We start from the raw sequence: 144179 nt of genomic DNA, 5'->3' as shown, positions 1-144179 counted from the left end.
TGGGTGTAACCATACATATGATAATGGAGGGATCAGATTGGGTGTTACCATACATATGATAATGAAGGGATCAGATTGGGTGTAAGTATACATATAATAATGAAGGGATCAGATTGGGTATAACCATACATATGATAATGAAGGGATCAGATTGGGTGTAACCATACATATGATAATGGAGAAATCAGATTGGGTGTAACCATACATATAATAATGGAGGGATCAGATTGGGTATAACCATACATATGATAATGAAGGGATCAGATTGGGTATAACCATACATATGATAATGGAGGGATCAGATTGGGTGTAAGTATACATATGATAATGAGGAATCAGATTGGGTGTAATCATACATATGATAATGAAGGGATCAGATTGGGTATAACCATACATATGATAATGAAGGGATCAGATTGGGTGTAACCATACATATGATAATGGAGGGATCAGATTTGGATGTAACCATACATATGATAATGAAGGGATCAGATTGGGTGTAATCATACATATGATAATGAAGGGATCAGATTGGGTGTAACCATACATATGATAATGGAGGGATCAGATTTGGATGTAACCATACATATGATAATGGAGGGATCAGATTGGGTATAACCATACATATGATAATGAAGGGATCAGATTGGGTGTAATCATACATATGATAATGAAGGGATCAGATTGGGTGTAACCATACATATGATAATGAAGGGATCAGATTTGGATGTAACCATACATATGATAATGGAGGGATCAGATTGGGTGTAACCATACATATGATAATGGAGGGATCAGATTGGGTGTAATCATACATATGATAATGAAGGGATCAGATTTGGATGTAACCATACATATGATAATGAAGGGATCAGATTGGGTGTAATCATACATATGATAATGGAGGGATCAGATTTGGTGTAACCATACATATGATAATGGAGGGATCAGATTTGGATGTAACCATACATATGATAATGAAGGGATCAGATTGGGTGTAAGTATACATATGATAATGAGGAATCAGATTGGGTGTAACCATACATATGATAATGGAGGGATCAGATTGGGTGTAACCATACATATGATAATGAAGGAATCAGATTGGGTATAACCATACATATGATAATGAAGGGATCAGATTTGGTGTAACCATACATATGATAATGAAGGGATCAGATTGGGTGTAAGTATACATATAATAATGAAGGGATCAGATTGGGTATAACCATACATATGATAATGAAGGGATCAGATTGGGTGTAACCATACATATGATAATGGAGGGATCAGATTGGGTATAACCATACATATGATAATGAAGGGATCAGATTGGGTGTAACCATACATATGATAATGGAGGGATCAGATTGGGTATAACCATACATATGATAATGAAGGGATCAGATTGGGTATAACCATACATATGATAATGAAGGGATCAGATTGGGTGTAACCATACATATGATAATGGAGGGATCAGATTGGGTATAACCATACATATGATAATGGAGGGATCAGATTTGGTGTAACCATACATATGATAATGAAGGGATCAGATTGGGTGTAACCATACATATGATAATGAAGGGATCAGATTGGGTATAACCATACATATGATAATGAAGGGATCAGATTGGGTGTAACCATACATATGATAATGAAGGGATCAGATTGGGTGTAACCATACATATGATAATGAAGGGATCAGATTGGGTGTAACCATACATATGATAATGGAGGGATCAGATTGGGTATAACCATACATATGATAATGAAGGGATCAGATTGGGTATAACCATACATATGATAATGAAGGGATCAGATTGGGTGTAACCATACATATGATAATGGAGGGATCAGATTGGGTATAACCATACATATGATAATGGAGGGATCAGATTGTGTGTAACCATACATATGATAATGAAGGGATCAGATTGGGTATAACCATACATATGATAATGGAGGGATCAGATTGGGTATAACCATACATATGATAATGAAAGGATCAGATTGGGTGTAACCATACATATGATAATGAAGAGATCAGATTGGGTGTAACCATACATATAATAATGAAGGGATCAGATTGGGTGTAACCATACATATGATAATGAAGGGATTAGATTGGGTGTAAGTATACATATGATAATGAAGGGATCAGATTGGGTGTAATCATACATATGATAATGAAGGGATCATATTGGGTATAACCATACATATGATAATGGAGGGATCAGATTGGGTATAACCATACATATGATAATGAAAGGATCAGATTGGGTGTAACCATACATATGATAATGAAGAGATCAGATTGGGTGTAACCATACATATGATAATGGAGGGATCAGATTGGGTGTAACCATACATATGATAATGGAGGGATCAGATTGGGTGTAATCATACATATGATAATGAAGGGATCAGATTGGGTGTAACCATACATATAATAATGAAGGGATCAGATTGGGTGTAACCATACATATGATAATGGAGGGATCAGATTGGGTGAAACCATACATATGATAATGGAGGGATCAGATTGGGTATAACCATACATATGATAATGGAGGGATCAGATTGGGTGTAATCATACATATGATAATGAAAGGATCAGATTGGGTATAACCATACATATGATAATGAAAGGATCAGATTGGGTGTAACCATACATATGATAATGAAAGGATCAGATTGGGTGTAACCATACATATGATAATGAAAGGATCAGATTGGGTGTAACCATACATATGATAATGGAAGGATCAGGTTGGGTATAACCATACATATGATAATGAAGGGATCAGATTGGGTATAACCATACATATGATAATGAAGAGATCAGATTGGGTATAACCATACATATGATAATGGAGGGATCAGATTGGGTGTAACCATACATATGATAATGAAGGGATCAGATTGGGTGTAACCATACATATGATAATGGATGGATCAGATTGGGTATAACCATACATATGATAATGAAGGGATCAGATTGGGGATAACCATACATATAATAATGAAGGGATCAGATTGGGTGTAACCATACATATGATAATGGAGGGATCAGATTGGGTGTAACCATACATATGATAATGAAGGGATCAGATTGGGTGTAACCATACATATGATAATGGAGGGATCAGATTGGGTGTAACCATACATATGATAATGGAGGGATCAGATTGGGTGTAACCATACATATGATAATGAAAGGATCAGATTGGGTGTAACCATACATATGATAATGGATGGATCAGATTGGGTATAACCATACATATGATAATGAAGGGATCAGATTGGGTATAACCATACATATGATAATGAAGGGATCAGATTGGGGATAACCATACATATAATAATGAAGGGATCAGATTGGGTGTAACCATACATATGATAATGGAGGGATCAGATTGGGTGTAACCATACATATGATAATGGAGGGATCAGATTGGGTGTAACCATACATATGATAATGGAGGGATCAGATTGGGTGTAACCATACATATGATAATGAAGGGATCAGATTGGGTATAACCATACATATGATAATGGAGGGATCAGATTGGGTGTAACCATACATATGATAATGAAGGGATCAGATTGGGTGTAACCATACATATGATAATGGAGGGATCAGATTGGGTGTAACCATACATATGATAATGAAAGGATCAGATTGGGTGTAACCATACATATGATAATGGATGGATCAGATTGGGTATAACCATACATATGATAATGAAGGGATCAGATTGGGGATAACCATACATATAATAATGAAGGGATCAGATTGGGTGTAACCATACATATGATAATGGAGGGATCAGATTGGGTGTAACCATACATATGATAATGAAGGGATCAGATTGGGTGTAACCATACATATGATAATGAAGGGATCAGATTGGGTGTAACCATACATATGATAATGGAGGGATCAGATTGGGTATAACCATACATATGATAATGAAGGGATCAGATTGGGTATAACCATATATATGATAATGAAGGGATCAGATTGGGTGTAATCATACATATGATAATGGAGGGATCAGATTGGGTGTAACCATACATATGATAATGGAGGGATCAGATTGGGTATAACCATACATATGATAATGGAGGGTTCAGATTGGATATAACCATACATATGATAATGAAGGGATCAGATTGGGTATAACCATACATATGATAATGGAGGGATCAGATTGGGTGTAACCATACATATGATAATGAAGGGATCAGATTGGGTGTAACCATACATATGATAATGGAGGGATCAGATTGGGTATAACCATACATATGATAATGAAGGGATCAGATTGGGTATAACCATACATATGATAATGAAGGGATCAGATTGGGTGTAATCATACATATGATAATGGAGGGGTCAGATTGGGTGTAACCATACATATGATAATGGAGGGATCAGATTGGGTATAACCATACATATGATAATGAAGGGATTAGATTGGGTATAACCATACATGTGCAGCAGACAAATCTTTGAAATTTATTAGAATAAAGTGCAAAAGAAGCAATAGGAATAATAAGAAAAGGGTTAAACAAAAATGGTTTGACAATGATTTGGAGATTGTACAAAAGAAACTTAAAGATATTTCAAGGCAAGTGGACAAATTCCCATTTGACCCACACCTTAGAATTAAAAGAATGGGGATAAATAAGCAATACAAGAAACTCATAAAAAATAGAAAAAATCAGTTTAAAGAAAAATTGCTTCAAAAGTTAGTTGACATGGAAACATAATCCTTCAGGTTTTTGGAACATCATAAAAGAAATTAATGATTTCACCAACCCTGGCAACAAAAAACAAGCTCCTTCAATTTCACCAACAGAGTGAACAAATCATTTTTCATCCCTATATAATGTCAGTAATGGACAGTCAAGGTCAGATATTGAGTTAAAAGTAAATAGCTATATACAAAACACTGATTTGACTTCCACAGATAACCCAATGCTAGATAAAGAAATTAGTAAAGAAGAAGTTATTCATGCTATCAAAAAGACAAAAGTGGGGAAATCATCTGGTCCTGACTCTATTATTAATGAGATGTTTAAGAGTTGTACTCCCACATTATTATTATGAATGTTAAAACTTTTCAACCAAATATTGTCAAGTGGAAGCTACCCTACACTGAGTGGAACACAAGCTATCTAGTACCCATCCATAAAGCAGGGGACATTTCAGATGTAAATAATTATAGGGGCATTGCCCTCTCAAACTGTATTTCAAAAATATTTAATTCAATCATGAACAACAGGTTAAAACGTTCTCTTGAAAGTAGGAAATTCTTTCAAAATAATCAGTTTGGATTTCGTGAAAATCATCGTACAACAGATAACATTTTCATTCTAAAATAACTGATCAATAAGTATATAAATCAGGCAAGTAAATCTTCATATTTATTTGCTTGTTTTATTGACCTGTGTAAAGCATTCGATAGTGTTTGGAGAAATGGTCTGTTATATAAGTTACTCAAAGCTGGTGTAACAGGAAAGTGTTTCCATTTGATTAAGACTATGTATTTAGACACCAGATATGCAATTAAAACAAATCAAGGCTGCACTGATTCCTTTTTATCTAGTAGTGGAGTAAAACAAGGGTGTAATTTGAGTCCCCTTCTATTCAATGTCTTCATTAATGACTTATCGAATAGTGTTAATTCAAACCTGTTAAGTCTAGGGAACTCAGCTTTTTGCCTATGACATAGTATTGTTATCAGATTCAATCAAAGGCCTTCAAAATAACCTAGACAAACTCAGTACGTATTGTGAGATGTGGAAATTAAATGTAAATATTAATAAGACAAAAATAATTATTTTTAATAAAAGGGGGAGAACTCTTGACAATGTTTTCTATTTTGGTGATCAGGAAATTCAAATAGTACCTTCATATACTTATCTGGGAATTACATTTCAAAGCAGTGGAAATTTCACAATAGCGAAAGACTGCTTAGCTAAAAAATCATTACGTGCATTGGGTGCACTTAGACAAACTTTAAATTTAGGAAATCACACTGTTTCCCCAAAAAATGCCATACATCTTTTTAAAAGTACAGTGTTACCAATTATCATGTATGGGTCAGAAGTATGGGGTGCTTTCACTTTTAAACTGTACAAAACAAAACAAAATAGTATTATTACTAATGAAGCATTCATTGAAAAATTGTTTAGTGACAAAACCCAATTTGAACAGCTTCACATCAAATTCTGTAAGCAGGTCTTGGGTGTACATAAGAAAGCAAGCAATAATGCTGTCAGAGCAGAGTTGGGATGCTACCCTATTATTATTGAACTCTGCACACATATGCTGAAATTCTGGAAAAGACTTAAGAATTATAAATGTAATGAATTGGTGTGTTCTGCTTTCAACCAAGAAAAAAATAGTACCGGTAATACTTGGACAGCATTTATTAATAAACTGCTTGAAATTACTGAAACTAGTGTAACTGGGATTGATATTTCAAATTTTAAAACAAAGTTAAAACAATTGTATGTAGAAAAAATTTGGTTGCAAATTCTACAAAAAGCAGAAAATAACAAATTACGAACATACATTTCATTCATTTACTGTATTTTTAGTATTTCCTTTTATTTTCATTTTTTTATTATTACATGTTTTTGACTTTATTGTACTTTTTGTCAAGATCTCAAATGGGATACGATAGCAATAAAGAATTACTTACTTACTTACAACAAAATAAAATTAGCATTCAAATTTGAGCCATACCTGGATCTTATGAAAAATATAAAACATCGAACCAGCTTAACTAGGTTTAGAATTTCAGCTCATTCACTTCCAATTGAAAAGTTGAGGTATCAAGGAATACCTCCAGGAGAAAGAATTTGTACACTATGTGATCTAGGGGCTGTTGGCAGTGAAACTCATGCATTCATGGACTGTGAAAATATTGAAACTAAGAATAGTCGTATACAATTTCTAAATATGGTTTCAGTTTATGATGAAAAAATTCAAGAATTATCCAAGGATAACTTACTTAAAAAATTATTTACATCAAATCATAGTTTCATTGTTAACAGACTCGGAAAATTTGTTCATCAAATTATAATGTCTAACAATATCTAAATTTTATTTTTGTTTCTTATTACATGTACTACTAATATTTTATATTTCTTTGCTTACTTATTGTTTTATTTGTTATTGATGTTTGTTACTTGTTGTTGTATGTTTATTGACCATAGATAATGTAATTCAATGCATTATTTCGTGCCAAATAAAATACACTTATCTATACTATACTATGATAATGAAGGGGTCAGATTGGGTGTAACCATACATATAATAATGGAGGGATCAGATTGGGTGTAACCATACATATGATAATGGAGGGATCAGATTGGGTATAACCATACATATGATAATGGAGGGATCAGATTGGGTGTAACCATACATATGATAATGAAGGGATCAGATTGGGTGTAACCATACATATGATAATGGAGGGATCAGATTGGGTGTAACCATACATATGATAATGGAGGGATCAGATTGGGTGTAACCATACATATGATAATGGAGGGATCAGATTGGGTGTAACCATACATATGATAATGAAGGGATCAGATTGGGTATAACCATACATATAATAATGGAGGGATCAGATTGGGTGTAACCATACATATGATAATGAAGGGATCAGATTGGGTATAACCATGCATATGATAATGAAGGCATCAGATTGGGTGTAACCATACATATGATAATGGAGGGATCAGATTGGGTGTAACCATACATATGATAATGGAGGGATCAGATTGGGTATAACCATACATATAATAATGGAGGGATCAGATTGGGTGTAACCATACATATGATAATGGAGGGATCAGATTGGGTATAACCATGCATATGATAATGGAGGGATCAGATTGGGTGTAACCATACATATGATAATGGAGGGATCAGATTGGGTGTAACCATACATATGATAATGGAGGGATCAGATTGGGTATAACCATGCATATGATAATGGAGGGATCAGATTGGGTGTAACCATACATATGATAATGGAGGGATCAGATTGGGTGTAACCATACATATGATAATGAAGGCATCAGATTGGGTGTAATCATGCATATAATAATGGAGGGATCAGATTGGGTGTAACCATACATATGATATTGGAGGGATCAGATTGGGTATAACCATACATATGATAATGGAGGGATCAGATTGGGTATAACCATACATATGATAATGGAGGGATCAGATTGGGTGTAACCATACATATGATAATGGAAGGATCAGATTGGGTATAACCATGCATATGATAATGGAGAGATCAGATTGGGTATAACCATACATATGATAATGGAGGGATCAGATTGGGTATAACCATACATATGATAATGGAGGGATCAGATTGGATATAACCATACATATGATAATGGAGGGATCAGATTGCGTGTAACCATACATATGATAATGAAAGGATCAGATTGGGTATAACCATACATATGATAATGGAGGGATCAGATTGGGTGTAACCATACATATGATAATGGAGGGATCAGGTTGGGTATAACCATACATATGATAATGGAGGGATCAGATTGGATATAACCATACATATGATAATGGAGTGATCAGATTGCGTGTAACCATACATATGATAATGAAAGGATCAGATTGGGTATAACCATACAGATGATAATGGAGGGATCAGATTGGGTGTAACCATACATATGATAATGGAGGGATAAGATTGGGTGTAACCATACATATGATAATGGAGGGATCAGGTTGGGTATAACCATACATATGAATATGGAGAGATCAGATTGGGTATAACCATACATATGATAATGAAGGGATCAGATTGGGTGTAACCAGACATATAATAATGGAGGGATCAGATTGGGTATAACCATACATATGATAATGGAGGGATCAGATTGGGTGTAACCATACATATGATAATGGAGGGATCAGATTGGGTATAACCATGCATATGATAATGAAGGGATCAGATTGGGTGTAACCATACATATGATAATGAAGGGATCAGATTGGGTGTAACCATACATATGATAATGGAGGGGTCAGATTGGGTGTAACCATGCATATGATAATGAAGGGATCAGATTGGGTGTAATCATACATGTACATATGATAATGGAGGAATCAGATTGGGTGTAATCATACATATGATAATGGAGGGATCAGATTGGGTGTAACCATACATATGATAATGGAGGGGTCAGATTGGGTGTAACCATACATATGATAATGGAGAGGTCAGATTGGGTGTAACCATACATATGATAATGAAGAGATCAGATTGGGTGTAACCATACATATGATAATGGAGGGATCAGATTGGGTGTAACCATACATATGATAATGGAGGGGTCAGATTGGGTGTAACCATACATATGATAATGGAGAGGTCAGATTGGGTGTAACCATACATATGATAATGAAGAGATCAGATTGGGTGTAACCATACATATAATAATGAAGGGATCAGATTTGGATGTAACCATACATATAATAATGGAGGGATCAGATTGGGTATAACCATACATATAATAATGAAGGGATCAGATTGGGTGTAACCATACATATGATAATGAAGGGATCAGATTGGGTGTAACCATACATATAATAATGAAGGGATCAGATTGGGTGTAACCATACATATGATAATGAAGGGATCAGATTGGGTGTAACCATACATATAATAATGAAGGGATCAGATTGGGTATAACCATAATATGATAATGAAAGGATCGGATTGGGTATAACAATACATAATAATAATAATAATAATAATAACTTTATTGCATCCTTAGAAATACAATGTTTCCATCAGTTAATAGCAATAAAGATTAGTTGTGATAACTACTACTACAAAAAGAAAGTTAGTTGTTAAAAAAGATAAAGCAAGTGTTACATATCAAATGGCTTTTTTATTTTTTGATTGAAATGCATTATGAATATAGTTGCCAATCTTTTTTATTATTACATCATCTTTTGAAGTCATCAAGAAATTAAATTGCTGGAGATCATCCTGGGTTTCTTGTGGAAATATAATGTCTTGTATGATTTGTTGGCGTATTACTTTATATTGTGGACATTTCATAACAAAGTGCAGTTCATCTTCTATTTCATTCTGTGAACATTGTTTGCAAATTCTATTTTCAGTAGGTATTTTTGGTTGCATATGTCTCCCTTTTTCTATTGCTAAATTATGATTACTAGTTCGAAATTTTGTCATTGAAATCCTTTGTTTCAAATTTAGCACATCCAAGTATTTTTCAAAATAATGAAGGGATCAGATTGGGTATAACCATACATATGATAATGAAGGGATCAGATTGGGTGTAACCATACATGTGATAATGAAGGGATCAGATTGGGTATAACCATACATATGATAATGGAGGGATCAGATTGGGTATAACCATACATATGATAATGGAGGGGTCAGATTGGGTATAACTATGCATATGATAATGGAGGGGTCAGATTGGGTGTAACCATACATATGATAATGGAGGGATCAGATTGGGTATAACCATACATATGATAATGGAGGGATCAGATTGGGTATAACCATACATATGATAATGAAGGGATCAGATTGGGTGTAACCATACATATAATAATGGAGGGATCAGATTGGGTGTAACCATACATATGATAATGGAGGGATCAGATTGGGTATAACTATGCATATGATAATGGAGGGGTCAGATTGGGTGTAACCATACATATGATAATGATGGGATCAGATTGGGTGTAACCATACATATGATAATGGAGGGATCAGATTGGGTGTAACCATACATATGATAATGGAGGGATCAGATTGGGTGTAATCATACATGTACATATGATAATGGAGGGGTCAGATTGGGTGTAACCATACATATGATAATGAAGAGATCAGATTGGGTGTAAACATACATAATAATAATAATAATAATCAAATTTTATTGCATCCTTAGAAATTACAATATTTCTTTTGGTAAAAAGCAATAAATATATCCGTACACAACACAATTACAATACAATATAAATAGATACGTTAAAGTTTTCTGTACTCCATGGCTTTAAGTAGATAGATCCCCATACATTTAATTGCCTTGGAGTCCTTGTTGCTCATCAAAAATATAAAATTACTCAATTTATCTCCTGCATTAGTTAATGTAATTTCTGTGAGCAATTCATGTCTAATATGTTTGTACCGATCACATTCTAAAAGGAAGTGAACTTCATCTTCTATTTTATTTTGGGAACACAAATTACAAATTCTTTTTTCAATGGGAGTTTTTGGCTGTGTGTGCCTTGCTTTTTCAATAGCCAAACAATGGTTACTTGTTCGGAAGCATGACATGCAGACTTGATGTTTTTTCGGAAGACAATTTAAGTATGACTCAAAATTATAAGTGTTTTTGAATTTTGCATATGTTCTTAGTTTTGTGTTTTCTTGATTGACATTCTGTTTCCAAAATGTAATATAGTTTTCTTTTAAAGTCTTATCAATGTTCTTTATATTCAAATCTGTTTTACTAGTTTGAATTCTTGAGTCAATAACTAAATTAATTCTGAACCGATGAACACCATGGTAAATTGAATTTCATTTGTTCATAATATGCTTGTTTTGTAAGACATTTATCTGGAAGCCCTTGTATGCGTAACCAATACTTGATAAGGTTTTTCTTGGTGTCTATTAGTAATGGGAAACAGCCCAACTCTGCCCTACAAGCTAAATTTGCACCAAATTTATTTAGGCCTAGAATATTTCTACAGAATTTCAAATGTAGTTTTTCACTTGTAGTTTTGTCCCATTTGTTTTCATCCAAAACTTCAATTCCCCAAATTTCTGAACCATAAATGAGTACTGGAAGAATACATGTTCTGAACAGATAGATAAATGTTTTACAGTTGCATTCAGGTGGAATGTGTCTTAACATTGCATATAAGGCTCTGTTGGCTTTATCTGCCATGTTTTGTCTGGCTTCAGTAAATTTCCCATTGGACTGCATTGTAACACCTAAGTAATTATAGGAGTTAACACAGTTGATATGATTTCCAAGATATAGGAATTTATCATGTGTTTTTAAACCTCTTTTTCTGAAAATAACAATTTTTGTTTTTGTTAAATTGACACTAAGTTTCCAATTAGAACAATAGTCTGATAAAATATCTAATGCTTTTTGAAGACCATAGTTTGTTGTGGAAAGTAAAACTAGGTCATCTGCGTAGAAGAGTGAGCTAATTTTAGTGTCATTTAGTGAAACATGGTCTATTGAACTATCCTGTAATACATCATTTAAGTAATTAATATAGATGTTAAAAAGCATAGGGCTGATTACACAGCCTTGTTTTACTCCCTTAGTTGTCTCAAAAACAGAAGAAGTCTTGTTTCCAAATCGTATGCAGGCCTTTGTATTTAAGTACATATATTTAATAATATTATAAATTTTCCTGTCTATACCACTGTTCAGAAGTTTGTAAAATAAACCATTTCTCCAAACAGTATCGAAAGCTTTCTGGAAGTCTATGAAACAAGTGTATAGTCTTCCATTTTGCTTTAGATACTTATGTACAATTGTTTTTAGAGTGAAAATATGATCAGTGGTGTGGAAACCTTTTCGAAAGCCAGCTTGGTTGGAATGTAAATTATTGTTTTTGTCCATAAACTGTTGAATTCTATTATTCATAATAACACAAAATGTCTTACCTACACAACTGGAAACAGATATTCCCCTATAATTACCAGGCTCTGCTCTATCTCCCTTCTTAAAAATATGTGATATGATACTGATGTTCCAGATATCTGGGTAAATACCTGAATCCAAGATGAGGTTGTAAAGTTTTTGTAGTGGTTTAATCAGGAAGTCTGAACTTTGTTTCAATAATTCTGGACAGTATCCATCATACCCTGCTGCCTTTTTTGACTTAAGTTTTTTAATAGCTAATTTCATTTCTTCATCTGTAATTGTGCTATTCAATTTAGTTGCTAAAGGTTCCCTATTTTCAAGTGATGTAATTTCAGAAATTATGTTATTATGATAATTGTTATTGGTCTCACAGGCATTTAATTTACTGTAATACCTATTCCATTCCTCTGGTGAAATATGGCTTGCCTGTTCATGAGTTGATTCTCTTAATTGATTAATAACTTTCCAAAATTGATTAGGGTTAGTATTATTTAAGTTAATAAGTTTATTCACAATTAAGTTTTCTTCTTGTTCTTTCTTTAATTTAATTAGTTTTTTAAATTTCTTTTTTCTTCTATAAAATAAGTCTCTCAACCTAGTATCGAAAGGAAATTTATTAACTAATTGGGCTGTTTTAACAAGACCTTTTTTGAGTACCATGCAGTCTCTGTCAAACCATTTTTTCTTTTTAGGTTTCTGCTTCTTACTTTTATTAGTCTTCTTGTTAAATGTTCTGTCTGCAGACTCAGTAATTAATGAATTCAAATTATTTACTGCATCATTTATTCCCTTACTATCTAATGTATATTTGTTAGTTAAGAAGGAATTTATTTTATGTTGACTATGTGTTGAAGCAAGGTTATCCTGGTAATTAAAAACTGAAAGTTTATCCCAGACCCAGCTTTTAGGTAGATTATGTAAATCATTATTATTGGTTTTATGTAATTTAATTATCTTATTTAATTTAAGTTGGCAAGAAGTAAAATCATGGATTTCAAAATAATCAAAATAATCAATAATATCACAAGACGACAGGGCGTAATCAACTGTACTTACATATGATAATGGAGGGATCAGATTGGGTGTAACCATACATATGATAATGAAGGGATCAGATTGGGTGTAACCATACATATGATAATGAAGGGATCAGATTGGGTATAACCATACATATGACAATGAAGGGATCAGATTGGGTGTAACCATACATATGATAATGAAGGGATCAGATTGGGTATAACCATACATATGATAATGGAGGGATCAGATTGGGTGTAACCATACATATGATAATGGAGGGATCAGATTGGGTGTAACCATACATATGATAATGGAGGGATCAGATTGGGTATAACCATACATATGATAATGAAATGATCGGATTGGATATAACCATACATATGATATTGGAGGGGTCAGATTGGGTGTAACCATGCATATGATAATGAAGGGATCAGATTGGGTGTAATCATACATATGATAATGGAGGGGTCAGATTGGGTGTAACCATACATATGATAATGGAGGGGTCAGATTGGGTGTAACCATACATATGATAATGAAGGGATCAGATTGGGTGTAACCATACATATGATAATGGAGGGATCAGATTGTGTGTAACCATACATATGATAATGGAGGGATCAGATTGGGTGTAACCATACATATGATAATGAAGGGATCAGATTGGGTGTAACCATACATATGATAATGATGGGATCAGATTGGGTATAACCATACATATGATAATGAAGGGATCAGATTGGGTATAACCATACATATGATAATGGAGGGATCAGATTGGGTGTAACCATACATATGATAATGAAGGGATCAGATTGGGTGTAACCATACATATAATAATGGAGGGATCAGATTGGGTGTAACCATACATATGATAATGGAGGGATCAGATTGGGTATAACGATGCATATGATAATGGAGGGGTCAGATTGGGTATAACCATACATATGATAATGATGGGATCAGATTGGGTGTAACCATACATATGATAATGGAGGGATCAGATTGGGTGTAACCATACATATGATAATGGAGGGATCAGATTGGGTGTAATCATACATATAATAATGGAGGGGTCAGATTGGGTGTAACCATACATATGATAATGGAGGGATCAGATTGGGTATAACTATGCATATGATAATGGAGGGGTCAGATTGGGTATAACCATACATATGATAATGAAGGGATCAGATTGGGTATAACCATACATATGATAATGGAGGGATCAGATTGGGTGTAACCATACATATGATAATGAAGGGATCAGATTGGGTGTAACCATACATATGATAATGAAGGGATCAGATTGGGTATAACCATACATATGATAATGAAGGGATCAGATTGGGTATAACCATACATATGATAATGGAGGGATCAGATTGGGTGTAACCATACATATGATAATGAAGGGATCAGATTGGGTGTAACCATACATATAATAATGGAGGGATCAGATTGGGTGTAACCATACATATGATAATGGAGGGACCAGATTGGGTATAACTATGCATATGATAATGGAGGGGTCAGATTGGGTATAACCATACATATGATAATGATGGGATCAGATTGGGTGTAACCATACATATGATAATGGAGGGATCAGATTGGGTGTAACCATACATATGATAATGGAGGGATCAGATTGGGTGTAATCATACATGTACATATGATAATGGAGGGGTCAGATTGGGTGTAACCATACATATGATAATGAAGAGATCAGATTGGGTGTAAACATACATAATAATAATAATAATCAAATTTTATTGCATCCTTAGAAATTACAATATTTCTTTTGGTAAAAAGCAATAAATATATCCGTACACAACACAATTACAATACAATATAAATAGATACGTTAAAGTTTTCTGTACTCCATGGCTTTAAGTAGATAGATCCCCATACATTTAATTGCCTTGGAGTCCTTGTTGCTCATCAAAAATATAAAATTACTCAATTTATCTCCTGCATTAGTTAATGTAATTTCTGTGAGCAATTCATGTCTAATATGTTTGTACCGATCACATTCTAAAAGGAAGTGAACTTCATCTTCTATTTTATTTTGGGAACACAAATTACAAATTCTTTTTTCAATGGGAGTTTTTGGCTGTGTGTGCCTTGCTTTTTCAATAGCCAAACAATGGTTACTTGTTCGGAAGCGTGACATGCAGACTTGATGTTTTTTCGGAAGACAATTTAAGTATGACTCAAAATTATAAGTGTTTTTGAATTTTGCATATGTTCTTAGTTTTGTGTTTTCTTGATTGACATTCTGTTTCCAAAATGTAATATAGTTTTCTTTTAAAGTCTTATCAATGTTCTTTATATTCAAATCTGTTTTACTAGTTTGAATTCTTGAGTCAATAACTAAATTAATTCTGAACCGATGAACACCATGGTAAATTGAATTTCATTTGTTCATAATATGCTTGTTTTGTAAGACATTTATCTGGAAGCCCTTGTATGCGTAACCAATACTTGATAAGGTTTTTCTTGGTGTCTATTAGTAATGGGAAACAGCCCAACCCTGCCCTACAAGCTAAATTTGCACCAAATTTATTTAGGCCTAGAATATTTCTACAGAATTTCAAATGTAGTTTTTCACTTGTAGTTTTGTCCCATTTGTTTTCATCCAAAACTTCAATTCCCCAAATTTCTGAACCATAAATGAGTACTGGAAGAATACATGTTCTGAACAGATAGATAAATGTTTTACAGTTGCATTCAGGTGGAATGTGCCTTAACATTGCATATAAGGCTCTGTTGGCTTTATCTGCCATGTTTTGTCAGGCTTCAGTAAATTTCCCATTGGACTGCATTGTAACACCTAAGTAATTATAGGAGTTAACACAGTTGATATGATTTCCAAGATATAGGAATTTATCATGTGTTTTTAAACCTCTTTTTCTGAAAATAACAATTTTTGTTTTTGTTAAATTGACACTAAGTTTCCAATTAGAACAATAGTCTGATAAAATATCTAATGCTTTTTGAAGACCATAGTTTGTTGTGGAAAGTAAAACTAGGTCATCTGCGTAGAAGAGTGAGCTAATTTTAGTGTCATTTAGTGAAACATGGTCTATTGAACTATCCTGTAATACATCATTTAAGTAATTAATATAGATGTTAAAAAGCATAGGGCTGATTACACAGCCTTGTTTTACTCCCTTAGTTGTCTCAAAAACAGAAGAAGTCTTGTTTCCAAATCGTATGCAGGCCTTTGTATTTAAGTACATATATTTAATAATATTATAAATTTTCCTGTCTATACCACTGTTCAGAAGTTTGTAAAATAAACCATTTCTCCAAACAGTATCGAAAGCTTTCTGGAAGTCTATGAAACAAGTGTATAGTCTTCCATTTTGCTTTAGATACTTATGTACAATTGTTTTTAGAGTGAAAATATGATCAGTGGTGCGGAAACCTTTTCGAAAGCCAGCTTGGTTGGAATGTAAATTATTGTTTTTGTCCATAAACTGTTGAATTCTATTATTCATAATAACACAAAATGTCTTACCTACACAACTGGAAACAGATATTCCCCTATAATTACCAGGCTCTGCTCTATCTCCCTTCTTAAAAATATGTGATATGATACTGATGTTCCAGATATCTGGGTAAATACCTGAATCCAAGATGAGGTTGTAAAGTTTTTGTAGTGGTTTAATCAGGAAGTCTGAACTTTGTTTCAATAATTCTGGACAGTATCCATCATACCCTGCTGCCTTTTTTGACTTAAGTTTTTTAATAGCTAATTTCATTTCTTCATCTGTAATTGTGCTATTCAATTTAGTTGCTAAAGGTTCCCTATTTTCAAGTGATGTAATTTCAGAAATTATGTTATTATGATAATTGTTATTGGTCTCACAGGCATTTAATTTACTGTAATACCTATTCCATTCCTCTGGTGAAATATGGCTTGCCTGTTCATGAGTTGATTCTCTTAATTGATTAATAACTTTCCAAAAGTGATTAGGGTTAGTATTATTTAAGTTAATAAGTTTATTCACAATTAAGTTTTCTTCTTGTTTTTTCTTTAATTTAATTAGTTTTTTAAATTTCTTTTTTCTTCTATAAAATAAGTCTCTCAACCTAGTATCGAAAGGAAATTTATTAACTAATTGGGCTGTTTTAACAAGATCTTTTTTGAGTACCATGCAGTCTCTGTCAAACCATTTTTTCTTTTTAGGTTTCTGCTTCTTACTTTTATTAGACTTCTTGTTAAATGTTCTGTCTGCAGACTCAGTAATTAATGAATTCAAATTATTTACTGCATCATTTATTCCCTTACTATCTAATGTATATTTGTTAGTTAAGAAGGAATTTATTTTATGTTGACTATGTGTTGAAGCAAGGTTATCCTGGTAATTAAAAACTGAAAGTTTATCCCAGACCCAGCTTTTAGGTAGATTATGTAAATCATTATTATTGGTTTTATGTAATTTAATTATCTTATTTAATTTAAGTTGGCAAGAAGTAAAATCATGGATTTTAAAATAATCAAAATAATCAATAATATCACAAGACGACAGGGCGTAATCAACTGTACTTACATATGATAATGGAGGGATCAGATTGGGTGTAACCATACATATGATAATGAAGGGATCAGATTGGGTGTAACCATACATATGATAATGAAGGGATCAGATTGGGTATAACCATACATATGACAATGAAGGGATCAGATTGGGTGTAACCATACATATGATAATGAAGGGATCAGATTGGGTATAACCATACATATGATAATGGAGGGATCAGATTGGGTGTAACCATACATATGATAATGGAGGGATCAGATTGGGTGTAACCATACATATGATAATGGAGGGATCAGATTGGGTATAACCATACATATGATAATGAAATGATCGGATTGGATATAACCATACATATGATATTGGAGGGGTCAGATTGGGTGTAACCATGCATATGATAATGAAGGGATCAGATTGGGTGTAATCATACATATGATAATGGAGGGGTCAGATTGGGTGTAACCATACATATGATAATGGAGGGGTCAGATTGGGTGTAACCATACATATGATAATGAAGGGATCAGATTGGGTGTAACCATACATATGATAATGGAGGGATCAGATTGTGTGTAACCATACATATGATAATGGAGGGATCAGATTGGGTGTAACCATACATATGATAATGAAGGGATCAGATTGGGTGTAACCATACATATGATAATGAAGGGATCAGATTGGGTATAACCATACATATGATAATGAAGGGATCAGATTGGGTATAACCATACATATGATAATGGAGGGATCAGATTGGGTGTAACCATACATATGATAATGAAGGGATCAGATTGGGTGTAACCATACATATAATAATGGAGGGATCAGATTGGGTGTAACCATACATATGATAATGGAGGGATCAGATTGGGTATAACGATGCATATGATAATGGAGGGGTCAGATTGGGTATAACCATACATATGATAATGATGGGATCAGATTGGGTGTAACCATACATATGATAATGGAGGGATCAGATTGGGTGTAACCATACATATGATAATGGAGGGATCAGATTGGGTGTAATCATACATATAATAATGGAGGGGTCAGATTGGGTGTAACCATACATATGATAATGGAGGGATCAGATTGGGTATAACTATGCATATGATAATGGAGGGGTCAGATTGGGTATAACCATACATATGATAATGAAGGGATCAGATTGGGTATAACCATACATATGATAATGGAGGGATCAGATTGGGTGTAACCATACATATGATAATGAAGGGATCAGATTGGGTGTAACCATACATATGATAATGAAGGGATCAGATTGGGTATAACCATACATATGATAATGAAGGGATCAGATTGGGTATAACCATACATATGATAATGGAGGGATCAGATTGGGTGTAACCATACATATGATAATGAAGGGATCAGATTGGGTGTAACCATACATATAATAATGGAGGGATCAGATTGGGTGTAACCATACATATGATAATGGAGGGATCAGATTGGGTATAACTATGCATATGATAATGGAGGGGTCAGATTGGGTATAACCATACATATGATAATGATGGGATCAGATTGGGTGTAACCATACATATGATAATGGAGGGATCAGATTGGGTGTAACCATACATATGATAATGGAGGGATCAGATTGGGTGTAATCATACATGTACATATGATAATGGAGGGGTCAGATTGGGTGTAACCATACATATGATAATGAAGAGATCAGATTGGGTGTAAACATACATAATAATAATAATAATCAAATTTTATTGCATCCTTAGAAATTACAATATTTCTTTTGGTAAAAAGCAATAAATATATCCGTACACAACACAATTACAATACAATATAAATAGATACGTTAAAGTTTTCTGTACTCCATGGCTTTAAGTAGATAGATCCCCATACATTTAATTGCCTTGGAGTCCTTGTTGCTCATCAAAAATATAAAATTACTCAATTTATCTCCTGCATTAGTTAATGTAATTTCTGTGAGCAATTCATGTCTAATATGTTTGTACCGATCACATTCTAAAAGGAAGTGAACTTCATCTTCTATTTTATTTTGGGAACACAAATTACAAATTCTTTTTTCAATGGGAGTTTTTGGCTGTGTGTGCCTTGCTTTTTCAATAGCCAAACAATGGTTACTTGTTCGGAAGCGTGACATGCAGACTTGATGTTTTTTCGGAAGACAATTTAAGTATGACTCAAAATTATAAGTGTTTTTGAATTTTGCATATGTTCTTAGTTTTGTGTTTTCTTGATTGACATTCTGTTTCCAAAATGTAATATAGTTTTCTTTTAAAGTCTTATCAATGTTCTTTATATTCAAATCTGTTTTACTAGTTTGAATTCTTGAGTCAATAACTAAATTAATTCTGAACCGATGAACACCATGGTAAATTGAATTTCATTTGTTCATAATATGCTTGTTTTGTAAGACATTTATCTGGAAGCCCTTGTATGCGTAACCAATACTTGATAAGGTTTTTCTTGGTGTCTATTAGTAATGGGAAACAGCCCAACTCTGCCCTACAAGCTAAATTTGCACCAAATTTATTTAGGCCTAGAATATTTCTACAGAATTTCAAATGTAGTTTTTCACTTGTAGTTTTGTCCCATTTGTTTTCATCCAAAACTTCAATTCCCCAAATTTCTGAACCATAAATGAGTACTGGAAGAATACATGTTCTGAACAGATAGATAAATGTTTTACAGTTGCATTCAGGTGGAATGTGTCTTAACATTGCATATAAGGCTCTGTTGGCTTTATCTGCCATGTTTTGTCAGGCTTCAGTAAATTTCCCATTGGACTGCATTGTAACACCTAAGTAATTATAGGAGTTAACACAGTTGATATGATTTCCAAGATATAGGAATTTATCATGTGTTTTTAAACCTCTTTTTCTGAAAATAACAATTTTTGTTTTTGTTAAATTGACACTAAGTTTCCAATTAGAACAATAGTCTGATAAAATATCTAATGCTTTTTGAAGACCATAGTTTGTTGTGGAAAGTAAAACTAGGTCATCTGCGTAGAAGAGTGAGCTAATTTTAGTGTCATTTAGTGAAACATGGTCTATTGAACTATCCTGTAATACATCATTTAAGTAATTAATATAGATGTTAAAAAGCATAGGGCTGATTACACAGCCTTGTTTTACTCCCTTAGTTGTCTCAAAAACAGAAGAAGTCTTGTTTCCAAATCGTATGCAGGCCTTTGTATTTAAGTACATATATTTAATAATATTATAAATTTTCCTGTCTATACCACTGTTCAGAAGTTTGTAAAATAAACCATTTCTCCAAACAGTATCGAAAGCTTTCTGGAAGTCTATGAAACAAGTGTATAGTCTTCCATTTTGCTTTAGATACTTATGTACAATTGTTTTTAGAGTGAAAATATGATCAGTGGTGCGGAAACCTTTTCGAAAGCCAGCTTGGTTGGAATGTAAATTATTGTTTTTGTCCATAAACTGTTGAATTCTATTATTCATAATAACACAAAATGTCTTACCTACACAACTGGAAACAGATATTCCCCTATAATTACCAGGCTCTGCTCTATCTCCCTTCTTAAAAATATGTGATATGATACTGATGTTCCAGATATCTGGGTAAATACCTGAATCCAAGATGAGGTTGTAAAGTTTTTGTAGTGGTTTAATCAGGAAGTCTGAACTTTGTTTCAATAATTCTGGACAGTATCCATCATACCCTGCTGCCTTTTTTGACTTAAGTTTTTTAATAGCTAATTTAATTTCTTCATCTGTAATTGTGCTATTCAATTTAGTTGCTAAAGGTTCCCTATTTTCAAGTGATGTAATTTCAGAAATTATGTTATTATGATAATTGTTATTGGTCTCACAGGCATTTAATTTACTGTAATACCTATTCCATTCCTCTGGTGAAATATGGCTTGCCTGTTCATGAGTTGATTCTCTTAATTGATTAATAACTTTCCAAAATTGATTAGGGTTAGTATTATTTAAGTTAATAAGTTTATTCACAATTAAGTTTTCTTCTTGTTTTTTCTTTAATTTAATTAGTTTTTTAAATTTCTTTTTTCTTCTATAAAATAAGTCTCTCAACCTAGTATCGAAAGGAAATTTATTAACTAATTGGGCTGTTTTAACAAGATCTTTTTTGAGTACCATGCAGTCTCTGTCAAACCATTTTTTCTTTTTAGGTTTCTGCTTCTTACTTTTATTAGACTTCTTGTTAAATGTTCTGTCTGCAGACTCAGTAATTAATGAATTCAAATTATTTACTGCATCATTTATTCCCTTACTATCTAATGTATATTTGTTAGTTAAGAAGGAATTTATTTTATGTTGACTATGTGTTGAAGCAAGGTTATCCTGGTAATTAAAAACTGAAAGTTTATCCCAGACCCAGCTTTTAGGTAGATTATGTAAATCATTATTATTGGTTTTATGTAATTTAATTATCTTATTTAATTTAAGTTGGCAAGAAGTAAAATCATGGATTTTAAAATAATCAAAATAATCAATAATATCACAAGACGACAGGGCGTAATCAACTGTACTTACATATGATAATGGAGGGATCAGATTGGGTGTAACCATACATATGATAATGAAGGGATCAGATTGGGTGTAACCATACATATGATAATGAAGGGATCAGATTGGGTATAACCATACATATGACAATGAAGGGATCAGATTGGGTGTAACCATACATATGATAATGAAGGGATCAGATTGGGTATAACCATACATATGATAATGGAGGGATCAGATTGGGTGTAACCATACATATGATAATGGAGGGATCAGATTGGGTGTAACCATACATATGATAATGGAGGGATCAGATTGGGTGTAACCATACATATGATAATGAAATGATCGGATTGGATATAACCATACATATGATAATGGAGGGGTCAGATTGGGTGTAACCATACATATGATAAGGGTGGGATCAGATTGGGTGTAATCATACATATGATAATGGAGGGGTCAGATTGGGTGTAACCATACATATGATAATGGAGGGGTCAGATTGGGTGTAACCATACATATGATAATGAAGGGATCAGATTGGGTGTAACCATACATATGATAATGAAGGGATCAGATTGGGTATAACCATACATATGATAATGGAGGGGTCAGATTGGGTGTAACCATACATATGATAATGGAGGGGTCAGATTGGGTGTAACCATACATATGATAATGAAGGGATCAGATTGGGTGTAACCATACATATGATAATGGAGGGGTCAGATTGGGTGTAACCATACATATGATAAGGGTGGGATCAGATTGGGTGTAATCATACATATGATAATGGAGGGGTCAGATTGGGTGTAACCATACATATGATAATGGAGGGGTCAGATTGGGTGTAACCATACATATGATAATGAAGGGATCAGATTGGGTATAACCATACATATGATAATGGAGGGGTCAGATTGGGTGTAACCATACATATGATAATGAAGAGATCAGATTGGGTATAACCATACATATGATAATGAAGGGATCAGATTGGGTATAACCATACATATGATAATGGAGGGATCAGATTGGGTGTAACCATACATATGATAATGGAGGGGTCAGATTGGGTGTAACCATACATATGATAATGGAGGGGTCAGATTGGGTGTAACCATACATATGATAATGAAGGGATCAGATTGGGTGTAACCATACATATGATAATGAAGGGATCAGATTGGGTATAACCATACATATGATAATGAAGGGATCAGATTGGGTATAACCATGCATATGATAATGAAGGGATCAGATTGGGTGTAATCATACATATGATAATGGAGGGGTCAGATTGGGTGTAACCATACATATGATAATGAAGGGATCAGATTGGGTGTAACCATACATATGATAATGGAGGGATCAGATTGGGTGTAACCATACATATGATAATGAAGGGATCAGATTGGGTATAACCATACATATGATAATGAAGGGATCAGATTGGGTGTAATCATACATATGATAATGGAGGGGTCAGATTGGGTGTAACCATACATATGATAATGAAGGGATCAGATTGGGTGTAACCATACATATGATAATGGAGGGATCAGATTGGGTGTAACCATACATATGATAATGAAGGGATCAGATTGGGTATAACCATACATATGATAATGAAGGGATCACATTGGGTATAACCATACATATGATAATGAATGGATCAGATTGGGTGTAACCATACATATGATAATGGAGGGATCAGATTGGGTATAACCATACATATGATAATGGAGGGATCAGATTGGGTATAACCATACATATAATAATGAAGGGATCAGATTGGGTATAACCATACATATGATAATGAAGGGATCAGATTGGGTATAACCATACATATGATAATGGAGGGATCAGATTGGGTATAACCATACATATGATAATGGAGGGATCAGATTGGGTATAACCATACATATAATAATGAAGGGATCAGATTGGGTATAACCATACATATGATAATGAAGGGATCATATTGGGTATAACCATACATATGATAATGAAGGGATCAGATTGGGTATAACCATACATATGATAATGAAGGGATCAGATTGGGTATAACCATACATATGATAATGAAGGGATCAGATTGGGTGTAACCATACATATGATAATGGAGGGATCAGATTGGGTATAACCATACATATGATAATGAAGGGATCAGATTGGGTATAACCATACATGTGCAGCAGACAAATCTTTGAAATTTATTAGAATAAAGTGCAAAAGAAGCAATAGGAATAATAAGAAAAGGGTTAAACAAAAATGGTTTGACAATGATTTGGAGATTGTACGTAAAAAACTTAAAGATATTTCAAGGCAAGTGGACAAATTCCCATTTGACCCACACCTTAGAATTAAAAGAATGGGGATAAATAAGCAATACAAGAAACTCAAAATAGAAAAAATCAGTTTAAAGAAAAATTGCTTCAAAAGTTAGTTGACATGGAAACATAATCCTTCAGGTTTTTGGAACATCATAAAAGATATTAATGATTTCACCAACCCTGGCAACAAAAAACAAGCCCCTTCAATTTCACCAACAGAGTGGACAAATCATTTTTCATCCCTATATAATGTCAGTAATGGACAGTCAAGGTCAGATATTGAGTTAAAAGTAAATAGCTATATACAAAACACTGATTTGACTTCCACAGATAACCCAATGCTAGATAAAGAAATTAGTAAAGAAGAAGTTATTCATGCTATCAAAAAGACAAAAGTGGGGAAATCATCTGGTTCTGACTCTATTATTAATGAGATGTTTAAGAGTTGTACTCCCACATTATTATTATGCATGTTAAAACTTTTCAACCAAATATTGTCAAGTGGAAGCTACCCTACACTGAGTGGAACACAAGCTATGTAGTACCCATCCATAAAGCAGGGGACATTTCAGATGTAAATAATTATAGGGGCATTGCCCTCTCAAACTGTATTTCAAAAATATTTAATTCGATCATGAACAACAGGTTAAAAAGTTTTCTTGAAAGTAAGAAATTCTTTCAAAATAATCAGTTTGGATTTCGTGAAAATCATCGTACAACAGACAACTTTTTCATTCTAAAATAACTGATCAATAAGTATATAAATCAGGCAAGTAAATCTTCATATTTATTTGCTTGTTTTATTGACCTGTGTAAAGCATTCGATAGTGTTTGGAGAAATGGTCTGTTATATAAGTTACTCAAAGCTGGTGTAACAGGAAAGTGTTTCCATTTGATTAAGACTATGTATTTAGACACCAGATATGCAATTAAAACAAATCAAGGCTGCACTGATTCCTTTTTATCTAGTAGTGGAGTAAAACAAAGGTGTAATTTGAGTCCCCTTCTATTCAATGTCTTCATTAATGACTTATCGGATAGTGTTAATTCAAACCTGTTAAGTCAAGGGAAACTCAGCTTTTTGCCTATGACATAGTATTGTTTTCAGATTCAATCAAAGGCTTCAAAATAACCTAGACAAACTCAGTACGTATTGTGAGATGTGGAAATTAAATGTAAATATTAATAAGACAAAAATAATTATTTTTAATAAAAGGGGGAGAACTCTTGACAATGTTTTTTATTTTGGTGATCAGGAAATTCAAATAGTACCTTCATATACTTATCTGGGAATTACATTTCAAAGCAGTGGAAATTTCACAATAGCGATAGACTGCTTAGCTAAAAAATCATTACGTGCATTGGGTGCACTTAGACAAACTTTAAATTTAGGAAATCACATTGTTTCCCCAAAAAATGCCATACATCTTTTTAAAAGTACAGTGTTACCAATTATCATGTATGGGTCAGAAGTATGGGGTGCTTTCACTTTTAAACTGTACAAAACAAAACAAAATAGTATTATTACTAATGAAGCATTCATTGAAAAATTGTTTAGTGACAAAACCCAATTTGAACAGCTTCACATCAAATTCTGTAAGCAGGTCTTGGGTGTACATAAGAAAGCAAGCAATAATGCTGTCAGAGCAGAGTTGGGATGCTACCCTATTATTATTGAACTCTGCACACATATGCTGAAATTCTGGAAAAGACTTAAGAATTATAAATGTAATGAATTGGTGTGTTCTGCTTTCAACCAAGAAAAAAATAGTACCGGTAATACTTGGACAGCATTTATTAATAAACTGCTTGAAATTACTGAAACTAGTGTAACTGGGATTGATATTTCAAATTTTAAAACAAAGTTAAAACAATTGTATGTAGAAAAAATTTGGTTGCAAAGTCTACAAAAAGCAGAAAATAACAAATTACGAACATACAACAAAATAAAATTAGCATTCAAATTTGAGCCATACCTGGATCTTATGAAAAATATAAAACATCGAACCAGCTTAACTAGGTTTAGAATTTCAGCTCATTCACTTCCAATTGAAAAGTTGAGGTATCAAGGAATACCTCCAGGAGAAAGAATTTGTACACTATGTGATCTAGGGGCTGTTGGCAGTGAAACTCATGCATTCATGGACTGTGAAAATATTGAAACTAAGAATAGTCGTATACAATTTCTAAATATGGTTTCAGTTTATGATGAAAAAATTCAAGAATTATCCAAGGATAACTTACTTAAAAAATTATTTACATCAAATCATAGTTTCATTGTTAACAGACTCGGAAAATTTGTTCATCAAATTATAATGTCTAACAATATCTAAGTTTTATTTTTGTTTCTTATTACATGTACTACTAATATTTTATATTTCTTTGCTTACTTATTGTTTTATTTGTTATTGATGTTTGTTACTTGTTGTTGTATGTTTATTGACCATAGATAATGTAATTCAATGAATTATTTTGTGCCAAATAAAATACACTTATCTATACTATACTATACTATGATAATGAAGGGGTCAGATTGGGTGTAACCATACATATAATAATGGAGGGATCAGATTGGGTGTAACCATACATATGATAATGGAGGGATCAGATTGGGTGTAACCATACATATGATAATGGAGGGATCAGATTGGGTATAACCATACATATGATAATGAAGGGATCAGATTGGGTATAACCATACATATGATAATGGAGGGATCAGATTGGGTGTAACCATACATATAATAATGGAGGGATCAGATTTGGTATAACCATACATATGATAATGGAGGGATCAGATTGGGTGTAACCATACATATGATAATGGAGGGATCAGATTGGGTGTAACCATACATATGATAATGAAGGGATCAGATTGGGTATAACCATACATATGATAATGAAGGGATCAGATTGGGTGTAACCATACATATGATAATGAAGGGTTCAGATTGGGTATAACCATACATATGATAATGGAGGGATCAGATTGGGTGTAACCATACATATGATAATGAAGGGTTCAGATTGGGTATAACCATGCATATGATAATGGAGAAATCAGATTGGGTGTAACCATACATATGATAATGAAGGGTTCAGATTGGATATAACCATACATATGATAATGGAGGGATCAGATTGGGTGTAACCATACATATGATAATGGAGGGATCAGATTGGGTATAACCATACATATGATAATGAAGGGTTCAGATTGGGTATAACCATACATATGATAATGGAGGGATCAGATTGGGTGTATCCATACATATGATAATGAAGGGTTCAGATTGGGTATAACCATACATATGATAATGGAGGGATCAGATTGGGTGTAACCATACATATGATAATGGAGGGATCAGATTGTGTGTAACCATACATATGATATTGGAGAGATCAGATTGGGTGTAACCATACATATGATAATGCAGGGATCAGATTGGGTGTAACCATACATATGATAATGGAGGGATCAGATTGGGTGTAACCATACATATGATAATGGAGGGATCAGATTGGGTATAACCATACATATGATAATGGAGGGATCAGATTGGGTGTAACCATACATATGATAATGGAGGGATCAGATTGGGTGTAACCATACATATGATAATGGAGGGATCAGATTGGGTGTAACCATACATATGATAATGGAGGGATCAGATTGGGTATAACCATACATATGATAATGAATGGATCAGATTGGGTGTAACAATACTTACGATAATTGAGGGATCAGATTGGGTATATTAAACCATACATATGATTTAACAGCTGTCATCACCCCAACACTAAAGAAAAATTAAAATATATTTTAAATAATAAAAGATGAGAAAACAATAATACAAATAGCAAAATACATAGAGAACGGTTTCAAAACAAGGGAGAAAAAACTGAATTATAGTTAGCTATCTCAAGATAAGGTCATGTCCATGCAATAGTAATCTAAACATTCACCAACACAAATGTGAAAAACATTCCAATTTACCGGTACTTTTCCATTATTATTATTTTTTTTCTTTCTACTTTTATTTGCTAGTTGTTTATTTTTTTTTTTTTTTTTTTTTTTTATATTTTCCTGTGTGTATTTTTATTCTCACTTTAATTGTTTGTTTGTCTTTATTCACATCTGTATTGCATTTTAGTCAAAATCCTAATAGGGATACAAACGCAATAAAGATAATTATTATGATAATGGAAGGATCCGACTGGGTATGTAGCATACACATAATAATGGAGGGAACGCTCTCTCTCTCTCTCTCTCTCATTCACTCTCACTCACTTTCTCACTCGCTCATACTCTCGCACTGGCTCTACTGAGTCCAGGGAGCTGTAATGAGATTTACCCTGCTCAGTCTCACTCACTCTAGCTCGCTCTCACTCACTCACGGCCTCTAACCCAACCTGATAACTATTTGCCTTGTTATGACATATAACTATGACCATATGACTCTTTAAGAACAATTATATACAGATTTCAAAAAAAAAATCTTTAAAAAATATATTTGTTTCCATTTATTCTGAAATAATAATAAAGAACATCAATGCAATTATTTATTGACATGTTCCAAGTTTTGTTCTTTCTTGGGGTTGTAATGTTTTGCACTCTCAAAGATAATTTGCATTTACGTAACTTTATACAAATGTAATTACCGTGTTATATCGCTGCCCTTACGCATGACCTTCGGCAACTTTAGTCAACAGAGGGCGCTTGTTAGAAGAGCAACGAACAGAAACACAGTTGATACTCTGGAGGTATGCTCCTTGTCTGCGTTCTGATGTCATGTAAATATTGATTTTGTCGACCAAATACTATCTAAGCTTGGTTACAGTTCATGTTTGTGTGTGATGATGAATTGTTGAGCCACACTCGTATATAAACGTGGAAATTCCAAAGGCATCCATCTTGTTTTCTCCGACCCTGACTTGTGGCTTCCGGTTTGGCTTGGAGTCATACCCGTAAGGGTAATGTTGCATTAGATGTAAACTATATATAATAAATTGTATGGTCACGTGACATATAATTTCACTGTGGATTCAACCATTCCAGTCTGTGTTGTGACAAACAAGACTACCGGTAATAACATGCCTAGAGTTAGAATGTTACCAATGATGTGTGTGGCATGTGTGACGGTATATTTTATGTTGAACTGGTTTTCCCGTCATAGTAGCATTGCAGTGTTGAAAAGGGGATCAGACTTGACTGAGAATACAGTCCGTCAGCATCTGTATGCTACGCTATTTCAAGAAGAGTTGACCAACACCAGCAGATATGTACCAGACTCGTTTACAGGACATTTTGGTGAAGGTAAGATTAGAATCTGCAGCTAGAATGAGTAAATAACTGACAATGGAGATCAACTTTTTGGTATCTCTGTGATAACTGTATCATTATTATACAACCTTTCCTGCTTGTAGAAAAGTAATAATTGAGATATTACACCCAGACATGATAACAATGGTTGCAATTGCTATGTCACTTAATGGCCCAGGTACATGTATATACCATAAATTATAAATACGCTCCTGTAGTAAACAGCTCCAGCCAAGCTCCGGTAAAAATGCGTTTTCTCAAACTTACATGGATGTGGATGCATGTGACTATGAATATCACAGCAGTGACTGTGTGTAGTATTTATGACGATAAATAGTGTATGGGCTGAAATGTTGGCGGATAAAAGTCAAAAACACGAACCGGGGAAAGGGACGCACTACTAATCTTGAATAATTAACTACTGTCAATCAAAGTCACGTGATGTTGGCTATGCAAGTGATTAACAACACTCATTAGCATAGCCACACCTCCAATTCACACTTTCCCAGGGCAAGTTAATTGGGCCTTTAAAGCATGCACTTGCATTATAATGTTGAGTTCTTGAACCAGTCACTATTGAATATATGAATGAAATCTGAGGATCTGTATTTACAAATTTTAATAAATATATTCAGCTTCATTTAGTCGACAAAGCAGAGCTATTCATGGCGTCCACCATCTGTTTGCGTCAACTTTACATTCAACTTCAATTTAGAAACAACAAAAACGCTTGTTTTGATACTTCGTATATATGGTACCTTCGGTGGACTTGTCTCAGATTTGTTTATTTCAAATCTAAAATTTTGATGAATATTTTTGAATGCTATTTTTCTGTCTTACAGTTGCTTTGATACTTTATATGTAATCACCTTGACTAGAGTTCAATTTTCTAATTACCTTGCCCATCAAAGATGGAAGAGAAAGGTAAATTTTCTCTGGCGTTGTTGTTGTCCTCGTCGTTAATAATTGTTATTGTGTGCATAATAACTTTACTAATTCTATTCCAAACTTCATCAAACTTGGTCACCTTATTCATCAGTATAAAGTCTTCCCTGAGTTTGAACAACAGATGTCCTGTATGAAAATATCATGCAAAAATTGAGAAAATATTTTGACTGTTTCTACTTGACTGATCACTGGTGATACACATTCAAAGGTCACTGATCTCAGTGGAAATATGCATTGTTGTATGTGTTCAATGAAGCAAATGATTTATCTTGTAGTAATATCATTTGTAATGTATCCCAGAACCCCATACTGGGTTTCAAAACCAACTCATGGAGAGATTGTACAGTCTGATACACATTTGCAAACCTACCAATAAAATCTTTACAGAAAACAAGGTGTCAGAAAATCCGTATAAGCACTCCTATGAAATGGGTGCCAAACTTTGATCAAGATCTGAAGCTAATAGAAAATCTGTTTAGTTCAAAGTTATCAAATCAAAAACAATACATAAAAAGCAAAACATTTCATCCACATTTTAAAAAGAAAATTGTACTAAAATATATGTATTCTGTATTTGACAAACAGTTCATTTGACAAATGGAAACTCACAGGAATATGTTTCAGCTATTAGAACAGAATGATAGAGTTTTTATAATACTAGTTTAAAAACGCACTTCAAAGATTGCAGTGTTTGAAGATATAGATTCTCAGGAGGCAACAGTACTGTTGACTTCTCCCTCCACTGGACACCAACTATTTAAGTTGATTTGCATACAAAGCAGAGCTTTCAACATGATAGCTTTTCATAAAGGGTTTTTTTTTTTTTTACTTTTCATATAATACAGTAGTCGCACAATGAGGCAGTTCATATTTGTCTCAGTGAATCATTAATTTTTGACAGACACCTGTACAAAATACTTGGACTAAAGCCAGCTAAATTTTTCTGTTATCTTGCATGTTTTATGAATCTATTCACATCTAAATGCAGCACTTTTTTTTGCAATGAGACATTTGTTTTTATTCTAAAATATCTGAATTACTTTGAATAAAGCTGGAAATTATGTCCCTTAAAATAAATAAATAAGGCACCAATGTTTTTGTAAGATATTCACATCTTCTAATGACATTCAGTAGACTGTTGGTTCAACCCCAAAACTTGTTTGTATTCAAAATTAATTATGACAATGCATATTTATATTGAAACAAACTATGATAAAGGGAATTATATTATATAACAAAGGGCAAGGTCACCAGAGTTCAACTATGTTTTTAGTGAAATATTTTGTCAGTTTTGATTTGCAACTGTCTGACTATACAGCTGATAGGTGCGTGTTAAACATTATAACATGTAAGGTACAGTTTTCTACCCTTCACTGTAACTGTCTGACTATACAGCTGATAGGTGCGTGTTAAACATTATAACATGTAAGGTACAGTTTTCTACCCTTCACTGTAAAAGCTGTGGATAAAAATCTTATAGTTCAAAATGATTTTTACCAATTATTTATGTGCAATGTTTTTGGATACCTGGTCATATTTTAGGAGACCACTAAAACATTGCCCCTGGTGATCTTTTGACACTATTTTCTCAACATTGCTTGTACGATTAACTGGTGGTCATTTTTGTGCTAAAAATCATCAAAATCATGCATTTCTAGCATTTCGGAACCGGATCTTGACAGTTTACAGATGGATTTTATTTGGTACATACATTGGACATTATATGACCTTGATTCATGTCATGTCATAAGATGGCTGACTGGCAACCATTTTGTTTTGATGAATGGTTGTCTAGTGTCATATCTCTGACATGCTTTGACTGTTTATGTTCAAATTTGATATAATCATTATACATCATGCCATAGATATACAGATATATTGGTTTGATGATGCGATTTAAAATGCCCGAATGGTGGCCATTTTTGTGCTTAGAAAAATCATCAAAAATTGAATGCAATTCTATGGCCATATCTCTAATTTAAAAAATCATCATTATTAAGCATCAGCTTCTGGATCCATATCTCTGACATGTTTATGTTCCAACTATATTACTGTGAACAAAACTATTTAATTTTCTGGGTTGACTGTGCCATGTATGGCTTGTTATTACTGGTATATATATATTCTATTACTTCGCGTTGTTCAAAGCAAGATTTAAATTTGTATTCTTTTAATTAAAGTGTGCCCTAACTTTGTATGCAAAACATGGCAAATCGTAGGAAATCACATCTTCGCCAGCCAAGGAACGTTTAGGTTGGGTCACCCCTTCAAAACTAACCTTTGGCAGATTGAACCAATCTAGTGTGTATTTAATAGGCGCCCTTAACGACAAGGAGGGAGAGATGCGACAAAAATCAGCTATACATTGTATTGTATCAAAATACAGTAGAACAGATCACATAGTTTTTCAAGATAAAAATCCTCATGATCACCAATACTAGCTGAAAAAGGATGAGTTTGTTGCAACAGGACATGGAGTAGCAAATCACGAAAATTGTGCAACAGTTCAACTCTTGAATGATCAGTTGAGTAGAGTTTCTGAGATTGACAGTTTCATTACTTTGTTAAAAACGCCGTCCGTGTCAACTTTTTCGGCTTCTTCTTGAAAACTTAAATTCTTATTTCTTAATTCTTTCTTACTAAAGGTGTATATGTACCTTGAACAGACCTCTCATAGATTACTTCATTTCATGATGATATTTTTAATTCTTTAATTTTGATGGATATTTTGTCATTTTTGGTAAAAAGTTATATTTTTGAATTTTTGTTGAAAACAGCTTGTCCGATTGCTTTGATATTATACATATTCTTCATTCACTTCTTTAATTGAAATGTGCATTGCTAACAGCGGAGCTATCTCAGCTGAGAGGCTGCTTGTTGGATTTGATGATTTAAAACTGTTCATGGCAACAACATTGGTAACTTACCCTAGTGGAAAAATGCACAAGAACATGTACCATACAAACCATGCTATCAGCCACCTTTGCCTTTTCATAAAAACTTTTATTAGTACTGGTTGTTTGTAGTATTTACTTAAGTTTCTCATATAAGATGTACTTAGTAAGACGTACTTAGTCCGATTACTCTGCAAAAATTAGATTAAAAGTAAGCTAGCTTTAAGCTATTGAAAAGTTTAATGTTTAATTATGCTTAGACTGTACTGTATTTAAAATAAACATGATGCATTTAACACTAAAATTAAAAGTTAGTTTATTTATTCACTGCTCATTGATTTAATGGATACACTATTAGTGATTATCATCAATGTATAATTGTTCTATTAGAAGTGCATCTTCATTATAAACCTGAACTTGCACGAATTTATGAAAATATGACTTATTGTGTTAATAAAAACATCTCTACAGTATTTCTCCTCTGTAATCTGTGATACTATATCTGCAAAATAAAAACATGGTTGCATAAGAACAAAGTACATGTACTTATTGGAATATATTAAATATTTTTTAACAGTCTTTGTTTTCTCTAATAAATTCAGATATGAAACTATTTGGAAAATATTCCCATGGTTACAACTCAACAAGGTAGGTCCAATGATTGTGGTGTATAATATACTATTTTATATCTACATGTGTTAGAGTTGAATGAATTTATTAGACTTCATACATTTTTGTAACTTTTATATTTTTTTTTATAATGTTAGTAATGTTGTGCCTCTGTCTGACTGCCCACTATATGCACTTCACGGTTTTCATTTATTTATTTTTTGGAAAAATGTCTACCGGTATGTAAAAACATCAAACTAAAAATAATTAGATAATGAATGTTTTATTTCGTGATTACTGGTCACTCTACTGTAACTTTGAATGTGTTTGCATTCCATATAACAGACATGTATTTGTCTGGCATGCAATTCTATTAAAGTTTACACAATCTACACATAACATGTGAATTGACCTCTCTCTTGGTATATTTGTAATGTTGCCAAGGAAACAGGGCATGAATGAAGCATGACTATTATAGTGTCATAACAAACGAAATTGTGTGGTAGTACCTGTGTAATAATAGTCTTATCCCAGAGACTTGGCTGTGATACTTTGCATATCTGCCCGTAATCACCGCCCAGTGAAACGAGCTGGATCTAGCACAGGAATCTGTGCGATTATGTAAATGGCGAATACAGGTGGTATGAAGCTAACAACACTACGTCAAAGCATCCCCATGTGATCCTGGTTTCAATTTCGAACAAGAGAGAAAAAGAAGTAGGAAGGAGTCTGAACGTAAATATAATTTACATAATCGCACGCATTTTGCACACGTGACGTAGTGAGTGCCATTAAAAATAATAGCCAACCACAGGCCCCTGTCAAAATTTGATGGATCGCCCTGTCTTATCTAACTGCTGCCACAACCACATTCTGCTAATTTGAATAATCCAATTTGAATTTTCAGGCGCGTTTCACTGGGCATTGGTTAGAAATCAACGGCCAGACTCTGGGCTATAATAGTCTTGACTATGTCTTGTGTGATAACAAACGAAATTGTGTGGTATGTGTGTAATAATAGTCTTGATTATGTCTTATCAATTATAATTCAAGGAAAGAAAAAATTATAAAAAAATTATATTTTTGATTTAAAGACCACAAGTGTGATTGCTTTGACTATTAATATATAGTCACCTGAGAAGGAATGTTAGGGCTGCCCTAATTTTAATACCCATGTTTGGCTGGTCTAACTACAATATGAAAACACACCAAATTACATAATCACCACTATCATTGACTTATTAAAGTATGCATATCAGGTTCTGCCTAAATAATAATGTTTTGACTATGTGAACACAGGAACAAACTTTAATCTTGTGTATTTTGGAATGGCCTTGACAAACTAATTATGAAGTATGTATGTGATGGCTTTAAAGAAAGATAAGTTGCTAATATATATGTACACGTATGTGATGGCTTTAATGAAAGACAAGTTGTTAATATATCTGTACATGTATGTGATGGCTTTAAAGAAAGATAAGTTGCTAATATATATGTACATGTATGTGATGGCTTTAATGAAAGATTAGTTGCTAATATATATGTACATGTATGTGATGGCTTTAATGAAAGATAAGTTGTTAATATATATGTACATGTATGCGATGGCTTTAATGAAAGATTAGTTGTTAATATATATGTACATGTATGCGATGGCTTTAATGAAAGATTAGTTGCTAATATATATGTACATGTATGTGATGGCTTTAAGATAAGTTGCTAATATATATGTACACGTATGTGATGGCTTTAATGAAAGATAAGTTGTTAATATATATGTACATGTATGTGATGGCTTTAATGAAAGATTAGTTGCTAATATATATGTACATGTATGTGATGGCTTTAAGATAAGTTGCTAATATATATGTACACGTATGTGATGGCTTTAATGAAAGATAAGTTGCTAATATATATGTACATGTATGTGATGGCTTTAATGAAAGATAAGTTGTTATATATATGTACATGTATGTGATGGCTTTAATGAAAGATAAGTTGCTAATATATATGTACATGTATGTGATGACTTTAATGAAAGATAAGTTGCTAATATATATGTACATGTATGTGATGGCTTTAATGAAAGATAAGTTGCTAATATATATGTACATGTATGTGATGGCTTTAATGAAAGATAAGTTGCTAATATATATGTACATGTATGTGATGACTTTAATTGAAAGATAAGTTGCTAATATATATGTACATGTATGTGATGGCTTAAAGATAAGTTGTTAATATATCTGTACATGTATGTGATGGCTTTAATGAAAGATAAGTTGTTAATATATATGTACATGTATGTGATGGCTTTAATGAAAGATAAGTTGCTAATATATATGTACACGTATGTGATGGCTTTAATGAAAGATAAGTTGTTATATATATGTACATGTATGTGATGGCTTAAAGATAAGTTGCTAATATATATGTACATGTATGTGATGGCTTTAATGAAAGATAAGTTGCTAATATATATGTACATGTATGTGATGGCTTTAATGAAAGATAAGTTGCTAATATATATGTACATGTATGTGATGACTTTAATGAAGGATAAGTTGCTAATATATATGTACATGTATGTGATGGCTTTAAGATAAGTCGCTAATATATATGTACATGTATGTGATGGCTTTAATGAAAGATAAGTTGCTAATATATATGTACATGTATGTGATGGCTTTAATAAAAGATAAGTTGCTAATATATATGTACATGTATGTGATGGCTTTAAGATAAGTTGCTAATATATATGTTCATGTACATGATGGCTTAAAGATAAGTTGCTAATATATATGTACATGTATGTGATGGCTTTAATGAAAAATAAGTTGCTAATATATATGAACATGTATGTGATGGCTTTAATGAAAGATAAGTTGCTAATATATATGTACATGTATGTGATGGCTTTAATGAAAGATAAGTTGCTAATATATATGTACATGTATGTGATGGCTTTAATGAAAGATAAGTTGCTAATATATATGTACATGTATGTGATGACTTTAATTGAAAGATAAGTTGCTAATATATATGTACATGTATGTGATGGCTTTAATGAAAGATAAGTTGCTAATATATATGTACATGTATGTGATGGCTTAAAGATAAGTTGCTCTATGTATTGTTTATTAATAGAGTGGTTAATTTGTGTCACTGTAGGATTCCTGCACTAGTGTATCATAATGATGTATTCATTGCTTTCTGTGAAGCTCGTAAAGATACTGAATCTGATTGGGGTAATATTGATATTATCTCACGGCGAGGCCGGAGATCTGGAAACAAGATACGATGGGAGAAACCTGTAATTGTGGCCAGCATTCCTGGCTACAGGTCAGTAATCATTTGTTTTGTTACATGTTGTTTGCTGTTCCAAAGTACGAAAACTGCCTGGAATATAAATTTGGAAGTCCTCTGTCAATGAATCTGTTTCTAGCCATTTTTCAGATCATTGAACTAGTTTTTTTCAAATTTGGTAATAAAAAACATAAATACATACAAACATTTATGCATACATATATACATTTGGTTTGTGATTCAATCAAATATGGTCACCTAGCAGCAATTTTGGATTTACAGATAGTTTAAATCTGGGTTTGTTAAGGAGGGGGGCAGCACAAAGTACACACAGAGACGGTGTTTGGGTACAGTAGGGGGTATTTATTACTAATCTAAAAAACTCACATTACTACTACTGATGAGATCAGTGGTCTGCCCCTTTAACAACTAGCGTTGGAAATGTCAAAGGTGACAGTTCAAAGGTGATATATAAATCACTTGTAAGGCTGATCCAGGGGAGACCACTGGTAACTGTTGTATGTACTACAAACCGAAAACACTACGAATGAAATTCCCCAAAATACCCAAACACCATTAGTGAGTAGGGAGGTTGGATGCAAAGCGCTGTGATGTTTCAAGACGGAGTGGAAAAGAGGGGTGGAGATATTTACGGAAAGCATCACTTTTCCAATCACCTAATAATTTTATGAGCTCAGATGGGATACCAGACTGTAATGCCCATGAGGCCCCTCCCCGCCCAAAGCTGTGGGTGGAAAATTGCGAGATGTCAGACACTAAAGGTGTCAGCAAGGAGACAAGACGCTTGGTAAAAAGAGGGGCAGTGACTGGGTGGGGGGGAGGTAGCAAAAGGCTGGGTTCTCAGGGGGGCCAGGGGTAATGAGGAAGGCCGATAATATGGCAGCCGCAGGGCAGAGAGGATGGTTTGGGACCATTGGTAGTGGAACTAACAACAGGCGCTCCTTAGTTTGAATGGTTTTTGACCATCGTACTGTCAGAGCAAGGCCCCATGAGAACACACGAAAGTCTTTCCGCATAATGTGTCGAGAGGGGTCAAAATCTTTGCAGGATTTTGGCAAAACATTAGATTTGCGCAACAAACCAAAGAAAAGCAACAGGCAAATCGCCCAGAAAACTGTGTCCTCCAAACTTGAAAACACAAGCTGTGCACGAATCCCTAACAAGAGTGACGGAGTAATGGGCAGCTTACGATGCACAGCAGTGCCTTTACATCTGGCAATGCCCTTCAAAATAGACGACAGACGCCAGTTCCCTGTCAGTGGATTGGGAAACCCACACTCAATGTGCAGAATGCGAATAATGTTAAGATATTGTTTTATGGAATTGACAGCCAGACGTCTGGCCAGGTAAGCTGCGTATCTGCACAAGACAAGCTCATTTACTGGGACTGGAGCGTATCCAAATTGAATGCAGAAGGCAAGGTAGGCACGACGGTGGGTGGAGTATGTGGATTTAGTTGAGGCTGCAAAGGTGTTTCCTCTATGCAACTTGCTGTGTGTAGGCTGTGAAAAAAAATATAATTAATTGTCAATTTAGCCTTTTTAACATGATTGCGAAAACTAGCATGACTGCGAAAGAAATCCTGACTGGACGCATTTGCAGACGACCCCCTGCGCTGGAGTGAAACCGCAGTGGAATCACTCCGGTGATTATGCTAATTGATAACATTCATGCTGCAATACTGAAGTATTTCATATATCTTTGAGTAGTAGCTTTCGAAACAACAAAAATGTGAACACATTTTAACATCACAGTAATTCACTTCCACATTGCGTTTAATTCTGCATCGGTATGAAACAGCATTTTAATTGGTTAATGAAAGATGTGACCTGTTCGGTCAACATCATGGCGGGAACGGCTTTGTGCCAAGAGTTTGCATACGATCGAAAACATCCCACAACATAATGATAAAGATCTTGTCTTCGACTATTCCCCCACACACCCTACCCATTATTACATCGTAAATTCAGACGGTATGTAAATCGTATTGTGATAAAATTTGTTAAAATTTATGAACATGTTTGTTTCTTCATTGTAAAAGTATTGTGGAAATCAGTGATGACTCATTCCACTTTTTTTAGCTCCGCTGTCGACTTTGTTGAGTGGAGCTTATCATATGAGTGATTGTCATTTTTGGCCAAAAGTGATATTTTCAACTTCTTGTTAAAAAACGAAAGTCTGATTGCTTTGATATTACATATATAGGTACTACATGTGGACCTCAACTCAGATTTGTTCATTTCGTGATGATATCTTAAATTTTCTAATTTTGGTGAATATTTTTGGTGAAAAGTGATATTTTTGACTTCTAGTTAAAAAACGCAAGTCTGATTGCTTTGATATTACAAATATAGGTATTACATGTAGACCTCTCTCAGATTTGTTCATTTCATGATGATATATTTAATTATTTGATTTTGATGAATATTATTTATTTTTGATGAGCTATCTCAGCCGACAGGCTGCTTGTCATCAAAAAGACGTAATATTCCCAATCCCTGACATGGTGAACAAAAAATATAATTTGGACAATTTTTTTTGGGTGGTAAAATGGTTACAATGTTAAACGCCCCCAAAAAAATCATCTTTTCTGAGGTGGCTCTCGAGTATAAGCCCACCCCTTACTTTTCCCAATTTTACATGTTCAGGCCCTGGGCTTATGATAGGGGAAGTACAGTGGTATTATACATGTACTTTATTGTACTTTGTTACTAACATTTTATTGCTGTCAACCAATGGATGCAATAAAATCATTATTATTATTATGACTTGTTTTTCATGTATATTTATTTTTTTATTTTTCAGAGTTATGAATCCTACACCAATTGTTGATCGTGAAAGGAACACGATTGTGATGGTGTTTATTTCTTTGGATCCACTGCTTTGGGAAAAAGACATACACGAGAATGGAGTATACAATCAAACTGTACAAATGACATTGGTAGGTCTTATATTTATTGTTAGAGTGCCATTAACAGTTACGCTGAAAGTCTTTATAATAAAAATCATGCTTTTTTTATCACAGAGCACAGATCTTGGCAAAACTTGGGCTGAACCAATGGATATAACATCAAGTACCTTAGGATCCATCAAACCAACAGCAGCCATGTTTGCACCAGGTACAAAATAAAACATAAAATGTACACACAGAATCACATTATAATGTTTGCAAGCATAACAAACTGTTTGGACTGGAGTATATATGATTTGTTCTGTTGATAATAAAGGCATTTCTGTTTTTAGTTTTAAAGCGTAGGTGGAAACAACATTCAAGAGTGTTGTTAAGGTAGCGAGAAGGGTTTTGTGACGTTTTTAAATAAAACATTCTTTGTCTGTGGTCTCGTTCAGAACAGTAATTTAGGTTATATATATCAAAAGACTAAGTATAGAGGTGCAAGTTCGCACAAACTGGACAGTCATTGTTTACATAATTATCACGTGACATCAAAAATGGCGAACCTTGTAAAAATAACTAAGTCCGCGATTGCGAGAGCACACTGCGGAATTTCCTGGTGAAATTTACGTCATACATTGTCCGTAATCAAGTCCATTGAAATGCGTCTCCGATAATCAAAAGACCTATTATTCCGATTTCTATGAAGGTTTGTTTTTTTGTCCCCAAATTATTTCATACTTAGCACCTTTAACAGACTATTATTCTGTGACAAAGCATTTTCTTTAAAAACCCAGACATATTTCGCACCATCATTATCTTTTGAACGATAACTGAGAGTTTGAATGTCCTAGTCCGAACGCACTTGATTTGGTGGCGGTCCCAATGAGTCGTACTCGATCAAAACTTCAACTCGAGAAAAACGCGAAAAACAGTTTTGGTTAATAAAACACTGTAGATTTGCTGCATTATTATAAATATACACTAAAAATGGCCAAACATATTAACCACTGATATCATAGAACTCATAAAGAGTGTCAGATAATGAATAATTTCAAGCTCCAGCGTGAAAAATGAAGAAAACTGCTGGCATTTGAGTCCGTACTCCAGGAACGTTCGGGTTTTCCATTGTTATGCAAACGTACAACGAGGGATAATCCTCTGACAAACATTACTGTCCCACTGTACACGCTGACAGTTTACAAACAAGCTAATCCTTCAAGTGTCTCTGATAAGACAACTAATAAAATGGTTTTCATGGTGAAACAAAATGGCCGATGTTTGAAAAAAAAATTGCTGTGTCAGAGTGCGACACTGAGTGGCAGATTTTTCTTTGCCTCATCTGTCAACACTTTCTTTCTTTTCTTCGCCATTGCATTAGAAAAAAATTGTATTAGTAAAATAGAATATTGACTTGGAAAATAAAACGATTTAAAAGAAAGTTATGCAAAGTTACAGTACTCCTTTCGCACAACCTCCCTCCCGCCCGCTTCCGCTTTCCAATCACCTCACATTGTCTTATAATTGTCTTTCTGTTTTTTATAGATGTTGAACAGCTGACAAAAGTTCAAATACTTTTTGTTTAACTATCTATAATTATATGCACGCAACCTGACCCTTTGACCTCGATTTGGCTTGGATTGAATATTTTATTTTAAACAATATTCTGACGTGAAATACAAAATGTATTTCAACACAAGTACGACATGGTTCTTTCCTGATTGTTGAGTCTTCGCAATGTGTTTTGTATAATTATTGTTGTTTTCCCCGATGCTGAAGGACCGTAAAGCTAAATGGCAGTTACATGCATGGGCTGAGTGAAAGAAAATATTACTAAGCCTAAAATAAAACCTAATATTACACTTCTTTGTGTATTTGTTAATTTTACATATGTTTGTCATGACAGTATGTTTGTAAATATCTAGAAAAATCTCGTCTTTCGTTGATAATTTCGATTGTTTGTTTGGAATGTCGATCCCCGTTGGTTTCTCCATACTGAGTTCAGGTAGGGCGTCGATCAACACCGTGACAATCAGCCGAGAGAAAACAAACATTGACCGTAATTCATGGGGATCATGTCCGTAATTTGTGGGCTGAAACCCCAAATAATTAAACAAGTATTATTAGTTTAATATATATTTTATTTTACATCGCAAAACTAAACCATGCCCAAAACAGAGCTAGAGTTGTTCGCGGTGAAACAACCGCATTGAAGACGATGCAACTTCAACTAGCCATTTCTTACCTTGAAATAAAAAAAAAAAAAAAATTCGAAGAGCATCAGGGAAAATAATAATCATCCTTATCAATCGCTTGCTTTATTTTATTCAAATCCATGAAATTCACGATTTTTTTTTACATTTGTTGGCAACTTCCGCGCTAAAAAAAATTGAAAATGTGGGTGTGGTTATCTTCTTGCAAAGTCCTGTTGATATTACGGACAAATATGGTTCTGTGACCCAGGTCATGCTCTGATCAGGTGACTCTCAGCCAATCAATGATGTTGTAACAAAGCATATTTGACGCTAATTGAAGGGTCGTCGTACCATCCAATCTCCGGTGTCCATTCACGTAGTTTTTTGTGCTGTGACAGGCTTCAAAATTATTCCCTGAAAAACATATATTTTGACAAACTGATGGAATTTGACTTTAGTTCAAAAAGAAATTACTAGGTCAAGATACATTAGAGTTCACGCGAATCAGTTTTCTCTGCAAGTTGTGAAATAAAGTAAACCAGAGTAAAAAAATATTACAACTAGAACAAGCACCCAAAACACGTAACAAGAGGTCCCAGTTCAGTTGCTTTCACGATACAAGTGTAATACAACTATTAGTCTAAGATTTGAAGTGTCGTTCAGAATGTAATAATAGTTAATATTCGACTAGCTTTTAAGCTATTTCAGATTCCATTTTACCTAGACTGCATGTACAATTTTGAGTATTGTATGAAATATTTTCTAGGTAAATAAATTATTATTATTATTATTATTAATACTAGTTGTATGTTCACACTTTACTATCAAAACCACCATGTCGACCACCCATGTGCCAGTGCTCAGTGTTTGGGCGAGCGGTCAATGTTTTCAATGAGCGAGCGAGCGAAAAAAAAAAAAAAAAAAAAAACGAGATTAAAATGCAGTCGGTTTCCGGTCGGACAAGACCGCGTGGTCGGAAATTAAGCGATAAGCGGTCGATGTAAAAGCAGAAGGTTGGGCGAAATGAGTACTGTATGACCATGTTTCTCCGACGAAGTCTCGACTGACAATAATGCTGACAATAGACGTTAGATAAACATGCATTGTTTGCAACTGGAAGCTTATCACCCGTTATATCAGAATCGTCAACAACAGAGTATACAGATAAGATGTTATCATTTAAACCCTTTCAAAGATAAACATTATGCAAATATCCACGAAACGCCAGTTGTAGTCTTTTCTGCTAGTGTTTTAAAACACTAATTTGAGCAACGTTATTTCGCAATTTCGATCTTTTGTAAACCTGGGGTGATGTATCAAGGTCTAAAGTAACCGTTTTATCAATTTTTGAAAAATCAAGAAAAAAGTGAAAATTTACCTTCTCGCTACCTTAAAAGTTTGAAACATTTATTCAGCAGCCAATGTAAACAATATTCATAATAATATCCCGACAACAGTAAACCACCATTATGGTGACATAATTTACAATTTCACTGAATTGTTACATATAGACACAACTGCAGTGACACAATAGACACTACTGCAATGACACAATAGACATGACTACAGTGACAATAGACATGACTACAGTGACAATAGACATGACTACAGTGACAATAGACACGACTGCAGTGACACAATGGACACAACTATGGTGACACAATAGTTTTGTGGAGAGTTTAATATTGTAACAGATTTGCGATAAATTTTGGCAATTGCTTGTAAAAAAAATGACATTCTGATTCCAGGGCCTGGTCATGGTATACAGTTAAGATCAGGAAGATTAATAGTGCCTGGTAATGTGTATATTAAAGATAGAAGAGGTAATTATTGATCGATATACAATAATCAATGATTGAACTTACCCTAAAAACGTGATGGCTGCAACTAGATTCTATCTAGTTGTTGTCTCATAAATTCTCTGCAGACAGCAATGGCAAACCACTATTATAATTATTAAACTGAATACTGAATGTGTGCAGAACTATGATTACCAATATTTGGGTTGGATATGGTATCTAGGGAGAGACATGTTGATATTGATGCATTTTGAACTGTGAATTTCTGTTCATCTGTACAAGCCCTCGAATATAGTATCTGTGAACACAAAATTTTTAAAGTAAAAACATCCATTAGTACTGGCATAGTGATTTAAGTTCTTTGCATAATTCCGTAGGGCATAACAATCAGTTTGGTTGTGTGGACTATTCCATGGTATTGTACAGTGATAATGGTGGGCAGTCTTGGCACAATGGTGGCCATGTCCCATTCAAGACTGACAGCTATGGCGATTACATACTCACCAATGAGGTTCAGGTAATGCATCTTTTCTTTTCTCTTGTCTTGTCTTTTTGTACAGTGATGACCATGGCATATCTTGGCATGGTGTACAGTGATGACCATGGCATGTCTTGGCATGGTGTACAGTGATGACCATGGCATGTCTTGGCATGGTGTACAGTGATGACCATGGCATGTCTTGGCATGGTGTACAGTGATGACCATGGCATGTCTTGGCATGGTGTACAGTGATGACCATGGCATGTCTTGGCATGGTGTACAGTGATGACCATGGCATGTCTTGGCATGGTGTACAGTGATGACCATGGCATGTCTTGGCATGGTGTACAGTGATGACCATGTCATATCTTGGCATGGTGTACAGTGATGACCATGTCATGTCTTGGCATGGTGTACAGTGATGACCATGGCATGTCTTGGCATGGTGTACAGTGATGACCATGGCATGTCTTGGCATGGTGTACAGTGATGACCATGGCATGTCTTGGCATGGTGTACAGTGATGACCATGGCATGTCTTGGCATGGTGTACAGTGATGACCATGGCATGTCTTGGCATGATGTACAGTGATGACCATGGCATGTCTTGGCATGGTGTATAGTGATGACCATGGCATGTCTTGGCATGGTGTACAGTGATGACCATGGCATGTCTTGGCATGGTGTACAGTGATGACCATGGCATGTCTTGGCATGGTGTACAGTGATGACCATGGCATGTCTTGGCATGATGTACAGTGGTGACCATGGCATGTCTTGGCATGGTGTACAGTGATGACCATGGCATGTCTTGGCATGGTGTATGGTGATGACCATGGCATGTCTTGACATGGTGTATGGTGATGACCATGGCATGTCTTGTCATGGTGTATGGTGATGACCATGGCATGTCTTGTCATGGTGTATGGTGATGACCATGGCATGTCTTGTCATGGTGTATGGTGATGACCATGGCATGTCTTGTCATGGTGTATGGTGATGACCATGGCATGTCTTGGCATGGTGTACAGTGATGACCATGGCATGTCTTGACATGGTGTACAGTGATGACCATGGTATGTCTTGGCATGGTGTACAGTGATGACCATGGCATGTCTTGTCATGGTGTATAGTGATGACCATGGCATATCTTGGCATGGTGTATGGTGATGACCATGGCATGTCTTGACATGGTGTATGGTGATGACCATGGCATGTCTTGTCATGGTGTATGGTGATGACCATGGCATGTCTTGTCATGGTGTACAGTGATGACCATGGCATGTCTTGTCATGGTGTACAGTGATGACCATGGCATGTCTTGGCATGGTGTATGGTGATGACCATGGCATGTCTTGGCATGGTGTACAGTGATGACCATGGCATGTCTTGGCATGGTGTACAGTGATGACCATGGCATGTCTTGGCATGGTGTATGGTGATGACCATGGCATGTCTTGGCATGGTGTACAGTGATGACCATGGCATGTCTTGGCATGGTGTACAGTGATGACCATGGCATGTCTTGGCATGGTGTACAGTGATGACCATGGCATGTCTTTGCATAGTGTACAGTGATGACCATGGTATGTCTTGGCATGGTGTACAGTGATGACCATGGCATGTCTTGTCATGGTGTACAGTGATGACCATGGCATGTCTTGGCATGGTGTACAGTGATGACCATGGCATGTCTTGGCATGGTGTACAGTGATGACCATGGCATGTCTTGGCATGATGTACAGTGGTGACCATGGCATGTCTTGGCATGGTGTACAGTGATGACCATGGCATGTCTTGGCATGGTGTATGGTGATGACCATGGCATGTCTTGACATGGTGTACAGTGATGACCATGGCATGTCTTGGCATGGTGTACAGTGATGACCATGGCATGTCTTGGCATGGTGTACAGTGATGACCATGGCATGTTTTGGCATGGTGTATGGTGATGACCATGGCATGTCTTGGCATGGTGTACAGTGATGACCATGGCATGTCTTGGCATGGTGTATAGTGATGACCATGGCATGTCTTGGCATGGTGTATAGTGATGACCATGGCATGTCTTGTCATGGTGTACAGTGATGACCATGGCATGTTTTGGCATGGTGTATGGTGATGACCATGGCATGTCTTGGCATGGTGTACAGTGATGACCATGGCATGTCTTGGCATGGTGTATAGTGATGACCATGGCATGTCTTGGTATGATGTACAGTGGTGACCATGGCGTGTCTTGGCATGGTGTATGGTGATGACCATGGCATGTCTTGTCATGGTGTATGGTGATGACCATGGCATGTTTTGGCATGGTGTACAGTGATGACCATGGCATGTTTTGGCATGGTGTATGGTGATGACCATGGCATGTCTTGACATGTTGTACAGTGGTGACCATGGCGTGTCTTGGCATGGTGTATGGTGATGACCATGGCGTGTCTTGTCATGGTGTATGGTGATGACCATGGCATTTCTTGTCATGGTGTATGGTGATGACCATGGCATGTCTTGTCATGGTGTATGGTGATGACCATGGCATGTCTTGTCATGGTGTATGGTGATGACCATGGCATGTCTTGGCATGGTGTACAGTGATGACCATGGCATGTCTTGACATGGTGTACAGTGATGACCATGGTATGTCTTGGCATGGTGTACAGTGATGACCATGGCATGTCTTGTCATGGTGTATAGTGATGACCATGGCATATCTTGGCATGGTGTATGGTGATGACCATGGCATGTCTTGACATGGTGTATGGTGATGACCATGGCATGTCTTGTCATGGTGTATGGTGATGACCATGGCATGTCTTGTCATGGTGTACAGTGATGACCATGGCATGTCTTGTCATGGTGTACAGTGATGACCATGGCATGTCTTGGCATGGTGTATGGTGATGACCATGGCATGTCTTGGCATGGTGTACAGTGATGACCATGGCATGTCTTGGCATGGTGTACAGTGATGACCATGGCATGTCTTGGCATGGTGTATGGTGATGACCATGGCATGTCTTGGCATGGTGTACAGTGATGACCATGGCATGTCTTGGCATGGTGTACAGTGATGACCATGGCATGTCTTGGCATGGTGTACAGTGATGACCATGGCATGTCTTTGCATAGTGTACAGTGATGACCATGGTATGTCTTGGCATGGTGTACAGTGATGACCATGGCATGTCTTGTCATGGTGTACAGTGATGACCATGGCATGTCTTGGCATGGTGTACAGTGATGACCATGGCATGTCTTGGCATGGTGTACAGTGATGACCATGGCATGTCTTGGCATGATGTACAGTGGTGACCATGGCATGTCTTGGCATGGTGTACAGTGATGACCATGGCATGTCTTGGCATGGTGTATGGTGATGACCATGGCATGTCTTGACATGGTGTACAGTGATGACCATGGCATGTCTTGGCATGGTGTACAGTGATGACCATGGCATGTCTTGGCATGGTGTACAGTGATGACCATGGCATGTTTTGGCATGGTGTATGGTGATGACCATGGCATGTCTTGGCATGGTGTACAGTGATGACCATGGCATGTCTTGGCATGGTGTATAGTGATGACCATGGCATGTCTTGGCATGGTGTATAGTGATGACCATGGCATGTCTTGTCATGGTGTACAGTGATGACCATGGCATGTTTTGGCATGGTGTATGGTGATGACCATGGCATGTCTTGGCATGGTGTACAGTGATGACCATGGCATGTCTTGGCATGGTGTATAGTGATGACCATGGCATGTCTTGGTATGATGTACAGTGGTGACCATGGCGTGTCTTGGCATGGTGTATGGTGATGACCATGGCATGTCTTGTCATGGTGTATGGTGATGACCATGGCATGTTTTGGCATGGTGTACAGTGATGACCATGGCATGTTTTGGCATGGTGTATGGTGATGACCATGGCATGTCTTGACATGTTGTACAGTGGTGACCATGGCGTGTCTTGGCATGGTGTATGGTGATGACCATGGCGTGTCTTGTCATGGTGTATGGTGATGACCATGGCATTTCTTGTCATGGTGTATGGTGATGACCATGGCATGTCTTGTCATGGTGTATGGTGATGACCATGGCATGTCTTGGCATGGTGTACAGTGATGACCATGGCATGTCTTGGCATGGTGTACAGTGATGACCATGGCATGTCTTGTCATGGTGTACAGTGATGACCATGGCATGTTTTGGCATGGTGTATGGTGATGACCGTGGCATGTCTTGGCATGGTGTATAGTGATGACCATGGCATGTCTTGGCATGGTGTACAGTGATGACCATGGCATGTCTTGGCATGGTGTACAGTGATGACCATGGCATGTCTTGGCATGGTGTACAGTGATGACCATGGCATGTCTTGGCATGGTGTACAGTGATGACCATGGCATGTCTTGGCATGGTGTACAGTGATGACCATGGCATGTCTTGGCATGGTGTACAGTGATGACCATGGCATGTCTTGGCATGGTGTACAGTGATGACCATGGCATGTCTTGGCATGGTGTACAGTGATGACCATGGCATGTCTTGGCATGGTGTACAGTGATGACCATGGCATGTCTTTGCATGGTGTTGTACAGTGATGACCATGGCATGTCTTTGCATGGTGTTGTACAGTGATGACCATGGCATGTCTTGTCATGGTGTACAGTGATGACCATGGCATGTCTTGGCATGGTGTATGGTGATGACCATGGCATTTCTTGGCATGGTGTATGGTGATGGCCATGGCATTTCTTGGCATGGTGTACAGTGATGACCATGGCATGTCTTGGCATGGTGTATGGTGATGACCATGGCATGTCTTGGCATGGTGTACAGTGATGACCATGGCATGTCTTGTCATGGTGTACAGTGATGACCATGGCATGTCTTGACATGGTGTACAGTGATGACCATGGCATGTCTTGGCATGGTGTACAGTGATGACCATGGCATGTCTTGTCATGGTGTATGGTGATGACCATGGCATGTTTTGGCATGGTGTACAGTGATGACCATGGCATGTTTTGGCATGGTGTATGGTGATGACCATGGCATGTCTTGGCATGGTGTACAGTGGTGACCATGGCGTGTCTTGGCATGGTGTATGGTGATGACCATGGCGTGTCTTGTCATGGTGTATGGTGATGACCATGGCATTTCTTGTCATGGTGTATGGTGATGACCATGGCATGTCTTGTCATGGTGTATGGTGATGACCATGGCATGTCTTGGCATGGTGTACAGTGATGACCATGGCATGTCTTGGCATGGTGTACAGTGATGACCATGGCATGTCTTGTCATGGTGTACAGTGATGACCATGGCATGTTTTGGCATGGTGTATGGTGATGACCGTGGCATGTCTTGGCATGGTGTATAGTGATGACCATGGCATGTCTTGGCATGGTGTACAGTGATGACCATGGCATGTCTTGGCATGGTGTACAGTGATGACCATGGCATGTCTTGGCATGGTGTACAGTGATGACCATGGCATGTCTTGGCATGGTGTACAGTGATGACCATGGCATGTCTTGGCATGGTGTACAGTGATGACCATGGCGTGTCTTGGCATGGTGTACAGTGATGACCATGGCATGTCTTGGCATGGTGTACAGTGATGACCATGGCATGTCTTGGCATGGTGTACAGTGATGACCATGGCATGTCTTGGCATGGTGTACAGTGATGACCATGGCATGTCTTTGCATGGTGTTGTACAGTGATGACCATGGCATGTCTTTGCATGGTGTTGTACAGTGATGACCATGGCATGTCTTGGCATGGTGTTGTACAGTGATGACCATGGCATGTCTTGGCATGGTGTACAGTGATGAACATGGCATGTCTTGGCATGGTGTACAGTGATGACCATGGCATGTCTTGGCATGGTGTACAGTGATGACCATGGCATGTCTTTGCATGGTGTTGTACAGTGATGACCATGGCATGTCTTTGCATGGTGTTGTACAGTGATGACCATGGCATGTCTTGTCATGGTGTACAGTGATGACCATGGCATGTCTTGGCATGGTGTACAGTGATGACCATGGCATGTCTTGGCATGGTGTATGGTGATGACCATGGCATTTCTTGGCATGGTGTATGGTGATGACCATGGCATTTCTTGGCATGGTGTACAGTGATGACCATGGCATGTCTTGGCATGGTGTATGGTGATGACCATGGCATGTCTTGTCATGGTGTACAGTGATGACCATGGCATGTCTTGTCATGGTGTACAGTGATGACCATGGCATGTCTTGGCATGGTGTACAGTGATGACCATGGCATGTCTTGGCATGGTGTACAGTGATGACCATGGCATGTCTTGGCATGGTGTACAGTGATGACCATGGCATGTCTTGGCATGGTGTACAGTGATGACCATGGCATGTCTTGTCATGGTGTACAGTGATGACCATGGCATGTCTTGGCATGGTGTACAGTGATGACCATGGCATGTCTTGGCATGGTGTATGGTGATGACCATGGCATTTCTTGGCATGGTGTATGGTGATGACCATGGCATTTCTTGGCATGGTGTACAGTGATGACCATGGCATGTCTTGGCATGGTGTATGGTGATGACCATGGCATGTCTTGTCATGGTGTACAGTGATGACCATGGCATGTCTTGTCATGGTGTACAGTGATGACCATGGCATGTCTTGGCATGGTGTACAGTGATGACCATGGCATGTCTTGGCATGGTGTACAGTGATGACCATGGCATGTCTTGGCATGGTGTACAGTGATGACCATGGCATGTCTTGGCATGGTGTACAGTGATGACCATGGCATGTCTTGTCATGGTGTACAGTGATGACCATGGCAAGTCTTGGCATGGTGTACGGTGATGACCATGGCATGTCTTGGCATGGTGTACAGTGATGACCATGGCATGTCTTGGCATGGTGTACAGTGATGACCATGGCATGTCTTGTCATGGTGTACAGTGATGACCATGGCATGTCTTGTCATGGTGTACAGTGATGACCATGGCATGTCTTGTCATGGTGTACAGTGATGACCATGGCATGTCTTGTCATGGTGTACAGTGATGACCATGGCATGTCTTGGCATGGTGTACAGTGATGACCATGGCATGTCTTGGCATGGTGTACGGTGATGACCATGGCATGTCTTGGCATGGTGTACGGTGATGACCACAGCATGTCTTGACATGGTGTATGGTGATGACCACGGCATGTCTTGTCATGGTGTACAGTGATGACCATGGCATGTCTTGGCATGGCGTATGGTGATGACCATGGCATATATTGTCATGGTGTACAGTGATGACCATGGCATGTCTTGTCATGGTGTACAGTGATGACCATGGCATGTCTTGTCATGGTGTACAGTGATGACCATGGCATGTCTTGGCATGGTGTAAAGTGATGACCATGGCATGTCTTGGCATGGTGTAAAGTGATGACCATGGCATGTCTTGGCATGGTGTATGGTGATGACCATGGCATGTCTTGTCATGGTGTACAGTGATGACCATGGCATGTCTTGTCATGGTGTACAGTGATGACCATGGCATGTCTTGGCATGGTGTATGGTGATGACCATGGCATGTCTTGTCATGGTGTACAGTGATGACTATGGCATGTCTTGACATGGTGTACAGTGATGACCATGGCATGTCTTGGCATGGTGTACAGTGATGACCATGGCATGTCTTGTCATGGTGTACAGTGATGACCATGGCATGTCTTGGCATGGTGTACAGTGATGACCATGGCATGTCTTGTCATGGTGTACAGTGATGACCATGACATGTCTTGGCATGGTGTACGGTGATGACCATGGCATGTCTTGGCATGGTGTACATTGATGACCATGGCATGTCTTGGCATGGTGTACAGTGATGACCATGGCATGTCTTGTCATGGTGTACAGTGATGACCATGGCATGTCTTGTCATGGTGTACAGTGATGACCATGGCATGTCTTGTCATGGTGTACAGTGATGACCATGGCATGTCTTGTCATGGTGTACAGTGATGACCATGGCATGTCTTGTCATGGTGTACAGTGATGACCATGGCATGTCTTGTCATGGTGTACAGTGATGACCATGGCATGTCTTGGCATGGTGTAAAGTGATGACCATGGCATGTCTTGGCATGGTGTAAAGTGATGACCATGGCATGTCTTGGCATGGTGTATGGTGATGACCATGGCATGTCTTGTCATGGTGTACGGTGATGACCATGGCATGTCTTGTCATGGTGTACAGTGATGACCATGGCATGTCTTGGCATGGTGTATGGTGATGACCATGGCATGTCTTGTCATGGTGTACGGTGATGACCATGGCATGTCTTGGCATGGTGTATGGTGATGACCATGGCATGTCTTGTCATGGTGTACAGTGATGACCATGGCATGTCTTGACATGGTGTACAGTGATGACCATGGCATGTCTTGGCATGGTGTACAGTGATGACCATGGCATGTCTTGGCATGGTGTACAGTGATGACCATGGCATGTCTTGGCATGGTGTACAGTGATGACCATGGCATGTCTTGGCATGGTGTACAGTGATGACCATGGCATGTCTTGTCATGGTGTACAGTGATGACCATGGCATGTCTTGGCATGGTGTACGGTGATGACCATGGCATGTCTTGGCATGGTGTACAGTGATGACCATGGCATGTCTTGTCATGGTGTACAGTGATGACCATGGCATGTCTTGTCATGGTGTACAGTGATGACCATGGCATGTCTTGTCATGGTGTACAGTGATGACCATGGCATGTCTTGTCATGGTGTATAGTGATGACCATGGCATGTCTTGTCATGGTGTATAGTGATGACCATGGCATGTCTTGGCATGGTGTGTAGTGATGACCATGGCATGTCTTGGCATGGTGTATGGTGATGACCATGGCATATCTTGGCATGGTGTATGGTGATGACCATGGCATGTCTTGTCATGGTAGGGGAATTGCACAGTCAGCAGTGGACTTCCTTCTTAGTGTAGCAATTTTTATGTCACTTACTGTATGCATTTCATATTATTTTCTCTGTATTTTAAATGTCATCTTGTTACAGGCTGTAGAGATGGAAGATAATGTAGTGTGTTTAAATAGCCGAACACTGAGTCCTTTTCAAACACGTGCAATATCTTGCAGTAATGATGCTGGCATGCATTTCAATGAACCTTGGCTAACAGATAACTTAATTGAACCTGGTTTCAAGATTATCAATGGAAGTATATTAAGATCAAATTACTCTGGCTGTCAGGTTAGTATTCCTTTGATGTGCTGGCATGAGTGCACCAAGACATTTGGATTGGTCAATCTGGTCTTATAAATTGTTCTATTTTCCTTGGAGAAAGAGAACAGGGGTACTGTTTATACTCTCTTTTATAAATTTGCAACAAATATATAGCAGTTCTGTTTGTTGTTCAAAAATAGCCAGAGCTATCTCAAGTGACATAATTACAGACTGGTCTACATAGAACAACAATTTAGAAGGTTTTCAGATTATATGTAGTTTATTTTGTTGCATGAATGCATGGCCTGGAATTCCAATCAAATGGATTAATAGTTACCTGCATTCTACCTGTCATTCATAAGGTACAATGGGACCCAGTGAACAAATTTCTCTATTGCAGTTAAAAGTGACAAGTCATCTCTAGATTCCTAGTTTACCTAATTAAATTTACAAAAAATCCAAGAGACATTTTTTTTTTAATTATAACGTTAATAGTGCAGAGAGAGTATGGCAACAGCATAGCAGTCACATTAACCAACTTTTACTGAAAGTTCATACTTTACAGTATTCTTGTAGTAATAATTTAGTGAATGATGACTGCACAAAATACTGAGTGTAACTGTTTATATTTATTTATGAGATTTTATTTCCATCATGCAGTATATTGTAGTCACATGTAAACAAAGTGAAATGTAAGTTTAATAATCTGGAGCATGTTCATTAGTCACATGGTTTTTATAGAATATTTAATTCTATTTTGGTGTTAGATTGTGATTTGAATATGTACTGCCCTCAAGTGGCCAGATAAATTGTGATTTTGTTTTTTAACACATCCCCCACAGGCAAGTATGGTGTCATTTCCTGCTCCACCTGGGAGTGTCATCGATGAGGAACATCATAACATTTGGGCACTTTTCTCCAATCCTGCTGACTTAGGAGAGCGGAATGATTTGTCAATAAGACTCAGCACAGACAGTTTAAAAACCTGGAGTTTTCCATGGACAATTCACACTCATGCTGGAGCATACTCTGATATGGTTTTCATCGGTGTCACAGGAACTGATTCCAATGCTGCTCTTCATTTTGCTATTCTTTATGAAAGAGGATTCCGGAATGCATATCATGAATTGGCCTTCAGGACATTTACTTTGAGTGATATAATTTAACTGTACATATCTTTAGAAACATTTGGGGGGAAAAATTATGCTTAATACGACATAAACTTGTAAGCTGTTGTCAAGTGGTGCTCAGAAAGAGGCTAAAATTATGGGTGGCTTTATTTTAATATCTTGTTTGTATCTTTAAGAACTATCTTTATTTCTCTATTATTGTATATCATGGTATTTATTTACTGCAGTAAAGAGCTATTTCTTTTGTCATGTAATGAATTAAAAAATGATTTGATTTTATACCATGTTTTCTGTGTGTAGTTCATAATTGTTGATTAATCCTTCAAAAGACATTTGATTTGATGAACAGTAATGTTACACCATTTCAAATACTGGTGTCCAATTGTTGTCAACCTAGCAGTGATTTGTGGGATACAAAATCGTTTGCTTTATGTTTCCATGAGATGTATCATTTATTAATTCATAGAGGATACATTGCTAAGTATTTTATTGGTTTTCTGTTGAATAATGTACTGTAGATTTGTATATTAAAATTTTTTTTTAAAGAGAGAGAGAAAACATTAAATTTCAATAGTGAAAAATATACTAGATTAACAATTGAAAATGGTCAGAACCAGTATATGAGTAAAAGAGTACTTGTTTACATATACATGCAATACTAGACTTAGGTGTGAAAATAATTTTTGACTCCCGTGTGCGAGTCTTTGCAGCTACCCTGTCTGTATGTATGTATGTATGTATGTATGTATGTCACTTTTTTTGTTCCACCGTTATCTCAAGAACCACTAATCAAATTTTGATGAAACTTGGTACATAGATGCTCTGGGATAATGCGCAGAGTTGATTAGGTTTTGGTGAAAATCCTTGAATATTAATTTGCATAATAATTAGCTGATTTTTAGCTGTTCCATGACTGTTCTACTGATATCTGAAGAACCACTCATTGGATTTTGAAGAAACTTTGCACATGGATGCTCTGAACTAATACGCATATTTGATTAGTTTTGGGTAAAAATCGGTTTATGTTAATTACCTAATTTACATAATGATTAATCAATTTTCGGCTTTTCCACTGATATCTCAAGTACTAATAACATTTCAATAAAACTTGGTACATAGATGACATATGACACTTCACAGACCTGATAGTTTTTAGGGTAATTTCAGTACATATTAATTACCTAATTTTCAGCTTTTGATATTCCAAGCAATAATGATCACATTTCAATGAAACCTGGTACATAGTTACTTGAGGACTGTGCAGAGACCTAATTAGTTTTTGGGTAAATATTTGTGCATATTAATTACCTTATTAGCATAATTAGTTAATTTTCAGCTTTTCACCTGATATCTCAAGTACTAATCATCACATTTCAATGCGACTTGCAACATAGATCTTCTAGGACTATGCAGAGACCTGATTAATTTTGGGGTAAATAATTTTGCATATTAATTACCTAATTTCATAATTAGTTAATTTTTTGCTGTTCCATGGCTGTTCCACTTATATTTAAAGAACTACTCATTGGATTATAATGACACTTTTAAAGAGTACTCATCACCACATTTCAATGAATCTAGGACTATACACCATATTAGGTTTTGGTAAATATTTATGCTTCTTAATCACATAATTAATACTTGTATCTCCAGTACTGATCATCACATTTGAATAAAATTTGGTACATAAATGCTTTAGGACAATAGGCAGCCTGATTAATTTTGGGTTAAAATCTGTTCATATTAATTCACTAATTAGCATAATTAATATTTTTTTGGTTCTAATCACATTTCAATGAAACTTGGTACATAGATATTATATTACGAAAATCTTTTACATTGTGCAGACCTTATTAGTTACCTTATTTGCATAAGCTTTTCCATCAATATCTCAAGTTCAAGAAATTTTGAATTAATTTTTAATGTGTCTCCAATACTCTCAGCACACGGGAGTTCTTTCTAAGCTTTCTTTGATTGAACATGTGCATGAAAGTTGCACATTCTGGTATTTTCAGTGAGAAAAAATAAATATTGATGAGTTTCTCAAAGTATTTTTTTTTTATAAAATATATGAAAATGCTCCTTGAAGTCACAGGATGTGTGACCTTTCAGGGTACTAGCAATGTAATGTGATTCAATCATTTTTATGAAAAAGATTCTTTGGATTTTTGTGTGATTAATAATGGTAGCATTGTACATGTACTATCAAGTTATTCACTCATATTAAAATGTCTATTGCTTACACAAATGTCTTGTCTCCGCTACGACAATGTGGTTTGAACTCTAATACATACGTGGTCTCCGCTACGACAATGTGGTTTGAACTCTAATACATACGTGGTCTCCGCTACGACAATGTGGTTTCAACTCTAATACATACGTGGTCTCCGCTACGACAATGTGGTTTCAACTCTAATACATACGTGGTCTCCGCTACGACAATGTGGTTTGAACTCTAATACATACGTGGTCTCCGCTACGACAATGTGGTTTGAACTCTAATACATACGTGGTCTCCGCTACGACAATGTGGTTTCAACTCTAATACATACGTGGTCTCCGCTACGACAATGTGGTTTGAACTCTAATACATATGTGGTCTCCGCTACGACAATGTGGTTTCAACTCTAATACATACGTGGTCTCCGCTACGACAATGTGGTTTCAACTCTAATACATACGTGGTCTCCGCTACGACAATGTGGTTTGAACTCTAATACATACGTGGTCTCCGCTACGACAATGTGGTTTGAACTCTAATACATACGTGGTCTCCACTACGACAATGTGGTTTGAACTCTAATACATACGTGGTCTCCGCTACGACAATGTGGTTTCAACTCTAATACATACGTGGTCTCCACTACGACAACGTGGTTTCAACTCTAATACATACGTGGTCTCCACTACGACAATGTGGTTTGAACTCTAATACATACGTGGTCTCCGCTACGACAATGTGGTTTGAACTCTAATACATACGTGGTCTCCGCTACGACAATGTGGTTTGAACTCTAATACATACGTGGTCTCCGCTACGACAATGTGGTTTCAACTCTAATACATACGTGGTCTCCGCTACGACAATGTGGTTTGAACTCTAATACATACGTGGTCTCCGCTACGACAATGTGGTTTGAACTCTAATACATACGTGGTCTCCGCTACGACAATGTGGTTTCAACTCTAATACATACGTGGTCTCCGCTACGACAATGTGGTTTCAACTCTAATACATACGTGGTCTCCGCTACGACAATGTGGTTTCAACTCTAATACATACGTGGTCTCCACTACGACAATGTGGTTTCAACTCTAATACATACGTGGTCTCCGCTACGACAATGTGGTTTGAACTCTAATACATACGTGGTCTCCGCTACGACAATGTGGTTTCAACTCTAATACATACGTGGTCTCCGCTACGACAATGTGGTTTCAACTCTAATACATACGTGGTCTCCGCTACGACAATGTGGTTTCAACTCTAATACATACGTGGTCTCCGCTACGACAATGTGGTTTCAACTCTAATACATACGTGGTCTCCGCTACGACAATGTGGTTTGAACTCTAATACATACGTGGTCTCCGCTACGACAATGTGGTTTCAACTCTAATACATACGTGGTCTCCGCTACGACAATGTGGTTTGAACTCTAATACATACGTGGTCTCCGCTACGACAATGTGGTTTGAACTCTAATACATACGTGGTCTCCGCTACGACAATGTGGTTTGAACTCTAATACATACGTGGTCTCCGCTACGACAATGTGGTTTCAACTCTAATACATACGTGGTCTCCGCTACGACAATGTGGTTTGAACTCTAATACATACGTGGTCTCCGCTACGACAATGTGGTTTGAACTCTAATACATACGTGGTCTCCGCTACGACAATGTGCTTTCAACTCTAATACATACGTGGTCTCCGCTACGACAATGTGGTTTGAACTCTAATACATACGTGGTCTCCGCTACGACAATGTGGTTTCAACTCTAATACATACGTGGTCTCCGCTACGACAATGTGGTTTGAACTCTAATACATACGTGGTCTCCGCTACGACAATGTGGTTTGAACTCTAATACATACGTGGTCTCCGCTACGACAATGTGGTTTGAACTCTAATACATACGTGGTCTCCGCTACGACAATGTGGTTTGAACTCTAATACATACGTGGTCTCCGCTACGACAATGTGGTTTGAACTCTAATACATACGTGGTCTCCGCTACGACAATGTGGTTTGAACTCTAATACATACGTGGTCTCCGCTACGACAATGTGGTTTCAACTCTAATACATACGTGGTCTCCGCTACGACAATGTGCTTTCAACTCTAATACATACGTGGTCTCCGCTACGACAATGTGGTTTGAACTCTAATACATACGTGGTCTCCGCTACGACAATGTGGTTTCAACTCTAATACATACGTGGTCTCCGCTACGACAATGTGGTTTCAACTCTAATACATACGTGGTCTCCGCTACGACAATGTGGTTTCAACTCTAATACATACGTGGTCTCCGCTACGACAATGTGGTTTGAACTCTAATACATACGTGGTCTCCGCTACGACAATGTGGTTTGAACTCTAATACATACGTGGTCTCCGCTACGACAATGTGCTTTCAACTCTAATACATACGTGGTCTCCGCTACGACAATGTGGTTTGAACTCTAATACATACGTGGTCTCCGCTACGACAATGTGGTTTCAACTCTAATACATACGTGGTCTCCGCTACGACAATGTGGTTTCAACTCTAATACATACGTGGTCTCCGCTACGACAATGTGGTTTGAACTCTAATACATACGTGGTCTCCGCTACGACAATGTGGTTTGAACTCTAATACATACGTGGTCTCCGCTACGACAATGTGGTTTGAACTCTAATACATACGTGGTCTCCGCTACGACAATGTGCTTTCAACTCTAATACATACGTGGTCTCCGCTACGACAATGTGGTTTGAACTCTAATACATACGTGGTCTCCGCTACGACAATGTGGTTTCAACTCTAATACATACGTGGTCTCCGCTACGACAATGTGGTTTGAACTCTAATACATACGTGGTCTCCGCTACGACAATGTGGTTTGAACTCTAATACATACGTGGTCTCCGCTACGACAATGTGGTTTGAACTCTAATACATACGTGGTCTCCGCTACGACAATGTGGTTTGAACTCTAATACATACGTGGTCTCCGCTACGACAATGTGGTTTGAACTCTAATACATACGTGGTCTCCGCTACGACAATGTGGTTTGAACTCTAATACATACGTGGTCTCCGCTACGACAATGTGGTTTCAACTCTAATACATACGTGGTCTCCGCTACGACAATGTGCTTTCAACTCTAATACATACGTGGTCTCCGCTACGACAATGTGGTTTGAACTCTAATACATACGTGGTCTCCGCTACGACAATGTGGTTTCAACTCTAATACATACGTGGTCTCCGCTACGACAATGTGGTTTCAACTCTAATACATACGTGGTCTCCGCTACGACAATGTGGTTTCAACTCTAATACATACGTGGTCTCCGCTACGACAATGTGGTTTCAACTCTAATACATACGTGGTCTCCGCTACGACAATGTGGTTTGAACTCTAATACATACGTGGTCTCCGCTACGACAATGTGGTTTGAACTCTAATACATACGTGGTCTCCGCTACGACAATGTGGTTTCAACTCTAATACATACGTGGTCTCCGCTACGACAATGTGGTTTCAACTCTAATACATACGTGGTCTCCGCTACGACAATGTGCTTTCAACTCTAATACATACGTGGTCTCCGCTACGACAATGTGGTTTCAACTCTAATACATACGTGGTCTCCGCTACGACAATGTGCTTTGAACTCTAATACATACGTGGTCTCCGCTACGACAATGTGGTTTCAACTCTAATACATACGTGGTCTCCGCTACGACAATGTGGTTTGAACTCTAATACATACGTGGTCTCCGCTACGACAATGTGGTTTCAACTCTAATACATACGTGGTCTCCGCTACGACAATGTGCTTTGAACTCTAATACATACGTGGTCTCCGCTACGACAATGTGGTTTCAACTCTAATACATACGTGGTCTCCGCTACGACAATGTGGTTTGAACTCTAATACATACGTGGTCTCCGCTACGACAATGTGGTTTGAACTCTAATACATACGTGGTCTCCGCTACGACAATGTGGTTTCAACTCTAATACATACGTGGTCTCCGCTACGACAATGTGCTTTGAACTCTAATACATACGTGGTCTCCGCTACGACAATGTGGTTTCAACTCTAATACATACGTGGTCTCCGCTACGACAATGTGGTTTGAACTCTAATACATACGTGGTCTCCGCTACGACAATGTGGTTTCAACTCTAATACATACGTGGTCTCCGCTACGACAATGTGCTTTGAACTCTAATACATACGTGGTCTCCGCTACGACAATGTGGTTTCAACTCTAATACATACGTGGTCTCCGCTACGACAATGTGGTTTGAACTCTAATACATACGTGGTCTCCGCTACGACAATGTGGTTTGAACTCTAATACATACGTGGTCTCCGCTACGACAATGTGGTTTCAACTCTAATACATACGTGGTCTCCGCTACGACAATGTGCTTTGAACTCTAATACATACGTGGTCTCCGCTACGACAATGTGGTTTCAACTCTAATACATACGTGGTCTCCGCTACGACCATGTGGTTTGAACTCTAATACATACGTGGTCTCCGCTACGACAATGTGGTTTGAACTCTAATACATACGTGGTCTCCGCTACGACAATGTGGTTTGAACTCTAATACATACGTGGTCTCCGCTACGACAATGTGGTTTGAACTCTAATACATACGTGGTCTCCGCTACGACAATGTGGTTTGAACTCTAATACATACGTGGTCTCCGCTACGACAATGTGGTTTGAACTCTAATACATACGTGGTCTCCGCTACGACAATGTGGTTTGAACTCTAATACATACGTGGTCTCCGCTACGACAATGTGCTTTGAACTCTAATACATACGTGGTCTCCGCTACGACAATGTGGTTTGAACTCTAATACATACGTGGTCTCCGCTACGACAATGTGGTTTGAACTCTAATACATACGTGGTCTCCGCTACGACAATGTGGTTTGAACTCTAATACATACGTGGTCTCCGCTACGACAATGTGGTTTGAACTCTAATACATACGTGGTCTCCGCTACGACAATGTGGTTTGAACTCTAATACATACGTGGTCTCCGCTACGACAATGTGCTTTGAACTCTAATACATACGTGGTCTCCGCTACGACAATGTGGTTTGAACTCTAATACATACGTGGTCTCCGCTACGACAATGTGGTTTGAACTCTAATACATACGTGGTCTCCGCTACGACAATGTGGTTTGAACTCTAATACATACGTGGTCTCCGCTACGACAATGTGCTTTCAACTCTAATACATACGTGGTCTCCGCTACGACAATGTGCTTTCAACTCTAATACATACGTGGTCTCCGCTACGACAATGTGCTTTGAACTCTAATACATACGTGGTCTCCGCTACGACAATGTGGTTTGAACTCTAATACATACGTGGTCTCCGCTACGACAATGTGGTTTCAACTCTAATACATACGTGGTCTCCGCTACGACAATGTGGTTTCAACTCTAATACATACGTGGTCTCCGCTACGACAATGTGGTTTCAACTCTAATACATACGTGGTCTCCGCTACGACAATGTGGTTTGAACTCTAATACATACGTGGTCTCCGCTACGACAATGTGGTTTGAACTCTAATACATACGTGGTCTCCGCTACGACAATGTGCTTTGAACTCTAATACATACGTGGTCTCCGCTACGACAATGTGGTTTCAACTCTAATACATACGTGGTCTCCGCTACGACAATGTGGTTTGAACTCTAATACATACGTGGTCTCCGCTACGACAATGTGCTTTGAACTCTAATACATACGTGGTCTCCGCTACGACAATGTGGTTTCAACTCTAATACATACGTGGTCTCCGCTACGACAATGTGGTTTCAACTCTAATACATACGTGGTCTCCGCTACGACAATGTGGTTTGAACTCTAATACATACGTGGTCTCCGCTACGACAATGTGGTTTCAACTCTAATACATACGTGGTCTCCGCTACGACAATGTGGTTTGAACTCTAATACATACGTGGTCTCCGCTACGACAATGTGGTTTGAACTCTAATACATACGTGGTCTCCGCTACGACAATGTGGTTTGAACTCTAATACATACGTGGTCTCCGCTACGACAATGTGCTTTGAACTCTAATACATACGTGGTCTCCGCTACGACAATGTGGTTTCAACTCTAATACATACGTGGTCTCCGCTACGACAATGTGGTTTCAACTCTAATACATACGTGGTCTCCGCTACGACAATGTGGTTTGAACTCTAATACATACGTGGTCTCCGCTACGACAATGTGGTTTCAACTCTAATACATACGTGGTCTCCGCTACGACAATGTGGTTTCAACTCTAATACATACGTGGTCTCCGCTACGACAATGTGCTTTGAACTCTAATACATACGTGGTCTCCGCTACGACAATGTGGTTTCAACTCTAATACATACGTGGTCTCCGCTACGACAATGTGGTTTCAACTCTAATACATACGTGGTCTCCGCTACGACAATGTGGTTTGAACTCTAATACATACGTGGTCTCCGCTACGACAATGTGGTTTGAACTCTAATACATACGTGGTCTCCGCTACGACAATGTGGTTTGAACTCTAATACATACGTGGTCTCCGCTACGACAATGTGCTTTGAACTCTAATACATACGTGGTCTCCGCTACGACAATGTGGTTTCAACTCTAATACATACGTGGTCTCCGCTACGACAATGTGGTTTGAACTCTAATACATACGTGGTCTCCGCTACGACAATGTGGTTTGAACTCTAATACATACGTGGTCTCCGCTACGACAATGTGGTTTGAACTCTAATACATACGTGGTCTCCGCTACGACAATGTGGTTTGAACTCTAATACATACGTGGTCTCCGCTACGACAATGTGGTTTGAACTCTAATACATACGTGGTCTCCGCTACGACAATGTGGTTTGAACTCTAATACATACGTGGTCTCCGCTACGACAATGTGGTTTGAACTCTAATACATACGTGGTCTCCGCTACGACAATGTGGTTTGAACTCTAATACATACGTGGTCTCCGCTACGACAATGTGGTTTCAACTCTAATACATACGTGGTCTCCGCTACGACAATGTGGTTTCAACTCTAATACATACGTGGTCTCCGCTACGACAATGTGGTTTGAACTCTAATACATACGTGGTCTCCGCTACGACAATGTGGTTTCAACTCTAATACATACGTGGTCTCCGCTACGACAATGTGGTTTCAACTCTAATACATACGTGGTCTCCGCTACGACAATGTGGTTTCAACTCTAATACATACGTGGTCTCCACTACGACAATGTGGTTTCAACTCTAATACATACGTGGTCTCCGCTACGACAATGTGGTTTGAACTCTAATACATACGTGGTCTCCGCTACGACAATGTGGTTTGAACTCTAATACATACGTGGTCTCCGCTACGACAATGTGGTTTGAACTCTAATACATACGTGGTCTCCGCTACGACAATGTGGTTTGAACTCTAATACATACGTGGTCTCCGCTACGACAATGTGGTTTGAACTCTAATACATACGTGGTCTCCGCTACGACAATGTGGTTTCAACTCTAATACATACGTGGTCTCCGCTACGACAATGTGGTTTCAACTCTAATACATACGTGGTCTCCGCTACGACAATGTGGTTTCAACTCTAATACATACGTGGTCTCCGCTACGACAATGTGGTTTCAACTCTAATACATACGTGGTCTCCGCTACGACAATGTGGTTTCAACTCTAATACATACGTGGTCTCCGCTACGACAATGTGGTTTCAACTCTAATACATACGTGGTCTCCACTACGACAATGTGGTTTCAACTCTAATACATACGTGGTCTCCGCTACGACAATGTGGTTTGAACTCTAATACATACGTGGTCTCCGCTACGACAATGTGGTTTGAACTCTAATACATACGTGGTCTCCACTACGACAATGTGGTTTCAACTCTAATACATACGTGGTCTCCGCTACGACAATGTGGTTTCAACTCTAATACATACGTGGTCTCCGCTACGACAATGTGGTTTCAACTCTAATACATACGTGGTCTCCGCTACGACAATGTGGTTTCAACTCTAATACATACGTGGTCTCCACTACGACAATGTGGTTTCAACTCTAATACATACGTGGTCTCCGCTACGACAATGTGGTTTGAACTCTAATACATACGTGGTCTCCGCTACGACAATGTGGTTTCAACTCTAATACATACGTGGTCTCCGCTACGACAATGTGGTTTCAACTCTAATACATACGTGGTCTCCGCTACGACAATGTGGTTTGAACTCTAATACATACGTGGTCTCCGCTACGACAATGTGGTTTGAACTCTAATACATACGTGGTCTCCACTACGACAATGTGGTTTCAACTCTAATACATACGTGGTCTCCGCTACGACAATGTGGTTTCAACTCTAATACATACGTGGTCTCCACTACGACAATGTGGTTTCAACTCTAATACATACGTGGTCTCCACTACGACAATGTGGTTTCAACTCTAATACATACGTGGTCTCCACTACGACAATGTGGTTTCAACTCTAATACATACGTGGTCTCCACTACGACAATGTGGTTTCAACTCTAATACATACGTGGTCTCCGCTACGACAATGTGGTTTCAACTCTAATACATACGTGGTCTCCACTACGACAATGTGGTTTCAACTCTAATACATACGTGGTCTCCACTACGACAATGTGGTTTGAACTCTAATACATACGTGGTCTCCACTACGACAATGTGGTTTCAACTCTAATACATACGTGGTCTCCACTACGACAATGTGGTTTCAACTCTAATACATACGTGGTCTCCGCTACGACAATGTGGTTTGAACTCTAATACATACGTGGTCTCCACTACGACAATGTGCTTTCAACTCTAATACATACGTGGTCTCCGCTACGACAATGTGGTTTGAACTCTAATACATACGTGGTCTCCGCTACGACAATGTGGTTTCAACTCTAATACATACGTGGTCTCCACTACGACAATGTGGTTTGAACTCTAATACATACGTGGTCTCCACTACGACAATGTGGTTTCAACTCTAATACATACGTGGTCTCCACTACGACAATGTGGTTTGAACTCTAATACATACGTGGTCTCCGCTACGACAATGTGGTTTGAACTCTAATACATACGTGGTCTCCGCTACGACAATGTGGTTTGAACTCTAATACATACGTGGTCTCCGCTACGACAATGTGGTTTGAACTCTAATACATACGTGGTCTCCACTACGACAATGTGGTTTCAACTCTAATACATACGTGGTCTCCGCTACGACAATGTGGTTTCAACTCTAATACATACGTGGTCTCCGCTACGACAATGTGGTTTGAACTCTAATACATACGTGGTCTCCACTACGACAATGTGGTTTCAACTCTAATACATACGTGGTCTCCGCTACGACAATGTGGTTTCAACTCTAATACATACGTGGTCTCCGCTACGACAATGTGGTTTCAACTCTAATACATACGTGGTCTCCGCTACGACAATGTGGTTTGAACTCTAATACATACGTGGTCTCCACTACGACAATGTGGTTTCAACTCTAATACATACGTGGTCTCCACTACGACAATGTGGTTTCAACTCTAATACATACGTGGTCTCCGCTACGACAATGTGGTTTGAACTCTAATACATACGTGGTCTCCGCTACGACAATGTGGTTTGAACTCTAATACATACGTGGTCTCCACTACGACAATGTGGTTTCAACTCTAATACATACGTGGTCTCCGCTACGACAATGTGGTTTCAACTCTAATACATACGTGGTCTCCGCTACGACAATGTGGTTTGAACTCTAATACATACGTGGTCTCCACTACGACAATGTGGTTTCAACTCTAATACATACGTGGTCTCCGCTACGACAATGTGGTTTCAACTCTAATACATACGTGGTCTCCGCTACGACAATGTGGTTTCAACTCTAATACATACGTGGTCTCCACTACGACAATGTGGTTTCAACTCTAATACATACGTGGTCTCCGCTACGACAATGTGGTTTGAACTCTAATACATACGTGGTCTCCGCTACGACAATGTGGTTTCAACTCTAATACATACGTGGTCTCCGCTACGACAATGTGGTTTGAACTCTAATACATACGTGGTCTCCGCTACGACAATGTGGTTTCAACTCTAATACATACGTGGTCTCCGCTACGACAATGTGGTTTCAACTCTAATACATACGTGGTCTCCGCTACGACAATGTGGTTTCAACTCTAATACATACGTGGTCTCCGCTACGACAATGTGGTTTGAACTCTAATACATACGTGGTCTCCGCTACGACAATGTGGTTTGAACTCTAATACATACGTGGTCTCCGCTACGACAATGTGGTTTGAACTCTAATACATACGTGGTCTCCGCTACGACAATGTGCTTTCAACTCTAATACATACGTGGTCTCCGCTACGACAATGTGGTTTGAACTCTAATACATACGTGGTCTCCGCTACGACAATGTGGTTTGAACTCTAATACATACGTGGTCTCCGCTACGACAATGTGGTTTGAACTCTAATACATACGTGGTCTCCGCTACGACAATGTGGTTTGAACTCTAATACATACGTGGTCTCCGCTACGACAATGTGGTTTGAACTCTAATACATACGTGGTCTCCGCTACGACAATGTGCTTTCAACTCTAATACATACGTGGTCTCCGCTACGACAATGTGGTTTGAACTCTAATACATACGTGGTCTCCGCTACGACAATGTGGTTTGAACTCTAATACATACGTGGTCTCCGCTACGACAATGTGGTTTGAACTCTAATACATACGTGGTCTCCGCTACGACAATGTGGTTTCAACTCTAATACATACGTGGTCTCCGCTACGACAATGTGGTTTGAACTCTAATACATACGTGGTCTCCGCTACGACAATGTGGTTTGAACTCTAATACATACGTGGTCTCCGCTACGACAATGTGCTTTCAACTCTAATACATACGTGGTCTCCGCTACGACAATGTGGTTTCAACTCTAATACATACGTGGTCTCCGCTACGACAATGTGGTTTCAACTCTAATACATACGTGGTCTCCGCTACGACAATGTGGTTTCAACTCTAATACATACGTGGTCTCCGCTACGACAATGTGGTTTCAACTCTAATACATACGTGGTCTCCGCTACGACAATGTGGTTTGAACTCTAATACATACGTGGTCTCCGCTACGACAATGTGCTTTCAACTCTAATACATACGTGGTCTCCGCTACGACAATGTGGTTTCAACTCTAATACATACGTGGTCTCCGCTACGACAATGTGGTTTGAACTCTAATACATACGTGGTCTCCGCTACGACAATGTGGTTTGAACTCTAATACATACGTGGTCTCCGCTACGACAATGTGCTTTCAACTCTAATACATACGTGGTCTCCGCTACGACAATGTGGTTTGAACTCTAATACATACGTGGTCTCCGCTACGACAATGTGGTTTGAACTCTAATACATACGTGGTCTCCGCTACGACAATGTGGTTTGAACTCTAATACATACGTGGTCTCCGCTACGACAATGTGGTTTGAACTCTAATACATACGTGGTCTCCGCTACGACAATGTGGTTTGAACTCTAATACATACGTGGTCTCCGCTACGACAATGTGCTTTCAACTCTAATACATACGTGGTCTCCGCTACGACAATGTGGTTTGAACTCTAATACATACGTGGTCTCCGCTACGACAATGTGGTTTGAACTCTAATACATACGTGGTCTCCGCTACGACAATGTGGTTTCAACTCTAATACATACGTGGTCTCCGCTACGACAATGTGGTTTCAACTCTAATACATACGTGGTCTCCGCTACGACAATGTGGTTTCAACTCTAATACATACGTGGTCTCCGCTACGACAATGTGGTTTGAACTCTAATACATACGTGGTCTCCGCTACGACAATGTGGTTTCAACTCTAATACATACGTGGTCTCCGCTACGACAATGTGGTTTCAACTCTAATACATACGTGGTCTCCGCTACGACAATGTGGTTTCAACTCTAATACATACGTGGTCTCCGCTACGACAATGTGGTTTGAACTCTAATACATACGTGGTCTCCGCTACGACAATGTGGTTTGAACTCTAATACATACGTGGTCTCCGCTACGACAATGTGGTTTCAACTCTAATACATACGTGGTCTCCGCTACGACAATGTGGTTTGAACTCTAATACATACGTGGTCTCCGCTACGACAATGTGGTTTCAACTCTAATACATACGTGGTCTCCGCTACGACAATGTGGTTTCAACTCTAATACATACGTGGTCTCCGCTACGACAATGTGGTTTCAACTCTAATACATACGTGGTCTCCGCTACGACAATGTGGTTTCAACTCTAATACATACGTGGTCTCCGCTACGACAATGTGGTTTGAACTCTAATACATACGTGGTCTCCGCTACGACAATGTGGTTTCAACTCTAATACATACGTGGTCTCCGCTACGACAATGTGGTTTCAACTCTAATACATACGTGGTCTCCGCTACGACAATGTGGTTTCAACTCTAATACATACGTGGTCTCCGCTACGACAATGTGGTTTCAACTCTAATACATACGTGGTCTCCGCTACGACAATGTGGTTTCAACTCTAATACATACGTGGTCTCCGCTACGACAATGTGCTTTCAACTCTAATACATACGTGGTCTCCGCTACGACAATGTGGTTTCAACTCTAATACATACGTGGTCTCCGCTACGACAATGTGCTTTCAACTCTAATACATACGTGGTCTCCGCTACGACAATGTGCTTTCAACTCTAATACATACGTGGTCTCCGCTACGACAATGTGGTTTGAACTCTAATACATACGTGGTCTCCGCTACGACAATGTGGTTTGAACTCTAATACATACGTGGTCTCCGCTACGACAATGTGGTTTGAACTCTAATACATACGTGGTCTCCGCTACGACAATGTGGTTTGAACTCTAATACATACGTGGTCTCCGCTACGACAATGTGCTTTCAACTCTAATACATACGTGGTCTCCGCTACGACAATGTGGTTTGAACTCTAATACATACGTGGTCTCCGCTACGACAATGTGGTTTGAACTCTAATACATACGTGGTCTCCGCTACGACAATGTGCTTTCAACTCTAATACATACGTGGTCTCCGCTACGACAATGTGGTTTGAACTCTAATACATACGTGGTCTCCGCTACGACAATGTGGTTTCAACTCTAATACATACGTGGTCTCCGCTACGACAATGTGGTTTCAACTCTAATACATACGTGGTCTCCGCTACGACAATGTGCTTTGAACTCTAATACATACGTGGTCTCCGCTACGACAATGTGGTTTCAACTCTAATACATACGTGGTCTCCGCTACGACAATGTGGTTTCAACTCTAATACATACGTGGTCTCCGCTACGACAATGTGGTTTCAACTCTAATACATACGTGGTCTCCGCTACGACAATGTGCTTTCAACTCTAATACATACGTGGTCTCCGCTACGACAATGTGGTTTCAACTCTAATACATACGTGGTCTCCGCTACGACAATGTGCTTTCAACTCTAATACATACGTGGTCTCCGCTACGACAATGTGGTTTCAACTCTAATACATACGTGGTCTCCGCTACGACAATGTGGTTTCAACTCTAATACATACGTGGTCTCCGCTACGACAATGTGCTTTCAACTCTAATACATACGTGGTCTCCGCTACGACAATGTGGTTTCAACTCTAATACATACGTGGTCTCCGCTACGACAATGTGGTTTCAACTCTAATACATACGTGGTCTCCGCTACGACAATGTGGTTTCAACTCTAATACATACGTGGTCTCCGCTACGACAATGTGGTTTGAACTCTAATACATACGTGGTCTCCGCTACGACAATGTGGTTTGAACTCTAATACATACGTGGTCTCCGCTACGACAATGTGGTTTCAACTCTAATACATACGTGGTCTCCGCTACGACAATGTGGTTTCAACTCTAATACATACGTGGTCTCCGCTACGACAATGTGGTTTGAACTCTAATACATACGTGGTCTCCGCTACGACAATGTGGTTTCAACTCTAATACATACGTGGTCTCCGCTACGACAATGTGGTTTCAACTCTAATACATACGTGGTCTCCGCTACGACAATGTGGTTTCAACTCTAATACATACGTGGTCTCCGCTACGACAATGTGGTTTCAACTCTAATACATACGTGGTCTCCGCTACGACAATGTGGTTTCAACTCTAATACATACGTGGTCTCCGCTACGACAATGTGGTTTCAACTCTAATACATACGTGGTCTCCGCTACGACAATGTGCTTTGAACTCTAATACATACGTGGTCTCCGCTACGACAATGTGGTTTCAACTCTAATACATACGTGGTCTCCGCTACGACAATGTGCTTTGAACTCTAATACATACGTGGTCTCCGCTACGACAATGTGCTTTGAACTCTAATACATACGTGGTCTCCGCTACGACAATGTGGTTTCAACTCTAATACATACGTGGTCTCCGCTACGACAATGTGGTTTCAACTCTAATACATACGTGGTCTCCGCTACGACAATGTGGTTTGAACTCTAATACATACGTGGTCTCCGCTACGACAATGTGGTTTCAACTCTAATACATACGTGGTCTCCGCTACGACAATGTGGTTTGAACTCTAATACATACGTGGTCTCCGCTACGACAATGTGCTTTGAACTCTAATACATACGTGGTCTCCGCTACGACAATGTGGTTTCAACTCTAATACATACGTGGTCTCCGCTACGACAATGTGGTTTCAACTCTAATACATACGTGGTCTCCGCTACGACAATGTGGTTTCAACTCTAATACATACGTGGTCTCCGCTACGACAATGTGGTTTGAACTCTAATACATACGTGGTCTCCGCTACGACAATGTGGTTTCAACTCTAATACATACGTGGTCTCCGCTACGACAATGTGGTTTCAACTCTAATACATACGTGGTCTCCGCTACGACAATGTGGTTTCAACTCTAATACATACGTGGTCTCCGCTACGACAATGTGGTTTCAACTCTAATACATACGTGGTCTCCGCTACGACAATGTGGTTTCAACTCTAATACATACGTGGTCTCCGCTACGACAATGTGGTTTCAACTCTAATACATACGTGGTCTCCGCTACGACAATGTGGTTTCAACTCTAATACATACGTGGTCTCCGCTACGACAATGTGGTTTCAACTCTAATACATACGTGGTCTCCGCTACGACAATGTGGTTTCAACTCTAATACATACGTGGTCTCCGCTACGACAATGTGGTTTCAACTCTAATACATACGTGTCACACATTCACTGAATAAAATTAGCGTAGGATTATTGACAGAATTCCATGAAAAATATGAAACTTTTTAGACAAAATGTTGTGCTTTGACCTTACCTTATCTTTGAAGTCTAGATATAATTCCCATGCAACATACATTCGGTTTTCAGCTCTGCTGTCAACTTTGTCGAGCAGAGCTTGAGTGATTGTCCACGTCAACTTATTATTATTGCTTTGATACTTGGTGTATATTTTTGGTACGATACATATACATGTAGGTACCTCTGGTAGACCTCTCAGATTTCTTCACTTCTTTAATTGAAATGTGCATTGCTAACAGCGCAGCTGCTTGTTGAATTGCATAATCAAAGAAGTGTACTTTTTGCATACAGCCAATGACAGTACAAGTTTCAGTATATTTCAATTCCAGATTTATAACCAATCCAATGTAACCTTATTAGCTGCACTATCATAGCTGTTCATAAAGGCAATTGTCAACATTTCCACCAAAGTATAAATGCTGCTCGGACCAAAAAATATGATAATCATTGTCTGAAGTAACTATTAAAAATAGCTATATTGAGACCAATTGCAGCGTAGATGTGATAGTACTGATGCGCTTAGTTGACTAGTTATTTTGTTTTACTCTGGATTAAAGCGTGGTAGTCGTCGCGGTTGTGTTGATAAACATTGATTTATCCACAATCCAATGAGCTCTTCAAATCACAAGTATGAGGTTTGACCTGGGCACAACTTGCACTGATTACTGTCGGTGACTCCTTCGTTGATCTGCGCAACAGTCAAAGTCGCCATCTTTGTTTATATGAGACCCATATATTTCGCACTTTAACCCATTTCCTTAATAGAATGGCAGTTTTGGATCCTCCTACATTTGTGTTAGTGCGATTGCGATGGGTAGTTGTTTTGATTCAAGCTATACATGTTTATGTCAGATATATTGATGATGGTCAAGCAGTCGTTATGAATTATTCGTTCAAGTTTAACAAATTTAATCTAGCTATTCAATACACACATGAAATAACATTTCTACTAAGGTAGATGGTGATCATATTTCTACATCTATCAACACAAAACCTACTGATTTACATTGCTATTTAAAGTATGAATCATCACATCCTACTAAAATGAAGGATTGTATACCATATTCACAAGTATTTGCAACTAGGCTAGGCTAGTAATTTATGTGATTTCTTCAATAGTCGTGGCTATCCTCGTAGTTCCTCATATTACTAGGGAAGCATTGGCAAAAGTTGTGTCAATTTCAAGATCAGATTCTACAGTGTCTTGTGAAGATTTTAGCATTTCCATACCATCCTTTGAACGTTAAAATTATAATGTATTACAGGAAAATCGTTTTTAAAATTACAGATATGTCAATTTCTGGTGTATGTGTTGGCATTGAGAATCAGGTCAGGCTTGTCGAGGAGGAAACTATATTCCGCTTTGGAACTAAAGAACCTAATGGAATTAAACTGTTTAACTCATTCTTTAAGCTTGCTACCTATTGCGTGTTCTATTGTGAAATCGTTTAGTGATTCCATTTTATAGTTTTTGTACGTGTTCTTACATTCACTTCTATGCTATCGAAAAAGAGCCATTGCTAGCTATTTTTAATAGTTACTTTGGACAACGATTACCCAATATTATCTACATTTCCACCAGCTCAATTGATTTAACACTTGTGTTGGTACTTTGAGTGGACCTTTGTCTGATATTTTAAATTCTCTATTTATAGCAAATATATTATCAACGACTTCATGAAAGCCGCTCCTTCCAATTGCTTTGATATAAGGAATACTATTTTGACCGTTGGGTCACTTGTTATATTCATTAAAATTGCAATCCTTAGATCATTGCTATAAGTTTTGTATAATATGACCTGAATATTTACACATGATACCAATGACTGAGCTACAGAAATGTGGAATAGAGAAGATCTTTAACACTCGAATTCAGAATGTTTCACTTAAACTTTGTAAATTTGACTGATCTCGGAAGTTTTTACTGCTATATCATGAACCAGAGACAACTACTACAAATCAGCTTTTTTTTTATTCTACAAAACCCGACAAATCTAATCAGTATAAATAGTTGATCCATGGAAGTTTTTTTACTGCGTCTTTTCCTCCAGTATCATTATACATTCTTAATTTGCATATGGTAATGATCATTTATTTTTTGCGTTTGAACTGCTCAAGTTCATGATGATCTCAATGAATGGTAAACAAAAATGCATGTATTTACAATAAATATTTTTCAATATAAAAATATCATTGTGCTTAAGTCAATCTCAGCACATGTTCCCAGTTAGTGTACCAATTATTAGGATCCAAATCTGATGGAGTCTCCTGTTGCTTTTAAAGCGAGAGGGTAGTCGCCTACACACACGCAGGAATTGAGTTCCAATCGATGACACATGCTAAAAACGCAAAGGCTCATGGGTGTACTCTTGTTTGTAAACAATGACATGCTATGGCCATCTGACGCATACTCCCTCGCTTTAATATTTGGCTGTTTGTGCTCATAAATTGTATTACTATACGAAACATGTTCACCAACCAATTATGCGCAAGAATAGTGTTAGATAACACTTACAGTTTGATGTAATTGCAACCAATCAGGAATAGTGTTAGATAACATTTACAGTTTGGTGTAATTGCAACCAATCAGGACTAATGTTAGATAACACTTACAGTTTGGAGTAATCTAATTGCTTATCAGAAGAATACTGCATATAAGTGAGGTATTAATAGGTGATGTACATAAACAACAAAACACGAGAGCCTTTACATGATTTTCTAGACTGGCGCAGTCAAGACGATTAATTTGTTTTTTTGAGAAATGGAGGTGTTAGCGCGAAATCACCCCGACTGGTTTATTCTGCAGGAAATTCATTGCTAATAAATATTCATGCACATATTATAATGAGGTGTGCGCAGAAATACGTGCATAATGAAGTCAACATGGTAAAGGTCACACTGCAGACCCAACATAGCAGCATGTTGAAATTCAAGTTTGTTGTAGTTGTCGTTTCTAATTCATCACAATGTGTTAAAAAATAACTCGTACTAGTTAAAAATTGGCTGCTACAATCAGCAGATGTCTTCTCAGTCAGAGGTCAGTTGAACAGACGTGATTAGATGATTGTCAATTAGAACACTCTCTACATAATTACCGTTGAAAAATCAACGGGTTCCTGCAGTATCGATAGAGGGCCATGCAGAATAAACCAGTCGGGGGGATTTCGCGCTAACACCTCCATTTCGCGAATATTTTTATTTTATTTAAACTACAAAAACAAATTGATCGCCGCCACTGCACCAGTCTAATGATTTTCATGAGCTTTGTGAATCACTTTAGAAAATCCTTTTACATTGTTAAATAAATGTACAAGAATTAAAATTTCAATTCGGAAAGATAGTACTAATAATGTAAATAAGCTGGCAAGATTATTGGAGTTTACTTGCTCTATCGTAAAATGATTTTAAACAAATGCAAATTGTGCATATATCTTCAACATTTGAATGGTACACTACACAACAAGAGGTTAGATGTTGTGACTTTTGGTACAAGATTTTCTTGATATTTTGCTATTCCATATGACTATTTGTAATTCTGAAGAACAAATTTATATACTTAAATTATGAACTTCAGTAAATATTTAGATCAATTCTGAATTGACAAATTTTCACTAGTTAGCTTATGGAAAAGAAGCCATGAGTGCTACTAATTGGCATATCACAAAGTAAATTTGTATTGAAATCACAGCCAACTTGACATTCAAATGCAAACCTGTTTTTGTCCAGCAAAATCATCAATGTTACCTATAATTTTTGTGCAAAGTATCTTTAAATACTATAAAAACAGTTCATACCAAATACTCAATTTAAAATAATTTACAAAAATGTGACTGGAAGGCCATAGTTTATGCATTCCTCTCTTCAACCAACATCACAATGACAGAGGAATATTTCTAATGACATCCTGCAATGTAAAAGTCCTGAAGGAAATTTCACTCATTTCATTTGTACCAATTTCATATAAAATTGCAAAATTCTGAACTTTCTTTCTGTTCTCAATTGTCTCATAGTACGCTAAATCAGAATATCCACTCGATCCCTCATGTAACCGCCACGGTTCACTCCAAGTCTTCAGACTGTTGGTACTCAATCGAACAGAAAGACGGGTTCTGTCTGCCATGTTTGCGGGATTTGAAAAAAGCACCCATGTCTTGTGAACATCATCTGTTATGTTGGTACCAGGTGGTGCTGGAAATGCCACCATACTACCCTATTATAAATAACAACAAAATTACATTGTAAGCTAGCAATTCACCAACATAATATTTTTGGTCAGCATTCTACAGACAATTAGCATACAACACTTGATTGCTATGTGCCATCCACACCAGACCTTTTGGTAATGATAATGATTTTAAAAAACTGACTAGTGGATCATTTGGGTCATGCTTGTCATTTTCACATGCATTTGACAAATATAAAATAATACTAGTGATGTACCGGTAACATCAAGTGTATTCACACAAATAGGTGACTAGTAATGTACTGGTAAAATCAAGTGTATTCACACAAATAGGTGACTAGTATTGTACTGGTAACATCAAGTGTATTCACACAAATAGGTGACTAGTATTGTACTGGTAACATCAAGTGTATTCACACAAATAGGTGACAAGTAATGTACTGGTAACATCAAGTGTATTCACACAAATAGGTGACTAGTAATGTACTGGTAACATCAAGTGTATTCACACAAATAGGTGACTAGTATTGTACTGGTAACATCAAGTGTATTCACACAAATAGGTGACAAGTAATGTACTAGTAACATCAAGTGTATTCACACAAATAGGTGACTAGTAATGTACTAGTAACATCAAGTGTATTCACAAAATTAGGGGACTAGTAATGTATCGGTAACATCAAGTGTATTCACAAAAATAGGAGACTAGTAATGTACCGGTAACATCAAGTGTATTCACACAAATAGGTGACTAGTAATGTACTGGTAACATCAAGTGTATTCACACCAATACGTGACTAGTAATGTACTGGTAACATCAAGTGTATTCACACAAATAGGTGACTAGTAATGTACTAGTAACATCAAGTGTATTCACACAAATAGGTGACTAGTAATGTACTAGTAACATCAAGTGTATTCACAAAAATAGGGGACTAGTAATGTATCGGTAACATCAAGTGTATTCACAAAAATAGGAGACTAGTAATGTACCGGTAACATCAAGTGTATTCACACAAATAGGTGACTAGTAATGTACTGGTAACATCAAGTGTATTCACACAAATAGGTGACTAATAATGTACTAGTAACATCAAGTGTATTCACACCAATAGGTGACTAGTAATGTACCGGTAACATCAAGTGTATTCACACAAATAGGTGACTAGTAATGTACTAGTAACATCAAGTGTATTCACACAAATAGGTGACTAGTAATGTATCGGTAACATCAAGTGTATTCACAAAAATAGGGGACTAGTAATGTACCGGTAACATCAAGTGTATTCACAAAAATAGGGGACTAGTAATGTATCGGTAACATCAAGTGTATTCACAAAAATAGGAGACTAGTAATGTACCGGTAACATCAAGTGTATTCACACAAATAGGTGACTAGTAATGTACTGGTAACATCAAGTGTATTCACACAAATAGGTGACTAATAATGTACTAGTAACATCAAGTGTATTCACACCAATAGGTGACTAGTAATGTACCGGTAACATCAAGTGTATTCACACAAATAGGTGACTAGTAATGTACTAGTAACATCAAGTGTATTCACACAAATAGGTGACTAGTAATGTATCGGTAACATCAAGTGTATTCACAAAAATAGGGGACTAGTAATGTGCTGGTAACATCAAGTGTATTCACACAAATAGGTGACAAGTAATGTATCGGTAACATCAAGTGTATTCACACCAATACGTGACTAGTAATGTACTGGTAACATCAAGTGTATTCACACAAATAGGTGACTAGTAATGTACTAGTAACATCAAATGTATTCACACAAATAGGTGACTAGTAATGTACTGGTAACATCAAGTGTATTCACACAAATAGGTGACTAGTAATGTACCGGTAACATCAAGTGTATTCACACAAATAGGTGACTAGTAATGTACTGGTAACATCAAGTGTATTCACACAAATAGGTGACTAGTAATGTACCGGTAACATCAAGTGTATTCACACAAATAGGTGACTAGTATTGTATCGGTAACATCAAGTGTATTAACAAAAATGGGTGACTAGTAATGTACTGGTAACATCAAGTGTATTCACAAAACACGAATAGTGAATCCTGTGATTTCTGAGACAAAATCACAGAAACTAGTGCACACAAGCTGGACTTCAACCAACCAAGTTAAGTTTGACTGATATGTGACGTCACATATATGCCACTTCATGGAAGGTTTTAACCACCCTTGCTTGCAGTGTTGAAAAGCTTTGGGACAAGATGGCCAACAGAATGTTATGTAAAAAGGTGCTAATATGTAAGTTTGAAAGATAAAATGCAACAGTGTTTGTTGTTTAAATAAAATGTATACATTTGTTGCAAATTCCCCTTGCATAGATACAGATACAAACATGTGGCACCTATTATGTTCACATAACATGACTTCCCAGAAAAGACTCTTTTGTTGCCACAGATATAGCTTCCCTGGCAGCAACATGAATATAATAATGAAAACCACAAAGTATATCCTAAGAAAAGTAAATTGTTTTGAGTAAAAGAAAGCAATACATACCTCACAACCTGGATTTTTAAGTAAATGGAGATTCCCATTTCTCATTTTGAATCCAGATTCCACCAAATTATCACTCAATTGTGGAAGACCAAATTGAAGTCCTCCATTCTTGCTGCATGATATTGCACGTGTTTGAAATGCATTTGGTGTTCGACTGTTTAGGCATAACAGATTGTTATCAAGTTCAACAACCTGGAAAGACAACAAAAATAGATCTAGTCATAAGTGTTTATATATTTTTAAAATCTAACATTGAATGAGTGTATAAAAATTGTTAATGTATCTGCTAGGAATGCTCTGACAATGTGTAGGATATGTTTATTTTGCCACCGTTTTACATTGTTGGACAAATTTAAGTGTAAATCATATCAAAATAGCCATTCAAGTCTGCAAGATATGATGCAGTGTGACAACTATGATGCAGTGTGACAACTATGATGCAGTGTGACAACTATGATGCAGTGTGATGCAGTGTGACAACTATGATGCAGTGTGACAACTATTATGCAGTGTGACAACTATGGAGTGCGATAACTATGATGGAGTGTGACAACTATGATGGTGTGTGACAACTGTGACATGGTTTGACAACTATGACGTGTGACAACTAAGATGATGTGTGGCAATTATGATGCAGTGTGACAATTAAGATGCAGTGTGGCAATTAAGATGCAGTGTGGCAATTAAGATGCAGTGTGACAATTATGATGCAGTGTGACAATTATGATGCAGTGTGGCAATTAAGATGCAGTGTGGCAATTAAGATGCACTGTGGCAATTAAGATGCAGTGTGACAATTAAGATGCAGTGTGGCAATTAAGATGCAGTGTGACAATTAAGATGGAGTGTGACAATTAAGATGGAGTGCGACAATTAAGATGCAGTGTGGAAATTAAGATGCAGTGTGGAAATTATGATGCAGTGTGGCAATTAAAATGCAGTGTGGCAATTAAGATGCAGTGTGGCAATTAAGATGCAGTGTGGCAATTAGGATGCAGTGCGACAATTAAGATGCAGTGCGACAATTAAGATGCATTGTGACAATTAAGATGCAGTGTGACAATTAAGATGCAGTGTGACAATTAAGATGCAGTGTGGCAATTATGATGCAGTGGGGCAATTAAGATGCAGTGTGGCAATTAAGATGCAGTGTGGCAATTATGATGCAGTGGGGCAATTAAGATGCAGTGTGACAACTATGATAATGTTTGACAACTATGATGGTGTGTGACAACTATGATGGTGTGTGACAACTGTGGCATGGTTTGACAACTATGACGTGTGACAACTAAGATGGTGTGTGACAATTATGGTGCAGCGTGACATCAATGCCACGGTGTGAAAACTATGACACAGTATGACAACGCCAGTATGACAATGCAGTATGGTGCGCATCAATTTCTCACCGTGGCTTCATTAGTCATTATGATATTTTCAAAGCTGTCCCATCCAAGTGGAACAGTACCACCTGGGCTCCATGTACTGCCACCATCATCACTGTAAATAACTGTAGAAAAGTCGTACGTGAACTTGCCACCTGTTGATATGGGAATTAAGAACAAGATGAATTTAGAGGCAAAGAACAAAATTTACATCTGACCATTTTTCTGAATGAATTTTTAATGGTGACATGGAAATAAAATTCAATGTGCATATTCATACATTTAATTACACATTTATCATGCTAATATACTTTGACCATGTATTTTACTACAGCAAACTGAAGATAAATAGACTGTCTATACAGACATAGGCAAATAGTGATTCCATTTGACATGTGCATTATTTATATCACAGAAAGTAGTAATTGCACAAACAGAAATGAGGAAAATTATTGCAACATTCATTAACGCAAACCATGTGTAACACATGATTTGCAATTAAGTAGGAACACTAAGAAAAACAGCCTAAAACAAAAATTAATATAATAATATTTCTAGATATTTACGTAATTTGTTTTGTAGTTTCATGATCATCAAAATTCCATTGACTTTGTACCAAGAACTTCATTAAATATCATATAACTTTCAATTTTGTAAATCCTTGGTATTGTATTATGCAAATTTATTGTAATATATTTATATAAATTTCATAAATTTCAGATTCTACATACTAACTTATTAACTAATCAAATATGTTCTAAAGCAATATGCAAATAAAGTACCCTGTTTATGGAAAGAAATCATACTACTTAGAAGCTGCATTTACCTGGCACTTTTTTAACATGTACATTCCCTTGTGCAATCAGTCTACCAGACTTTAACTGGATTCCATGACCAGGCCCTAAAATATTAAAGTGAATCAATTTATCAGTATTTAACAGCGAGTTTAACATTCAAATATTCCAATGCTATGAGAAGAAACTGTGTATTATGAAAGTTTAGGAAGTTAATTGTTTTAATTTACTCCCACTTTTTGTATTTGTAGTCAATCTGAATATTTTTGAATATATTGCAATGTTGTTAATATTCCAATTATCATGGTTATTGTCATTCTTGTTTGGAGGAATAGAAAGAACTTGACTGTTCCGTAAACCAACACCTGCATATAGGAACGTGTGAATGACATTTTGGCGACCAGCTAAGTATTTAAAGTTCGTTTTGAAAGTATTTCTCTCAAATGATTTCTTTCTTGATGAGTGTTAAATTATGAAATAAATACAAACTATTTATAATAAATGAATTAATTTTTTGAAACAAAGTGTAAAACATTATGATGAAACTGAGAGATATCTAAAAATTAGTTTATAACTAGAAGCCATGAAATCATACTGATGATTTAAAATAGTGAGAAGGATTTGATGGCATTTTATCTGTCTGTTGTCTCGTAGTGTATATGTGTAAAATGACCGAGTTTAGAGGGAAGGATTTGATGGCATTTTATCTGTCTGTTGTCTCATAGTGTATATGTGTAAAATGACCGAGTTTAGAGGGAAAAGTTCGCCATAACTGGACAGTGATTATTTACATAATTACCACGTGACAAAAAATGGCAAACGTTGTAAGAGCACACTGTAAAATTTTGCTTGAAATTTTTGCCATCCATTGTTTGTAATAGAGTCCATTGAAATGTTGTGTCTCTGATAATCAAATGATCTATTCTTCCAATTTCAATGCAGGTTTGTTTTATTGTTTCCTAATTATTTCATACTTGGCACCTTCACACTCGATTTGACGACGGTCCCAATGAGTTGTACTCGATCAAAACATAAACATGAAAATAACATGTAAAACAGTTTCGGATAATAAAACACTGTAGATTTGCTGCATTATTATAAACATATACTATTAGACGTATTAACCACTAATTTCATAAAACTATTTAGTGTGTTAAATCACGAATAATTTTGAGTGTGAACATGAAAATTGAAGAAAACATCTGGCATTTTGAGTCCTGTACTGCTGGAGCGTTCGGGAAGCTGGCTTCCATTGTTATGCAAGTGAACCATCCAGGAACAATCCTCTGACAAACATTACTGTCCCACTGTATATGCTGACTGTTTACAGACAAGCTAATCCGTCAAGTGTCTATACTATTATCATGGTGAAACCAAATTACCAATTGAAACTGTTTTTGGCTATGCTATATCAATTTTATGTTCTTTCTTCGTTATTAGCAAGTATAATTTGTTATGACTATGTTAATTACTTTGAACTCCAAACAAATCATGTACTGGGTCAAACTGTATCTAGACAATCAACTTTGTTTTATTAATATTGTTTTGTAAGAGAAAAAAACTAAATGCAATCTCGGAATACTGATTATTTATGTCGACGTCAAATTAACCACTTTCATTCGTATCTACTGTGCCTACACTTGAATCAACACTACCGGTAGAACTTAATGTAATACTTGGTGACATAATTTGTAATAAATTTTGCAGTTATGATGCGTACAGGTATGTGAATGCACAAACTCGTCGTTGCTTTTGAACCACTCAGTTATAATATAACCCTGTGTCGCTGGTCACAGTGTCTTTGTTATCAGCGTAATTGTTTTCCTTGTAATTGCATTAGTAAAATGGTGAAGGTAAAATAGAATACTGAATTTGAAAATAATACGAAATAAAAAATGATTTAAAAGAAAGATGTGCATAGTTATGCCTTAATGCTGACAATTAATTGTTGTTGAATAAACACAGACTGTTTGCAAAAGAAAGTTTAATTATCATCCATTATATCATAATAGTCAACAACAGAGTATGTACATAAGATCATATTTACATGTATTAATTTTTTTTTAAGCCGTTCCAAAGATACACATTATGCAAATATCCATGATATGGCAGCCGTAGTTATTTTTGTTAGTGTTTAAAAACTAATTTGAGCAGCGTCCTACCAAAATTTTGATCTTTTGAAAAGCTGGTTTAATGTTTCAATGACTAAGTAACAGTTTTATCGATTTTTGAAAAATCAAGAACAAAATAAAAATTCCCCTTCTTGCTACCTTAATAAGAAATGGTTTTGTAAGATATCTTACCAGTTGCAAACATTGATGGTATTCGTCTCATTGCATTAAGAGTACTGGCAGTAATATCAACTGGAATGCTCCATGTTCTCCCAAGGTCTGTACTCTAAAATAATAATAATTTAGGCATCAATATTGAAACATTTCCTGGCACCAAAATTAATGTTTCATCAACATCGATATATTACTACCATGTTGTATGCACCACTGTCGATACTTCGAAATTCACAAAATATTTGTGGCTGCATCACCCAGCATTCGGTTTTTCGAATGAAAAAGCATGGCAGATATCGTTTTGGTGTTTGTGTGCATCCAAAAGTGTACGTTTACGATAAAAAGTTAATTCTACTTGCAGGCCAATAAACTGATTTCTTGTACGTAATTATAATCATGACTGTGTGATAATCACTTCAAAAATAAGTATTAAGTTATTTGCCGTGAAACATCAAGTCTGCATTGCACTACTGGTGAATGTTTGCTAAGCAATGTGAGACCGTGAAGAAAAAAAATCATCACGAAACCTGAGAGAGGTCTACCTGAGGTACCTATATGTATATAGTATCAAAGCAATCAGACTTTCGGTTGTTAAGTCGAAAATATCACTTTTCACCCAAAATGACAAAAATATTCATCAAAATTAGAGAATTAAAGATATCATCACGAAATGAACAAATCTGAGAGAAGTCCACAATGTCATGTAGTACCTAGATATGTAATGTCAAAGCAATCGGACTTGCGGTTTTTAACAAGAAGTCGAAAATATCACTTTTCATCAAATATAGAGAATTTGAGATTTTGACATGAAATGAACAAATCTGAGAAAGAACCATCAAAGGTACTCGCATATCAAATTTGAAAACATTCTGACTTGCAGTTTTGAAGAAGAAGTTGAAATTGTAAAGTTGACGACGTCAACAGCGGAGCTAAAAAATATAATGTATATGGCAAGCACCCAGACAAACCTTCAAACCTGTTTACTTTGTATTGGATATATAATAATAATAATATTTGTAATTACCTTCATGACCATAACTAATTGATGGTATGTGACATTTTTTATTAACTGTGATTCAGTCATTCCAGGTGGAAATGCAACAAAGATAAGTATTATAGCATCCCTAACATGGTCTACAATTGGCGTGGGACACATTGATCTGAAAAATAAATAAATATATCTATTAGGGAAGATTGTTTAAACAAGCAGCCTGTTGGCTGAGATAGCTCTGCTGTTAGCAATGCACATTTCAATTAAAGAACAGAAGAAATCTGAGAGACGTCTACCAGAGGTACCTATATGTATAGTACCAAAACAATCAGACTTGCTGTTTTTAACAAGAAATCAAAAAACATTAATCAAAATTAGAGAATTGAAGATATCATCACAAAATGAATAAAGAGAGATCTACTTGTAGTACCTATATATGTAATATCAAAGCAATCAGCCTTGCGGTTTTTAACAAGAAGTCAAAAATATCATTATTTACCAAAAATATTCACCAGAATTAAAGGAAATATCATGAAATGAACAAATCAAAGAGAGGTCTACCCAAGGTACATATAACAATGTATCAAAGCATTCAGGCTTGCAGTTTTCAAGAAGAAGTCGAAAAAGTAAAAACTTGACACGACGGATAATCACTCGTATGATAAGCTCCGCTCGACAAAATCAGCAGCGGTGCTAAAAAACAACGAGTTAAAATTGCAAGGCTTTATTTAATTTAATATTTGCCTATTTTTCATATTTTAATTTCCCTTCCTTTATTTTGAGTGTGGCAACTTTATTGTGCTAACATTAATTAATTAATATGCTAATGTATAGAAATGATAATATATAAAGATTACTATTATTTGCAGCTCATGGTTGAACAGAAGAAGTGTACAAGAGTATGTGTTAGCCAGACGACCGACAACAACAAGAGCAGTATACACTCTATAAAGGTTTTATCATATACAATTGTTTTCAGCACTGGTTTTTCATTGATTATAGATCTTAATCATATTTTTCATTTATTCAAAAGTTCAGTGTGTGAGCGTTCTAACATTTGATTGCTAGTATTGCAACTATTTATAAAACCAAATTTTGTTCGGATTTGTTCTCTAAATATATTACTGTATCTGACAGCTAGTTGTAGCTAATGTGACTAATGTTATTTTTTTATAAAAGGATCTTCACAACATAACAACATAATTCTATACTACCACAATCAAGTTTGCTACAAATTTCAGCTGCAACACAATGTTATGGTAACTGGGTAGAACCAGTTTGAAGAGTGTGCTGATTTAAGTTATCAAATGAATATCGGTAGGTTAGTCTAAATATGGTCAAGCAGTGCCTGGTGTGGAAAACTGTTGCATGGTTTGCTTGTCAGGTTTCTCATAGCATTACAATACAAGCTATATGATAATACAATTTTAATGACATAATTTTTCCCAACAACATTTTCTTTAAGTATGTAATAAATGTCTAAAATTTGAGTCACTTACTCTGTATATATTGATACCTAGCTAAATAATCGAATACAAAGGAATACAATTGTTGAAAAACATTCACTAAACACAAAGAACATCATTGTCAAAAACCACTAATAATTATATTCTTGGTTGGAGACGCTAGACCATCTTCAATGTGGTGTCACAGCCCATGGTCTAGTTGTCACATCACTGTAATAAATGTGGTGTCACAGCCCATGGTCTAGTTGTCACATCACTACAATCGATGTGGTGTCACAGCCCATGGTCTAGTTGTCACATCACTACAATCAATGTGGTGTCACAGCCCATGGTCTAGTTGTCACATCACTACAATCAATGTGGTGTCACAGCCCATGGTCTAGTTGTCACATCACTACAATCAATGTGGTGTCACAGCCATGGTCTAGTTGTCACATCACTACAATCAATATGGTGTCACAGCCCATGGTCTAGTTGTCACATCACTACAATCGATGTGGTGGCACAGCCCATGGTCTAGTTGGCACATCACTACAATCAATGTGGTGTCACAGCTCATGGTCTAGTTGTCACATCACTGCAATCAATGTGGTGGCACAGCCCATGGTCTAGTTGTCACATCACTGCAATCAATGTGGTGGCACAGCCCATGGTCTAGTTGTCTCATCATTGCAATCAATGTGGTGGCACAGCCCATGGTCTAGTTGTCACATCACTGCAATCAATGTGGTGGCACAGCCCATGGTCTAACTGTCTCATCATTGCAATCAATGTGGTGGCACAGCCCGTGGTCTAGTTGTCACATCACTGCAATCAATGTAATGGCACAGCCCATGGTCTTGTTGTCACATCACTATAATCAATGTGGTGTCACAGCCCATGGTCTAGTTGTCACATCACTGCAATCAATGTAATGGCACAGCCCATGGTCTAGTTGTCACATCACTACAATCAATGTGGTGGCACAGCCCATGGTCTAGTTGTCACATCACTGCAATCAATGTAATGGCACAGCTCATGGTCTAGTTGTCACATCACTGCAATCAATGTGGTGGCACAGCCCATGGTCTAGTTGTCACATCATTGCAATCAATGTGGTGTCACAGCCCATGGTCTAGTTGTCACATCACTGCAATCAATGTAATGGCACAGCCCATGGTCTAGTTGTCACATCATTGCAATCAATGTGGTGGCACAGCTCATGGTCTAGTTGTCACATCACTGCAATCAATGTGGTGGCACAGCCCATGGTCTAGTTGTCACATCACTGCAATAAACCTGTTTCCTATTTCAGGATTGTCAATCGGCAAAGCAAAGGGCAAAGGGCATCAGTGATTGTTTGTAAATATGGATCTTATTTGAAACTGATATTTCTGAAAGGGACATAATCATGTTCAAAAACACAAAGCTGAGCTTTCAGGAATAAATTTGTATCTCAATAAATGTGTGAAAAAGAAATTTTGTAATTATAGTTCAATAAAACTCGCAAAAACATTGCTGACATACTCAAGTCACCAAATGCAGCTCTACTTTTATACGAGTAGGTATACTGACTGCTCAAACACTAAATTCAGCGTCTTCACATACTTACTCATATTTCATACTGAATTCAAGGAAAAGTCTTCACGTACTGTCGCATATTTCACAATGAATTAGTGTAATTAATGTAATTAGTTTTGCTAAGTGGAGTTCTCCACACATTGCCAATAAAATGTCTACCAATCAATCAGTAAAATGCGTTGGTAGTGATCCACAGAGGATTTCTGGCAGCAATGTGTTTTGAAATTCTTAATAGGGCTTGAAATGCTTAACGATTTTCACCAAAAGTTGATCCCAACTGCCATGTTGGATTTCCAAATAAAGCAAGAATATTGAGGGAGAAATTATCATCTGTACATCAAGCAATTACATCTAAGTTTCTTATCCACTAAGAGACTGTAGTGCATTGTGTCACACCTTAGGTAAGTGGAAAAGAACCAAAAAGACAGACACAATTTGAGGTGTGGAGGTTCCCCTTACTATGCAGCAACTTACTATATGCAGATTTTATTTTGTGGATAATGAAAAAAAAAATTGATTTTCATGTCTGACAGTGAAGCTAAAAGTAGCATGGTGGTATTGATTTTTTCACTGAATTTGTTTATTGTTTGTATTAATTGGTGAAAGAATAGTGAATTTTGTTTTATGATAGACACGGCTAACACAATTTTGTGATACAATAATTTCTTGAACTACGATAGATTTTTATCATTAACACTGACCTCATTCCTGGTACTGCAGCAATAAGCATAGTTTCCTCCCACTGAATCTGGTTATTACGATTACGATGACCTCGTTTAGCAATTATGTTAATGTTGCCGGCATCACCGTGAGATTCGGCTCGCATCTCACAAAATGCAATGTACACATTTTTATGATAAACAAGGGCTGGAATTCTGAATTGAAAAACAATTTTATATCATAAACATATTAAATTCTTAACTTTGTTAAAATGAAGAATTTGACATGCATATCTCTCATGGTGCTATTGATTTAGACATGACAAACTGACATACATGTAGGTGATTTCATGTGAGACCACACTATGTATATTAGTATAGGGTCATGTATTTACCCATATAGTTCCATGAATTAATATCTTCATAATTAGCATAAAACAATATCACATTTATATAGAAAATTTAGTCTGTTATTTTTTGCTGCACATAATTCCATGGATACATGGTACAATTTTATAAGATATATGATGCGCAATGATTGAATATAAAATATAATTTAAGTATTCTCACCTTACAATGCTCCAGCCAAACATGTACTTTGGAAACACAACCCTACCAACATCTAAAATGAAACGGAATTTTAATTAACACAGTGTTTGATTGCATTGAAGTACAACTGTTATAGAAAAGTGTGTACATTTACAAAACAAATGAACAAACGTGCATCTTGATAAAAATATGATTTTTCATAAATTCAACAATTTTGACAAAAACCAGAGGTATTCGTTAGATCCTGAACAACTCTGATGCATGTTTATACACTGTAATTAAAATACAAAGTGTTCAGTATTTCATTAATTCATAAGTATTATGTATAATTATTCCAATCTAGAATTAGAATAGAATAAAGTTAGAATATTGGCGAAAATGAAACAATTATTCTGAGAATAATTGATTAATTCACTGTCTAGCTAATTCAGGATGCTGGTTACAATGCTAAGAGTTTGACAGTTGTTTCATGTGTAGTCACACCGAGCAAAAACTGCGATGAGATAGATTACATAATATCAGAAATATTTTAAAATTTAAATTATAAAACAATGAAAACAAGATAATAATGAATAAGTAATATGATGATTTTAGTCCATTACAATAACAATGATTTAGGATTAATACCGTTATAATTTTGCTGTTTGCACAGTAATATTTACAAATATAATAACAATGATTTAGGATTAATATGTTATATTTTTGCTGTTTGCACAGTAATATTTACAAATATAATAACAATGATTTAAGATTAATATGTTATTATTTTGCTGTTTGCACAGTAATATTTACAAATATAATAACAATGATTTAGGATTAATACCGTCATATTTTTGCTGTTTGCAAAGTAATATTTACAAATATAATAACAATGATTTAGGATTAATATGTTATATTTTTGCTGTTTCCACAGTAATATTTACAAATATAATAACAATGATTTAGGATTAATACCGTTATATTTTTGCTGTTTCCACAGTAATATTTACAAACATAATAACAATGATTTAGGATTAATACCGTTATATTTTTGCTGTTTGCACAGTAATATTTACAAATATAATAACAATGATTTAGGATTAATATGTTATATTTTTGCTGTTTGCACAGTAATATTTACAAATATAATAACAATGATTTAGGATTAATACCGTTATATTTTTGCTGTTTGCACAGTAATATTTACAAATATAATAACAATGATTTAGGATTAATACCGTGATATTTTTGCTGTTTGCACAGTAATATTTACAAATATAATAACAATGATTTAGGATTAATATGTTATATTTTTGCTGTTTGCACAGTAATATTCACAAATATAATAACAATGATTTAGGATTAATATGTTATATTTTTGCTGTTTGCACAGTAATATTTACAAATATAATAATGATTTAGGATTAATATGTTATATTTTTGCTGTTTGCACAGTAATATTTACAAATATAATAACAATGATTTAGGATTAATATGTTATATTTTTGCTGTTTGCACAGTAATATTTACAAATATAATAACAATGATTTAGGATTAATATGTTATATTTTTGCTGTTTGCACAGTAATATTTACAAATATAATAATGATTTAGGATTAATATGTTATATTTTTGATGTTTGCAAAGTAATATTTACAAATATAATAACAATGATTTAGGATTAATATGTTATATTTTTGCCGTTTGCAAAGTAATATTTACAAATATAATAACAATGATTTAGGATTAATATGTTATATTTTTGCTGTTTGCAAAGTAATATTTACAAATATAATAACAATGATTTAGGATTAATAGGTTATATTTTTGCTGTTTGCACAGTAATATTTACAAATATAATAATGATTTAGGATTAATATGTTATATTTTTTCTGTTTGCAAAGTAATATTTACAAATATAATAACAATGATTTAGGATTAATATGTTATAATAACAATGATTTAGGATTAATATGTTATATTTTTGCTGTTTGCAAAGTAATATTTACAAATATAATAATGATTTAGGATTAATATGTTATATTTTTGCTGTTTGCACAGTAATATTTACAAATATAATAACAATGATTTAGGATTAATACCGTTATATTTTTGCTGTTTGCAAAGTAATATTTACAAATATAATAACAATGATTTAGGATTAATATGTTATATTTTTGCTGTTTGCAAAGTAATATTTACAAATATAATAACAATGATTTAGGATTAATATGTTATATTTTTGCTGTTTGCGCAGTAATATTTACAAATATAATAACAATGATTTAGGATTAATATGTTATATTTTTGCTGTTTGCAAAGTAATATTTACAAATATAATAACAATGATTTAGGATTAATACCGTTATATTTTTGCTGTTTGCACAGTAATATTTACAAATATAATAACAATGATTTAGGATTAATACCGTTATATTTTTGCTGTTTGCACAGTAATATTTACAAATATAATAACAATGATTTAGAATTAATATGTTATATTTTTGCTGTTTGCACAGTAATATTTACAAATATAATAATGATTTAGGATTAATATGTTATATTTTTGCTGTTTGCAAAGTAATATTTACAAATATAATAACAATGATTTAGGATTAATATGTTATAATAACAATGATTTAGGATTAATATGTTATATTTTTGCTGTTTGCAAAGTAATATTTACAAATATAATAACAATGATTTAGGATTAATATGTTATATTTTTGCTGTTTGCAAAGTAATATTTACAAATATAATAACAATGATTTAGGATTAATATGTTATATTTTTGCTGTTTGCGCAGTAATATTTACAAATATAATAACAATGATTTAGGATTAATATGTTATATTTTTGCTGTTTGCAAAGTAATATTTACAAATATAATAACAATGATTTAGGATTAATACCGTTATATTTTTGCTGTTTGCACAGTAATATTTACAAATATAATAACAATGATTTAGGATTAATACCGTTATATTTTTGCTGTTTGCACAGTAATATTTACAAATATAATAACAATGATTTAGGATTAATATGTTATTATTTTGCTGTTTGCACAGTAATATTTACAAATATAATAATGATTTGGGATTAATATGTTATATTTTTGCTGTTTGCACAGTAATATTTACAAATATAATAACAATGATTTAGGATTAATATGTTATATTTTTGCTGTTTGCACAGTAATATTTACAAATATAATAACAATGATTTAGGATTAATACCGTTATATTTTTGCTGTTTGCACAGTAATATTTACAAATATAATAACAATGATTTAGGATTAATACAGTTATATTTTTGCTGTTTGCACAGTAATATTTACAAATATAATAACAATGATTTAGGATTAATACCGTTATATTTTTGCTGTTTGCACAGTAATATTTACAAATATAATAACAATGATTTAGGATTAATATGTTATTATTTTGCTGTTTGCACAGTAATATTTACAAATATAATAACAATGATTTAGGATTAATATGTTATATTTTTGCTGTTTGCACAGTAATATTTACAAATATAATAACAATGATTTAGGATTAATATGTTATATTTTTGCTGTTTGCACAGTAATACTTACAAATATAATAAAAAGTGATGTAGGGGTGGTGAAGCAAAATGGTGTTCAATGTATATGCAAATAATGTTATCTGAGGCGCAAACCCAACATTCCACCTACAACTTTAGACTTCTCTGTTTTGTTCTTTTTTTTAACATTTTAGTCCACAAAAGGTGTATAATAATAAGTTTATAGACAAAAATTACGTCCTCGTGCTTCAGTGAAAACTTATGGTACTGTGGCTCGTTCTAGAATAACATAAAACTACAAACAGAAGTGCTTTGATGTCCTAACAATCAAGAGAACAATGATTTAAATAGTTTGTACCTTAATTAATGGCTGTCACAAATTGTAGAGTTTAGGCATATCAATTGTTGTGAATACGTGAGCTTATCTACCTTATACCATGACTGTCTGGAATGGGGCAATAAATGTTGTAAAATCTCTGTGGTTATAGGTTGTAACTTGGTCAAAGCATGGTGCTTGAAATAAAAGTACAAATGTACTAACACTGAATACGCAACTAATTTACTGCATATTCTTTTTTCCTTTCCCTTACTATAATATTTTTTTTTTTTTTACATATATCTTGTTATTATTTTAAAACTCTTTTTTGCTGTACTTATCCTATCTAAATGTTTTTACACGGAGGCAATAAAGTTATTATTATTATAACTACAATCTGATTTTCTGCATAAACTAGAAAGTAATTCATAGGTTACCATGATTAAATTAGTAACTTTAAGGAGGGTGGGTGCAAATGATGTTCAGTAATTATACTAAAATTTTCTAACAACTCGATGGATATTTACCCAGCTCTTCAAGAATAGCAGTTTTTGTTGCATTTTTACTGACACCTAAAAAAAAGAAATCTACAGAATGCAAACTGTACACTTTCTATAATGTTACTATGTTTTGCTGATTCTTCTCTCCATACTTCACACCCATAATTAATAATTGGTACAATTAATTAATCAAATAAATTCAATGCTGTGCTAATTTTATAATGTGATAATGTTAATAAAGACTGCTTTAGTGGAAACTTTGCTTTCATAGCTTTCTCTTTTAAAGTATTGAACGCAGTTTTGAATTTTCCATTTGGTGTGATAACTATACCCAGGTAATTAAAACTGTCTACTGTGGCAATTTCATTTCGCTCATAAAACACTGACTTCTTATTCATTGTATGATTTCTTTTATTGAATACATTAATTTAGTTTTATTCAGGTTTCCTGTGGTAGATATGTCATGTTGCCTCTCACGTTCGCACATAGCACGGCATTCAAGGTCTTATCTAGACTGGCAGAATCGGAACTTCTTTTTTGTTTGAAAAAAATAAACAATTGTCAGTTTAGCCTTTTTAGCTTTTTAGCAAAAACTAGTGTGATCGCGAAAAAAATACATTTCGCGATCATGTCAGTTTTCGCAATCACACTAAAAAGACTTTAAAACAATTAATTATTTCTTTTTGTAAAACAAAAAAGAAATCCCAACTTTGCCAGTCTAGGTCTTATTCCGGTATAAACTATATGTATAGAGCAGCATAATAAACGATACAATATCATTAATAATAATAATAATAATAAACAATAAACCTTTCCATATATATTTCCGACAAAAATCCCGAAAAATCGCTAAATTTGTTTTGAAAAATTTCTACATGTAAAAAAAGTTTTATTTCGAGACCATCCGGAATTTGCGGTAGCGCTCGTCACCTTGAACTCAAATGACCTCGCCAAAGTTGATGAACCACTTGGAGGGGGAAATAAAAAAAAATACACCGTGACCCAATTGCACAAAGAAGACACGTTATTCAATAGTAATATGAGATGTATATGCGATTATCTGGATATTTAACTGCTTTACAAACGGAACCATGTAATCGTAAATGTTTTACGTAGAATGCGGTCACCAAATGGCGCTTATTCACGAGAAATTTGCAACGTGACTTTCGCTATACCTCCCCGCCGGAACACTCAATACAGGAACCATTTAGTACATTGGATTTCGGAACATAGGGATTTCGGAACATAGGGCTTTCGGAACATAAGGATTTCGGAACATAGGCCGGTCACCCACATTCACAATGAATGTCTTGTGGCTCTAAATGTCTTTTTAATACAATATATTTATGCCTAGTCAACGCATGACAGCAAGTCGGCGGTCAGGTCCATATGATATTGGCCGCACATATTATATGCAGGGCTAATGGTACCGGGGCTAGAACAACTTGAAAAAGAGGGCACTACTGCAACTCAGACTAGGAGGATGCGGTGAAATGAGTCACCAGGCCGGTAATAATGGCGATAGGCATTCCCATGTTTTTAATTAAAAATCACAGTACGGAGCAATTTCGGACCACAGCATCAAGGACAGGGATGTCGGGTGTTTAAAATTACAAAAGTGAAGCCTGACCTTGATCTCGCCATGTAAAGAAGTTATCATTTTCTTCGTGATTCTGGAGCGATCCGTACATATCATAGTTATGGTAGTCGCCGTTATTGAGAGCGATTCGCGCCCTGTCCAATCGACCGCGGTTGTAACCCTTTTCGTCGAGCCAATAATAAGTCAGCCAGTTATCTACCAGTACCATCAAGACAACGACCCCAAGCACGACAAATATACATTTTATATGCAGCTTAGTCCGCATGTCGCCTGCCGATAAATCTCACAGGTGTGGAGAAGCCGCCATATTGCTTTCTTTGACGAGCTCATGAATATTTAACGTGTAAGTCATGTAAGGCTAAGGAATGAGCCATTTGAGATCTTCCGGGGGTGGGCTGCACCGTTGGAGAACAGTCGATATTACTAGCTCATACATAATATATTTGTAAATTAAGAATTAGTGACCATTATGATTGAGAAAGGGAGGTATATACTTTTATAATATTATTAAAGCAATCTATAGAAACTCTGTTGGATGTGTGAAGGTTAAAAACGGCTTGACCAATACTTTCCCAATTGAGAAAGGCATCAGGCAGGGCGATGGTCTAAGTCCGCTGCTTTTTAATATATACTTGAATGATATTAAAAGTCATATAAATGCATCACACAATGACCCACCAACTTTATTAAATAACCAACTTCCATGTCTACTCTATGCAGATGACTTGCTTCTCCTTTCAGAAACCAATACAGGTCTTCACCCTGCAATTATACTGCCACAAATGGAAGTTGGAGATCAACATTAAAAAATCTAAAACAATCATATTTAACAAATCAGGTAGACGCCTAGACAAATATAAATTTTATATAAACCAGGATGTACTGGAAAGAGTGACATCATACACTTACCTTGGCATAAATTTAAATACAACAGGGAAATTAGAAAAAGCCCAGGTAGACCTAAAAAACAAAGCTCTTAAGGCCTGCTTCAAAATGAATCAGCTATTATTTTCGGCAACTTGTACACCACTCAGAATTCATTTGAAGATGTTTGATGTAGTAGTTAGACCAATTCTCTTATACTGCACTGAAATATGGTCTAGTGATATTATTGCCCACACAAAACAGCTTTGGAATTTGACAACACCCATGGAAAAACTCCATATCAAATTCTGCAAGTTTTTATTAAAGGTGAACAGCAGAGCCTCAAACTTGCCATGTTTAATTGAATTAGGGAGGTACCCTCTTACAATACAGGGTACAAAACAACTGTTAAAATATTGGATGAGGGTTCAGGAAATGCCTGAAAATACACTAGTATGTGAAGCATACAAGCTTGGTATTAAAAAAATTAAGATGCATGATTCTGGTACTAAAAACTGGGTATCTGGTGTGAAAAAGATTCTGGAAAACCTAAATTTAAGTAATATCTGGAAAGATGGGCAAATTAAATACAGCAATGCTACTATTGAAGACATTACAGAAAAACTTAAAATGCAATTCCAGAAAAAAAGTAAAGAATGCATGTTTGATGATGATAAGGGCGTGCATCACAAAAACAAATTGAAAACATACAGAGAAATAAAAACTGATTTTTCTTTTGAGAAATACCTCCAAATAATTAAAAATCCACTATATCGTGCTGCAATGACCAAATTTAGAGTAAGTGCCCACCGTTTACGGATTGAATCAGGCAGATACAAAAACATCTCCATCTCTGATAGAATATGCCCTGTCTGTGATCTTGGAGAAATTGAAGATGAGAAACATTTCCTTTTCACGTGCCAGCTATATGATAAAGAAAGAACCAGCCTTTTTACTAAACATAAAATGTATGGAGAGACATTAATAAACATATTAAATAATAAAAACGATCACATAATTAAAGATGTTTCAAAACACATTTATACTTGCTTTATGCTTAGGGAGCAAAAAATCAAACAATAACTTCAGTACCAGCTGCCTCAAAAAAAACTTACAAAACACAGATTCACATTTATTTACATTATATTACAATTATTCATTTATCTCTTATTGTAAGATATGTATTTATTTCATTCATTTACAGTACTTTTAGTATTTCCTTTTATTTTCATTTTTTTTTTTTTTATTATTACATGTTTTTGACTTTATTGTATTTTATGTCAAGATCTCAAATGGGATACGATAGCAATAAAGAATTACTTACTTTACTTACTTACTTACTATACTATACTATACTAGACCAAAAACAAAACTAGAACACAGAATCTGCACAAGATGTGACAACAACTCAGTTGAGGATGTGTACCATTACATTATGGACTGCCCACAGCACAATGAAATAATTCACATAAGGATAATCCTAATTTTACTTAAAAATAAATTTATTTACATTACATTTACATTTATTTACATTATGACAAACTGCCACATTAAACTTGATGTACATGTGTGTATTAATAATAGTAAAACACTGATTCTGTACTAGTTTGTTATTTTTTTATTTTACTGTGTTATTTGATTATCCTTCTACTTTTTTATTTTTTTTATTTTTCTTGACTATTCATCTTTTATGGAAAGAATAATGTCAATAAAGTTATCTTATTTTGTTTGGGGCTTTTATTTTTTAATTGTATCTAAATTGCTGTTTTATTTGGATTAGATGTAGCTATTCACATGTAAGATTTATACAGATATTGTAAAATGACTAATTTTCACTGGGTTTAAATTTAGCTGATTTACCATTTCAGGCATATTCAGTGGGTTTTAAATTCACTGTTCTATCATTTATATAATGTGTTCTATGTTAACTTTTAAATATTCACTGGGTTTTAATTTAGCGCATTTTCCAGTCAGCGAAATGAGCGAAATTAAAACCCAGTGAATAATTAATCTCTTTACAGATAACACATACGTGTGTATAAACTTTGCAGCAAAGTCAGTGTTTATCTTGTTTAGCAAAATAAACACACCTAATTGTTTCCATATGGGTTCGTCCATGAAACACCGTGGCGGAGATTGACAACTTATATAACTCAGTGCATGTACAAAATAAAATGGGCATCTGGTCACACAGTAGAATAAAGAGGATAGGTAGATAAAGCCATTTAGATGTGTGTGTACTATAGTGATTTGACAATGCGGAAAACATAAATATTGTGAATATTGTTATATTTCCAAAGTAAATAATCAATAAATTATTCTAATTTTTTTAACAAAATATAGTTTTATATAAATTAACCGAACTGCCCGTGATCTTTTTTAAAATGTTTTTTTTTTTTAAATTATTTTGTGTAGTTGCAATCTCTATGCTTTACATTTGGTATAAAACTGAAACCCTCTTTCAATTGAACATGATGAAAGTAAGAGAGTCTCCTAAAACTAATGACGTATCAATATGACAATCTACAATTCAACCTAATACTGCATTCTCCTGTTGTGAAAAAGAAATGAAAAGTGTGATACTAAAAACAATACCTGTAAAATCTACCGGAACAATGAAAAGCGTGATACCAAAAACAATACCTGTAAAATCTACCGGAACAATGACAAGTGTGATACCAAAAACAATACCTGTAAAATCTATCGGAACAATGAAAAGTGTGATACCAAAAACAATACCTGTAAAATCTACCGGAACAATGAAAAGTGTGATACCAAAAACAATACCTGTAAAATCTACCGGAACAATGAAAAGTGTGATACCAAAAACAATACCTGTAAAATCTACCGGAACAATGAAAAGCGTGATACCAAAAACAATACCTGTAAAATCTACCAGAACAATGAAAAGTGTGATACCAAAAACAATACCTGTAAAATCTACCGGAACAATGAAAAGTGTGATACCAAAAACAATACCTGTAAAATCTACCGGAACAATGAAAAGTGTGATACCAAAAACAATACCTGTAAAATCTACCGGAACAATGAAAAGCGTGATACCAAAAACAATACCTGTAAAATCTACCGGAACAATGAAAAGTGTGATACCAAAAACAATACCTGTAAAATCTACCGGAACAATGAAAAGCGTGATACCAAAAACAATACCTGTAAAATCTACCGGAACAATGAAAAGCGTGATACCAAAAACAATACCTGTAAAATCTACGGGAACAAGCAAATCAAACCATTAACAAATACAATGATTTGTTACGCAGTAAACAAAACTTAACTGTCAGATATTCATTGCACAAAACGTGTACATTCTTTCGATATACAGTTATAGTTAGATTAGGTTAGATTAGGTATAGTTAGGTTCTTACACATGATGAGTATCTGCTTAGTGTTATATTCGTTAAACATATTGTTCGAAATAATTGTGTGCCATGTTCCTCGTTCTATCTTTATGAAACAACAAAACGGAAAACCATTGAACTTAAGATGAAATATTGTTACTCTGTGGTATTTGAACTCATTAAACAATATAACCAGTGGTGAAACCACTTCCCATATATTCACAATGTGTTAAACTGTAAATTTCGCCCTCTGTAATTCAATACTGTAATTCTATTACAATGTCACATGACCTGACAGGTCGTCTCATAAAAATGATGGAGTATTGTTATCCACTTGGACGCTGTTACGTACATATCTTCATACATAACACACCACACAAAGGGTCCACCCAGTCCTCATGTGCCTTGGACACTGTTACATACATATCTTCATACATATATGAAAATGGCCGCCACACTAGTAACAGTGTGGTTACATCAGCTCTGCTAAAATTCAGGATAGAGTTTGGTGGGAAGGAAGCTATACAATATAATCATCAGTGAAGACCTATAAAGCAATTCAACACACAGCTGAGTCAAAATGGAGGGAGTACCAGATGAAGAACCAAGCAAAAGAATACCAAAACCTTTTAGACTCTCAAACTACGGGGATGACCTTAACACAGTAAACCATGCAGCTTATAACACAGTGAGAAACTTAACATTCCAATGAAAGATATTCCTAGGAACAAGTCCTTATATTTTGACTATAAGCTAGTTGGTGGAGTCAAAGTTCCATGTGATGTTAAGTTCAAATGTATAGAGGAAAAGATTTCAGCATGGATCACTGTATGCAAACAACATTACAACAGTGGATATAAACAACATAAAGTAGCAGTTGAATGGGAAGACAACCCAAATAAGTATGAAGTGGCTAGGATGACTCACTATCATCTGAATCCCTCAAAGTATAAAGAAAACCAGATGCTGTATATCAAATTTTATTCAAATGGGGGAGTTCTAGTTCAATCTACAAATTTTCAGGAATGGGCTGAAAAGGATTTCACACTACTCAAACATAAAGTTTCAGAGGAAGCAAGGTCAACTGCCAGCAACTCATTACCAAAACAAACAAGTGAGTCTGTTACAGCTGAGGCTAACAGGAGGTGTGAATCTGATATCACACCTATTGACAACAAAGGAAGTGACAGAGTAAATCAACCTGCATATAAAGTTGTCAAGAGTGGAAAAGAAGCCAGAGAAGAGAAGAAAGAACATTTTGAAGAGTTACTAATGAAAAAGATTGAGTCAACACCAAATAGTCCATCTGTGAGTGTAAGCAAAGTTTTTCAAGGACATTACAAAGCATTTGAAAACCAATTCAGCCAGCTAGAATCTAAAGTAAATAATACAGTGTCAACAGTAAATACACTTGAAGACAAATACACAGAAGTTGTTGACATTCTGAATGATCAGAAAGTTGAAATTATTGATGTCATGATAAGAGACAAAAAAGATGAGATGTCAGGTATTGAACTGAAATTTAATAATGTTAATATTCGAGTAAATGATGATGAGAAGAGAATAGCCGACTCTAATGAGGTTATAAGGAAATTAGCATTAATGTTAGAAGAAATTGAGATAAACACTGATAAGTATATGAATGTGGCAATGGAACAAGCAACACAAATAAACACAATAATGGGAATTAATACTGAGTTGAGAGAAGAAAACGAACACCTAAAAGTGTCCAATGACAGCTTGACCAATGAAATCAAGATTCTTGAGGAGAAATATGATTCTCTAAATATTCAACTTGAAGGACTGCAAACAGATTTCAAGAAAGTAAGAGAACCATCTAAAGAAAAGTTGAAAAAAGCAGAAAAAAGATGTGAGATAGCCAGTGACAACAAGGAGACATTACTTCTACCAGCAGATAACATTACTGATGACCACAATTTTGAGATAAAAGATACTTTTAAGAAAAGTGAACAATCTCAAGGCAAATACCAATCAAAGTCAACAAGTGAAAATATCTTACTGATAGGTGACTCCTTAATTAAATACATTGAACCAGAAAAGTTATCCAGACAGAATATCACCAAGATAAGATCACCAACAGTTGCTGATACTGCAAAATACATTGAACAAAACTCCATAGAAAATTACGACAAGATAATTTTTCATGTGGGTAGTAATAATATTGCAAACAACAAAGAAAGTCAACTGGTTGCTGAAGAGATCATTACTTTGGTACACCATACTGAATCTGCCATGAAGAAATCAGGCACTGTCATCATTTCCGGTATCCTACCTAGAGGAGATCCAAAATTAAATGAAAAGATTAAAAGTGTTAATGTGAAAGTGCAATCGCAAATAGTAAATGAAGACAATATTTTTGTCAACCATAGAAAGATGTACAGTGCCAAAAATACTATCAGGATAGTATTCACTTAAATGATATAGGAACAAAAATCCTGACATCCAACTTCATTAAAGTTCTAAACAACCAGATTAGAAGTGGACGTGGTATGAAAGAAAATACAAGTACATGTAACTACAAGAGAAAAATAACACACCAGCCTTATCGCCACTCTACACGACAAAGAAGTCAAAAGACAAAGAGCTTTGATAATTCAAATAATGAAAACTACAACAGTACATCACCACAAATCAATTATGCTTCAGTAGCCGCTAATTAACAATAATAATAACTTAATAAATGAAAATAATAATAGTAATGATGTCAACAGCAACAATATCAACAAATCTGATTTACCACCAGCATTCAATATGCCGCAGCCAATGCTTAACTGGTATCAATACAACATGCAGCCAATAATGGAAAGACCACTGCCATGGATGCCAGTACATCTATTTAACGGAGCCATTCCTTCCTCACCTTACTCTAATCCTTCATGGGGTTATGGTACTTAACAGACACAAAGAACAGCTAAAAATAGCCTTGTGGAACATTCATGGGCTGAAAACCTGCATTAATTATCATTAGTCTATTAGAAACTTTTGTTAGTAAGTGTTATATCCTGGCCTTATTATGTATACAGCGCCCTCAATAGGCTTGTCTACAAATATACCCATGATGCATTGTTCTCATCATGGCTGCCTACATGAAATAAATACTGTCCAGGTTAGTTAATCACAATCAAGCCATCCTGTCTTCTATATAATATTGGTGAACATATAACATGGTGGCAGCGGTAAACTGATATGTTAAGACTCTCAACAATATATTATTAACGATTTTGAAGTCAAACAACTGTCAATTTGGAAGCCATAAAGATGACGCTACAAGCTCCATTGCCAGCACCTCAGATGGACTGGGAAGCACCTGATATAGTGATAGCCTTTGCTCGATTCCGACAAAAATGCGAATTAACATTCAAAAGTGCACTGAAGAATGCCACTGATGAAGAAAAGGCTAGCTATCTATTGTTATGGGCAGGAGAGAGAGGCCTTGATATGTACAACAGCTGGAATTTTGATGATGCAGATGACAGGAAGAAGCCTGACAAAATTTTGGAAAAATTTGTGCAGCATCTTGAACCCAAGTCTAACCACCGCATACATAGGTACCAGTTTCAGCACATGAGACAAGAACCAGAAGAAACAGTGGACAACTTCATGTCAAAATTAAAGAATGTTGCAGCCAAATACAAATTGGAATCTGACAAAGAAATGGAAGAAAGGTTAGTAGATCAACTAATATGGGGTTCGTGTCACCCGGATGTTCAAAAGAAATTGATTGGGCGAAATGAGAAGCTTACACTCAAAGATGCGATAGATGTAGCCCGCAGTTTTGAGGCAACAAACAAACAAATGCGATTGCTTGCAAGTAACCAGGACTATTCCTCACCAAATAAATCTGTGAATACAATCAAAAAGTATAGCAAGCCACAAAGCTACAAGCCACAACAACAGACAAAAATATGTAACAATTGTGGGAAAACGCATGACATTTCTGCACGGAAAAATTGTCCTGCGTATGGATCTCAGTGTCACAAGTGTGGAAAAATGAACCACTGGCAATCAGTATGCAAATCATCAAAGAAAATACAAAATCGTCCAACACAACGCCGTAATAGACAGCAGATACATGATATAGGGTACAACACAGATATGACAGAAGAAGAAACCCTGACAATAGGAACTATTCATGCAAATGACAACCGAGAGGAAGTGTATACATTACTGCAAATTGAACGTGCTGAACTGACACAGAAAATAAACCTGAAATGCAAAGTTGACACAGGCGCCCAGAGCAATGTACTCCCATTGCGTCTATTTCGTAATATCTTTCCAGATAAAATAGATAGTAAAGGCAACCCCAAACCAAATGCATTACAAGGAACAAACATGATTCTATCAGCATATGGAGGATCGCAAATCAAACAGTTGGGAACAATAACAATCCCTTGTCAACACAGAGGAAGGAAAATTAACTGTATTTTCTATGTGACAGATGCAACAGGTCCTGCCATTCTAGGCCTAAAAGCATGCAGAGCACTTAACCTTATTTCATTACATTGTGCTATAGAAAGTAAACATACAACAAATGCAGCAAAACAAACAGCACAGAAGAGCCCCAACTACATTGATAGCGACATACCTCTAAAAGATCGTCCACCGATACGAGACAAGGAACATCTACTACAGATGTATCCAGACTGCTTCGATAATGTAGTTGGATGTTTTGAAAACTATACCTACCACATCACTTTAGACCCAAAAGTACCACCTGTAGTACATGCAGCTCGTCGAATACCAATAGAGCTCAGAGACAGACTCAAAACGGAACTAACTGAGATGGAAAACAAAAATATAATTACCAAAGTTAACCAACCTACTGATTGGGTTAACTCGCTTGTCATTCGAGAGAAAGAAAATGGCAGATTACGACTGTGCTTGGATCCCAAAGACTTGAACACTGCAATCAAGCAGGAACACCACCCTACACCAACACTTGAAGAAATCACACATAAGCTGACTGGTGCAAAACGGTTCAGTAAACTCGATGCCCGGAACGGATATTGGAATGTTAAACTAGATGAGGAGTCATCAGTACTAACAACATTCAACACTCCATTTGGTCGGTACAGATTCCTACGAATGCCATTTGGACGTTTTCCAGTTCAAAGTTGACGAAGCATATCGCAACTGCAAAGGAGCCATAGGCATAGCAGATGACATACAAGTATACGGTTCAAATGAAACAGACCATGACTTACATCTACATGAAGCTCTGGAAGACACCAGACGGGCAGGCATAAAACTAAACAGAGATAAATGTCACATAAAAAGCAGAGAATGCAATTTCTATGGTATGCTATACACTGCTGAAGGAGTTAAACCAAGTCCAGACAAAGTCAGAGCCATAGAAATGATGCAGCCCCCAAATGACAAGAAAGAACTGCGAACATTTCTTGGTCTTGTAACATACATGGGTCCATTCATACCCAAGCTGTCAGACCACACAGCATCACTGAGAGAACTCATCAAAGACAACTCAGAATTCGTTTGGACGCCAACACACACAAAGAGTTTCGACAAAATAAAGAGCCTTATCAGCGCAGAGACAACACTTGCCTACTATAACCAAAAGAAACCAGTCATTCTTGAAGTTGACGCTTCATCCAAGGGCATAGGAGCAGTGCTACTACAAGACAACAGACCAATCGCCTTCGCATCTAAAGCACTGACACCAGCGGAAACCCAATACGCAAATATCGAACGCGAACTACTCGCTGTAGTATATGGATGTGAAAAGTTTCACACCTATCTATACGGGCGACCCTTCTGTGTCGAAAGTGATCACTGTCCACTTGAGCAGATTCACAGAAAAAACTTAACCAAATCACCACCACGACTACAGCGAATGTTACTACGCTTACAACCATATGATTTTGACATCAGATATAAACCCGGAAAACAAATGCTTCTGGCTGATGCACTATCGCGTTTGTCACCCCAGGAAACAATTGAAATCCCGGATATGGAAGTGAAGATTCACCACCTGGTAAGCATCACACCAGTAAAGCTATCAATGATCCGAGAAGAAACAAGCAAAGACCCAACCCTTCAGTTATTGATACAACAAATCATACAAGGTTGGCCAGACAGCATCAAAAAAGTACAATCAGTTCTACGACCATACTGGTCAGTACGTGATGACATATCCATTGAGGATGGCACAGTCCTGACAGGTAGCAGAATTCTCATTCCCACAGCATTGAGAGATGACATCTTACAACAAATACACAAAGGTCATCTTGGAATGGAGAAATGCAAACTGAGAGCAAAATCCAGCGTCTACTGGCCAGGTATCTACAAGGACATAGACAATCTTGTCGCAAATTGCACCTCGTGTCAGAAATTTCACAACTCGCAGCAGAAAGAGCCAATAATTCCTACAGAAGCCCCACCAAGGCCATGGCACACTGTTGGAGCTGATTTATTCTACACCAATAACACTTGGTATCTCATTATCGCAGACTATTACTCAAAATTCCCATTCATACGAAAACTAGAAGACCTTCGAGCAAGTACAATAATCCGACTAACTAAGGTATTATTTGCAGAACAAGGCCTACCAGAATACTTTATCTGTGACAACGGTTCACAATTCACGTCAAGAGACTTTAGAAATCTAGCTAATCAGTATGGTTTTGAAATTATAACCTCTTCACCATACTACTCAAAGGGCCATGGATTCATTGAGCGCCACATCCAAACAGTGGAGAAAATACTCAACAAATGTAAAGAATCGGGAGATGATCCAAACTTAGCTTTATTATCACTATACGCACTACACCACTAAAATCCAACGTACCCTCACCTGCAGAATTACTGAACGGCAGAATCTACAAAACTACATTACCAAATAAAATCCATCCACCACGAAATCAGGAAGATATACGCCACTATCTCACCTCACAACAAGAAATACAAACCCACCACTACAATCAGCATGCCAGACAACTGCCTGAGCTGTTCGTCGGACAACAAGTTCATGTCCAGAGTCCCATCAATAAGACATGGTCTCCAGCAAAGATAATAAACACAGATAACACACCAAGGTCATATGAGGTAGAGACAGAGACGGGAAGCCAGTTTCGCAGAAACAGAGTCCACATACGCCCACAGCAGACAAATATTCACCTAACGCCTAAGAAACAAATATCAACACCATTAGACTGTAAACAAGCATTGCTTGCAGATAAAACCACTCAACAGTCAATGCCTAATAGGGAACCATCTAAATCAACAAGATCTATGAGTAATATACAGATGCCATCGCGATTCAAAGACTTTGTTTCTAAATAATGTTCGAACTGAACCTTGTTAACTTTTACAGTTTCGCTTGAGTGTTCAAGTTCATTGAATTCATTGTTGAAATTGTGATTACTAAGTCGAATTCAACCATATTAAGGACATGTATTACCATATCGTCGAGTTGAACTTTTCATTATTTTCAAATACCATTGATATTAACATTCTTCAGAGATATCTTCGATACATTGTAAGAACTATTTGAATGATACTTTTGCTTAAAACAAGAAGGGATGTTATATCCTGGCCTTATTATGTATACAGCGCCCTCAATAGGCTAGTCTACAAATATACCCATGATGCATTGTTCTTCTCATCATGGCTGCCTACATGAAATAAATACTGTCCAGGTTAGTTAATCACAATCAAGCCATCCTGTATTCTATATAATATTGGTGAACATATAACAGTAAGCATGACATAGTTTGTTTATTAGAAACTTGGCTAGATTATACTGACAGTGTTAGTGTTCCCAATGGTTACTTGTATTTTAGAGTAGATAGAAAGAAACATAAAAATGCACGAAAAGCCTCTGGGGGTATGATTATATTTTATAAATCAAAATTTAGAAAAGGGATAAACAAATTCATCAGTAAGTATAAAGAATCACTATGGTTAAAACTTGATAAGCATTTCTTTGGTTTGGAAAATGACTTGTACATAAACAGTTGTACATTCCACCAATAGGATCATCCTACTATAATTCTAGTGACCTTACTGGTGAAGACATTTTTAACATTATAGCGGAGGAATCACTGCATTATTCAAACCATGGAAATGTCTGTATACTGGGAGACTTAAACTCTAGAACAGTTAATTTAAATGATACACTTGATGATATTAATATATCTGACATTGATATTCCTTATACAGAACTTATGGACAATAACAGACAATCTATGGATACAATGAATAACAAATATGAGCAGTATTTGTGTGATTTATGCCTGACTACTGATATGATAATTGCTAATGGTCGTATTGTAGGTGATCTAATGGGAAAAATAACTTGCTTCCAATATAATGGTGTCAGCCAAGTTGATTACTATGTGGTTCAAAAATCATTTTTGCCAAAGATCAACTACTTAAAAATCAATGAATTAAGTCATATATCTGATCACTGTTCACTATCTTTCGCTATAAATACCAACTATGTTAATGAACACAGCATTGACATCTCATTGACTCCATACAAAAAATACAATTGGAATAACTCCTCAAAGGAAAACTTTATAACTCAGCTAAACTCTAAGGATTCAGTAGACAAAATGAATACTTTTCTTGATAACCATTTTAATTTAGAAGAGAGTGACAAAGCGATATCAGACTTTAATGATATTATGCATTTCACAGCTGACAAAGCTTTAAAATTCACTGCAATTAAATCAAGAAAATTTAGTAGAAAAAACAAAAGAAAAAATAAACAAAAATGGTTTGATAATGATTTAGCGTATGTCCGAAAATGCCTAAAAGATATTTCCAGACTTGTTGACAAGTTTCCTTTTGATCAAAACTTGAGAATGCAAAGGATGAGTATCAATAAGCGATACAAAAAATTAGTCAAATTGAAGAGAAATAAGTTTAAAGAAATATTACTGCATGACTTAATGAATTTGGAAACAAAAAATCCATCAGAATTATGGGATATCATCAAACAAATTAAAGAGTACAATGATTTGGATACTAGTAAACATCCTCCATCCATTGCATCAACAGAATCGACTAATTATTTCTCAAAATTATATAACATTAGTGCAATAGATTCCAATTCAGTGTTGGATTCTGAGGTAACTAATTTTGTTGATAACATGAATCATAATGCTACTAGTAATCCGGATCTAGACAAAGAAATTAGTATAGCTGAAATAATCAAGGCTATCAAGAAAACAAAAGTGAATAAATCATCAGGCCCAGATTCAATTCTCAATGAGATGTTCAAATGATATAGTCCACTATTATTAGCTTGTATAAGCAAACTTTTCAACCATATTTTATCAAGTGGATGTTTTCCTGTACACTGGAGTACTAGTTATTTAGTACCAATTCATAAATCAGGCCATATTTGGGATGTAAATAACTACAGAGGAATTGCGCTTTCTAGCGCCACCTCAAAAATCTTTAATACAATCATTCATATTATCAGAATACAGCATTTTCTTGACAAAAACAATTTCTTTCAAGATACTCAATTCGGTTTTAGAAAAAATCATCGAACTACAGACAATGTCTATATTCTGAAATCATTAATTAACAAATATACAAATAAAGTGGGCAGACATTATCTATATGCTTGCTTTGTGGATTTACGCAAAGCTTTCGATAGTGTTTGGAGAAAAGGACTTTTTTTTAAATTGGCTAATGCAGGAGTGACAGGAAAAATAATCCACTTGATAAAATCAATGTATAGTAATACTAAATACGCCATCAAGACTAACCAAGGTTATTGTAAACCCTTCATGTCTTCTAGTGGTGTTAAACAAGGGTGCAATTTAAGTCCCCTGTTGTTTAATATCTATATCAATGACCTATCTGAAAGTCTAGTACAAACTGAACCTGTCAGGCTGCATGACATGTCATTTAACTGTCTACTCTTTGCGGATGACATTGTCATACTGTCAAATTCAGGTTCTGGGCTACAAGACAGTCTTAATCTCTTTAATGACGACTGCAAAAAGTGGAAACTGACTGTCAACATCAAAAAAACCAAAGTTATTATTTTCAACAAAAAGGGGAGAAAAATTAATGATATCTTTTTTCTAGGTGATGAACAAATAGAAGTAGTATCTTCATATACATACTTAGGGATCACCTTTCAGAATAGTGGCAATTTTACAGTCGCTGTTAATAACCTTGTAAAGAAAGCACAGCGAGCACTAGGGGTCCTAAAACAAACTCTGCTATTAAACAACATTATTTCCTCACCAATTAATGCAATTAAACTATTTCGTAGTTCTGTTATGCCTATTCTACTATACGACTCGGAAATTTGGACAGCTTTTAATTTTAAACCTAATATCACCCCTGAATTATTTATTCAGAAATTATTTAGTGATAGCTCAAAAATTGAATCAATTCACATCAAATTCTGCAAACAACTACTTGGTGTTCACAAAAGAGCAAGTAATATTGCTGTTAGAGCAGAGCTTGGTAGTTATCCCCTAATTACTGAAATTTGTACCCAAATGTACAAGTTTTGGTTAAGAGTAAAAAATAACAAATGCAGTAATATAGTGCACTGTGCTTATCAGTCAGAGTGTACAATCAATAGTAATTCATGGGCAAACTTTGTTAGCAAACTACTTGAAATAACTCGATTAAATGAAACAGATCATAATGCTAACATTTTTAGAAACAATCTTAAAAGAATTTACTATGAAAAAATTTGGTTGCCAACTCTATCCAAAAAGGAACATAATAAACTACATATTTACAATAAATACAAATCAGATTATGAATTTGAACCGTATCTGAATAAAATTAATAATTTAAATCACAGAGTAAGTGTAACCAAATTTAGAATTTCAGCACATAAATTACCAATTGAAAAATTAAGATACCAAAAAATACCCTCAGAGCAAAGATTTTGCACACTGTGTTCTGATCAGTCTGTTGGTGATGAAATGCATGCTCTTTTTGACTGCAAACTGGATGAAATTGTAAAGGCACGTAGCTACTTTTGGAATACTCTATCATTATACAATGATAATATTTTAAAATTACCAAAAGAAGATATGTTTGTGCATATTATGGGAATAAAAGACAGTTTCATTGCCAATAGTCTAGGAAAGTTTATTAACACAATTTTACAATGTAATACCTAATAGTTGTTAGTGTTATCTGTTTTAACATTTTATTGTATTTTTTATATCTGTATTTCTTGTTATTGTGTTGTTGTTGTTTTTGATTATTGACCATAGTTAATGTATTCCCAATTCATTAATTTGAGTCAAATAAAATATACTACACTATACTATACTATACTACATAACTCACCACACACAGGGTCCACCCAGTCTTCATGTGACTTGGACACTCTTACATACATATCTCCATATATAACTCACCATACACAGGGTCCACCCAGTCTTCATGTGACTTGAACGCTGTTACATACATATCTTCATTCATAGAAAAGAATTATATTGAATTATGGAAAAAACAAATAACCTCAAAAAAATCATCATCAGGTGAAAATAATAAATTAAAAACTTATTGTAAATTCAAAAATGAATTCAAAATGGAACAGTATTTAACACAAATTAAAGACCCCCACTATAGAAAAAGTATCTGTAAATTCAGGATAAGTGACCATGGTCTAATGATAGAGAAGGGTAGGCATGTTAGACCAAAAATAAAGTTTGAAGAAAGGGTATGCAAAAAGTGTGATACGGATGCAGTGGAGGATGAATTCCATTTCCTGATTGATTGTCCAAGTCATAAAAATGCAAGATGTCAGCTGTTTGGAAAAATTGCTCATATACATCCATATTTTAATTTGATGAAACCAGATGACAAGTTCATATACATTATGAGCAATGTAGATAAGGAACTTGCGAACTATATTAGAGAATGTGGTGCATTTTAAATATATATATCAATATTTCATAATTTTAAATATGTATTTATTTAAACTACATATTAATTTCTTCCTTTTTTTTTTTTTAATTTTAATTATTAGTTTAGCACTTGACTGTATGTTCTCTTCAAACAGAATGATGTCAATAAAGTATGTGTACATAACTCACCACACACAGGATCCACCCAGGCCTCGTGTGACTTGAACGCTGTGACATACATATCTTCATACATAACTCAACACACACAGGGTCCACCCAGGCCTCGTGTGACTTGGATGCTGTGACATACATATCTTCATACATAACTCACCATACACAGGGTCCACCCAGGCCTCGTGTGACTTGAACGCTGTTACATACATATCTTCATACATAACTCGATCACCACACACAGGATCCACCCAGGCCTCGTGTGACCTGAACGCTATGACATACATATCTTCATACATAACTCAACACACACAGGGTCCACCCAGGCCTCGTGTGACTTGGACGCTGTGACATACATATCTTCATACATAACTCACCATACACAGGGTCCACCCAGGCCTCGTGTGACTTGAACGCTGTTACATACATATCTTCATACATAACTCACCACACACAGGATCCACCCAGGCCTCGTGTGACTTGAACGCTGTGACATACATATCTTCATACATAACTCAACACACACAGGGTCCACCCAGGCCTCGTGTGACTTGGACGCTGTGACATACATATCTTCATACATAACTCAACACACACAGGGTCCACCCAGCCCTCATGTGACTTGGATGCTGTAACATAATACCTATCTTCATACATAACTCACCATACACAGGGTCCACCCAGTCTTCATGTGACTTGAACGCTGTTACATACATATCTTCATACATAACTCACCACACACAGGATCCACCCAGGCCTCGTGTGACTTGAACGCTGTGACATACATATCTTCATACATAACTCAACACACACAGGGTCCACCCAGGCCTCGTGTGACTTGGACGCTGTGACATACATATCTTCATACATAACTCAACACACACAGGGTCCACCCAGCCCTCATGTGACTTGGATGCTGTAACATAATACATATCTTCATACATAACTCACCATACACAGGGTCCACCCAGTCTTCATGTGACTTGAACGCTGTGACATACATATCTTCATACATAACTCAACACACACAGGGTCCACCCAGGCCTCGTGTGACTTGGACGCTGTGACATACATACATAACTCAACACACACAGGGTCCACCCAGTCGTCATGTGACTTGGATGCTGTAACATAATACATATCTTCATACATAACTCACCATACACAGGGTCCACCCAGTCTTCATGTGACTTGAACGCTGTGACATACATATCTTCATACATAACTCAACACACACAGGTTCCACCCAGGCCTCGTGTGACTTGGACGCTGTGACATACATATCTTCATACATAACTCAACACACACAGGGTCCACCCAGTCCTCATGTGACTTGGATGCTGTAACATAATACATTAATTATTAAGATGCATGATTCTGGTACTAAAAACTGGGTATCTGGTGTGAAAAAGATTTTGGAAAACCTAAATTTAAGTAATATCTGGAAAGATGGGCAAATTAAATACAGCAATGCTACTATTGAAGACATCACAGAAAAACTTAAAATGCAATTCCAGAAAAAAAGTAAAGAATGCATGTTTGATGATGATAAGGGTGTGCATCACAAAAACAAATTGAGAACATACAGAGAAATAAAAACTGATTTTTCTTTTGAGAAATACAAATGTACCTCCAAATAATTAAAAATCCACTATATCGTGCTGCAATGACTAAACTTAGAATAAGTGCCCACCGTTTACAGATTGAATCAGGCAGATACAAAAACATCTCCATCTCTGATAGAATATGCCCTGTCTGTGATCTTGGAGAAATTGAAGATGAGAAACATTTCCTTTTCACGTGCCAGCTATATGATAAAGAAAGAACCAGCCTTTTTACTAAACATAAAATGCATGGAGAGACATTAATAAACATATTAAATAATAAAAACGATCACATAATTAAAGACATTTCAAAACACATTTATACTTGCTTTATGCTTAGGGAGCAAAAAATCAAACAATAACTTCAGTACCAGCTGCCTCAAAAAAAAACCCCACAAAACACAGATTTACATTTATTTACATTATATTACAATTATTCATTTATCTCTTATTGTGAGATATGTATTTATTTCATTCATTTACTGTATTTTTAGTATTTCCTTTTATTTTCATTTTTTTATTATTACATGTTTTTGACTTTATTGTACTTTTTGTCAAGATCTCAAATGGGATACGATAGCAATAAAGAATTACTTACTTACTTACTTACTTACTACATATCTTCATACATAACTCAACACACACAGGGTCCACTCAGTCCTCATGTGACTTGGACGCTGTGACATAATACCCTGGGGGGGGGGGGGGGTGAATAAAATATGGTACGCAAGCTGAAGTAAAATACGCATAGAAGGGGTGTTATTTAGTGATTTGACGCGTATACCATGTTTTGGGTCGAATATTTTAGATGTAACTTAGAATATAGCAATATTAAAAATGTTAAAAAAGGAATCTCATGAATTCATGTTACCTCAACTTCAAAACAGTATGATTTTAGTATGTATATATGGTATCTTATTTAAGTTTGTGCACTTGAAAAGGGATATAATTTCTGACTTGACTTCTGATAATTTTAGGTCTGACTTGGACAGATGGGCATAATACATATTTTCATACACCGCTCCAACCATCCCTCATAATATGTGACTTTGTAGCCTTGAGTACAGTCCTGTAGGTTGGCCTCCTTCCGTTGAATGATCAGCGGAAGGAGTCCAACCTACAGGACTGTAATCAGGGCTAGTGACTTTGACGCTGTTACATAATACACATATTCATACACAGATCACCACACACAGGGTCCAAACAGCCCTCATAGTATGTTATTATTTGTTCAATTATATTTCGATGTCGTGTTCGCAGACATCATAATATAGAGATGAAACATTCACCGAAAAAACGTAATACACTGACGGACAAGCAATGAGACATTTGTACTCTGTTTGTAAATTATTCAATTATTTTATTATAAAGCGATGGATAGATGAGCTAGACACGTGCCCAATTATTATTGGCATACTATATATGTATTTATATATATTATAGATTTAATAAAATAAAATGGTAATTAACTACTGAGTGATTCTATATTTACTTCTTCAACAAGAATGTAGCCCTGAAATTGTGACTGACGTCATCGTGACCGACTAGTACTGTATATAACCAGAGGTACATTACTTGGGGTTTGCAACTACGGTGTCATGATACCAAGACCCCGTTTCAATCTCGCTCTCGCATAAGCGTTCCAACTCAGAAAAATGCGAATGCGCATGCCCGAGGTAACGAGGATACTGGGATGTCCAGGTGGATCAAAATAGCTGCTCACGATATGACGGATTACGATAACTATATTTTCTGTACATTTTCGATGTATTACATTTTTTCACTATGAATGTGGTAATATATGTTTTATTGTTTTATTACAAACCGCCTATGTCACGTCAGAAAGTCGTAGCATCAGTCTCGCTATCTACGAGATGAGACTTGAATGGGATCTTGGCACGATGTCACCATTACAGTACTATGTGCGTTGCAAACCCCAAGTAATGTACCTCTGATATAACTTAACGGTGAGAAAATTTTAGAAAAAAAACAAAAAAAACAGCACATTTATGTATAAGACATTATTAAGGCACGTGATGGAAAAAGTAGTGTTTGACAAATAAACAAAATATAGCACATTCTGTATACCATCAAAGCGCCTCAACCGTTGCCATTGGCCGAGCGCGTATGATATAAACAATATATCTGCACGCGTTGTATACGTCACAGGGGACCGATTATATGGGCGCGAGGAAGACGGCGCGAGGAAGACGCTTCATAACATATGTGTTATTTTTCATCATTGCTGAACTTTTTCTTATCTAAAGGTGGTACACACATAAACAATCGCCGACATGCTTTTGAATAGACGTGCTTGTCTGTGAAATCTTGAAGAACAAAACATGTTTTTATTTGTGTAAAGCAACGCACTTTGTGTGAAATTTCGAGGTAAACGTTGATTGGTATCCAGTGTCGTCGCTAATCGACATCACATCTGGAACTGGGAAACTTCTTAAGCAGTGTTTTTAATGATGAAATTTCGAAAGAGATGTAATTATTTGTGAAATTTCGAAAGAGACGTCACTTGTGAAATTTAAAGAGAGACGTACTTATTTGTGAAATTTTGAAAGAGATTCATTTGTAAACTTTTGAAAAAACAACTGTTGGTCATTCATTGTCACCACATTTAATATATGCTATAGAATCACAAATATAAAAAAAATCAAAGAATTATAAACAGAAAACTTGAAATCGATGTCCTGTCGAAGAGACGTTTCTTAGCGATATAAAACACTACAAGGCACAAGTGTAAATAACCTGGAAGCAACATTCAAAGTTCTACTCAACAATACTTCAATACATTCTAAAATAACTTGTTTTAAATAAGCTCATACATATTTGTTTCCGTTTATTAGAAACCCGACTAAACTTTACCGACCTGCGTGTAGTCAAAAGTCAGTTTGACATAAAAAATGGCTATACGATGTTGTCTGTCTGTCATTCGACACAAATATAATGGGAATCAAAAAACACATGTGCTATGGTGCGAATTTCAAATCTGATTACATATGTTGTTTCAGCGCCGTGCACACACTTGAGCCAACTCATGTTTATATATGTGACGGGATATGATGTGAGATGATGCAACGTGGTGTGTTATGTTGTGTTTTATGTGATTTGATGTGGTGTGACGTCATACAGTGTGATGTAGCGCAATGCGATGTGATGTGGTGCGGTATAATGTGACGCGTTGTGTGATGTTTTATATGGTGTGATATTACGCGATGTGATGCAATGCGATGTAACATGATATATTGTGACGCGTTATGCGATGTTTTATGTGGTGTGATATTATGTGATGTGTTGCAATGCGATGTAACATGATATAATGTGATGCATTATGTGATGTTTTATGTGGTGTTATATTATGTGATTTGATGCAATGCGATGTAACATGATATAATGTGACGCGTTATGTGATGTTTTATGTGGTGTTATATTATGTGATGTGATGTGATGCAATGCGATGTAACATGATATAATGTGACGCATTATGTGATTTTAGAAGCACATTGCTTGTATAATTATAACAGGAAGTATCAATATGACTTCGCATTATTTTGCATCGTATATAACGTAAGTTTATATCATTGGTCTTGTCGTTGACAATGACTGTACAGTTTAATGTGAAAGCTGGTTAAATTGTATACGTACTTTCCACGTGAGTTCGCGGCCAATATGACGAAAGAGTGTTCAACACATATTATCCAGTGTAGCTACGCCAATACTAGTACTAATACTAACAATACTACCCCCCCCCCCCCCGATAATATATGTCGGCTCGCCACAATACGTTTGTTCACAAAATACTTTAGTATACATGTATGCCAAGAAGCACCTTATGAAAAAAATCAGTGACCCAACTTTTGTTGTCGATTAATCCTGCCTTGTATGCACGACCTTTATCGCGTAAATAAGTCATGAATAAATTCGAAAAGTTGCGCTGTGTCTTGCATAGTATATTGCATCATAGTTGTGTGTTTTCCAACACGTCGTCCAGGGTGAACGTCTTGAATACTATTGCGTCGTGATACGCACTATCAGTATCGGCGCCTTTTTCGTAGAGAACGGCGAAGTTCTGTACAATGTTCGAGTTGTCCAGCGTCTCAAAGTATGTCAAGTCTGAATACCCGCTGTTCCCTCTATGTACTGTCCACGGCTCACTCCAGCTGTTCATACCGTCTTTACTGATTCGAATAGACTCTCCCTGTCTGAGACCCATGGAAGCAGGGTTGGAGAACAACGCCCACGTTTTGCGAACCAAGTGGGTGATTTTCGTTCCTGGTGGTGCTGGAAATTCTATCGTACTTCCCTGTGGAATAAAGTGAAATATGTTAATTGAAATAGACTATAAATAAAATAGTTTTATTAGAAAATGTACATAAAAGCACAAGTTGCTGGTTATGGGCATAACAGAAAGAATTAACGATGACCGTTACGTACTGTATATGAATCAGTTATTCACTGATTTTTAATTTAACAAATACCTGAAATCGACTGTTATTATTCACAAGAAAATGTAAAATTACAAAAAAGAACTGTTTCACCGGAAAGCTTAGTAAATTTGATTGAATAAATTTAAATACCAGTGAAAAGTAATGCGTTTTTGGTATTATTCTCACAAATCATATTACATTGGAAAAATTGACCCAACTCATTCTTAGGTGTACCAATTTGGGTTGAGACAAAAATGAAAAAGAGTTGACGGACATGCGTCCATGGAAACAGGGATTACAGTGATGTGGTCATAGCATAATGTCTCCAACACGGCAGACATTTTGCAAAAACCCGCGTTAGGACATTGCAGACTATAGTGTGAAATCACAGCTATTTTAATGAAATATTGTCAAATGGTTCAATTACAAATTTCAGAAATTGTTCAGTCTCTCGAGTACTGTTTTCTTCACACTTTCCATGGTGTCAGCTTAGTCATAAACTCTTCTCTGGGGGGGGGGTATGTTTCAGTACACCAACCAATCAGCGCCAAGTACTTGATAACACAATAAATTGGTTTAAGATTTTGATATCAATTTCACCTGACATCCAGGGGCGCCTGATATAGTTATGCTCCCCTTCCTCATCCAGAATCCTGGTTCTACCAACTTTGCGTTCAACTTGGGAAGACCAAATGTGATGCCACCGTCCCAGCTGCACGAAATTGCACGTGACTGCAGCTCACTTAATGTACGGCAATTCAGACACACGTGGTTACTCCCAAGTTCAACCGCCTGGATGAATGAGATTGGAGAAAGAACAGATACTATAGTTATGTAGTTTTCATATAATACAATGTTATAGTTGATTAAGGGTGTGTGCGATAAATAGCGAGCTACTTTGATGTTTATTAATATACTAAATATTTGACTGGCACGTAACACCGCGTCATTTCAGAGTAATCTGTGAGATAATAGGTTGACCTCTTTTTCAATGATCTCGTACTTTGCGGCTGAGACTAAGAATGTATACTCGTACCTTGTTGGGACTTAAGAATATACACTCGTACCTTGCTGGGACTTAAGAATATCCACTCGTACCTTGTTGGGACTTAAGAATATACACACTCGTACCTTGTTGGGACTTAAGAATATACACTCGTACCTTGTTGGGACTTAAAAATATACACTCGTACCTTGTTGGGACTTAAGAATATACACTCGTTTCAATAACGGTGAAGCGCTTATGTTAGGAAAGGCAAACGACTACAGACCTAACAAACCTGTTGCTACAAACGACGTCGTCTACGTACGTTAGTTCAGTCCTCCCCTCTGTTCTCATTCCGACTCCAGTGCTTCAAATAACAGCATTAAAACTTTGAGGCCAACTTTAAAAAAGTTTGTAAAAGTGAATCATGGAATTACCCCGGGTAATCTCCCGCTATGCTTTCACTGATTGTTTGCATGTAATATAGCAGTAACAATATATGCCAAACATGATCACCTTGTAATTTAATAATAACAAATTTCACGGAATGCACACCAGAGGTTTGAATAACAAATTCAACACATACCTGCGCTTCGTTTGTTTGTATCATTATGCCCTGAGTGTCTGTTTTTATCGGAACCTTCCCCCCAGGTGTCCAAGTATCGCCTCCATCGTCACTATACAATACCATAGAATAGTCAAAGCACGACTGGCTATTTTTGGGCGCTGTTGTAAAACAGATAACGAGGTTAGTTTCAGAGACGTACCAACTTTACAAGAAATTAAATTTAGGCCTGTGTCAACGAACTATCGGGTGAATGGAGACAAAGTGGAACATCTTTGAAATATAAACCTAGTTCCCCAGTCCGCAATTTGAATGTGTTGGTTCTTTACCGATCAAAAACGAAGGATTTACGTATAATAACCCTGAGAGGGAGTACTCGATGGAAAATTTTACACATGCGACTGCTCTGGACGGCCGGTCGCAGTATCTGAAACAGGCAAGGCAAGCTAGAGAAGTATTTCTCTTTATGCGATGTTCGTTAATAATCGTATTAGATGCTCGTTTAGGTAAAGTTTTATATGCACGTAATCAATAAGACTAATAAATTCATATTTCCATATAAGCCGCGTTCCCTAGCGACAAAAAGTATGTGCCCGGGGGAGGGGGGTAGTACAAGTCAGACCTGGTACCCATGCTGAAGTATAGCTTTTCAAAAAATCCTCTAAACACGTACTTATTTTTGTGAAATTATACCCATTGTCAAGTGCAGAAACTTAAAATAGATACCCTATATACATCCTAATATCACACTGTTTCCAAGTTGAGGTAACATGAATTCATGGGATTTCTTTTTTCACACTTTATTTATATATGTTAAAATATTCAACCCTAAATACGGTATACGCGTATACGCGTTAAATAACTGAATAACACCCCTTTTACTCGTTTTTGTTTACTTCAGCTTGCGTACCATATTTTATTCACAGAACCCTCAGACAATAATCAGTTCAAATAATTTCAACGATATAAACTGCGTCTTCCACACCAAATTTACCCCCCCCCCCCCCACAGAAGCGATTCCATGCTGGAGAGCGCGACATGAATTGGGACTGAGTATTGCTATGCACGCTTTTAAATCTACCACATGATTGTGAAGCCGACTTACCGTCCTTATGTTTTATGTACACATTGCCAGGCACAATTAATCTCCCTGATTCCAATTGTATACCATGACCAGGCCCTGAAACATACAGTTTAAACAATATTGGCGACTTGAGTTAAGTAATAATATGAGAAATATTGTTTACTGCCATATTTTTGTACGACGCGTTTACTCAGCCGTCCGATCTTGGTACCCGGGAATACCACTTAGACTAAATTGGGAACGCCGGAACGCATAAGGGGTTGAATCACTATGGAATGGAAAATAGTAGCAATATTTTGCAAACTGTTTTCTGACATGATGATTTAAGTCTGATTCGTTCTGGATGATTTTGTTGCAGTACATTTTTTTTTCTATCAAATCGAACGTGTAATTGTGACTGGTTAATCATAGCCGTAGTTAGACATAACAAACGCACCAATGGACATTTTAGTTAAGCCCTCTGACAGTGGCGGCGGCACAGGGGGGTCGCCCCCTCGAACAAAATGTTGGAGCGTAGCCCTTCCAAAATCAAGCTGAAACCCTTTGTGTCAGCAAAATATGTCTCTCAAAATGCAGGAAATAGCGTTTCAGAGGATCTATACTTCAACATTTTTAAGGGGAACATGCACCCTCTCATGAGTCCGACAGTTTAGGATTTTGACGAGGTACTTGTAAGCTAGTCCCAGTTAATATAAACCGTAGGATAAAATATGGTATGTGGCGCTTAAAAATAAAAGGACATATGGTAGCGTGGCTGGTCCGGCATGCCACACAAGCATATGGCGATGTCAGAAAATCATACGAATTGGTAGGAGAAGGATGGTGAAAAATAAGGTATGCTCGGCGGATATTAAATTTGGCACCAAAATTGGTAGCTTGAAAACGAGTGCTCGACAGTAGCATATTGAGGTTTAATACGGTTTTCGTGATTGACAACAACTCTGAATAAATATACGCCGTACATATTAATAAAGATTAGTGTATACCTGATGCAAACATAGACGGTATTGGTGTCATAGCTCCCAGTGTGCTGCTAGTTATATCCACAGGTTCACTCCATGTCAAACCGTTGTCCATACTCTAAAAGATACGTAGATTTAAAACTTTGGTTTTGATACTGAGATATTCACTGCAAGAATCTAGGTATGAGATACATAGTCCTCACCTTAATAATATAGACTGCTTCGTCATATCTATGCTGTCTTTTCAAAAAACCTTCTGTCTTCCACGGGTCCAGCGATATGAAAACTAAAACCAGGGCTCCCCGTTTGCGGTCGACGATTGGAGTAGGGTTCATTACTCTGAAACGAAAAAAATCTTTGAATGAATAGCTTAGTAGCCTATCCATATTTTTGGAGAAAGTTAGCCACAAATCGCATATCGTATATCGATGTTGATCAGTACAAACATAAGCCATTGTTACATGGTAATAAGTCACATGACAATGTTCATCAGTACAAACATGAGCCATTGTTACATGGTAACAAGTCACATGACAATGTTGATCAGTACAAACATAATCCATTGTTACATGGTAACAAGTCACATGACAATGTTTATCAGTACAAACATAAGCCATTGTTACATGGTAACAAGTCCCATGACAATGTTCATCAGTACAAACATGAGCCATTGTTACATGGTAACAAGTCACATGACAATGTTCATCAATACAAACATAACCCGTTGTTACATGGTAACAAGTCCCATGACAATGTTCATCAGTACAAACATGAGCCATTGTTACATGGTAACAAGTCGCTTGACAATGTTCATCAGTACAAACATGAGCCATTGTTACATGGTAACAAGTCGCTTGACAATGTTCATCAGTACAAACATGAGCCATTGTTACATGGTAACAAGTCACATGACAATGTTCATCAGTACAAACATGAGCCATTGTTACATGGTAACAAGTCGCTTGACAATGTTCATCGGTACAAACATGAGCCATTGTTACATAGTAACAAGTCTCATGACAATGCTCAGCGGTACAAACATGAGCCATTGTTACATGGTAACAAGTCACATGACAATGCTCAGCGGTACAAACATGAGCCATTGTTACATGGTAACAAGTCACATGACAATGCTCAGCGGTACAAACATGAGCCATTGTTACATGGTAACAAGTCGCTTGACAATGCTCATCGGTACAAACATGAGCCATTGTTACATGGTAACAAGTCCCATGACAATGTTCATCAGTACAAACATGAGCCATTGTTACATGGTAACAAGTCGCTTGACAATGTTCATCAGTACAAACATGAGCCATTGTTGCATGGTAACAAGTCCCATGACAATGTTCATCAGTACAAACATGAGCCATTGTTACATGGTAACAAGTCTCATGACAATGTTCATCAGTACAAACATGAGCCATTGTTACATGGTAACAAGTCGCTTGACAATGTTCATCAGTACAAACATGAGCCATTGTTACATGGTAACAAGTCGCTTGACAATGTTCATCAGTACAAACATGAGCCATTGTTACATGGTAACAAGTCTCATGACAATGTTCATCAGTACAAACATGAGCCATTGTTACATGGTAACAAGTCGCTTGACAATGTTCATCAGTACAAACATGAGCCATTGTTACATGGTAACAAGTCCCATGACTATGCTCAGCAGTACAAACATGAGCCATTGTTACATGGTAACAAGTCGCTTGACAATGTTCATCAGTACAATCATGAGGCATTGAGACAAAGTAACAACATTATTTTGTTTGTTACAGTAATGTAATTTGTGAAAATTGTATTTTTATTGCAGTTCCATAAAACGCAATTTTTATGTTATTCAATTCAGGATACTAGTAACAGAAAAATGCCACATCAGTAATATTGTATCATTCTTTCATCCTTAATTGCTATGTCACCAGCATACAATTTGAGATATGACATCATATCTACACAAGAGGAACCAACGGTAAAACCGTTATAAAATGACAACAATGGCGACATTCGCCAAAACACAACAACCATGTTTAAAAAACAGGCCAGTTAATCTAACATTTTTAAAGTTAATCCTGATATTGATCACTGTAAAATGAATAAATTTTGATTATTTTTATTTATAAGTAGGCTTCTTCCATAATGTACTTTGCGACAAGCTGTGAATATTCCATATGTAATGAAGAAGCATCATGTGAAGAAACAGTCGTCTACATCGCCGCTAATTTTACAATTGGTGTACACGTGTGGGAGTTGTTTGGTTGATCGAATACTCGCTGGTAATAATGCAGCAAATCCCCCCTTTCATTTGTACTCGTATCAAAACCGCCAAGAACAAAAGTGGAAAGGTGGCAAACCTTTTACGGGCAATGCTAACAAGGGTTCGAGGTTCGTCCCACGTTACGTTGTTCATGGAAGATCGCCTTCCTCTTCTCATAAGGATATCCATATTTCCATCGTCTGCGGCGCTGTCTTTGCGGGCTTCGCAGAACGCGATAAAGACGCCCTGATGGAATATGAGCGCTGGTATCCTACATTGAAATAAAAAAGAGCCCAAATTTATGACGCAGATGATAATCAGTACGGTCGTTCTTATATAATTTAAGTCAACTTTGTTAACATTCTTAAAACAAAACACTTAATTTCTGCTAATTTTGATTAAGAAAAATAGCAAATAGGAAATTATACACTTTTTTAATCAAAAATTATCAAAAAATATAGAAAATACGTAAAATAGGCACAAATTTGCACCAACATTGTTTATATTACGATAGACGATACATGCATATTACATGTATGTTTAGTATTTGTGTTCAATATTGTATATTATGAAGTGAAAACATTGTTTATATTACGATAGACGATACATGTATATTACATGTATGTTTAGTATTTGTGTTCAATATTGTATATTATGAAGTGAAAACATTGTTTATATTGCGATAGACAATACATGTATATTACATGTATATGTTTAGTATTTGTGTTCAATATTGTATATTATGGAGTGAAAACATTGTTTATATTGCGATAGACGATACATGTATATTACATGTATATGTTTAGTATTTGTGTTCAATATTGTATATTATGGAGTGAAAACATTGTTTATATTACGATAGACGATACATGTATATTACATGTATGTTTAGTATTTGTGTTCAATATTGTATATTATGGAGTAAAAACATTGTTTATATTACGATAGACGATACATGTATATTACATGTATGTTTAGTATTTGTGTTCAATATTGTATATTATGGAGTGAAAACATTGTTTATATTGCGATAGACGATACATGTATATTACATGTATGTTTAGTATTTGTGTTCAATATTGTATATTATGGAGTGAAAACATTGTTTATATTACGATAGACGATACATGTATATTACATGTATGTTTAGTATTTGTTTTCAATATTGTATATTATGGAGTGAAAACATTGTTTATATTGCGATAGACGATACATGTATATTACATGTATGTTTAGTATTTGTGTTCAATATTGTATATTATGGAGTGAAAACATTGTTTATATCACGATAGACTATACATGTATATTACATGTATGTTTAGTATTTGTGTTCAACATTGTATATTATGGAGTGAAAACATTGTTTATATTACGATAGACGATACATGTATATTACATGTATGTTTAGTATTTGTGTTCAATATTGTATATTATGGAGTGAAAACATTGTTTATATTACGATAGACGATACATGTATATTACATGTATGTTTAGTATTTGTGTTCAATATTGTATATTATGGAGTGAAAACATTGTTTATATTGCGATAGACGATACATGTATATTGCATGTATGTTTAGTATTTGTGTTCAATATTGTATATTATGGAGTGAAAACATTGTTTAAATTACGATAGACGATACATGTATATTACATGTATGTTTAGTATTTGTGTTCAATATTGTATATTATGGAGTGAAAACATTGTTTATATTACGATAGACGATACATGTATATTACATGTACGTTTAGTATTTGTTTTCAATATTGTATATCATGGAGTGAAAACATTGTTTATATTACGATAGACGATACATGTATATTACATGTATCTTTAGTATTTGTGTTCAATATTGTATATTATGAAGTGAAAAGATTGTTTATATTATGATAGACGATACATGTATATTACATGTATGTTTAGTATTTGTGTTCAATATTGTATATTATGGAGTGAAAACATTGTATATATTACGATAGAGGATACATGTATATTACATGTATGTTTAGTATTTGTGTTCAATATTGTATATTATGGAGTGAAAACATTGTATATATTACGATAGAGGATACATGTATATTACATGTATGTTTAGTATTTGTGTTCAATATTGTATATTATGGAGTGAAAACATTGTATATATTACGATAGAGGATACATGTATATTACATGTATGTTTAGTATTTGTGTTCAATATTGTATATTATGGAGTGAAAACATTGTTTATATCACGATAGACGATACATGTATATTACATGTATGTTTAGTATTTGTGTTCAATATTGTATATTATGGAGTGAAAACATTGTTTATATTACGATAGACGATACATGTATATTACATGTATATTTAGTATTTGTGTTCAATATTGTATATTATGGAGTGAAAACATTGTATATATTACGATAGACGATACATGTATATTACATGTATGTTTAGTATTTGTGTTCAATATTGTATATTATGGAGTGAAAACATTGTTTATATTACGATAGACGATACATGTATATTACATGTATGTTTAGTATTTGTGTTCAATATTGTATATTATGGAGTGAAAACATTGTTTATATTACGATAGACGATACATGTATATTACATGTATGTTTAGTATTTGTGTTCAATATTGTATATTACGGAGTGAAAACATTGTTTATATTACGATAGACGATACATGCATATTACATGTATGTTTAGTATTTGTGTTCAATATTGTATATTATGGAGTGAAAACATTGTTTATATTCCGATAGACGATACATGTATATTACATGTATGTTTAGTAATTGTTTTCATAATTGTATATTATGGAGTGAAAACATTGTATATATTACGATAGAGGATACATGTATATTACATGTATGTTTAGTATTTGTGTTCAATATTGTATATTATGGAGTGAAAACATTGTTTATATTACGATAGACGATACATGTATATTACATGTATGTTTAGTATTTGTTTTCAATATTGTATATTATGGAGCGAAAACATTGTTTATATTGCGATAGACGATACATGTATATTACATGTATGTTTAGTATTTGTGTTCAATATTGTATATTATGGAGTGAAAACATTGTTTATATTACGATAGACGATACATGTATATTACATGTATGTTTAGTATTTGTGTTCAATATTGTATATTGTGGAGTGAAAACATTGTTTATATTACGATAGACGATACATGTATATTACATGTATGTTTAGTATTTGTGTTCAATATTGTATATTATGGAGTGAAAACCTTGTTTATATTGCGATAGACGATACATGTATATTACATGTATGTTTAGTATTTGTGTTCAATATTGTATATTATGGAGTGAAAACATTGTTTAAATTACGATAGACGATACATGTATATTACATGTATGTTTAGTATTTGTGTTCAATATTGTATATTATGGAGTGAAAACATTGTTTATATCACGATAGACGATACATGTATATTACATGTATGTTTAGTATTTGTGTTCAATATTGTATATTATGGAGTGAAAACATTGTTTATATTACGATAGACGATACATGTATATTACATGTATATTTAGTATTTGTGTTCAATATTGTATATTATGGAGTGAAAACATTGTATATATTACGATAGACGATACATGTATATTACATGTATGTTTAGTATTTGTGTTCAATATTGTATATTATGGAGTGAAAACATTAATTATATTACGATAGACGATACATGTATATTACATGTATGTTTAGTATTTGTGTTCAATATTGTATATTACGGAGTGAAAACATTGTTTATATTACGATAGACGATACATGCATATTACATGTATGTTTAGTATTTGTGTTCAATATTGTATATTATGGAGTGAAAACAATGTTTATATTCCGATAGACGATACATGTATATTACATGTATGTTTAGTAATTGTTTTCATCATTGTATATTATGGAGTGAAAACATTGTATATATTACGATAGAGGATACATGTATATTACATGTATGTTTAGTATTTGTGTTCAATATTGTATATTATGGAGTGAAAACATTGTTTATATTACGATAGACGATACATGTATATTACATGTATGTTTAGTATTTGTTTTCAATATTGTATATTATGGAGTGAAAACATTGTTTATATTGCGATAGACGATACATGTATATTACATGTATGTTTAGTATTTGTGTTCAATATTGTATATTATGGAGTGAAAACATTGTTTATATTACGATAGACGATACATGTATATTACATGTATGTTTAGTATTTGTGTTCAATATTGTATATTGTGGAGTGAAAACATTGTTTATATTACGATAGACGATACATGTATATTACATGTACGTTTAGTATTTGTTTTCAATATTGTATATCATGGAGTGAAAACATTGTTTATATTACGATAGACGATACATGTATATTACATGTATCTTTAGTATTTGTGTTCAATATTGTATATTATGAAGTGAAAAGATTGTTTATATTATGATAGACGATACATGTATATTACATGTATGTTTAGTATTTGTGTTCAATATTGTATATTATGGAGTGAAAACATTGTATTTATTACGATAGAGGATACATGTATATTACATGTATGTTTAGTATTTGTGTTCAATATTGTATATTATGGAGTGAAAACATTGTATATATTACGATAGAGGATACATGTATATTACATGTATGTTTAGTATTTGTGTTCAATATTGTATATTATGGAGTGAAAACATTGTATATATTACGATAGAAGATACATGTATATTACATGTATGTTTAGTATTTGTGTTCAATATTGTATATTATGGAGTGAAAACATTGTTTATATCACGATAGACGATACATGTATATTACATGTATGTTTAGTATTTGTGTTCAATATTGTATATTATGGAGGGAAAACATTGTTTATATTACGATAGACGATACATGTATATTACATGTATATTTAGTATTTGTGTTCAATATTGTATATTATGGAGTGAAAACATTGTATATATTACGATAGACGATACATGTATATTACATGTATGTTTAGTATTTGTGTTCAATATTGTATATTATGGAGTGAAAACATTGTTTATATTACGATAGACGATACATGTATATTACATGTATGTTTAGTATTTGTGTTCAATATTGTATATTACGGAGTGAAAACATTGTTTATATTACGATAGACGATACATGCATATTACATGTATGTTTAGTATTTGTGTTCAATATTGTATATTATGGAGTGAAAACATTGTTTATATTCCGATAGACGATACATGTATATTACATGTATGTTTAGTAATTGTTTTCATCATTGTATATTATGGAGTGAAAACATTGTATATATTACGATAGAGGATACATGTATATTACATGTATGTTTAGTATTTGTGTTCAATATTGTATATTATGGAGTGAAAACATTGTTTATATTACGATAGACGATACATGTATATTACAAGTATGTTTAGTATTTGTTTTCAATATTGTATATTATGGAGTGAAAACATTGTTTATATTGCGATAGACGATACATGTATATTACATGTATGTTTAGTATTTGTGTTCAATATTGTATATTATGGAGTGAAAACATTGTTTATATTACGATAGACGATACATGTATATTACATGTATGTTTAGTATTTGTGTTCAATATTGTATATTGTGGAGTGAAAACATTGTTTATATTACGATAGACGATACATGTATATTACATGTATGTTTAGTATTTGTGTTCAATATTGTATATTATGGAGTGAAAACCTTGTTTATATTGCGATAGACGATACATGTATATTACATGTATGTTTAGTATTTGTGTTCAATATTGTATATTATGGAGTGAAAACATTGTTTAAATTACGATAGACGATACATGTATATTACATGTATGTTTAGTATTTGTGTTCAATATTGTATATTATGGAGTGAAAACATTGTTTATATTACGATAGACGATACATGTATATTACATGTATGTTTAGTATTTGTGTTCAATATTGTATATTATGGAGTGAAAACATTGTTTATATTACGATAGACGATACATGTATATTACATGTATGTTTAGTATTTGTGTTCAATATTGTATATTATGGAGTGAAAACATTGTTTATATTGCGATAGACGATACATGTATATTGCATGTATGTTTAGTATTTGTGTTCAATATTGTATATTATGGAGTGAAAACATTGTTTAAATTACGATAGACGATACATGTATATTACATGTATGTTTAGTATTTGTGTTCAATATTGTATATTATGGAGTGAAAACATTGTTTATATTGCGATAGACGATACATCTATATTGCATGTATTTTTAGTATTTGTGTTCAATATTGTATATTATGGAGTGAAAACATTGTTTATATCACGATAGACGATACATGTATATTACATGTATGTTAGTATTTGTGTTCAATATTGTATATTATGGAGTGAAAACATTGTTTATATTGCGATAGACGATACATGTATATTACATGTATGTTTAGTATTTGTGTTCAATATTGTATATTATGGAGTGAAAACATTGTTTAAATTACGATAGACGATGCATGTATATTACATGTATGTTTAGTATTTGTGTTCAATATTGTATATTATGGAGTGAAAACATTGTTTATATTGCGATAGACGGTACATGTATATTACATGTATGTTTAGTATTTGTGTTCAATATTGTATATTATGGAGTGAAAACATTGTTTATATCACGATAGACGATACATGTATATTACATGTATGTTTAGTATTTGTGTTCAATATTGTATATTATGGAGTGAAAACATTGTTTAAATTACGATAGACGATACATGTATATTACATATATTTTTAGTATTTGTGTTCAATATTGTATATTGTGGAGTGAAAACATTGTTTATATTACGATAGACGATACATGTATATTACATGTATGTTTAGTATTTGTGTTCAATATTGTATATTATGGAGTGAAAACATTGTTTATATTACGATAGACGATACATGTATATTACATGTATGTTTAGTATTTGTGTTCAATATTGTATATTACGGAGTGAAAACATTGTTTATATTACGATAGACGATACATGCATATTACATGTATGTTTAGTATTTGTGTTCAATATTGTATATTATGGAGTGAAAACATTGTTTATATTCCGATAGACGATACATGTATATTACATGTATGTTTAGTAATTGTGTTCAATATTGTATATTATGGAGTGAAAACATTGTTTATATTACGATAGACGATACATGTATATTACATGTATATTTAGTATTTGTGTTCAATATTGTATATTATGGAGTGAAAACATTGTATATATTACGATAGACGATACATGCATATTACATGTATGTTTAGTATTTGTGTTCAATATTGTATATTGTGGAGTGAAAACATTGTTTATATTACGATAGACGATACATGTATATTACATGTATGTTTAGTATTTGTGTTCAATATTGTATATTATGGAGTGAAAACATTGTTTATATTACGATAGACGATACATGTATATTACATGTATATTTAGTATTTGTGTTCAATATTGTATATTATGGAGTGAAAACATTGTATATATTACGATAGACGATACATGTATATTACATGTATGTTTAGTATTTGTGTTCAATATTGTATATTATGGAGTGAAAACATTAATTATATTACGATAGACGATACATGTATATTACATGTATGTTTAGTATTTGTGTTCAATATTGTATATTACGGAGTGAAAACATTGTTTATATTACGATAGACGATACATGCATATTACATGTATGTTTAGTATTTGTGTTCAATATTGTATATTATGGAGTGAAAACATTGTTTATATTCCGATAGACGATACATGTATATTACATGTATGTTTAGTAATTGTTTTCATCATTGTATATTATGGAGTGAAAACATTGTATATATTACGATAGAGGATACATGTATATTACATGTATGTTTAGTATTTGTGTTCAATATTGTATATTATGGAGTGAAAACATTGTTTATATTACGATAGACGATACATGTATATTACATGTATGTTTAGTATTTGTTTTCAATATTGTATATTATGGAGTGAAAACATTGTTTATATTGCGATAGACGATACATGTATATTACATGTATGTTTAGTATTTGTGTTCAATATTGTATATTATGGAGTGAAAACATTGTTTATATTACGATAGACGATACATGTATATTACATGTATGTTTAGTATTTGTGTTCAATATTGTATATTGTGGAGTGAAAACATTGTTTATATTACGATAGACGATACATGTATATTACATGTACGTTTAGTATTTGTTTTCAATATTGTATATCATGGAGTGAAAACATTGTTTATATTACGATAGACGATACATGTATATTACATGTATCTTTAGTATTTGTGTTCAATATTGTATATTATGAAGTGAAAAGATTGTTTATATTATGATAGACGATACATGTATATTACATGTATGTTTAGTATTTGTGTTCAATATTGTATATTATGGAGTGAAAACATTGTATATATTACGATAGAGGATACATGTATATTACATGTATGTTTAGTATTTGTGTTCAATATTGTATATTATGGAGTGAAAACATTGTATATATTACGATAGAGGATACATGTATATTACATGTATGTTTAGTATTTGTGTTCAATATTGTATATTATGGAGTGAAAACATTGTATATATTACGATAGAGGATACATGTATATTACATGTATGTTTAGTATTTGTGTTCAATATTGTATATTATGGAGTGAAAACATTGTTTATATCACGATAGACGATACATGTATATTACATGTATGTTTAGTATTTGTGTTCAATATTGTATATTATGGAGTGAAAACATTGTTTATATTACGATAGACGATACATGTATATTACATGTATATTTAGTATTTGTGTTCAATATTGTATATTATGGAGTGAAAACATTGTATATATTACGATAGACGATACATGTATATTACATGTATGTTTAGTATTTGTGTTCAATATTGTATATTATGGAGTGAAAACATTGTTTATATTACGATAGACGATACATGTATATTACATGTATGTTTAGTATTTGTGTTCAATATTGTATATTACGGAGTGAAAACATTGTTTATATTACGATAGACGATACATGCATATTACATGTATGTTTAGTATTTGTGTTCAACATTGTATATTATGGAGTGAAAACATTGTTTATATTCCGATAGACGATACATGTATATTACATGTATGTTTAGTAATTGTTTTCATCATTGTATATTATGGAGTGAAAACATTGTATATATTACGATAGAGGATACATGTATATTACATGTATGTTTAGTATTTGTGTTCAATATTGTATATTATGGAGTGAAAACATTGTTTATATTACGATAGACGATACATGTATATTACATGTATGTTTAGTATTTGTTTTCAATATTGTATATTATGGAGTGAAAACATTGTTTATATTGCGATAGACGATACATGTATATTACATGTATGTTTAGTATTTGTGTTCAATATTGTATATTATGGAGTGAAAACATTGTTTATATTACGATAGACGATACATGTATATTACATGTATGTTTAGTATTTGTGTTCAATATTGTATATTGTGGAGTGAAAACATTGTTTATATTACGATAGACGATACATGTATATTACATGTATGTTTAGTATTTGTGTTCAATATTGTATATTATGGAGTGAAAACCTTGTTTATATTGCGATAGACGATACATGTATATTACATGTATGTTTAGTATTTGTGTTCAATATTGTATATTATGGAGTGAAAACATTGTTTAAATTACGATAGACGATACATGTATATTACATGTATGTTTAGTATTTGTGTTCAATATTGTATATTATGGAGTGAAAACATTGTTTATATTACGATAGACGATACATGTATATTACATGTATGTTTAGTATTTGTGTTCAATATTGTATATTATGGAGTGAAAACATTGTTTATATTACGATAGACGATACATGTATATTACATGTATGTTTAGTATTTGTGTTCAATATTGTATATTATGGAGTGAAAACATTGTTTATATTGCGATAGACGATACATGTATATTGCATGTATGTTTAGTATTTGTGTTCAATATTGTATATTATGGAGTGAAAACATTGTTTAAATTACGATAGACGATACATGTATATTACATGTATGTTTAGTATTTGTGTTCAATATTGTATATTATGGAGTGAAAACATTGTTTATATTGCGATAGACGATACATCTATATTGCATGTATTTTTAGTATTTGTGTTCAATATTGTATATTATGGAGTGAAAACATTGTTTATATCACGATAGACGATACATGTATATTACATGTATGTTAGTATTTGTGTTCAATATTGTATATTATGGAGTGAAAACATTGTTTATATTGCGATAGACGATACATGTATATTACATGTATGTTTAGTATTTGTGTTCAATATTGTATATTATGGAGTGAAAACATTGTTTAAATTACGATAGACGATGCATGTATATTACATGTATGTTTAGTATTTGTGTTCAATATTGTATATTATGGAGTGAAAACATTGTTTATATTGCGATAGACGGTACATGTATATTACATGTATGTTTAGTATTTGTGTTCAATATTGTATATTATGGAGTGAAAACATTGTTTATATCACGATAGACGATACATGTATATTACATGTATGTTTAGTATTTGTGTTCAATATTGTATATTATGGAGTGAAAACATTGTTTAAATTACGATAGACGATACATGTATATTACATGTATTTTTAGTATTTGTGTTCAATATTGTATATTGTGGAGTGAAAACATTGTTTATATTACGATAGACGATACATGTATATTACATGTATGTTTAGTATTTGTGTTCAATATTGTATATTATGGAGTGAAAACCTTGTTTATATTGCGATAGACGATACATGTATATTACATGTATGTTTAGTATTTGTGTTCAATATTGTATATTATGGAGTGAAAACATTGTTTAAATTACGATAGACGATACATGTATATTACATGTATGTTTAGTATTTGTGTTCAATATTGTATATTATGGAGTGAAAACATTGTTTATATCACGATAGACGATACATGTATATTACATGTATGTTTAGTATTTGTGTTCAATATTGTATATTATGGAGTGAAAACATTGTTTAAATTACGATAGACGATACATGTATATTACATGTATTTTTAGTATTTGTGTTCAATATTGTATATTATGGAGTGAAAACATTGTTTATATTGCGATAGACGATACATGTTATATTACATGTATATGTTTAGTATTTGTGTTCAATATTGTATATTATGGAGTGAAAACATTGTTTATATTACGATAGACGATACATGTATATTACATGTATGTTTAGTATTTGTGTTCAATATTGTATATTATGGAGTGAAAACATTGTTTATATTGCGATAGACGCAAAATGTAGCAGTGGAAATTTCTCTGAGGTTCTAAAAATACAAAATGTTGTCGTCATAAACGCTATCAAATAATTGAATCGCAAAATTTCCCAACAAGGAGCATTATAAATTTACGCAGGTTATCCACACTATTTTGATTCTTTAATAATTACATTGCCTGTTTTATTTGTGATGGCGCTCAACGTAACGTGACCCAAACGAAGACAACTTTTTCCGAATTTTGTGTGTTTCTAATCAAACACTAAACCTGCCATGGATGAGTAGTCACTACGTCTACGAACGTCACGTGATAGTAAATTTTATGACGTAGTACTAGGACAAAAATACCACGTGAAACCGTCAAGTCAGCAAATTGAAATAATCTACTAATCAGCAGCCGTGATGAGGCGCTATTATTTAGACCAAAAATCTGAATTCAGTGTGGATAACTGACACACTCTGGAAACTGGAAACGTCCCTGGATGTGTGGATAACTGACACACCCTGAAAACTGGAAACGTACCTGGCAGTGTGGATAACTGACACACCCTGGAAACTGGATACGTGCCTGGCAGTGTGGATAACTGACACACCCTGGAAACTGGATACATACCTGGCAGAGTGGATAACTGACACACCCTGGAAACTGGATACGTACCTGGCAGTGTGGATAACTGACACACCCTGGAAACTGGATACGTACCTGGCAGTGTGGATAACTGACACACCCTGGAAACTGGAAACGTACCTGGCAGTGTGGATAACTGACACACCCTGGAAACTGGAAACGTACCTGGCGATGTGGATAACTGACACACCCTGGAAACTGGATACGTACCTGGCAGTGTGGATAACTGACACACCCCTGGAAACTGGATACGTACCTAGCAGTGTGGTATCCCAGTACGCCTTTCTCGAATAACACCGTTTCTAGGCAACGCAATAAAGAAAAGGAGCAATGTTAAAATCGACACGACTTCCAAACACGTCACTGAATTTTGAGAAACATCACTAAACAGTCTTTTTTCCGTGGGTTTCTTACACTTCACAGTGATGTTTTGTGTTCTCAATCCGCTCTTACTACCAGTGATGACGCTTTTTAAATTAGCATATAATTGCTGTCTATGCAATTACTGATTTGATTGGTCAATTGTAGCATTCACCAGATAGTGTATATAACTGCATGAAGTTATATATTACATATATAACTCCATACATCTTCATGCTCTGTTGTGACACCCATGTTGATGCAGAGAATTTTATTTATATGTATACATTCTTCTATTCCATTTCATGACTATTACCTTTACGAGGGCTCTTGGAATGAAGAATTGTGTTAAACGTTTGTAGCAACTATAAATACCTACCGTTAATGTAATACCAACCTTTAATGTAATACCAACCAATAATGTAATACCAACTGTTAATGTAATACCAACTGTTAATGTAATACCTACCATTAATGTAATACCAACCAATAATGTAATACTAGCAGCTAATGTAATACCTACCATTAAGTAATATCAACCAATAATGTAATACCAACCATTAATGTAATACTAACTGGTAATATAATACCAACCGTTAATGTAATACCAACCATTAATGTAATACAAACCGTTAATGTAATACCAACCGTTAATGTAATACCTACCATTAATGTAATACCAACCAATAATGTAATACCAACCATTAATGTAATACTAGCAGCTAATGTAATACCAACAATTAATGTAATACAAACCGTTAATGTAATTCCTTCCATTAATGTAATACCAACTGTTAATGTTATACCAACTGTTAATGTTATACCAACTGGTAATGTAATACCAACTGGTAATGTAATACCAACTATTAATTTAATACCAACCGTTAATGTAATATCAATCATTAATGTAATACAAACCGTTAATGTAATTTATTCCGTTAATGTAATACCAACTATTATTGTAAAGCCTTCCGTTAATGTAATACCAACTGTTAATGTAATACCTACCGTTAATGTAATAATAACAGTTAATGTGATACCAACTGTTAATGTAATACCAACTGTTATTGTAAAACCTTCAGTTAATGTAATACCAACCATTAATGTAATACCTACCGTTAATGTAATACTAACAGTTAATGTAACACCAACTGTTAATGTAATACCAACTGTTAATGTAACACCAACAATCAATGCAATTCCTTTGGTTAATGTAATATCAATCGTTAATGTAATACCAACCATTAAGGTACCGTAATACCAACGATCAACGTGATGCCAAGCCCTAATGTAATTTATCACCGTATTACCAGTATTATACAAGTGTTTTATTTGATAGGATATTGTGTGTTCAATGTGTTCAGTAATTAAGTCTTTATATTTGCAGTATTATGTCACATAAAGCACAATTTTCAAACTGTAATTACTAAACCGGAGAATTATATTTGTTTAGTATCCAATAGTTTTCTATATTCTTTACTATTCTCGTTTCGTTGGCTTTAAATTAAATTGCTTACTATAGTTAATATTTAGTAGGTTTCCTGTACTCTAAGAGTGGTGCCGACTGTCATCCTTTATAACAAAGCATACACACTGTCTTCCCACGCTGAGTGGCGTAGAAATAACACTCAATATTGATAGTGCGCACTTTATTGATATCATTCATTCAGTGTTATCATTTAGTTTTGTAAGACTTCAATGAAAAACCTTTTTAAAAAAAAACATCCTATTACATTCAATGTATTCATCCTTACATATGTTCAGTACAGGCATGGTCCTACTTCTAATATTTACAATATAACGTGGCGTGAGTGTTATGCATTCAAATGTGTTGCAGTTTACTGTGTCCCACAGTAACATACAGGAAGGAAAACATGAATAAAAATAAAAAAAGTACACCAATAAACACGTAGATGTTTGTTAAATGGCGGTGGTCGTCACACAGCCTGTGGGCAGATGTGTTTTACACACGTTGTTGGGGACCATATTGACGAACGCTTTTATTCCTTGTTACATGTTTCCCAAATATTAAATTCACGTTGCTGCAATAATTTCATTTGCAAAAAAATTAAATTTTTTTTCCTTTTTGACATCCTTAATTTGAGGGTTCCTTTTTCAGCTGGTAGTTTTTCTTTTTGTCAATTTGTTGATCGCGATCATCTGTTATTAATATGTAGTTTGCAAACAGAGGCAAGCTGACGGTTTTATCACCCCGCCTGGTTTGATTAGAATTGAAGGTGGACGATGTGGTGATGGTGAATGTTTATATATATATATATATCAGTAATTTTAATGAAAAAAAAGTACATTTATCTTAGTAATAGTGACACCTGTTGTTTAGTGTGATGAACCCCCACGGTTGGGTACAGGAGCATAGAAGTTTTTAATTAAAATTGTTTTCCATAAGAAAAATGAAACCATCATACATGGCCTTATAAACAGCCTTTTACTTCATAGTGGGGTGGGTGGAGTAAAGCTGTGATTATTTTTATTACTTTCTGACCATCTAGTTTGCCATTTACCATGTCCATATAAACTAAAGCTCCAGCCAATATCAGATTTGACTACTTGTTTCAAGCTATGGCACTTGGAAATGAGTGTTGTGACATGTGGCAAATGTCCAACTGTCTTGGTTAATAAGATTGGCTATATTTCAACTAGAAACAGGTAAACCAGTATACCTGTATGTACGAAGCCAGTGATCGTTATTCAAGCCAAAGAAACTGCATCTATTTATATAAATACACATGGACAGAGAATATTTTCTTGGAGCACTAAATGTGACAATTGCCCTACTGTCTGTGATAAATATACCACACCAGCTACATAGTGCCCGACGAGGAGTTGGGTAGGTAGTGAAGAAAAACATTGACTGAAGCCTGGCAGAGGACTGAATTGTTGTCAACAGCAACAAACATACTGGGAAAGTCAAAGACAGTGAAAAAACAAACAAACAAAAAACACACAGGCATATAAATACTAACTTTCTAGGATCTTTATTGACTCCAAGTAATCCAGAGTAGAACGAGATGAATCAACGCTATACTCCGCCATCTTTATTTTAATATTAGATGCAACCATTATTCTGTAGGGGACAACGGGTCATAACTTGAGGGGAGTTAACACCCATGATTTTTAAAATGCCTTGATCAATAAGAGTCTAAGTTACAGGGAACATTATTTTCATTTTTCAGTGGACCAATAAATGCATTTGACAGGAAAATAGAAAAACTCTACCACAACAGCAATTAGAACAGCTTGCTGCATTATAAGTATCACTTCCCTGTCAAATTAGTGGTTCATGCTTATTTGAATCTGAACATAACAGGCCAATTCTATCACACCTTGCTAGGCTTGAACTTCCATCCAATCAGAGCATTCCAAATGAACATGATTCTCCACAAAACTAGAGGGCGCTCTGACCAAAAAATTGCCATGATCTAAATAAAAAGAACTGATATATATATATATATATATATATATATATATATATATATATATATATGACATGTGTTGTGGGAATGCGTTGTATACGTCACCAGTGTACAATAACACGTGTTGTGGAGGATACGTTGTATACGTCACCAGTGTACAATGACATGTGTTGTGGGCAATGCGTTGTATATGTCACCAGTGTACAATGACACGTGTTGTGGAGGATACGTTGTATACGTCACCAGTGTACAATGACATGTGTTGTGGGCAATGCGTTGTATATGTCACCAGTGTACAATGACACGTGTTGTGGGCAATGCGTTGTATATGTCACCAGTGTACAATGACATGTGTTGTGGGCAATGCGTTGTATATGTCACCAGTGTACAATGACACATGTTGTGGGCAATGCGTTGTATGTCACCAGTGTACAATGACACGTGTTGTGGGCAATGCGTTGTATATGTCACCAGTGTACAATGACACGTGTTGTGGGCAATGCGTTGTATATGTCACCAGTGTACAATGACATGTGTTGTGGGCAATGCGTTGTATATGTCACCAGTGTACAATGACACGTGTTGTGGGCAATGCGTTGTATATGTCACCAGTGTACAATGACATGTGTTGTGGGCAATGTGTTGTATATGTCACCAGTGTACAATGGCACATGTTGTGGGCAATGCGTTGTATGTCACCTGTGTACAATAACACGTGTTGTGGGCAATGCGTTGTATGTCACCTGTGTACAATAACACGTGTTGTGGGCAATGCGTTGTATATGTCACCAGTGTACAATGACATGTGTTGTGGGCAATGCGTTGTATATGTCACCAGTGTACAATGACACATGTTGTGGGCAATGCGTTGTATATGTCACTAGTGTACAATGGCACGTGTTGTGGGCAATGCGTTGTATATGTCACCAGTGTACAATGGCACGTGTTGTGGGGAATGCGTTGTATATGTCACCAGTGTACAATGGCACATGTTGTGGGCAATGTGTTGTATATGTCACCTGTGTACAATAACACGTGTTGTGGGCAATGCGTTGTATATGTCACCAGTGTACAATGACACGTGTTGTGGGGAATGCGTTGTATATGTCACCAGTGTACAATGACACGTGTTGTGGGGAATGCGTTGTATATGTCACCAGTGTACAAATGACACGTGTTGTGGGCAATGCGTTGTATATGTCACCAGTGTACAATGACACGTGTTGTGGGCAAATGCGTTGTTTATATCACCAGTGTACAATGACACGTATTGTGGGGAATGCGTTGTATATGTCACCAGTGTACAATGACACGTGTTGTGGGGAATGCGTTGTATATGTCACCAGTGTACAATGACACGTGTTGTGGGGAATGCGTTGTATATGTCACCAGTGTACAAATGACACGTGTTGTGGGCAATGCGTTGTATATGTCACCAGTGTACAATGACACATGTTGTGGGCAATGCGTTGTATATGTCACCAGTGTACAATGACACGTGTTGTGGGCAATGCGTTGTATATGTCACAGTGTACAATGGCACATGTTGTGGGGAATGCGTTGTATATGTCACCAGTGTATAATGGCACATGTTGTGGGGAATGCGTTGTATATGTCACCAGTGTACAATGACACGTGTTATGAGGAATGCGTTGTATATGTCACCAGTGTACAATAACACGTGTTGTGGGCAATGCGTTGTATATGTCACCAGTGTACAATGACACGTGTTGTGGGCAATGCGTTGTATATGTCACCAGTGTACAATGGCACGTGTTGTGGGCAATGCGTTGTACATGTCACCAGTGTACAAATGACACGTGTTGTAGGCAATGCGTTGTATGTGTCACCAGTGTACAATGACACGTGTTGTGGGCAATGCGTTGTACATGCCACCAGTATACAATGACACGTGTTGTGGGCAATGTATTGTATATGTCACCAATGTACAAATGCCACGTGTTGTGGGCAATGCGTTGTATATGTCACCAGTGTACAATGACACGTGTTGTGGGCAATGCGTTGTATATGTCACCAGTGTACAATGACACATGTTGTGGGCAATGCGTTGTATATGTCACCAGTGTACAATGACACGTGTTGTGGGCAATGCGTTGTCTATGTCAACAGTGTACAATGACACGTGTTGTGGGCAATGCGTTGTATATGTCACCAGTGTACAATAACACGTGTTGTGGGCAATGCGTTGTATATGTCACCAGTGTACAATGACACGTGTTGTGGGCAATGCGTTGTATATGTCACCAGTGTACAATGGCACGTGTTGTGGGCAATGCGTTGTACATGTCACCAGTGTACAAATGACACGTGTTGTAGGCAATGCGTTGTATGTGTCACCAGTGTACAATGACACGTGTTGTGGGCAATGCGTTGTACATGCCACCAGTATACAATGACACGTGTTGTGGGCAATGTATTGTATATGTCACCAATGTACAAATGACACGTGTTGTGGGCAATGCGTTGTATATGTCACCAGTGTACAAATGACACGTGTTGTAGGCAATGCGTTGTATACTAGTAGGTCACCAGTGTACAATGACACGTGTTGTAACGCGTCAATGTCGGATTAATTGATATCTTGAATAATTACTGATATGCTAATTGTTAGTTCAAAGGAGTTTTATAATTTGACCGCTGATTCATGAAGTATTTGCTTTTATTTGTGGAATGAGTCTACCTACAGTGTGTTACGAAGTGCAGGTCGTATAATGTATGCTATTTATAGGTCTTCTATTTAATGTATGTAGAGATGGTTGAGTTATAATTTAATATTGTCACAGGTTGTTTTGTTCTACTGTGCAAACATTCTACTATAAAAACTACTAGTATTGAAAAGATCGTTTTATACGAGTCGACATATGTGTTGTACAACAACAACAACAACAACAACAACGTCATCAGCAGCGACCACGCGCATGAGCAATAGAGATATGAGCCTCATTTGCTACCGCACACTATATGACCTCATTATCACATACTGGTTACAATAGACTGTACAATAATGTTTGTGTACACCTCATCACACCACACCGTATAATTACTTAAATGTAGTGACGTACAGAGTGTAACAACACATGTGAATATCTGTAAATTTTAAATATTATACAAATACCTAGAAAAAATAAAAATATTTCAGATGAAACACGATAAACTGATATATATATATTCAGATACCATATGGCACACATGCGACATACTGCGTATATCGCCAAATACCTCTACCACATGTGGGGAACAGGGAATAATACCGCCCTTTAGCAACAGCCGCTACCAAATGTTTTTCAACTACCTCGTGTTATGCAGACGTTTGGCAATATTTTGAGGAAACAGCGAATGCTGAAGATGTTCACGTTACGAAAAAAAGTGCCTCACCTGGCGTGATTTCTGGTTCGTATTCAATCACTGGTTCATCTGTTGTTGATTTCACAATGGACTCGGATGATTCCACATAACCCTGGTCATAAAACACTACACTGTCTTCGGATGTATTTGACGCGTTCGATTCGCGTGGCAAATTTACTTCAGTCGACCGTGGTTCTGTTGGAAGGCGGCAGGTGTCGTACACGATCAGTGAATACAACCATAGTATGAAAACCGAATACGCGCACAACGCAGCCAGATATTTAACCAATGTCTGAGGCATCGCGTCTACCATACTGTATACGCAGTATACCAGACAGCGTTCTGGGAATGATCACGTGTTGGTGGGATTCACCAAATTGGATCAGTGGTAAATTCGGCGGTTGCAGAAAACTGGTACCCTCGATGAAGTGGGAGTATCCATCGTAACAGGTGGTCAGCCATTATTTAACGTGAACTAATTAATATGGCGGTTGACATTACAAACAAATGTTGGGGCCATAATCATAGTTGTCTATTAGTACGATGGGCCATATGGATAACTTAATTACATTAAAAAAATATATATTAACAACAACATGCGTATTGACCGTCGTGTTGTATGAGGTGTTTGTGAATACAGAAACATTGTTATTTTTATATTAATATCATTGCGTAGACGTCACGTTTCTACAATACATTTGTATCAATTTGA

General features: G+C 35.6%; 3 protein-coding genes across 3 annotated transcripts; 1 reads left to right on the top strand and 2 right to left on the bottom strand.

The window, feature by feature from the left end:
- The first annotated feature begins 29871 nt into the window (after positions 1–29871).
- On the top strand, positions 29872–58249 carry LOC144353270 (sialidase-3-like). Its single transcript, XM_085498092.1, has 10 exons — positions 29872–29919; positions 30333–30472; positions 34923–34968; positions 38101–38271; positions 41062–41197; positions 41282–41375; positions 45093–45167; positions 45521–45660; positions 54707–54898; positions 55714–58249. The coding sequence occupies exons 3-10, from the start codon at positions 34925–34927 to the stop codon at positions 56035–56037; spliced, it is 1176 nt and encodes a 391-aa protein (XP_085354218.1). The 5' UTR covers positions 29872–29919; positions 30333–30472; positions 34923–34924; the 3' UTR covers positions 56038–58249.
- Positions 58250–75682: 17433 nt separating this feature from the next.
- LOC102808203 (sialidase-2-like) lies at positions 75683–96396 on the bottom strand. Its single transcript, XM_006813766.3, has 9 exons — positions 96110–96396; positions 90160–90211; positions 89632–89805; positions 85938–86073; positions 84932–85025; positions 82661–82735; positions 81859–81989; positions 80453–80644; positions 75683–77939 (listed from the first exon to the last, which is right to left on the bottom strand). The coding sequence occupies exons 1-9, from the start codon at positions 96342–96344 to the stop codon at positions 77601–77603; spliced, it is 1428 nt and encodes a 475-aa protein (XP_006813829.1). The 5' UTR covers positions 96345–96396; the 3' UTR covers positions 75683–77600.
- A 20173-nt stretch (positions 96397–116569) lies between these two features.
- Positions 116570–143804, bottom strand: LOC102803324 (sialidase-2-like). The gene is made up of 9 exons (XM_085498091.1): positions 143498–143804; positions 136564–136609; positions 124352–124525; positions 122195–122330; positions 122016–122109; positions 121051–121125; positions 119967–120106; positions 118996–119187; positions 116570–118271 (listed from the first exon to the last, which is right to left on the bottom strand). Exons 1-9 carry the CDS (start codon positions 143778–143780, stop codon positions 117927–117929), a joined length of 1485 nt encoding a protein of 494 aa, XP_085354217.1. The 5' UTR covers positions 143781–143804; the 3' UTR covers positions 116570–117926.
- Positions 143805–144179: the final 375 nt, after the last annotated feature.

Source organism: Saccoglossus kowalevskii, chromosome 4, assembly GCF_978046115.1.
Source record: "Saccoglossus kowalevskii chromosome 4, keSacKowa6.1, whole genome shotgun sequence".
Taxonomy (NCBI): Eukaryota; Metazoa; Hemichordata; class Enteropneusta; family Harrimaniidae; genus Saccoglossus; species Saccoglossus kowalevskii.
The sequence above is the reverse complement of the archived record's forward strand: the minus strand, read 5'-3'. Positions and strand labels throughout refer to the sequence as shown.

Bases quoted from the DNA above. Each gene is read 5' to 3' on its own strand.
- LOC102808203 (XM_006813766.3), bottom strand. From the start codon at position 96,344: ATGCGGACTAAGCTGCATATAAAATGTATATTTGTCGTGCTTGGGGTC. The intron at 85,026-85,937 runs GTAATTACAAAT...TTATTATTTTAG, and splicing joins AATTAGTTATGGTCATGAAG to AGTACAGACCTTGGGAGAAC. The intron at 77,940-80,452 runs GTATGTATTGCT...TATTTATAATAG, and splicing joins TTAAAAATCCAGGTTGTGAG to GGTAGTATGGTGGCATTTCC.
- LOC144353270 (XM_085498092.1), top strand. From the start codon at position 34,925: ATGAAACTATTTGGAAAATATTCCCATGGTTACAACTCAACAAG. The intron at 45,661-54,706 runs GTAATGCATCTT...ATCTTGTTACAG, and splicing joins TACTCACCAATGAGGTTCAG to GCTGTAGAGATGGAAGATAA. The intron at 54,899-55,713 runs GTTAGTATTCCT...CATCCCCCACAG, and splicing joins CAAATTACTCTGGCTGTCAG to GCAAGTATGGTGTCATTTCC.
- LOC102803324 (XM_085498091.1), bottom strand. From the start codon at position 143,780: ATGGTAGACGCGATGCCTCAGACATTGGTTAAATATCTGGCTGCGTTG. The intron at 122,110-122,194 runs GTGAGGACTATG...CGTATCTTTTAG, and splicing joins AAGCAGTCTATATTATTAAG to AGTATGGACAACGGTTTGAC. The intron at 121,126-122,015 runs GTATACACTAAT...TGTATGTTTCAG, and splicing joins ACCGTCTATGTTTGCATCAG to GGCCTGGTCATGGTATACAA.